Raw genomic sequence first — 144,179 nt, forward strand, 5'->3', positions numbered from 1 at the left:
AATGGGTTGAATGGGGTTACTTGGTAAGAATGAGGAGAATGGGGTTAATGGGTGAGAATGGGGAGAATAGGGTTACTGGGTACGAATGGGGAGAATGGGGTTACTGGGAAAGAATGGGGAGTTTGGGGATACTGTGTAAGAATGGGGATTATCGGGTTAGCGGGTAAGAATGGGGAGAATTGGGTTACTGGGTAAGAATGGGGAGAATGGGTTTACTGGGTAAGAATGGAGGTAATGGGTAAGAATCGGGAGAATGGGGTTACTGGGTAAGAATGGGGAGAATGGGGATTCTGTGTAAGAATGTGGAGAGTAGATATACTGGGTAAGAACAGGGAGAATGGGGTTACTGGGTATGGATGGGGAGAATGGTGTTATTGGGTAAGAATGGGGAATATGGGGATACTGGGTAAGAATGGGGAGAATGGGGTTATTGGGTAACAATGGAGAGAATGGGGTTACTGGGTAAGAATGGGGAGAAAGGGGTTACTGGGTAAGAATGGGGAGAATGGGGTTACTGGGTAGGAATGGGGAGAATGGGGTTACTGTGTAAGAATGGTGTTACAGGGTAAGAATGGGGAGTGTGGGGTTACTGGGTAAGAATGGGGAGAATGGGGATACTATGTATAAATGAGGACAATGGGGTTACTGGGTAAGAATGGGGAGAATGGCGTTACTGGGTAAGAATGGGTTGAATGGAGTTAATGGGTAAGAATGGGGAGAATGGGGTAACTGGGTACAAATGGGGAGAATGGGATTACTGGGCAAGAATGGGGAGAATGGGGTAACTGGGTATGAATGGGGAGAATGGGGTTGCTCGATAAGAATGGGGAGAATTGGGTTACTTGGTTAGAATGGGGAGAATGGGGTTACTGTGTAATAATGAGGAGAATAGGGTTACGGGTAAGAAAGGGGAGAATGGGGTTAATGGGTAAGAAAGGGGACACTGGGTAAGAATGGGGAGAATGGGGTTAATGGGTTTGAATGGGGAGAATGGGGTAACTGGGTAAGAATGGGGAGAATGGGGATACTGGGTAAGAATGGGTCGAATGGGGTTACTGGGTAAGAATGGGGAGTACGGGGTTACTGGGTAAGAATGGGGATAATGGGGTTACAGGGTAAGAATGGGCAGAATGGGGTTACTGGGTAAGAATGGGCAGAATTGGGTTACTGGGTAAGAATGGGGAGAATGGGGTAACTCGGTTAGAATGGTGAGAATGGGGTTAAAGGGTATGATTGGGGTGAATGGGGTTACTGGGTAAGAATGGGGAGTATGGGGTTACAATGTAAGAATGGGGAGAATGGGGTTACTGGGTAAGAATGGGGAGAATGTGGTTAACGGTTAGAATGGGGAGAATGGGGGTACTGGGTACGAATGGGGAGAATGGGGTTACTGGGAAAGAATGGGGAGAATGGGGATACTGGGTAAGAATGGGGATTAAGGGGTTAGCGGGTAAGAATGGGGAGAATTGGGTTACAGGGTAATAATGGGGAGAATGGGTTTACTGGGTAAGAATGGGGTTAATGGGTATGAATCGGGAGAATCGGGCTACTGGGTAAGAATAGGGAGAATGCGGATACTGTGTAAGAATGTGGAGAGCAGATATACTGGGTAAGAACAGGGAGAATGGGGTTACTGGGTAAGGATGGGGAGAATGGTGTTATTGGGTAAGAATGGGGAGTATGGGGTTACTGGGTAAGAATGGGGAGAATGGGGTTAGTGGGTAACAATGGAGAGAATGGGGTTACTGGGTAATAATGGGGAGAAAGGGGTTACTGTTACTGGGTAAGAATGGGGAGTATGGAGTTACTGGATAGGAATGGCGAGAATGGGGTTACTGGGTAAGAATGAGGAGAATGGTGTTACTGCGTAAGAATGTTGTTACAGGGTAAGAATGCGGAGTTTGGGGTTACTGGGTAAGAATTGGGAGAATGGGGTTACTATGTAAGAATGAGGACAATGGGGTTACTGGATAAGAATGGGGAGAATGGGATAACTGGGTAAGAATGGGTTGAATGGGGTTAATGGGTAAGAACGGGGAGAATGGGGTAACTGGGTACAAATGCGGAGAATGGGGTTACTGGGTAAGAATGGGGTGAATGGGGTTACTGGGTAAGAATGGGGAGTGTGGGGTTACTGGGAAAAGAAAGGGGAGAATGGGGATACTCGGTAAGAATGGGGAGAATGGGGTTACTGGGTAAGAATGGAGAGAATGGGGATACTCGGTAAGAATGGGGGGATTTGGGGTTACTGGTTAAGATGGGGAGAATGGCGATACTGGGTAAGAATGGTATGTAAAGGGTTACTGGGTAACAATGCGGAGAATGGGGATACGGGGTAAGAATGGGGAGAATGGGGTTACAGGGTAAGAATGGTTGTAATGGGGTTACTGGGTAAGAATGGGCAGAATGGAGTTACTGGGTAAGAAATGGGTAGAATGGGTCTACTGGGTAAGAATGGGCAGAATGGGTTTACTGGGTAAGAATGGGGAGAATGGGTTTACTGGGTAAGAATGGGTAGAATGAGGTTATAAGGTAAGAATTGGGAGAATGGGGTTACTGGGTAAGAATGGGGAGAATGGGGATACTGGGTAAGAATGGGGAGAATGGGGTTACTGGGTAAGAATGGGGAGAATGGGGATACTGTGTAAGAATGAGGAGAATGGGGTTACTGGGTTAGATTGGGGAGTATCGGTTTACTGGGTAAGAATGGGGAGTATGGGGTTACTGGGTAAGAATGGGGAGTATGGGTTTACTGGGTAAGAATGGGAAGATTGGGGTTACTGGTTAAGAATGGGGAGAATGGGGTTACTGGGTAAGAACGGGGAGTTGGGGTATCTGGGTAAGAATGGGGAGATTGGGTTTACTGGGTAAGAATGGGGAGAATGGGGTTACTGGGTAAGAATGGGGAGAATGGGGTTACTGGGTAAGAATGGCGAGTATGGGGTTACTGGGTAAGAATGGGGAGATTGGGGTTACTGGGTAAGAATGGGGAGAATGGGATTACTGGGTAAGAATTAGGAGATTGGAGTTAATGTTTAAGAATGGGGCGTATGGGGTTACTAGGTAAGAATGGGGAGAATGGGGTTACTGGGTAAGAATGGAGAGAATGGGGTTACTTGGTTAGAAGGGGGAGTATGGGGTTACTGGGTAAGAATGGGCAGAATAGGGTTATTGGTAAGAATGGGGAGATTGTGGTTACCGGGTAAGAATGGTGTGTGTGGGGTTACTGGGCAAGAAGGTGGAGAATGGGGTTACTGGGTAAGAATGGGAGTATGGGGATACTGGGTAAGAATGGGAAAATGGGGTTAATGGGTAAGAATGCGGAGATTGGGGATACTTGGTATGAATGGGGAGAATGGGGTAAATGGGTAAAATGGGAGAATGGGGTTAATGGGTAAGTATGGGGTGTATTGATTTATAAGATAAGAATGGGGAGTAAGGGGTTACTGTGTAAGAATGGGAAAATGGGTTTAATGGGTAAGAATGGGGAGAATGGGGATACTGGGTACGAAATGGGGGGAATGGATTTATTTGGTACGAATGGGGAGTAGGGGGTTACTGGGCAAGAATTTGGAGTATGGGGTTACTGGGTAAGAATGGGGAGAATGGGGTTATTGGCTATGAATGGGTGGAATGGGGCTACTGGGTATGAATGGGGAGAATGGGGTTACAGAGTAAGAATGGGGAGAATTGGGATGCTAAGGAAGAATGGGGAGTATGGGGTTACTGGGTAAGAATGGGGAGTATGTGGTTACTGGGTAAGAATGGGGAGAATGTGGTTACTGGAACAGAATGGGGAGTATGGGGTTACTGAGTATGAACGGGGAGAATGGGTTTACTGGGTAAGAATGGGGAGAATGGGGTTACTTGGTAAGAATGGGTAAAATGGGGTTAATGGGTTAGAATGGGGAGTATGGGATCTCTGGGTACGAATAGGGAGAATGGGTTACTGGGTAAGAATGGTGAGTATGTGGTCACTGGGTAAGAATGGGGAGATTGGGGTTACTCGATACGAAAGGGGAGATTGGGGTTACTTCGTAAGAATGGGGAGAATGGTGTTAATGCGTAAGAATGGGGAGAATAGGGTAACTGGGTACAATTGTGGAGAATGGGGTTACTGGGTAAGAATGGGGAGAATGGGGTAACTGGGTATGAATGGGGAGAACGGGGTTACTCGATAAGAATGGGGAGAAGTGGGTTACTTGATTAGAATGGGGAGAATGGGGTTAATGGGTAAGAATGGGGAGAAGAGGGTTACTGGATACGAATGAGGAGAATGGGGTTACTTGGTAAGAATGGGGCGAATGGGGTTAATGGGTAAGAATGGGGAGAATGGGGTTACTGGGTAATAATGAGGAGAATAGGGTTATTGGGTAAGAATGGGGAGAATGGGGTTACTGGGTAAGAATGGGGAGAATAGGTTTATTGAGTAAGAATGGGGAGAATGGGGTTGCTTGGTAAGAATGGTGAGAATGGGGTTAATGTGAAAGAATGGGGAGAATGGGGTTACTGGCTAAGAATGGGAACATGGGGTTACTGGGAAAGAATGGGGAGAATGGGGTTAATGGGTAAAAATAGGGAGAATGGGGTTACTGGGTAAGATTGGGGAGAATGGGGTTAATTGTAGAATGGTGATATGGGGTAACTGGGTAAGTATGGTGAGTATGGGGTAACTGGGTAAGAATGTGGAGTATGTGGTTACTGGGTAAGTATGGACAGAATGGGATTACTGGGTAAGAATGGGGAGAATGTGGTTACTGGGTAAGAATGGGGAGTATGGGGTTACTGGGTAAGAAAGGGGAGAATGGGGTTACTTGGTAAGAATGGGGAGAATGGGGTTAATGGGTTACAATGGGAGAATGGGTTTACTGGTTAAGAATGTGGAGAATGTGGTTATTGGGTAAGAATGGGGAGAATGGGGTTACTGGGTAAGAATGGGTAGAATGGGGATACTGGGTAAGAATGGGGAGAATGGGGTTACTGGGTAAGAATGGGGAGAATGGGATACTGTGTAAGAATGAGGAGAATGGGGTTACTGGGTTAGATTGGGGAGTATCGGTTTACTGGGTAAGAATGGGGAGTATGGGGTTACTGGTTAAGAATGGGGAGTATGGGTTTACTGGGTAAGAATGGGAAGATTGGGGTTACTGGTTAAGAATGGGGAGAATGGGGTTACTGGGTAAGAACGGGGAGTTTGGGCTATCTGGGTAAGAATGGGGAGATTGGGTTTACTGGGTAAGAATGGGGAGAATGGGTAAGAATCGGGAGAATGGGGTTACTGGGTAAGAATGGGGAGAATGGGGATTCTGTGTAAGAATGTGGAGAGTAGATATACTGGGTAAGAACAGGGAGAATGGGGTTACTGGGTATGGATGGGGAGAATGGTGTTATTGGGTAATAATGGGGAATATGGGGATACTGGGTAAGAATGGGGAGAATGGGGCTATTGGGTAACAATGGAGAGAATGGGGTTACTGGGTAAGAATGGGGAGAAAGGGGTTACTGGGTAAGAATGGGGAGAATGGGGTTACTGGGTAGGAATGGGGAGAATGGGGTTACTGCGTAAGAATGGTGTTACGGGGTAAGAATGGGGAGTGTGGGGTTACTGGGTAAGAATGGGGAGAATGGGGTTACTATGTATAAATGAGGACAATGGGGTTACTGGGTAAGAATGGGGAGAATGGCGTTACTGGGTAAGAATGGGTTGAATGGAGTTAATGGGTAAGAATGGGGAGAATGGGGTAACTGGGTACAAATGGGGAGAATGAGATTACTGGGCAAGAATGGGGAGAATGGGGTAACTGGGTATGAATGGGGAGAATGGGGTTGCTCGATAAGAATGGGGAGAATTGGGTTACTTGGTTAGAATGGGGAGAATGGGGTTACTGGGTAAGAATGGGGAGAATGGGTCTACTGGGTAAGAATGGGCAGAATGGGGTTACTGGGTAAGAATGGGGAGAATGGGTTTACTGGGTAAGAATGGGAAGAATGAGGTTATAAGGTAAGAATGGGGAGAATGGGGTTACTGGGTAAGAATGGGGAGAATGGGGTTACTGGGTAAGAATGGGGTTACTGGGTAAGAATGGGGAGAATTGTGTAACTGGGTACGAATGGGGAGAATGGGGTTACTGTGTAATAATGAGGAGAATAGGGTTACTGGGTAAGAAAGGGGAGAATGGGGTTAATGGGAAAGAAAGGGGACACTGGGTAAGAATGGGGAGAATGGGGTTAATGGGTTTGAATGGGGAGAATGGGGTAACTGGGTAAGAATGGGGAGAATGGGGATACTGGGTAAGAATGGGTAGAATGGGGTTACTGGGTAAGAATGGGGAGTACGGGGTTACTGGGTAAGAATGGGGATAATGGGGTTACAGGGTAAGAATGGGCAGAATGGGGTTACTGGGTAAGAATGGGCAGAATTGGGTTACTGGGTAAGAATGGGGAGAATGGGGTAACTCGGTTAGAATGGTGAGAATGGGGTTAAAGGGTATGATTGGGGTGAATGGGGTTACTGGGTAAGAATGGGGAGTATGGGTTACAATGTAAGAATGGGGAGAATGGGGTTACTGGGTAAGAATGGGGAGAATGTGGTTAACGGTTAGAATGGGGAGAATGGGGGTACTGGGTACGAATGGGGAGAATGGGGTTACTGGGAAAGAATGGGGAGAATGGGGATACTGGGTAAGAATGGGGATTAAGGGGTTAGCGGGTAAGAATGGGGAGAATTGGGTTACAGGGTAATAATGGGGAGAATGGGTTTACTGGGTAAGAATGGGGTTAATGGGTATGAATCGGGAGAATCGGGCTACTGGGTAAGAATAGGGAGAATGCGGATACTGTGTAAGAATGTGGAGAGCAGATATACTGGGTAAGAACAGGGAGAATGGGGCTACTGGGTAAGGATGGGGAGAATGGTGTTATTGGGTAAGAATGGGGAGTATGGGGTTACTGGGTAAGAATGGGGAGAATGGGGTTAGTGGGTAACAATGGAGAGAATGGGGTTACTGGGTAATAATGGGGAGAAAGGGGTTACTGGGTAAGAATGGGGAGTATGGAGTTACTGGATAGGAATGGCGAGAATGGGGTTACTGGGTAAGAATGAGGAGAATGGTGTTACTGCGTAAGAATGTTGTTACAGGGTAAGAATGCGGAGTTTGGGGTTACTGGGTAAGAATGGGGAGAATGGGGTTACTATGTAAGAATGAGGACAATGGGGTTACTGGATAAGAATGGGGAGAATGGGATAACTGGGTAAGAATGGGTTGAATGGGGTTAATGGGTAAGAACGGGGAGAATGGGGTAACTGGGTACAAATGCGGAGAATGGGGTTACTGGGTAAGAATGGGTAGAATGGGTCTACTGGGTAAGAATGGGCAGAATGGGTTTACTGGGTAAGAATGGGGAGAATGGGTTTACTGGGTAAGAATGGGTAGAATGAGGTTATAAGGTAAGAATGGGGAGAATGGGGTTACTGGGTAAGAATGGGGAGAATGGGGATACTGGGTAAGAATGGAGAGAATGGGGTTACTGGGTAAGAATGGGGAGAATATGTCTACTGGGTAAGAATGGTCAAAATGGCATTACTTGCTAAGAATGGGGAGAATGGGTTTACTGGTTAAGAATGGGGAGAATGTGGTTATTGGGTAAGAATGGGGAGAGTGGGGTTACTGGGTAAGAATGGGGAGAATGGGGATACTGGGTAAGAATGGGGAGAATGGGGTTACTGGGTAAGAATGGGGAGAATGGGGATACTGTGTAAGAATGAGGAGAATGGGGTTACTGGGTTAGATTGGGGAATATCGGTTTACTGGGTAAGAATGGGGAGTATGGGGTTACTGGGTAAGAATGGGGAGTATGGGTTTACTGGGTAAGAATGGGGAGAATGGGTTACTGGGTAAGAATGGGGAGAATGAGGTTATAAGGTAAGAATGGGGAGAATGGGGTTACTGGGTAAGAATGGGGAGAATGGGGATACTGGGTAAGAATGGGGAGAATGGGGTTACTGGGTAAGAATGGGGAGAATATGTCTACTGGGTAAGAATGGTCAAAATGGCATTACTTGCTAAGAATGGGGAGAATGGGTTTACTGGTTAAGAATGGGGAGAATGTGGTTATTGGGTAAGAATGGGGAGAATGGGGTTACTGGGTAAGAATGGGGAGAATGGGGATACTGGGTAAGAATGGGGAGAATGGGGTTACTGGGTAAGAATGGGGAGAATGGGGATACTGTGTAAGAATGAGGAGAATGGGGTTACTGGGTTAGATTGGGGAGTATCGGTTTACTGGGTAAGAATGGGGAGTATGGGGTTGCTGGGTAAGAATGGGGAGTATGGGTTTACTGGGTAAGAATGGGAAGATTGGGGTTACTGGTTAAGAATGGGGAGAATGGGGTTACTGGGTAAGAACGGGGAGTTTGGGGTATCTGGGTAAGAATGGGGAGATTGGGTTTACTGGGTAAGAATGGGGAGAATGGGGTTACTGGGTAAGAATGGGGAGAATGGGGTTACTGGGTAAGAATGGCGAGTATGGGGTTACTGGGTAAGAATGGGGAGATTGGGGTTACTGGGTAAGAATGTGGAGAATGGGATTACTGGGTAAGAATTAGGAGATTGGAGTTAATGTTTAAGAATGGGGAGTATGGGGTTACTAGGTAAGAATGGGGAGAATGGGGTTACTGGGTAAGAATGGTGAGAATGGGTTTACTTGGTTAGAAGGGGGAGTATGGGGTTACTGGGTAAGAATGGGCAGAATAGGGTTATTGGTAAGAATGGGGAGATTGTTGTTACCGGGTAAGAATGGTGTGTGTGGGGTTACTGGGCAAGAAGGTGGAGAATGGGGTTACTGGGTAAGAATGGGGAGTATGGGGATACTGGGTAAGAATGGGAAAATGGGGTTAATGGGTAAGAATGCGGAGATTGGGGATACTTGGTATGAATGGGGAGAATGGGGTAAATGGGTAAAATGGGGAGAATGGGGTTAATGGGTAAGTATGGGGTGTATTGATTTATAAGATAAGAATGGGGAGTAAGGGGTTACTGGGTAAGAATGGGAAAATGGGTTTAATGGGTAAGAATGGGGAGAATGGGGATACTGGGTACGAAATGGGGGGAATGGATTTATTTGGTACGAATGGGGAGTAGGGGGTTACTGGGCAAGAATTTGGAGTATGGGGTTACTGGGTAAGAATGGGGAGAATGGGGTTATTGGCTATGAATGGGTGGAATGGGGCTACTGGGTATGAATGGGGAGAATGGGGTTACAGAGTAAGAATGGGGAGAATTGGGATACTAAGGAAGAATGGGGAGTATGGGGTTACTGGGTAAGAATGGGGAGTATGTGGTTACTGGGTAAGAATGGGGAGAATGTGGTTACTGGAACAGAATGGGGAGTATGGGGTTACTGAGTATGAACGGGGAGAATGGGTTTACTGGGTAAGAATGGGGAGAATGGGGTTACTTGGTAAGAATGGGTAGAATGGGGTTAATGGGTTAGAATGGGGAGTATGGGATCTCTGGGTACGAATAGGGAGAATGGGGTTACTGGGTAAGAATGGTGAGTATGTGGTCACTGGGTAAGAATGGGGAGATTGGGGTTACTCGATACGAAAGGGGAGATTGGGGTTACTTCGTAAGAATGGGGAGAATGGTGTTAATGCGTAAGAATGGGGAGAATAGGGTAACTGGGTACAATTGTGGAGAATGGGGTTACTGGGTAAGAATGGGGAGAATGGGGTAACTGGGTATGAATGGGGAGAACGGGGTTACTCGATAAGAATGGGGAGAAGTGGGTTACTTGGTTAGAATGGGGAGAATGGGGTTAATGGGTAAGAATGGGGAGAAGAGGGTTACTGGATACGAATGAGGAGAATGGGGTTACTTGGTAAGAATGGGGCGAATGGGGTTAATGGGTAAGAATGGGGAGAATGGGGTTACTGGGTAATAATGAGGAGAATAGGGTTATTGGGTAAGAATGGGGAGAATGGGGTTACTGGGTAAGAATGGGGAGAATAGGTTTATTGAGTAAGAATGGGGAGAATGGGGTTACTTGGTAAGAATGGTGAGAATGGGGTTAATGTGAAAGAATGGGGAGAATGGGGTTACTGGCTAAGAATGGGAACATGGGGTTACTGGGAAAGAATGGGGAGAATGGGGTTAATGGGTAAAAATAGGGAGAATGGGGTTACTGGGTAAGATTGGGGAGAATGGGGTTAATTGGTAAGAATGGTGATAATGGGGTAACTGGGTAAGTATGGTGAGTATGGGGTAACTGGGTAAGAATGTGGAGTATGTGGTTACTGGGTAAGTATGGGCAGAATGGGATTACTGGGTAAGAATGGGGAGAATGTGGTTACTGGGTAAGAATGGGGAGTATGGGGTTACTGGGTAAGAAAGGGGAGAATGGGGTTACTTGGTAAGAATGGGGAGAATGGGGTTAATGGGTTACAATGGGGAGAATGGGGTTACTGGGTAAGAATGGGGAGAATGGGGTTACTGGGTAAGAATGGGGAGAATGGGGTTACTGAGTAAGAATGGGGAGAAAGGGGTTATTGGTTAAGAATGGGGAGAATGAGGTTACTGGGTAAGAATGGGGAGAATGGTTTTAATTATGTAAGAAAGGGGAGTTTGGGTTTACTGGGTAAGAATGGGGAGTATGGGGTTACTGGGTAAAAATGGGGAGAATGGGTTTACTGGGTAAGAATGGGGAGAATGGGGTTACTGGGTAAGAATGGGGAGAATAAGTCTACTGGGTAAGAATGGTCAAAATGGCATTACTTGCTAAGAATGGGGAGAATGGGTTTACTGGTTAAGAATGGGGAGAATGTGGTTATTGGGTAAGAATGGGGAGAATGGGGTTACTGGGTAAGAATGGGGAGAATGGGGATACTGGGTAAGAATGGGGAGAATGGGGTTACTGGGTAAGAATGGGGAGAGTGGGGATACTGTGTAAGAATGAGGAGAATGGGGTTACTGGGTTAGATTGGGGAGTATCGGTTTACTGGGTAAGAATGGGGAGTATGGGGTTACTGGGTAAGAATGGGGAGTATGGGTTTACTGGGTAAGAATGGGAAGATTGGGGTTACTGGTTAAGAATGGGGAGAATGGGGTTACTGGGTAAGAAAGGGGAGTTTGGGGTATCTGGGTAAGAATGGGGTGATTGGGTTTACTGGGTAAGAATGGGGAGAATGGGGTTACTGGGTAAGAATGGGGAGATTGGGGTTACTGGGTAAGAATGGGGAGAATGGGATTACTGGGTAAGAATTAGGAGATTGGAGTTAATGTTTAAGAATGGGGAGTATGGGGTTACTAGGTAAGAATGGGGAGAATGGGGTTACTTGGTTAGAAGGGGGAGTATGGGGTTACTGGGTAAGAATGGGCAGAATAGGGTTATTGGTAAGAATGGGGAGATTGTGGTTACCGGGTAAGAATGGTGTGTGTGGGGTTACTGGGCAAGAAGGTGGAGAATGGGGTTACTGGGTAAGAATGGGGAGTATGGGGATACTGGGTAAGAATGGGAAAATGGGGTTAATGGGTAAGAATGCGGAGATTGGGGATACTTGGTATGAATGGGGAGAATGGGGTAAATGGGTAAAATGGGGAGAATGGGGTTAATGGGTAAGTATGGGGTGTATTGATTTATAAGATAAGAATGGGGAGTAAGGGGTTACTGGGTAAGAATGGGAAAATGGGTTTAATGGGTAAGAATGGGGAGAATGGGGATACTGGGTACGAAATGGGGGGAATGGATTTATTTGGTACGAATGGGGAGTAGGGGGTTACTGGGCAAGAATTTGGAGTATGGGGTTACTGGGTAAGAATGGGGAGAATGGGGTTATTGGCTATGAATGGGTGGAATGGGGCTACTGGGTATGAATGGGGAGAATGGGGTTACAGAGTAAGAATGGGGAGAATTGGGATACTAAGGAAGAATGGGGAGTATGGGGTTACTGGGTAAGAATGGGGAGTATGTGGTTACTGGGTAAGAATGGGGAGAATGTGGTTACTGGAACAGAATGGGGAGTATGGGGTTACTGAGTATGAACGGGGAGAATGGGTTTACTGGGTAAGAATGGGGAGAATGGGGTTACTGGATAAGAATGGGGAGAATGGCGTTACTGGGTAAGAATGGGTTGAATGGAGTTAATGGGTAAGAATGGGGAGAATGGGGTAACTGGGTACAAATGGGGAGAATGGGATTACTGGGCAAGAATGGGGAGAATGGGGTAACTGGGTATGAATGGGGAGAATGGGGTTGCTCGATAAGAATGGGGAGAATTGGGTTACTTGGTTAGAATGGGGAGAATGGGGTTACTGGGTAAGAATGGGGAGAATGGGTCTACTGGATAAGAATGGGCAGAATGGGGTTACTGGGTAAGATTGGGGAGAATAGGGTTACTGGGTAAGAAAGGGGAGAATGGGGTTAATGGTAAGTAAGGGGACACTGGGTAAGAATGGGTAGAATCGGGTTAATGGGTTTGAATGGGGAGAATGGGGTTACTGGGTAAGAATGGGGAGAATGGGGATACTGGGTAAGAATGGGTAGAATGGGGTTACTGGGTAAGAATGGGGAGTACGGGGTTACTGGGTAAGAATGGGGATAATGGGGTTACAGGGTAAGAATGGGCAAAATGGGGTTACTGGGTAAGAATGGGCAGAATTGGGTTACTGGGTAAGAATGGGGAGAATGGGGTTACTCAGTTAGAATGGTGAGAATGGGGTTAAAGGGTATGATTGGGGTGAATGGGGTTACTGGGTAAGAATGGGGAGTATGGGGTTACAGTGTAAGAATGGGGAGAATGGGGTTACTGGGTAAGAATGGGGAGAATGTGGTTAATGGGTAAGAATGGTGAGAATGGGGTACTGGGTACGAATGGGGAGAATGGGGTTACTGGGAAAGAATGGGGAGAATGGGGATACTGGGTAAGAATGGGGATTAAGGGGTTAGCGGGTAAGAATGGGGAGAATTGGATTACAGGGTAAGAATGGGGAGAATGGGTTTACTGGGTAAGAATGGGGTTAATGGGTATGAATCGGGAGAATTGGGTTACTGGGTAAGAATAGGGAGAATGCGGATACTGTGTAAGAATGTGGAGAGCAGATATACTGGGAAAGAACAGGGAGAATGGGGTTACTGGGTAAGGATGGGGAGATTGGTGTTATTGGGTAAGAATGGGGAGTATTGGGTTACTGGGTAAAAATGGGGAGAATGGGGTTATTTTGTAACAATGGAGAGAATGGGGTTACTGGGTAATAATGAGGAGAAAGGGGTTACTGGGCAAGAATGGGGAGTATGGGGTTACTGGATAGGAATGGCGAGAATGGGGTTACTGGGTAAGAATGAGGAGAATGGTGTTACTGCGTAAGAATGTTGTTACAGGGTAAAAATGCGGAGTTTGGGGTTACTGGGTAAGAATGGGGAGTATGGGGTTACTATGTAAGAATGAGGACAATGGGGTTACTGAATAAGAATGGGGAGAATGGGATAACTGGGTAAGAATGGGTTGAATGGGGTTAATGGGTAAGAACGGGGAGAATGGGGTAACTGGGTACAAATGCGGAGAATGGGGTTACTGGGTAAGAATGGGGTGAATGGGGTTACTGGGTAAGAATGGGGAGTGTGGGGTTACTGGGTAAGAAAGGGGAGAATGGGTCTACTGGGTAAGAATGGGAAAATGGGGTTACTGGGTAAGAATGGGGAGAATGGGGATACTCGGTAAGAATGGGGAGAATGCGGTTACTGGGTAAGAATGGGGAGAATGGCGATACTGGGTAAGAATGGTATGTAAAGGGTTACTGGGTAACAATGCGGAGAATGGGGATACGGGGTAAGAATGGGGAGAATGGGGTTACTGGGTAAGAATAGAGAGAATGGGGGTACAGGGTAAGAAAGGTTGGAATGGGGTTACTGGGTAAGAATGGGCAGAATGGAGTTACTGGGTAACAATGGGTAGAATGGGGCTACTGGGTAAGAATGGGCAGAATGGGGTTACTGGGTAAGAATGGGGAGAATGGGTTTACTGGGTAAGAATGGGTAGAATGAGGTTATAAGGTAAGAATGGGGAGAATGGGGTTACTGGGTAAGAATGGGGAGAATGGGGATACTGGGTAAGAATGGGGAGAATGGGGTTACTGGGTAAGAATGGGGAGAATATGTCTACTGGGTAAGAATGGTCAAAATGGCATTACTGGGTAAGAATGGGGTGAATGGGTTTACTGGTTAAGAATGGGGAGAATGTGGTTATTGGGTAAGAATGGGGAGAATGGGGTTACTGGGTAAGAATGGGGAGAATGGGGATACTGGGTAAGAATGGGGAGAATGGGGTTACTGGGTAAGAATGGGGAGAATGGGTATACTGTGTAAGAATAAGGAGAATGGGTTTACTGGGTTAGAATGGGGAGTATCGGTTTACTGGGTAAGAATGGGGAGTATGGGGTTACTGGGTAAGAATGGGGAGTATGGGTTTACTGGGTAAGAATGGGAAGATTGGGGTTACTGGTTAAGAATGGGGAGAATGGGGTTACTGGGTAAGAACGGGGAGTTTGGGGTATCTGGGTAAGAATGGGGAGATTGGGTTTACTGGGTAAGAATGGGGAGAATGGGGTTACTGGGTAAGAATGGGGTTACTGGGTAAGAATGGGGAGTATGGGGTTACTGGGTAAGAATGGGGAGATTGGGGTTACTGGGTAAGAATGGGGAGAATGGGATTACTGGGTAAGAATTAGGAGATTGGAGTTAATGGTTAAGAATGGGGAGTATGGGGTTACTAGGTAAGAATGGGGAGAATGGGGTTACTGGGTAAGAATGGTGAGAATGGGGTTACTTGGTAAGAAGGTGGAGTATGGGGTTACTGGGTAAGAATGGGCAGAATAGAGTTATTGGTAAGAATGGGGAGATAGTGGTTACCGGGTAAGAATGGTGTGTGTGGGGTTACTGGGTAAGAATGGGGAATGTGGGGTTACTGGGTAAGAATGTGGAGAATGGGTTTAGTGGGTTAGAATAGTAGAATTTGGTTACTGGATAAGAATGTGGACGATGGGGCTACTGGGTAAGAATGGGTTGAATGGGGTTACTTGGTAAGAATGAGGAGAATGGGGTTAATGGGTGAGAATGGGGAGAATAGGGTTACTGGGTACGAATGGGGAGAATGGGGTTACTGGGAAAGAATGGGGAGTTTGGGGATACTGTGTAAGAATGGGGATTATCGGGTTAGCGGGTAAGAATGGGGAGAATTGGGTTACTGGGTAAGAATGGGGAGAATGGGTTTACTGGGTAAGAATGGAGTTAATGGGTAAAAATCGGGAGAATGAGGTTACTGGGTAAGAACAGGGAGAATGGGGTTACTGGGTATGGATGGGGAGAATGGTGTTATTGGGTAGGAATGGGGAATATGGGGATACTGGGTAAGAATGGGGAGAATGGGGTTATTAGGTAACAATGGAGAGAATGGGGTTACTGGGTAAGAATGGGGAGAAAGGGGTTACTGGGTAAGAATGGGGAGAATGGGGTTACTGGGAAGGAATGGGGAGAATGGGGTTACTGCGTAAGAATGGTGTTACAGGGTAAGAATGGGGAGTGTGGGGTTACTGGGTAAGAATGGGGAGAATGGGGTTACTATGTATAAATGAGGACAATGGGGTTACTGGGTAAGAATGGGGAGAATGGCGTTACTGGGTAAGAATGGGTTGAATGGAGTTAATGGGTAAGAATGGGGAGAATGGGGTAACTGGGTACAAATGGAGAGAATGGGATTACTGGGCAAGAATGGGGAGAATGGGGTAACTGGGTATGAATGGGGAGAATGGGGTTGCTCGATAAGAATGGGGAGAATTGGGTTACTTGGTTAGAATGGGGAGAATGGGGTTACTGGGTAAGAATGGGGAGAATGGGGCTACTGGGTAAGAATGGGCAGAATGGGGTTACTGGGTAAGAATGGGGAGAATGGGTTTACTGGGTAAGAATGGGAAGAATGAGGTTATAAGGTAAGAATGGGGAGAATGGGGTTACTGTGTAATAATGAGGAGAATAGGGTTACTGGGTAAAAAAGGGGAGAATGGGGTTAATGGGTAAGAAAGGGGACACTGGGTAAGAATGGGGAGAATGGGGTTAATGGGTTTGAATGGGGAGAATGGGGTAACTGGGTAAGAATGGGGAGAATGTGGATACTGGGTAAGAATGGGTAGAATGGGGTTACTGGGTAAGAATGGGGAGTACGGGGTTACTGGGTAAGAATGGGGATAATGGGGTTACAGGGTAAGAATGGGCAGAATGGGGTTACTGGGTAAGAATGGGCAGAATTGGGTTACTGGGTAAGAATGGGGAGAATGGGGTAACTCGGTTAGAATGGTGAGAATGGGGTTAAAGGGTATGATTGGGGTGAATGGGGTTACTGGGTAAGAATGGGGAGTATGGGGTTACAATGTAAGAATGGGGAGAATGGGGTTACTGGGTAAGAATGGGGAGAATGTGGTTAACGGTTAGAATGGGGAGAATGGGGGTACTGGGTACGAATGGGGAGAATGGGGTTACTGGGAAAGAATGGGGAGAATGGGGATACTGGGTAAGAATGGGGATTAAGGGGTTAGCGGGTAAGAATGGGGAGAATTGGGTTACAGGGTAATAATGGGGAGAATGGGTTTACTGGGTAAGAATGGGGTTAATGGGTATGAATCGGGAGAATCGGGCTACTGGGTAAGAATAGGGAGAATGCGGATACTGTGTAAGAATGTGGAGAGCAGATATACTGGGTAAGAACAGGGAGAATGGGGTTACTGGGTAAGGATGGGGAGAATGGTGCTATTGGGTAAGAATGGGGAGTATGGGGTTACTGGGTAAGAATGGGGAGAATGGGGTTAGTGGGTAACAATGGAGAGAATGGGGTTACTGGGTAATAATGGGGAGAAAGGGGTTACTGGGTAAGAATGGGGAGTATGGAGTTACTGGATAGGAATGGCGAGAATGGGGTTACTGGGTAAGAATGAGGAGAATGGTGTTACTGCGTAAGAATGTTGTTACAGGGTAAGAATGCGGAGTTTGGGGTTACTGGGTAAGAATGGGGAGAATGGGGTTACTATGTAAGAATGAGGACAATGGGGTTACTGGATAAGAATGGGGAGAATGGGATAACTGGGTAAGAATGGGTTGAATGGGGTTAATGGGTAAGAACGGGGAGAATGGGGTAACTGGGTACAAATGCGGAGAATGGGGTTACTGGGTAAGAATGGGGTGAATGGGGTTACTGGGTAAGAATGGGGAGTGTGGGGTTACTGGGAAAGAAAGGGGAGAATGGGGATACTCGGTAAGAATGGGGAGAATGGGGTTACTGGGTAAGAATGGGGAGAATGGGGATACTCGGTAAGAATGGGGGGAATGGGGTTACTGGGTAAGATGGGGAGAATGGCGATACTGGGTAAGAATGGTATGTAAAGGGTTACTGGGCAACAATGCAGAGAATGGGGATACGGGGTAAGAATGGGGAGAATGGGGTTACTGGGTAAGAATGGGGAGAATGGGGTTACAGGGTAAGAATGGTTGTAATGGGGTTACTGGGTAAGAACGGGCAGAATGGAGTTACTGGGTAAGAATGGGTAGAATTGGTCTACTGGGTAAGAATGGGCAGAATGGGTTTACTGGGTAAGAATGGGGAGAATGGGTTTACTGGGTAAGAATGGGTAGAATGAGGTTATAAGGTAAGAATGGGGAGAATGGGGTTACTGGGTAAGAATGGGGAGAATGGGGATACTGGGTAAGAATGGGGAGAATGGGGTTACTGGGTAAGAATGGGGAGAATGGGGATACTGTGTAAGAATGAGGAGAATGGGGTTACTGGGTTAGATTGGGGAGTATCGGTTTACTGGGTAAGAATGGAGAGTATGGGGTTACTGGGTAAGAATGGGGAGTATGGGTTTACTGGGTAAGAATGGGAAGATTGGGGTTACTGGTTAAGAATGGGGAGAATGGGGTTACTGGGTAAGAACGGGGAGTTTGGGGTATCTGGGTAAGAATGGGGAGATTGGGTTTACTGGGTAAGAATGGGGAGAATGGGGTTACTGGGTAAGAATGGGGAGAATGGGGTTACTGGGTAAGAATGGCGAGTATGGGGTTACTGGGTAAGAATGGGGAGATTGGGGTTACTGGGTAAGAATGGGGAGAATGGGATTACTGGGTAAGAATTAGGAGATTGGAGTTAATGTTTAAGAATGGGGAGTATGGGGTTACTAGGTAAGAATGGGGAGAATGGGGTTACTGGTTAAGAATGGTGAGAATGGGTTTACTTGGTTAGAAGGGGGAGTATGGGGTTACTGGGTAAGAATGGGCAGAATAGGGTTATTGGTAAGAATGGGGAGATTGTGGTTACCGGGTAAGAATGGTGTGTGTGGGGTTACTGGGCAAGAAGGTGGAGAATGGGGTTACTGGGTAAGAATGGGGAGTATGGGGATACTGGGTAAGAATGGGTAAATGGGGTTAATGGGTAAGAATGCGGAGATTGGGGATACTTGGTATGAATGGGGAGAATGGGGTAAATGGGTAAAATGGGGAGAATGGGGTTAATGGGTAAGTATGGGGTGTATTGATTTATAAGATAAGAATGGGGAGTAAGGGGTTACTGGGTAAGAATGGGAAAATGGGTTTAATGGGTAAGAATGGGGAGAATGGGGATACTGGGTACGAAATGGGGGGAATGGATTTATTTGGTACGAATGGGGAGTAGGGGGTTACTGGGCAAGAATTTGGAGTATGGGGTTACTGGGTAAGAATGGGGAGAATGGGGTTATTGGCTATGAATGGGTGGAATGGGGCTACTGGGTATGAATGGGGAGAATGGGGTTACAGAGTAAGAATGGGGAGAATTGGGATACTAAGGAAGAATGGGGAGTATGGGGTTACTGGGTAAGAATGGGGAGTATGTGGTTACTGGGTAAGAATGGGGAGAATGTGGTTACTGGAACAGAATGGGGAGTATGGGGTTACTGAGTATGAACGGGGAGAATGGGTTTACTGGGTAAGAATGGGGAGAATGGGGTTACTTGGTAAGAATGGGTAGAATGGGGTTAATGGGTTAGAATGGGGAGTATGGGATCTCTGGGTACGAATAGGGAGAATGGGGTTACTGGGTAAGAATGGTGAGTATGTGGTCACTGGGTAAGAATGGGGAGATTGGGGTTACTCGATACGAAAGGGGAGATTGGGGTTACTTAGTAAGAATGGGGAGAATGGTGTTAATGCGTAAGAATGGGGAGAATAGGGTAACTGGGTACAATTGTGGAGAATGGGGTTACTGGGTAAGAATGGGGAGAATGGGGTAACTGGGTATGAATGGGGAGAACGGGGTTACTCGATAAGAATGGGGAGAAGTGGGTTACTTGGTTAGAATGGGGAGAATGGGGTTAATGGGTAAGAATGGGGAGAAGAGGGTTACTGGATACGAATGAGGAGAATGGGGTTACTTGGTAAGAATGGGGCAAATGGGGTTAATGGGTAAGAATGGGGAGAATGGGGTTACTGGGTAATAATGAGGAGAATAGGGTTATTGGGTAAGAATGGGGAGAATGGGGTTACTGGGTAAGAATGGGGAGAATAGGTTTATTGAGTAAGAATGGGAGAGAATGGGGTTACTTGGTAAGAATGGTGAGAATGGGGTTAATGTGAAAGAATGGGGAGAATGGGGTTACTGGCTAAGAATGGGAACATGGGGTTACTGGGAAAGAATGGGGAGAATGGGGTTAATGGGTAAAAATAGGGAGAATGGGGTTACTGGGTAAGATTGGGGAGAATGGGGTTAATTGGTAAGAATGGTGATAATGGGGTAACTGGGTAAGTATGGTGAGTATGGGGTAACTGGGTAAGAATGTGGAGTATGTGGTTACTGGGTAAGTATGGGCAGAATGGGATTACTGGGTAAGAATGGGGAGAATGTGGTTACTGGGTAAGAATGGGGAGTATGGGGTTACTGGTTAAGAAAGGGGAGAATGGGGTTACTTGGTAAGAATGGGGAGAATGGGGTTAATGGGTTACAATGGGGAGAATGGGGTTACTGGGTAAGAATGGGGAGAATGGGGTTACTGGGTAAGAATGGGGAGAAAGGGGTTATTGGTTAAGAATGGGGAGAATGAGGTTACTGGGTAAGAATGGGGAGAATGGTTTTAATTATGTAAGAAAGGGGATTTTGGGTTTACTGGGTAAGAATGGGGAGTATGGGGTTACTGGGTAAAAATGGGGAGAATGGGTTTACTGGGTAAGAATGGGGCTACTGGGTTTGAATCTGGAGAATGGGGTTACTGGGTAAGAATGGTGAGAGTAGGGTTACTGGGTAAGAACAGTAAGAATGGGGTTTCTGGGTAAGAATGAAGAGAATGGGGTTATTGCGTATGAATGGGGAGTATGGGGTTACTGAGTAAGAATGGGGAGAATGGGGTTATTTGGTAAAAATGGGGAGAATGGGGTGACTGGGTAAGAATGGGGAGAGTGGGGTTATTGGTTAAGAATGGGGAGTAATGGGATACTGGGTAAGAATGGGCAGAATGGGTTTACTTGGTAAGAATGGGCAGAATGGGGTTACTGTGTAAGAATGGGGAGAATGGGATTACTGGGTAAGAATGGGGAGAATATGTCTACTGGGTAAGAATGGTCAAAATGGCATTACTTGCAAAGAATGGGGAGAATGGGTTTACTGGTTAAGAATGTGGAGAATGTGGTTATAGGGTAAGAATGGGGAGAATGGGGTTACTGGGTAAGAATGGGGAGAATGGGGTTACTGGGTAAGAATGGGGAGAATATGTCTACTGGGTAAGAATGGTCAAAATGGCATTACTTGCTAAGAATGGGGAGAATGGGTTTACTGGTTAAGAATGGGGAGAATGTGGTTATTGGGTAAGAATGGGGAGAATGGGGTTACTGGGTAAGAATGGGGAGAATGGGGATACTGGGTAAGAATGGGGAGAATGGGGTTACTGGGTAAGAATGGGGAGAATGGGGATACTGTGTAAGAATGAGGAGAATGGGGTTACTGGGTTAGATTGGGGAGTATCGGTTTACTGGGTAAGAATGGGGAGTATGGGGTTACTGGGTAAGAATGGGGAGTATGGGTTTACTGGGTAAGAATGGGAAGATTGGGGTTACTGGTTAAGAATGGGGAGAATGGGGTTACTGGGTAAAAACGGGGAGTTTGGGGTATCTGGGTAAGAATGGGGAGATTGGGTTTACTGGGTAAGAATGGGGAGAATGGGGATACTTGGTATGAATGGGGAGAATGGGGTAAATGGGTAAAATGGGGAGAATGGGGTTAATGGGTAAGTATGGGGTGTATTGATTTATAAGATAAGAATGGGGAGTAAGGGGTTACTGGGTAAGAATGGGAAAATGGGTTTAATGGGTAAGAATGGGGAGAATGGGGATACTGGGTACGAAATGGGGGGAATGGATTTATTTGGTACGAATGGGGAGTAGGGGGTTACTGGGCAAGAATTTGGAGTATGGGGTTACTGGGTAAGAATGGGGAGAATGGGGTTATTGGCTATGAATGGGTGGAATGGGGCTACTGGGTATGAATGGGGAGAATGGGGTTACAGAGTAAGAATGGGGAGAATTGGGATACTAAGGAAGAATGGGGAGTATGGGGTTACTGGGTAAGAATGGGGAGTATGTGGTTACTGGGTAAGAATGGGGAGAATGTGGTTACTGGAACAGAATGGGGAGTATGGGGTTACTGAGTATGAACGGGGAGAATGGGTTTACTGGGTAAGAATGGGGAGAATGGGGTTACTGGATAAGAATGGGGAGAATGGGGTTACTTGGTAAGAATGGGTAGAATGGGGTTAATGGGTTAGAATGGGGAGTATGGGAACTCTGGGTACGAATAGGGAGAATGGGGTTACTGGGTAAGAATGGTGAGTATGTGGTCACTGGGTAAGAATGGGGAGATTGGGGTTACTCGATACGAAAGGGGAGATTGGGGTTACTTAGTAAGAATGGGGAGAATGGTGTTAATGCGTAAGAATGGGGAGAATCGGGTAACTGGGTACAATTGTGGAGAATGGGGTTACTGGGTAAGAATGGGGAGAATGGGGTAACTGGGTATGAATGGGGAGAACGGGGTTACTCGATAAGAATGGGGAGAAGTGGGTTACTTGGTTAGAATAGGGAGAATGGGGTTAATGGGTAAGAATGGGGAGAAGAGGGTTACTGGATACGAATGAGGAGAATGGGGTTACTTGGTAAGAATGGGGCGAATGGGGTTAATGGGTAAGAATGGGGAGAATGGGGTTACTGGGTAATAATGAGGAGAATAGGGTTATTGGGTAAGAATGGGGAGAATGGGGTTACTGGGTAAGAATGGGGAGAATAGGTTTATTGAGTAAGAATGGGGAGAATGGGGTTACTTGGTAAGAATGGTGAGAATGGGGTTAATGTGAAAGAATGGGGAGAATGGTGTTACTGGCTAAGAATGGGAACATGGGGTTACTGGGAAAGAATGGGGAGAATGGGGTTAATGGGTAAAAATAGGGAGAATGGGGTTACTGGTTAAGATTGGGGAGAATGGGGTTAATTGGTAAGAATGGTGATAATGGGGTAACTGGGTTAGTATGGTGAGTATGGGGTAACTGGGTAAGAATGTGGAGTATGTGGTTACTGGGTAAGTATGGGCAGAATGGGATTACTGGGTAAGAATGGGGAGAATGTGGTTACTGGGTAAGAATGAGGAGTATGGGGTTACTGGGTAAGAAAGGGGAGAATGGGGTTACTTGGTAAGAATGGGGAGAATGGGGTTAATGGGTTACAATGGGGAGAATGGGGTTACTGGGTAAGAATGGGGAGAATGGGGTTACTGGGTAAGAATGGGGAGAATGGGGTTACTGAGTAAGAATGGGGAGAAAGGGGTTATTGGTTAAGAATGGGGAGAATGAGGTTACTGGGTAAGAATGGGGAGAATGGTTTTAATTATGTAAGAAAGGGGAGTTTGGGTTTACTGGGTAAGAATGGGGAGTATGTGGTTACTGGGTAAAAATGGGGAGAATGGGTTTACTGGGTAAGAATGGGGCTACTGGGTTTGAATCGGGAGAATGGGGTTACTGGGTAAGAATGGTGAGAGTAGGGTTACTGGGTAAGAACAGTAAGAATGGGGTTTCTGGGTAAGAATGAAGAGAATGGGGTTATTGCGTATGAATGGGGAGTATGGGGTTACTGTGTAAGAATGGGGAGAATGGGGTTATTTGGTAAAAATGGGGAGAATGGGGTTACTGGGTAAGAATGGGGAGAGTGGGGTTATTGGGTAAGAATGGGGAGTAATGGGATTACTGGGTAAGAATGGGGAGAATGGGGTTACTGGGTAAGAATGGGGAGTATGGGGTTATTGGGTGAGAATGGGGAGAATGGGGTTACTGGGGAGGAATGGGGAGAATGGGGTTACTGGGTACGAATGGGGAGAAAGGGGTTATTGGGTGAGAATGGGGAGAATGGGGTTACTGGGGAGGAATGGGGAGAATGGGGTTACTGGGTACGAATGGGGAGAAAGGGGTTACTGGGTAAGAATGGTGAGTATGGGGTTACTGAGTAAGAATGGGGAGAATGGCGTTACTGGGAAAGAATGGGGAGAATGGGGTTACTGGGTACGAATGGGGAGAATGGGTTACTGGGTAAGAATGGTGAGTATGGGGTTACTGAGTAAGAATGGGGAGAATGGGGTTACTGGGAAAGAATGGGGAGAATGGGGTACTGGGTAAGAATGGATAGAATGGGGTTACTATGTAAGAATGAGGTCAATGGGGCTACAGGTTATCAATGGGGCTATTGGGTAAGAATGGGCAGAATGGGCTTACTGGCTAAGAATGGGGACAGTGGGGTTACTGGTTATGAATGCAGTGTATGGGGCTATTGGGTATGAATGGGGAGTATGGGGTGACTGGGTAAGAATGGGGAGAATGGGGTTATGGGGTATGAATGGGGAGTATGGGGTAACTGGGTAAGAATAGGGAGAATGTGGTTACTGGGTAATAATGGGCAGAATGGGGTAACTGGGTAAGAATGGGGACAATGTGGTTTTTGGATAAGAATGGGGAGTATGGGGTCACTGGGTAAGAATGCGGAGTATGGGGTTATTGGGTAAGAATGGGGATAATGCGTTACTGAGTAGGAATGGGGAGAATTGTGTTACTGGCTAAGAATGGAGAGAATGGGGTTACTGGTTACGAATGGGGAGAATGGGGTTACTGGTTATGAATGCAGAGTATTGGGTTATTGGGTAAGAATGGGGAGTATGGGGTAACTGGGTAAGAATAGGGAGAATGTGGTTACTGGGTAAGAATGGGCAGAATGGGGTAACTGGGTAAGAATGGGGACAATGTGGTTTTTGGCTAAGAATGGGGAGTATGGGGTCACTGGGTAAGAATGCGGAGTATGGGGTTATTGGGTAAGAATGGGGATAATGCGTTACTGAGTAGGAATGGGGAGAATTGTGTTACTGGCTAAGAATGTGGAGAATGGGGTTACTGGTTACGAATGGGGAGAATGGGGTTACTGGTTATGAATGCAGAGTATTGGGTTATTGGGTAAGAATGGGGAGAATGGGGTGACTGGGAAAGAATGGGGAGAATGGGGTTACGGGGTATGAATGGGGAGTATGGGGTAACTGGGTAAGAATAGGGAGAATGGGTTTACTGGGTAAGAATGGGGAGAATGGGTTTACTGGGCAAGAATGTGTAGTATGGGGTTACTGCTTAAGAATGGGGAGAATGTGGTTACTGGGTAAGAATGGGGAGATGGTTTTACTGGGTAAGAATTGGGAGCATGGGGATACTGGGTAAGAATGGGGAGAATGGGGTGACTGGGTAAGAATGGGGAGAATGGAGTTTCTGGCTAAGAATGGGGAGAATGGGGTTACTGGGTAAGAATGGGGACAATGGGGTTACTGGGTAAGAATGGGGAGTATGGGTTTACTGGATAAAAATGGGGAGTATGGGGTTACTTGGTAAGAATGGGGAAAATAGGTTTACTGGGTAAGAATGGGGTTCCAGGGTAAAAATAGGGAGAATGTGGTTACTGGGTAAGAATGGGGAGAATGCGGTTATAGGGGAAGAATGGGGAGTATGGAGTTACAGGGTAAGAATGGGCAGAATGGGGTAACTGGGTAAGAATGTGGACAATGTAGTTTTTGGCTAAGAATGGGGAGTATGGGGTCACTGGGTAAGAATGCGGAGTATGGGGTTATTGGGTAAGAATGGGGATAATGCGTTTTTGAGTAGGAATGGGCAGAATTGTGTTACTGGCTAAGAATGGGGAGAATGGGGTTACTGTTCACGAATGGGGAGAATGGGGTTTCTGGTTATGAATGCAGAGTATGGGGTTATTGGGTATGAATGGGGAGAAAGGGGTGACTGGGTAAGAATGCGGAGAATGGGGTTATGGGGCATGAATGGGGAGTATGGGGTAACTGGCTATGAATAGGGAGAATGTGGTTACTGGGCAAGAATGGGCAGAATGGGGTAACTGGGTAAGAATGGGGACAATGGGCTTTTTGGCTAAGAATGGGGAGTATGGGGTCACTGGGTAAGAATGCGGAGTATGGGGTTATTGGGTAAGAATGGGGATAATGCGTTACTGAGTAGGAATGGGGAGAATTGTGTTTCTGGCTAAGAATGGGGAGAATGGGGTTACTGGTTACGAATGGGGAGAATGGGGTGACTGGGTAAGAATGCGGAGAATGGGGTTATGGGGCATGAATGGGGAGTATGGGGTAACTGGCTATGAATAGGGAGAATGTGGTTACTGGGCAAGAATGGGCAGAATGGGGTAACTGGGTAAGAATGGGGACAATGGGCTTTTTGGCTAAGAATGGGGAGTATGGGGTCACTGGGTAAGAATGCGGAGTATGGGGTTATTGGGTAAGAATGGGGATAATGCGTTACTGAGTAGGAATGGGGAGAATTGTGTTTCTGGCTAAGAATGGGGAGAATGGGGTTACTGGTTACGAATGGGGAGAATGGGGTGACTGGGTAAGAATGCGGAGAATGGGGTTATGGGGCATGAATGGGGAGTATGGGGTAACTGGCTATGAATAGGGAGAATGTGGTTACTGGGCAAGAATGGGCAGAATGGGGTTACTGGGTAAGAATGGTGAGTATGTGGTCACTGGGTAAGAATGGGGAGATTGGGGTTACTCGATACGAAAGGGGAGATTGGGGTTACTTAGTAAGAATGGGGAGAATGGTGTTAATGCGTAAGAATGGGGAGAATAGGGTAACTGGGTACAATTGTGGAGAATGGGGTTACTGGGTAAGAATGGGGAGAATGGGGTAACTGGGTATGAATGGGGAGAACGGGGTTACTCGATAAGAATGGGGAGAAGTGGGTTACTTGGTTAGAATGGGGAGAATGGGGTTAATGGGTAAGAATGGGGAGAAGAGGGTTACTGGATACGAATGAGGAGAATGGGGTTACTTGGTAAGAATGGGGCAAATGGGGTTAATGGGTAAGAATGGGGAGAATGGGGTTACTGGGTAATAATGAGGAGAATAGGGTTATTGGGTAAGAATGGGGAGAATGGGGTTACTGGGTAAGAATGGGGAGAATAGGTTTATTGAGTAAGAATGGGAGAGAATGGGGTTACTTGGTAAGAATGGTGAGAATGGGGTTAATGTGAAAGAATGGGGAGAATGGGGTTACTGGCTAAGAATGGGAACATGGGGTTACTGGGAAAGAATGGGGAGAATGGGGTTAATGGGTAAAAATAGGGAGAATGGGGTTACTGGGTAAGATTGGGGAGAATGGGGTTAATTGGTAAGAATGGTGATAATGGGGTAACTGGGTAAGTATGGTGAGTATGGGGTAACTGGGTAAGAATGTGGAGTATGTGGTTACTGGGTAAGTATGGGCAGAATGGGATTACTGGGTAAGAATGGGGAGAATGTGGTTACTGGGTAAGAATGGGGAGTATGGGGTTACTGGTTAAGAAAGGGGAGAATGGGGTTACTTGGTAAGAATGGGGAGAATGGGGTTAATGGGTTACAATGGGGAGAATGGGGTTACTGGGTAAGAATGGGGAGAATGGGGTTACTGGGTAAGAATGGGGAGAATGGGGTTACTGAGTAAGAATGGGGAGAAAGGGGTTATTGGTTAAGAATGGGGAGAATGAGGTTACTGGGTAAGAATGGGGAGAATGGTTTTAATTATGTAAGAAAGGGGATTTTGGGTTTACTGGGTAAGAATGGGGAGTATGGGGTTACTGGGTAAAAATGGGGAGAATGGGTTTACTGGGTAAGAATGGGGCTACTGGGTTTGAATCTGGAGAATGGGGTTACTGGGTAAGAATGGTGAGAGTAGGGTTACTGGGTAAGAACAGTAAGAATGGGGTTTCTGGGTAAGAATGAAGAGAATGGGGTTATTGCGTATGAATGGGGAGTATGGGGTTACTGAGTAAGAATGGGGAGAATGGGGTTATTTGGTAAAAATGGGGAGAATGGGGTGACTGGGTAAGAATGGGGAGAGTGGGGTTATTGGTTAAGAATGGGGAGTAATGGGATACTGGGTAAGAATGGGCAGAATGGGTTTACTTGGTAAGAATGGGCAGAATGGGGTTACTGTGTAAGAATGGGGAGAATGGGATTACTGGGTAAGAATGGGGAGAATATGTCTACTGGGTAAGAATGGTCAAAATGGCATTACTTGCAAAGAATGGGGAGAATGGGTTTACTGGTTAAGAATGTGGAGAATGTGGTTATAGGGTAAGAATGGGGAGAATGGGGTTACTGGGTAAGAATGGGGAGAATGGGGTTACTGGGTAAGAATGGGGAGAATATGTCTACTGGGTAAGAATGGTCAAAATGGCATTACTTGCTAAGAATGGGGAGAATGGGTTTACTGGTTAAGAATGGGGAGAATGTGGTTATTGGGTAAGAATGGGGAGAATGGGGTTACTGGGTAAGAATGGGGAGAATGGGGATACTGGGTAAGAATGGGGAGAATGGGGTTACTGGGTAAGAATGGGGAGAATGGGGATACTGTGTAAGAATGAGGAGAATGGGGTTACTGGGTTAGATTGGGGAGTATCGGTTTACTGGGTAAGAATGGGGAGTATGGGGTTACTGGGTAAGAATGGGGAGTATGGGTTTACTGGGTAAGAATGGGAAGATTGGGGTTACTGGTTAAGAATGGGGAGAATGGGGTTACTGGGTAAAAACGGGGAGTTTGGGGTATCTGGGTAAGAATGGGGAGATTGGGTTTACTGGGTAAGAATGGGGAGAATGGGGATACTTGGTATGAATGGGGAGAATGGGGTAAATGGGTAAAATGGGGAGAATGGGGTTAATGGGTAAGTATGGGGTGTATTGATTTATAAGATAAGAATGGGGAGTAAGGGGTTACTGGGTAAGAATGGGAAAATGGGTTTAATGGGTAAGAATGGGGAGAATGGGGATACTGGGTACGAAATGGGGGGAATGGATTTATTTGGTACGAATGGGGAGTAGGGGGTTACTGGGCAAGAATTTGGAGTATGGGGTTACTGGGTAAGAATGGGGAGAATGGGGTTATTGGCTATGAATGGGTGGAATGGGGCTACTGGGTATGAATGGGGAGAATGGGGTTACAGAGTAAGAATGGGGAGAATTGGGATACTAAGGAAGAATGGGGAGTATGGGGTTACTGGGTAAGAATGGGGAGTATGTGGTTACTGGGTAAGAATGGGGAGAATGTGGTTACTGGAACAGAATGGGGAGTATGGGGTTACTGAGTATGAACGGGGAGAATGGGTTTACTGGGTAAGAATGGGGAGAATGGGGTTACTGGATAAGAATGGGGAGAATGGGGTTACTTGGTAAGAATGGGTAGAATGGGGTTAATGGGTTAGAATGGGGAGTATGGGAACTCTGGGTACGAATAGGGAGAATGGGGTTACTGGGTAAGAATGGTGAGTATGTGGTCACTGGGTAAGAATGGGGAGATTGGGGTTACTCGATACGAAAGGGGAGATTGGGGTTACTTAGTAAGAATGGGGAGAATGGTGTTAATGCGTAAGAATGGGGAGAATCGGGTAACTGGGTACAATTGTGGAGAATGGGGTTACTGGGTAAGAATGGGGAGAATGGGGTAACTGGGTATGAATGGGGAGAACGGGGTTACTCGATAAGAATGGGGAGAAGTGGGTTACTTGGTTAGAATAGGGAGAATGGGGTTAATGGGTAAGAATGGGGAGAAGAGGGTTACTGGATACGAATGAGGAGAATGGGGTTACTTGGTAAGAATGGGGCGAATGGGGTTAATGGGTAAGAATGGGGAGAATGGGGTTACTGGGTAATAATGAGGAGAATAGGGTTATTGGGTAAGAATGGGGAGAATGGGGTTACTGGGTAAGAATGGGGAGAATAGGTTTATTGAGTAAGAATGGGGAGAATGGGGTTACTTGGTAAGAATGGTGAGAATGGGGTTAATGTGAAAGAATGGGGAGAATGGTGTTACTGGCTAAGAATGGGAACATGGGGTTACTGGGAAAGAATGGGGAGAATGGGGTTAATGGGTAAAAATAGGGAGAATGGGGTTACTGGTTAAGATTGGGGAGAATGGGGTTAATTGGTAAGAATGGTGATAATGGGGTAACTGGGTTAGTATGGTGAGTATGGGGTAACTGGGTAAGAATGTGGAGTATGTGGTTACTGGGTAAGTATGGGCAGAATGGGATTACTGGGTAAGAATGGGGAGAATGTGGTTACTGGGTAAGAATGAGGAGTATGGGGTTACTGGGTAAGAAAGGGGAGAATGGGGTTACTTGGTAAGAATGGGGAGAATGGGGTTAATGGGTTACAATGGGGAGAATGGGGTTACTGGGTAAGAATGGGGAGAATGGGGTTACTGGGTAAGAATGGGGAGAATGGGGTTACTGAGTAAGAATGGGGAGAAAGGGGTTATTGGTTAAGAATGGGGAGAATGAGGTTACTGGGTAAGAATGGGGAGAATGGTTTTAATTATGTAAGAAAGGGGAGTTTGGGTTTACTGGGTAAGAATGGGGAGTATGTGGTTACTGGGTAAAAATGGGGAGAATGGGTTTACTGGGTAAGAATGGGGCTACTGGGTTTGAATCGGGAGAATGGGGTTACTGGGTAAGAATGGTGAGAGTAGGGTTACTGGGTAAGAACAGTAAGAATGGGGTTTCTGGGTAAGAATGAAGAGAATGGGGTTATTGCGTATGAATGGGGAGTATGGGGTTACTGTGTAAGAATGGGGAGAATGGGGTTATTTGGTAAAAATGGGGAGAATGGGGTTACTGGGTAAGAATGGGGAGAGTGGGGTTATTGGGTAAGAATGGGGAGTAATGGGATTACTGGGTAAGAATGGGGAGAATGGGGTTACTGGGTAAGAATGGGGAGTATGGGGTTATTGGGTGAGAATGGGGAGAATGGGGTTACTGGGGAGGAATGGGGAGAATGGGGTTACTGGGTACGAATGGGGAGAAAGGGGTTATTGGGTGAGAATGGGGAGAATGGGGTTACTGGGGAGGAATGGGGAGAATGGGGTTACTGGGTACGAATGGGGAGAAAGGGGTTACTGGGTAAGAATGGTGAGTATGGGGTTACTGAGTAAGAATGGGGAGAATGGCGTTACTGGGAAAGAATGGGGAGAATGGGGTTACTGGGTACGAATGGGGAGAATGGGTTACTGGGTAAGAATGGTGAGTATGGGGTTACTGAGTAAGAATGGGGAGAATGGGGTTACTGGGAAAGAATGGGGAGAATGGGGTACTGGGTAAGAATGGATAGAATGGGGTTACTATGTAAGAATGAGGTCAATGGGGCTACAGGTTATCAATGGGGCTATTGGGTAAGAATGGGCAGAATGGGCTTACTGGCTAAGAATGGGGACAGTGGGGTTACTGGTTATGAATGCAGTGTATGGGGCTATTGGGTATGAATGGGGAGTATGGGGTGACTGGGTAAGAATGGGGAGAATGGGGTTATGGGGTATGAATGGGGAGTATGGGGTAACTGGGTAAGAATAGGGAGAATGTGGTTACTGGGTAATAATGGGCAGAATGGGGTAACTGGGTAAGAATGGGGACAATGTGGTTTTTGGATAAGAATGGGGAGTATGGGGTCACTGGGTAAGAATGCGGAGTATGGGGTTATTGGGTAAGAATGGGGATAATGCGTTACTGAGTAGGAATGGGGAGAATTGTGTTACTGGCTAAGAATGGAGAGAATGGGGTTACTGGTTACGAATGGGGAGAATGGGGTTACTGGTTATGAATGCAGAGTATTGGGTTATTGGGTAAGAATGGGGAGTATGGGGTAACTGGGTAAGAATAGGGAGAATGTGGTTACTGGGTAAGAATGGGCAGAATGGGGTAACTGGGTAAGAATGGGGACAATGTGGTTTTTGGCTAAGAATGGGGAGTATGGGGTCACTGGGTAAGAATGCGGAGTATGGGGTTATTGGGTAAGAATGGGGATAATGCGTTACTGAGTAGGAATGGGGAGAATTGTGTTACTGGCTAAGAATGTGGAGAATGGGGTTACTGGTTACGAATGGGGAGAATGGGGTTACTGGTTATGAATGCAGAGTATTGGGTTATTGGGTAAGAATGGGGAGAATGGGGTGACTGGGAAAGAATGGGGAGAATGGGGTTACGGGGTATGAATGGGGAGTATGGGGTAACTGGGTAAGAATAGGGAGAATGGGTTTACTGGGTAAGAATGGGGAGAATGGGTTTACTGGGCAAGAATGTGTAGTATGGGGTTACTGCTTAAGAATGGGGAGAATGTGGTTACTGGGTAAGAATGGGGAGATGGTTTTACTGGGTAAGAATTGGGAGCATGGGGATACTGGGTAAGAATGGGGAGAATGGGGTGACTGGGTAAGAATGGGGAGAATGGAGTTTCTGGCTAAGAATGGGGAGAATGGGGTTACTGGGTAAGAATGGGGACAATGGGGTTACTGGGTAAGAATGGGGAGTATGGGTTTACTGGATAAAAATGGGGAGTATGGGGTTACTTGGTAAGAATGGGGAAAATAGGTTTACTGGGTAAGAATGGGGTTCCAGGGTAAAAATAGGGAGAATGTGGTTACTGGGTAAGAATGGGGAGAATGCGGTTATAGGGGAAGAATGGGGAGTATGGAGTTACAGGGTAAGAATGGGCAGAATGGGGTAACTGGGTAAGAATGTGGACAATGTAGTTTTTGGCTAAGAATGGGGAGTATGGGGTCACTGGGTAAGAATGCGGAGTATGGGGTTATTGGGTAAGAATGGGGATAATGCGTTTTTGAGTAGGAATGGGCAGAATTGTGTTACTGGCTAAGAATGGGGAGAATGGGGTTACTGTTCACGAATGGGGAGAATGGGGTTTCTGGTTATGAATGCAGAGTATGGGGTTATTGGGTATGAATGGGGAGAAAGGGGTGACTGGGTAAGAATGCGGAGAATGGGGTTATGGGGCATGAATGGGGAGTATGGGGTAACTGGCTATGAATAGGGAGAATGTGGTTACTGGGCAAGAATGGGCAGAATGGGGTAACTGGGTAAGAATGGGGACAATGGGCTTTTTGGCTAAGAATGGGGAGTATGGGGTCACTGGGTAAGAATGCGGAGTATGGGGTTATTGGGTAAGAATGGGGATAATGCGTTACTGAGTAGGAATGGGGAGAATTGTGTTTCTGGCTAAGAATGGGGAGAATGGGGTTACTGGTTACGAATGGGGAGAATGGGGTGACTGGGTAAGAATGCGGAGAATGGGGTTATGGGGCATGAATGGGGAGTATGGGGTAACTGGCTATGAATAGGAAGAATGTGGTTACTGGGCAAGAATGGGCAGAATGGGGTAACTGGGTAAGAATGGGGACAATGGGCTTTTTGGCTAAGAATGGGGAGTATGGGGTCACTGGGTAAGAATGCGGAGTATGGGGTTATTGGCTAAGAATGGGGATAATGCGTTACTGAGTAGGAATGGGGAGAATTGTGTTTCTGGCTAAGAATGGGGAGAATGGGGTTACTGGTTATGAATGGGGAGAATGGGGTTACTGGTTATGAATGCAGAGTATGGGGTTATTGGGTAAGAATGGGGTGAATGGGGTGACTGCGTAAGAATGGGGAGAATGGGGTTACGGGGTAGGAATGGGGAGTATGGGGTAACTGGGTAAGAATAGGGAGAATGGGGTTACTGGGTAAGAATGGGGAGAATGGGTTTACTGGTCAAGAATGTGTAGTATGGGGTTACTGGTTAAGAATGGGGAGAATGGGGTTACTGGGTAAGAATGGGGAGATGGTTTTACTGGGTAAGAATTGGGAGCATAGGGATACAGGGTAAAAATGGGGAGAATGGGGTTACTGGGTAAGAATGGGGAGAATGGAGTTACTGGGTAAGAATGGGGAGAAAGGGGTTACTGGGGAAGAATGGGGAGTATGGGGTTACTGGGTAAGAATGGGGAGTATGGGGTTACTGGGTAAGAATGGGGACTATGGGTTTACTGGGTAAGAATGGGGAGTATGGGGTTACTGGTTAAGAATAGGGAGAGTGGGGTTACTGGGAAAGAATGGGGGGGGTGGGGTTACAGGGTAAGAATGGAGAGATTTGCGTAACTAGGTAAGAAAGGGGAGAATGGGGTAACTGGTTAAGAATGGGGAGAGTGGGTTTACTGGATAAGAATGGGGAGTATAGGGTTACTGGGTAAGAATGGGGAGACTGGGGTTACTTGGTAAGAATGGGGAGAATGGGGTTAATGGGTTATAATGGGGAGAATGGGGTCACTGGGTATGAATAGGGAGAATGGGGTTACTGGGCAAGAATGGTGAGTATGTTGGTACTGGGTATGAATGGGGAGAAAGGGGTTACTTGATAAGAATGGGGAGAATGGGAATGAATGGGGAGAATGGGGTAACTGGGTACGAAAGGGGAGAATGAGGTTACTGGGTAAGAATGGGGAGAATGGGGTTATTGGTTAAGAATGGGGAGAATGAGGTTACTGGGTAAGAATGGGGAGAATGGTTTTAATTGGGAAAGAATGGGGAGAATGGGTTTACTGGGTAAGAATGGGGAGAATGGGGTTAATGGGTAAGAATGGGGAGAATGCTGTTACAGGGTAAGAATGGGGAGAATGGGGTAACTGGGTAAGAAAGGCGAGAATGGGGTAAATGGGTTAGAAAGGGGTGAATGGGGTTACTTGTCAGAATGGGTAGAATGGGATTACTTGGTAAGAATGGGGAGAATGGTGTTAATGGGTTAGAATGGGGAGAATGGGGTCACTGGGTACGAATAGGGAGAATGGGGTTACTGGATAAGAATGATGTGTATGTGGTTACTGGGGAAGAATGGGGAGAATGGGGTTACTTGGCACGAATGGGGAGAATGGGGTTACTGGATGCGAATGGGGACAATGGGTTTACTTGGTAAGAATGGGGAGAATGGGGTTAATGGGTAAGAATGGGGAGAATGGGGTAACTGGGTACGAATGGGGAGAATGTGGTTACTGGGTAAGATTGCGTAGAATGGGGTAGCTGGGTACGAATGGGGAGAATGGTGTTACTCGGTAAGAATGGGGAGAATTGGGTTACTTGGTTAGAATGGGGTGAATGGGGTTAATGGGTAAGAATGGGGAGAATCGGGATACTGGGTAAGAATGGGGAGATTGGGGTTTCTGGGTAAGAATGGGGACTATGGGGATACTGGGTAAGAATGGGGAGTATGGGGCTACTGGGTAAAAATGGGGAGAATGGGGTTACTTGGTAAAAATAGGGGGAATAGGGTTACTGGGCTGGAATGGGGAGTATGGGGTTACTGATTAAGAATGGGGAGAATGGGATTACTGGGTAAGAAAGGGGAGAATGGGTTTACTGGGAAAGAATGTGGAGTATGTGGTTACTCGGTCAGAATGTTGAGAATGGGTTTACTGGGTAAGAATGGGGCGAATGGGGTTAATGGGTAAGAAAGGGGAGAATGGGGATACTGGGTAAGAATGTTGGGAATGGGTTTACTGGGTAAGAATGTGGAGAATGGGGATCCTGGGTAGGAATGGGGAGAATGGGGTAACTGGGTAAGAATGGGAAAATGGGGTTACTTGGCAAGAATGGGGAGAATGGGGTTAATGGGTTAGAATAGGGAGAATGGGGTTACTGGGAACGAATGGGGAGAATGGGGTTACTGGGTAACAATGGTTAGTATGGGGTTACTAGGTTAGAATGGGGATAATGGGGTTACCGTGTAAGAATGGGGAGAATTGGGTTACTGGGTAAGAAAGGGAAGAATGGGGTTACTGGGTAAGAATGGGGAGAATGGGGTTAATGTGTAAGAATGAGGAGAAAGGGGTTACTGGGTAAGAATGGGGTTACTGGGTAAGAATGGGGAGAATGAGGTTTCTGGGTAACAATGAGTTTACTGAGTAAGAATGGGGAGAATGGGTGTTACTGGGTATGAATGGGATAATGGTGTTACTGGTTAATAATGGGCAAAATGGGGTCACTGGGTAAGAATGGGGAGAATGGGGTTACTGGGTAAGAATGAGGAGAATGGGGTTAATGGGTTAGAAAGGGGAGAATGGGGTTACTGGGAACGAATGGGGAGAATGGGGTTACTGGGTAAGAATGGTGATTATGGGGTTAGTGGGTAAGAATGGGGAGAATGGGTTTACTGGGTAAGAATGCGAAGTATGGGGTTATTGGTTAAGAATGGGGATAATGGGTTACAGAGTAGGAATGGGGAGAATGGGGTTACTTGGTACGAATGGGGAGTATGGGGTTACTGGGTAAGAATGCAGAGTATGGGGTTATTGGGTAAGAATGGGGAGAATGGGGTGACTGTGTAAGAATGGGGAGAATGGGGTTACGGGGTATGAATGGGGAGTATTGGTTATCTGGGTAAGAATGGGGAGAATGGGGTTACTGGGTAAGACTGGGGAGAATGGGAATACTGGGTAAGAATGGGGAGAATGGGGTTACTGGATAAGAATGGGGAGAATTGGGTAACTGGGTAAGAATGGGGAGAAAGGGGTTACTGGTGTAAGAATGGGTAGAAAGGAGTTACTGCGTAAGAATGGGGAGTATGGGGTTACTGCGTAAGAATGGGGAGAATGAGTTTACTGGGTACGAAAGGGGAGCATGGCCTTACTGGCTAAGAATAGGGATAATGGGGTTACTGGGTAAGAATGGGGAGAATGTGGTTACTCGGATAGAATGGGCAGAATGGGGTTAATGGGTAAGAATGGGGTGAATGGGGTTACTGGGTAAGAATGGGCAGAATGGGGTTAATGGATAAGAATGGGGAGAATGGCGGAACTGGGTACGAATGGGGAGTATGGGGTTGCAGGGTAAGATTGAGGAGAATGGGGTTTCTGGGTAAGAATGGGGAGTATGGGTTTACTGGGTAAGAATGGGGAGAATGGGTTTACTGGGTAAGAATGGGAAGAATGGTGTTACTGGGTAAGAATGGAGACTATGGGGTTACTGGGTAAGAATGGGGAGTGTAGGGCAGCTCGGTAAGAATGGGGAGAATGGGGTTACTGGGTAAGAATGGGGAGAATGGAGTTACTGGGTAAGAATGGGGAGAAAGGGGTTACTGGGGAAGAATGGGGAGTATGGGGTTACTGGGTAAGAATGGGGAGTATGGGGTTACTGGGTAAGAATGGGGACTATGGGTTTACTGGGTAAGAATGGGGAGTATGGGGTTACTGGTTAAGAATAGGGAGAGTGGGGTTACTGGGAAAGAATGGGGGGGGGTGGGGTTACAGGGTAAGAATGGAGAGATTTGCGTAACTAGGTAAGAAAGTGGAGAATGGGGTAACTGGTTAAGAATGGGGAGAGTTGGTTTACTGGATAAGAATGGGGAGTATAGGGTTACTGGGTAAGAATGGGGAGACTGGGGTTACTTGGTAAGAATGGGGAGAATGGGGTTAATGGGTTATAATGGGGAGAATGGGGTCACTGGGTATGAATAGGGAGAATGGGGTTACTGGGCAAGAATGGTGAGTATGTTGGTACTGGGTATGAATGGGGAGAAAGGGGTTACTTGATAAGAATGGGGAGAATGGGAATGAATGGGGAGAATGGGGTAACTGGGTACGAAAGGGGAGAATGAGGTTACTGGGTAAGAATGGGGAGAATGGGGTTATTGGTTAAGAATGGGGAGAATGAGGTTACTGGGTAAGAATGGGGAGAATGGTTTTAATTGGGAAAGAATGGGGAGAATGGGTTTACTGGGTAAGAATGGGGAGAATGGGGTTAATGGGTAAGAATGGGGAGAATGCTGTTACAGGGTAAGAATGGGGAGAATGGGGTAACTGGGTAAGAAAGGCGAGAATGGGGTAAATGGGTTAGAAAGGGGTGAATGGGGTTACTTGTCAGAATGGGTAGAATGGGATTACTTGGTAAGAATGGGGAGAATGGTGTTAATGGGTTAGAATGGGGAGAATGGGGTCACTGGGTACGAATAGGGAGAATGGGGTTACTGGATAAGAATGATGTGTATGTGGTTACTGGGGAAGAATGGGGAGAATGGGGTTACTTGGCACGAATGGGGAGAATGGGGTTACTGGATGCGAATGGGGTCAATGGGTTTACTTGGTAAGAATGGGGAGAATGGGGTTAATGGGTAAGAATGGGGAGAATGGGGTAACTGGGTACGAATGGGGAGAATGTGGTTACTGGGTAAGATTGCGTAGAATGGGGTAGCTGGGTACGAATGGGGAGAATGGTGTTACTCGGTAAGAATGGGGAGAATTGGGTTACTTGGTTAGAATGGGGTGAATGGGGTTAATGGGTAAGAATGGGGAGAATCGGGATACTGGGTAAGAATGGGGAGATTGGGGTTTCTGGGTAAGAATGGGGACTATGGGGATACTGGGTAAGAATGGGGAGTATGGGGCTACTGGGTAAAAATGGGGAGAATGGGGTTACTTGGTAAAAATAGGGGGAATAGGGTTACTGGGCTGGAATGGGGAGTATGGGGTTACTGATTAAGAATGGGGAGAATGGGATTACTGGGTAAGAAAGGGGAGAATGGGTTTACTGGGAAAGAATGTGGAGTATGTGGTTACTCGGTAAGAATGTTGAGAATGGGTTTACTGGGTAAGAATGGGGCGAATGGGGTTAATGGGTAAGAAAGGGGAGAATGGGGATACTGGGTAAGAATGTTGGGAATGGGTTTACTGGGTAAGAATGTGGAGAATGGGGATCCTGGGTAGGAATGGGGAGAATGGGGTAACTGGGTAAGAATGGGAAAATGGGGTTACTTGGCAAGAATGGGGAGAATGGGGTTAATGGGTTAGAATAGGGAGAATGGGGTTACTGGGAACGAATGGGGAGAATGGGGTTACTGGGTAACAATGGTTAGTATGGGGTTACTAGGTTAGAATGGGGATAATGGGGTTACCGTGTAAGAATGGGGAGAATTGGGTTACTGGGTAAGAAAGGGAAGAATGGGGTTACTGGGTAAGAATGGGGAGAATGGGGTTAATGTGTAAGAATGAGGAGAAAGGGGTTACTGGGTAAGAATGGGGTTACTGGGTAAGAATGGGGAGAATGAGGTTTCTGGGTAACAATGAGTTTACTGAGTAAGAATGGGGAGAATGGGTGTTACTGGGTATGAATGGGATAATGGTGTTACTGGTTAATAATGGGCAAAATGGGGTCACTGGGTAAGAATGGGGAGAATGGGGTTACTGGGTAAGAATGAGGAGAATGGGGTTAATGGGTTAGAAAGGGGAGAATGGGGTTACTGGGAACGAATGGGGAGAATGGGGTTACTGGGTAAGAATGGTGATTATGGGGTTAGTGGGTAAGAATGAATGAGAATGGGTTTACTGGGTAAGAATGCGAAGTATGGGGTTATTGGTTAAGAATGGGGATAATGGGTTACAGAGTAGGAATGGGGAGAATGGGGTTACTTGGTACGAATGGGGAGTATGGGGTTACTGGGTAAGAATGCAGAGTATGGGGTTATTGGGTAAGAATGGGGAGAATGGGGTGACTGTGTAAGAATGGGGAGAATGGGGTTACGGGGTATGAATGGGGAGTATTGGTTATCTGGGTAAGAATGGGGAGAATGGGGTTACTGGGTAAGACTGGGGAGAATGGGAATACTGGGTAAGAATGGGGAGAATGGGGTTACTGGATAAGAATGGGGAGAATTGGGTAACTGGGTAAGAATGGGGAGAAAGGGGTTACTGGTGTAAGAATGGGTAGAAAGGAGTTACTGCGTAAGAATGGGGAGTATGGGGTTACTGCGTAAGAATGGGGAGAATGAGTTTACTGGGTACGAAAGGGGAGCATGGCCTTACTGGCTAAGAATAGGGATAATGGGGTTACTGGGTAAGAATGGGGAGAATGTGGTTACTCGGATAGAATGGGCAGAATGGGGTTAATGGGTAAGAATGGGGTGAATGGGGTTACTGGGTAAGAATGGGCAGAATGGGGTTAATGGATAAGAATGGGGAGAATGGCGGAACTGGGTACGAATGGGGAGTATGGGGTTGCAGGGTAAGATTGAGGAGAATGGGGTTTCTGGGTAAGAATGGGGAGTATGGGTTTACTGGGTAAGAATGGGGAGAATGGGTTTACTGGGTAAGAATGGGAAGAATGGTGTTACTGGGTAAGAATGGAGACTATGGGGTTACTGGGTAAGAATGGGGAGTGTAGGGCAGCTCGGTAAGAATGGGGAGAATGGGGTTACTGGGAAGGAACGGGGGGAATGGGGTTACTGGGTAAGAATGGGGAGAATGGGGTAACTGGGTAAGAAAGGGGAGGATGGGGTAACTGGGTAAGAATGGGGAAAATGGGGTTACTGGGTAAGAATGGGGAGCATGGGATTACTGGGTAAGAATGGGGAGTATGGGGTTACTGGGTAAGAATGGGGAGAATGGGTTTACTGGGTCAGAATGGGGAGTATGTGGTTACTGGGTATGAATGGGGAGCATGGGTTTACTTGGTAAGAATGGGGAGAATGGGGTTACTGGTTAAGAATGGGGAGAATGGGATTACTTGGTAAGAATGGGGAGAATGGGGTTAATGGGTTAGAATGGGGAGAATGGGTTCACTGCGTACGAATAGGGACAATGGGGTTACTGGGTAAGAATGATGAGTATGTGGTTTTTGGGGAAGAATGGGGAGAATGGAGTTATTGGTACGAATGGGGAGAATGGGGTTACTGGATACGAATGGGGAGAATGGGGTTACTTGGTAAGAATGGGGAGAATGGGGTTAATGGTTAAGAATGGGGAGAATGGGGTAACTGGGTACGAATGGGGAGAATGGGGTTACTCGATAAGAACGGGGAGAATTGTGTTACTTGGTTAGAATGGGGTGAATGGGGTTAATGGGTAAGAATGGGGAGAATGGGGTTACTGGGTAGGAATGGGGAGATTGGGGTTACTGGGTAATAATGGGGACTATGGGGTTACTGAGTAAGAATGCGGAATATGGGTTAACTGGGTAAGAATGGGGAGAATGGGGTTACTGGGAAAGAAAGGCCGGAATGGGGTTACTGGGTAAGAATGGGGTGTATGGGTTTAGTGGGTAAGAATGAGGAGAATGGGGTAACTGGGTATGAATGGGGAGAACGGGGTTACTCGATAAGAATGGGGAGAATTGGGTCACTTGGTTAGAATGGGGAGAATGGGGTTAATGGGTAAGAATGGGGAGAATGGGGTTACTGGATAAGAATGAGGAGAATGGGGTTACTTGGTAAGAATGGGTCGAATGGGGTTAATGGGTAAGAATGGGGAGAATGGGGTTACTGGGTAATAATGAGGAGAATAGGTTTACTGGGTATGAATGGGGAGAATGGGGTTACTGGGTAAGAATTGGGCGAATGGGCTTACTTGGTAAGAATGGGGAGAATGGGGTTACTGGGTAAGAATGGGGAGAATAGGGTTACTGGGTAAGAATGGGGAGAATGGGGTTACTTGGTAAGAATGGTGAGAATGGGGTTAATGTGAAAGAATGGGGAGAATGGGGTTACTGGCAAAGAATGGGAACATGGGGTTACTGGGAAAGAATGGGGAGAATGGGGTTAATGGGTAAAAATGGGGAGAATGGGGTTACTGGGTAAGTTTGGGGAGAATGGGGTTACTTGGTAAGAATGGTGATAATGGGGTAACTGGGTAAGTATGGTGAGTATGGGGTAACTGGGAAAGAATGTGGAGTATGTGGTTACTGGGTAAGTATGGGCAGAATGGGATTACTGGGTAAGAATGGGGAGAATGTGGTTACTGGGTAAGAATGGGGAGTATGGGGTTACTGGGTAAGAAAGGGGAGAATGGGGTTACTTGGTAAGAATGGGGAGAATGGGGTTAATGGGTTACAATGGGGAGAATGGGGTTACTGGGTAAGAATGGGGAGAATGGGGTTACTGGGTAAGAATGGGGAGAATGGGGTTACTGGGTAAGAATGGGGAGAAAGGGGTTATTGGTTAAGAATGGGGAGAATGAGGTTACTGGGTAAGAATGGGGAGAATGGTTTTAATTGGTTAAGAAAGGGGAGTTTGGGTTCACTGGGTAAGAATGGGGAGTATGTGGTTACTGGGTAAAAATGGGGAGAAGGGGTTTACTGGGTAAGAATGGGGTTACTGGGTTTGAATCGGGAGAATGGGGTTACTGGGTAAGAATGGTGAGAGTAGGGTTACTGGGTAAGAACAGGAAGAATGGGGTTACTGGGTAAGAATGAAGAGAATGGGGTTATTGCGTATGAATGGGGAGTATGGGGTTACTGAGTAAGAATGGGGAGAATGGGGTTATTTGGTAAAAATGGGGAGAATGGGGTTACTGGGTAAGAATGGGGAGAATGGGATTACTTGGTAAGAATGGGGAGAATGGGGTTAATGGGTTAGAATGGGGAGAATGGGTTCACTGCATACGAATAGGGAGAATGGGGTTACTGGGTATGAATGATGAGTATGTGGTTTTTGGGGAAGAATGGGGAGAATGGAGTTACTTGGTACGAATGGGGAGAATGGGGTTACTGGATGCGAATGGGGAGAATGGGGTTACTTGGTAAGAATGAGGAGAATGGGGTTACGGGGTATGAATGGGGAGTATTGGTTATCTGGGTAAGAATGGGGAGAATGGGGTTACTGGGTAAGACTGGGGAGAATGGGGGTACTGGGTAAGAATGGGGAGAATGGGGTTACTGGATAAGAATGGGGAGAATTGGGTAACTGTGTAAGAATGGGGAGAAAGGGGTTACTGGTGTAAGAATGGGTAGAAAGGAGTTACTGCGTAAGAATGGGGAGTATGGGGTTACTGCGTAAGAATGGGGAGAATGAGTTTACTGGGTACGAAAGGGGAGCATGGCCTTACTGGCTAAGAATGGGGATAATGGGGTTACTGGGTAAGAATGGGGAGAATGTGGTTACTCGGATAGAATGGGCAGAATGGGGTTAATGGGTAAGAATGGGGTGAATGGGGTTACTGGGTAAGAATGGGGAGAATGGGGTTAATGGATAAGAATGGGGAGAATGGCGGAACTGGGTACGAATGGGGAGTTTGGGGTTGCAGGGTAAGATTGAGGAGAATGGGGTTTCTGGATAAGAATGGGGAGTATGGGTTTACTGGGTAAGAATGGGGAGAATGGGTTTACTGGGTAAGAATGGGAAGAATGGTGTTACTGGGTAAGAATGGAGACTATGGGGTTACTGGGTAAGAATGGGGAGTATGGGGCAGCTCGGTAAGAATGGGGAGAATGGGGTTACTGGGAAGGAACGGGGGGAATGGGGTTACTGGGTAAGAATGGGGAGAATGGGGTAACTGGGTAAGAAAGGGGAGGATGGGGTAACTGGGTAAGAATGGGGAAAATGGGGTTACTGGGTAAGAATGGGGAGAATGGGATTACTGGGTAAGAATGGGGAGTATGGGGTTACTGGGTAAGAATGGGGAGAATGGGTTTACTGGGTCAGAATGTGGAGTATGCGGTTACTGGGTATGAATGGGGAGCATGGGTTTACTTGGTAAGAATGGGGAGAATGGGGTTACTGTTTAAGAATGGGGAGAATGGGATTACTTGGTAAGAATGGGGAGAATGGGGTTAATGGGTTAGAATGGGGAGAATGGGTTCACTGCATACGAATTGGGAGAATGGGGTTACTGGGTAAGAATGATGAGTATGTGGTTTTTGGGGAAGAATGGGGAGAATGGAGTTACTTGGTACGAATGGGGAGAATGGGGTTACTGGATGCGAATGGGGAGAATGGGGTTACTTGGTAAGAATGGGGAGAATGGGGTTAATGGTTAAGAATGGGGTGAATGGGGTTAATGGGTAAGAATGGGGAGAATGGGGTTACTGGGTAGGAATGGGGAGATTGGGGTTACTGGGTAATAATGGGGACTATGGGGTTACTGAGTAAGAATGGGGAATATGGGTTAACTGGGTAAGAATGGGGAGAATGGGGTTACTGGGAAAGAAAGGCCGGAATGGGGTTACTGGGTAAGAATGGGGTGTATGAGTTTAGTGGGTAAGAATGAGGAGAATGGGGTAACTGGGTATGAATGGGGAGAAAGGGGTTAATGGGTAAGAATGGGGAGAATGGGGTTACTGGATAAGAATGAGGAGAATGGGGTTACTTGGTAAGAATGGGGCGAATGGGGTTAATGGGTAAGAATGGGGAGAATGGGGTTACTGGGCAATAATGAGGAGAATAGGTTTACTGGGTATGAATGGGGAGAATGGGGTTACTGGGTAAGAATTGGGCGAATGGGCTTACTTGGTAAGAATTGGGAGAATGGGGTTACTGGGTAAGAATGGGGAGAATACGGTTACTGGGTAAGAATGGGGAGAATGGGGTTACTTGGTAAGAATGGTGAGAATGGGGTTAATGCGAAAGAATGGGGAGAATGGGGTTACTGGCAAAGAATGGGAACATGGGGTTATTGGGAAAGAATGGGGAGAATGGGGTTAATGGGTAAAAATGGGGAGAATGGGGTTACTGGGTAAGTTTGGGGAGAATGGGGTTACTTGGTAAGAATGGTGATAATGGGGTAACTGGGTAAGTATGGTGAGTATGGGGTAACTGGGAAAGAATGTGGAGTATGTGGTTACTGGGTAAGTATGGGCAGAATGGGATTACTGGGTAAGAATGGGGAGAATGTGGTTACTGGGTAAGAATGGGGAGTATGGGGTTACTGGGTAAGAAAGGGGAGAATGGGGTTACTTGGCAAGAATGGGGAGAATGGGGTTAATGGGTTACAATGGGGAGAATGGGGTTACTGGTTAAGAATGGGGAGAATGGGGTTACTGGGTAAGAATGGGGAGAATGGGGTTACTGGGTAAGAATGGGGAGAAAGGGGTTATTGGTTAAGAATGGGGAGAATGAGGTTACTGGGTAAGAATGGGGAGAATGGTTTCAATTGGGTAAGAAAGGGGAGTTTGGGTTCACTGGGTAAGAATGGGGAGTATGGGGTTACTGGGTAAAAATGGGGAGAAGGGGTTTACTGGGTAAGAATGGGGTTACTCGGTTTGAATCGGGAGAATGGGGTTACTGGGTAAGAATGGTGAGAGTAGGGTTACTGGGTAAGAACAGGAAGAATGGGGTTACTGGGTAAGAATGAAGAGAATGGGGTTATTGCGTATGAATGGGGAGTATGGGGTTACTGAGTAAGAATGGGGAGAATGGGGTTATTTGGTAAAAATGGGGAGAATGGGGTTACTGGGTAAGAATGGGGAGAATGGGATTACTTGGTAAGAATGGGGAGAATGGGGTTAATGGGTTAGAATGGGGGGAATGGGTTCACTGCATACGAATAGGGAGAATGGGGTTACTGGGTAAGAATGATGAGTATGTGGTTTTTGGGGAAAAATGGGGAGAATGGAGTTACTTGGTACGAATGGGGAGAATGGGGTTACTGGATGCGAATGGGGAGAATGGGGTTACTTGGTAAGAATGAGGAGAATGGGGTTACGGGGTATGAATGGGGAGTATTGGTTATCTTGGTAAGAATGGGGAGAATGGGGTTACTGGGTAAGACTGGGGAGAATGGGGATACTGGGTAAGAATGGGGAGAATGGGGTTACTGGATAAGAATGGGGAGAATTGGGTAACTGTGTAAGAATGGGGAGAAAGGGGTTACTGGTGTAAGAATGGGTAGAAAGGAGTTACTGCGTAAGAATGGGGAGTATGGGGTTACTGCGTAAGAATGGGGAGAATGAGTTTACTGGGTACGAAAGGGGAGCATGGCCTTACTGGCTAAGAATGGGGATAATGGGGTTACTGGGTAAGAATGGGGAGAATGTGGTTACTCGGATAGAATGGGCAGAATGGTGTTAATGGGTAAGAATGGGGTGAATGGGGTTACTGGGTAAGAATGGGCAGAATGGGGTTAATGGATAAGAATGGGGAGAATGGCGGAACTGGGTACGAATGGTGAGTTTGGGGTTGCAGGGTAAGATTGAGGAGAATGGGGTTTCTGGATAAGAATGGGGAGTATGGGTTTACTGGGTAAGAATGGGGAGAATGGGTTTACTGGGTAAGAATGGGAAGAATGGTGTTACTGGGTAAGAATGGAGACTATGGGGTTACTGGGTAAGAATGGGGAGTATGGGGCAGCTCGGTAAGAATGGGGAGAATGGGGTTACTGGGAAGGAACGGGGGGAATGGGGTTACTGGGTAAGAATGGGGAGAATGGGGTAACTGGGTACGAATGGGGAGAATGGGGTTACTGGATGCGAATGGGGAGAATGGGGTTACTTGGTAAGAATGGGGAGAATGGGGTTACGGGGTATGAATGGGGAGTGTTGGTTATCTGGGTAAGAATGGGGAGAATGGGGTTACTGGGTAAGAATGTGGAGTATGTGGTTACTGGGTAAGTATGGGCAGAATGGGATTACTGGGTAAGAATGGGGAGAATGTGGTTACTGGGTAAGAATGAGGAGTATGGGGTTACTGGGTAAGAAAGGGGAGAATGGGGTTACTTGGTAAGAATGGGGAGAATGGGATTAATGGGTTACAATGGGGAGAATGGGGTTACTGGGTAAGAATGGGGAGAATGGGGTTACTGGGTAAGAATGGGGAGAATGGTTTTAATTATGTAAGAAAGGGGAGTTTGGGTTTACTGGGTAAGAATGGGGAGTATGGGGTTACTGGGTAAAAATGGGGTGAATGGGTTTACTGGGTAAGAATGGGGCTACTGGGTTTGAATCGGGAGAATGGGGTTACTGGGTAAGAATGGTGAGAGTAGGGTTACTGGGTAAGAACAGTAAGAATGGGGTTTCTGGGTAAGAATGAAGAGAATGGGGTTATTGCGTATGAATGGGGAGTATGGGGTTACTGAGTAAGAATGGGGAGAATGGGGTTATTTGGTAAAAATGGGGAGAATGGGGTTACTGGGTAAGAATGGGGAGAGTGGGGTTATTGGGTAAGAATGGGGAGTAATGGGATACTGGGTAAGAATGGGCAGAATGGGTTTACTTGGTAAGAATGGGCAGAATGGGGTTACTGTGTACGAATGGGGAGAATGGGATTACTGAATAAGAATGGGGAGAATGGGGTTACTGGGTAAGAATGGGGAGTATGGGGTTATTGGGTGAGAATGGGGAGAATGGGGTTACTGGGGAGGAATGGGGAGAATGGGGTTACTGGGTACGAATGGGGAGAAAGGGGTTACTGGGTAAGAGTGGTGAGTATGGGGTTACTGAGTAAGAATGGGGAGAATGGCGTTACTGGGAAAGAATGGGGAGAATGGGGTTACTGGGTACGAATGGGGAGAATGGGTTACTGGGTAAGAATGGTGAGTATGGGGTTACTGAGTAAGAATGGGGAGAATGGGGTTACTGGGAAAGAATGGGGAGAATGGGGTACTGGGTAAGAATGGATAGAATGGGGTTACTATGTAAGAATGAAGTCAATGGGGCTACAAGTTATCAATGGGGCTATTGGGTAAGAATGGGCAGAATGGGGTTACTGTTCACGAATGGGGAGAATGGGGTTTCTGGTTATGAATGCAGAGTATCGGCTTATTGGGTATGAATGGGGAGAAAGGGGTGACTGGGTAAGAATGCGGAGAATGGGGTTATGGGGCATGAATGGGGAGTATGGGGTAACTGGCTATGAATAGGGAGAATGTGGTTACTGGGCAAGAATGGGCAGAATGGGGTAACTGGGTAAGAATGGGGACAATGTGGTTTTTGGCTAAGAATGGGGAGTATGGGGTCACTGGGTAAGAATGCGGAGTATGGGGTTATTGGGTAAGAATGGGGATAATGCGTTACTGAGTAGGAATGGGGAGAATTGTGTTACTGGCTAAGAATGGAGAGAATGGGGTTACTGGTTACGAATGGGGAGAATGGGATTACTGGTTATGAATGCAGAGTATTGGGTTATTGGGTAAGAATGGGGAGTATGGGGTAACTGGGTAAGAGTAGGGAGAATGTGGTTACTGGGTAAGAATGGGCAGAATGGGGTAACTGGGTAAGAATGGGGACAATGTGGTTTTTGGCTAAGAATGGGGAGTATGGGGTCACTGGGTAAGAATGCGGAGTATGGGGTTATTGGGTAAGAATGGGGATAATGCGTTACTGAGTAGGAATGGGGAGAATTGTGTTACTGGCTAAGAATGTGGAGAATGGGGTTACTGGTTACGAATGGGGAGAATGGGGTTACTGGTTATGAATGCAGAGTATTGGGTTATTGGGTAAGAATGGGGAGAATGGGGTGACTGGGAAAGAATGGGGAGAATGGGGTTACGGGGTATGAATGGGGAGTATGGGGTAACTGGGTAAGAATAGGGAGAATGGGTTTACTGGGTAAGAATGGGGAGAATGGGGTTACTGGGCAAGAATGTGTAGTATGGGGTTACTGCTTAAGAATGGGGAGAATGTGGTTACTGGGTAAGAATGGGGAGATGGTTTTACTGGGTAAGAATTGGGAGCATGGGGATACTGGGTAAGAATGGGGAGAATGGGGTGACTGGGTAAGAATGGGGAGAATGGAGTTTCTGGCTAAGAATGGGGAGAATGGGGTTACTGGGTAAGAATGGGGACAATGGGGTTACTGGGTAAGAATGGGGAGTATGGGTTTACTGGATAAAAATGGGGAGTATGGGGTTACTTGGTAAGAATGGGGAAAATAGGTTTACTGGGTAAGAATGGGGTTCCAGGGTAAAAATAGGGAGAATGTGGTTACTGGGTAAGAATGGGGAGAATGCGGTTATAGGGGAAGAATGGGGAGTATGGAGTTACAGGGTAAGAATGGGCAGAATGGGGTAACTGGGTAAGAATGTGGACAATGTAGTTTTTGGCTAAGAATGGGGAGTATGGGGTCACTGGGTAAGAATGCGGAGTATGGGGTTATTGGGTAAGAATGGGGATAATGCGTTTTTGAGTAGGAATGGGCAGAATTGTGTTACTGGCTAAGAATGGGGAGAATGGGGTTACTGTTCACGAATGGGGAGAATGGGGTTTCTGGTTATGAATGCAGAGTATGGGGTTATTGGGTATGAATGGGGAGAAAGGGGTGACTGGGTAAGAATGCGGAGAATGGGGTTATGGGGCATGAATGGGGAGTATGGGGTAACAGGCTATGAATAGGGAGAATGTGGTTACTGGGCAAGAATGGGCAGAATGGGGTAACTGGGTAAGAATGGGGACAATGGGCTTTTTGGCTAAGAATGGGGAGTATGGGGTCACTGGGTAAGAATGCGGAGTATGGGGTTATTGGGTAAGAATGGGGATAATGCGTTACTGAGTAGGAATGGGGAGAATTGTGTTTCTGGCTAAGAATGGGGAGAATGGGGTTACTGGTTACGAATGGGGAGAATGGGGTGACTGGGAAAGAATGCGGAGAATGGGGTTATGGGGCATGAATGGGGAGTATGGGGTAAATGGCTATGAATAGGGAGAATGTGGTTACTGGGCAAGAATGGGCAGAATGGGGTAACTGGGTAAGAATGGGGACAATGGGCTTTTTGGCTAAGAATGGGGAGTATGGGGTCACTGGGTAAGAATGCGGAGTATGGGGTTATTGGCTAAGAATGGGGATAATGCGTTACTGAGTAGGAATGGGGAGAATTGTGTTTCTGGCTAAGAATGGGGAGAATGGGGTTACTGGTTACGAATGGGGAGAATGGGGTTACTGGTTATGAATGCAGAGTATGGGGTTATTGGGTAAGAATGGGGAGAATGGGGTGACTGCGTAAGAATGGGGAGAATGGGGTTACGGGGTAGGAATGGGGAGTATGGGGTAACTGGGTAAGAATAGGGAGAATGGGGTTACTGGGTAAGAATGGGGAGAATGGGTTTACTGGTCAAGAATGTGTAGTATGGGGTTACTGGTTAAGAATGGGGAGAATGGGGTTACTGGGTAAGAATGGGGAGATGGTTTTACTGGGTAAGAATTGGGAGCATAGGGATACAGGGTAAAAATGGGGAGAATGGGGTTACGGGGTAAGAATGGGGAGAATGGAGTTACTGGGTAAGAATGGGGAGAAAGGGGTTACTGGGGAAGAATGGGGAGTATGGGGTTACTGGGTAAGAATGGGGAGTATGGGGTTACTGGGTAAGAATGGGGACTATGGGTTTACTGGGTAAGAATGGGGAGTATGGGGTTACTGGTTAAGAATAGGGAGAGTGGGGTTACTGGGAAAGAATGGGGGGGGTGGGGTTACAGGGTAAGAATGGAGAGATTTGCGTAACTAGGTAAGAAAGGGGAGAATGGGGTAACTGGTTAAGAATGGGGAGAGTGGGTTTACTGGATAAGAATGGGGAGTATAGGGTTACTGGGTAAGAATGGGGAGACTGGGGTTACTTGGTAAGAATGGGGAGAATGGGGTTAATGGGTTATAATGGGGAGAATGGGGTCACTGGGTATGAATAGGGAGAATGGGGTTACTGGGCAAGAATGGTGAGTATGTTGGTACTGGGTATGAATGGGGAGAAAGGGGTTACTTGATAAGAATGGGGAGAATGGGAATGAATGGGGAGAATGGGGTAACTGGGTACGAAAGGGGAGAATGAGGTTACTGGGTAAGAATGGGGAGAATGGGGTTATTGGTTAAGAATGGGGAGAATGAGGTTACTGGGTAAGAATGGGGAGAATGGTTTTAATTGGGAAAGAATGGGGAGAATGGGTTTACTGGGTAAGAATGGGGAGAATGGGGTTAATGGGTAAGAATGGGGAGAATGCTGTTACAGGGTAAGAATGGGGAGAATGGGGTAACTGGGTAAGAAAGGCGAGAATGGGGTAAATGGGTTAGAAAGGGGTGAATGGGGTTACTTGTCAGAATGGGTAGAATGGGATTACTTGGTAAGAATGTGAAGAATGGTGTTAATGGGTTAGAATGGGGAGAATGGGGTCAATGGGTACGAATAGGGAGAATGGGGTTACTGGATAAGAATGATGTGTATGTGGTTACTGGGGAAGAATGGGGAGAATGGGGTTACTTGGCACGAATGGGGAGAATGGGGTTACTGGATGCGAATGGGGACAATGGGTTTACTTGGTAAGAATGGGGAGAATGGGGTTAATGGGTAAGAATGGGGAGAATGGGGTAACTGGGTACGAATGGGGAGAATGTGGTTACTGGGTAAGATTGCGTAGAATGGGGTAGCTGGGTACGAATGGGGAGAATGGTGTTACTCGGTAAGAATGGGGAGAATTGGGTTACTTGGTTAGAATGGGGTGAATGGGGTTAATGGGTAAGAATGGGGAGAATGGGGATACTGGGTAAGAATGGGGAGATTGGCGTTTCTGGGTAAGAATGGGGACTATGGGGATACTGGGTAAGAATGGGGAGTATGGGGCTACTGGGTAAAAATGGGGAGAATGGGGTTACTTGGTAAAAATAGGGGGAATAGGGTTACTGGGCTGGAATGGGGAGTATGGGGTTACTGATTAAGAATGGGGAGAATGGGATTACTGGGTAAGAAAGGGGAGAATGGGTTTACTGGGAAAGAATGTGGAGTATGTGGTTACTCGGTAAGAATGTTGAGAATGGGTTTACTGGGTAAGAATGGGGCGAATGGGGTTACTGGGTAAGAAAGGGGAGAATGGGGATACTGGGTAAGAATGTTGGGAATGGGTTTACTGGGTAAGAATGTGGAGAATGGGGATCCTGGGTAGGAATGGGGAGAATGGGGTAACTGGGTAAGAATGGGAAAATGGGGTTACTTGGCAAGAATGGGGAGAATGGGGTTAATGGGTTAGAATAGGGAGAATGGGGTTACTGGGAACGAATGGGGAGAATGGGGTTACTGGGTAACAATGGTTAGTATGGGGTTACTAGGTTAGAATGGGGATAATGGGGTTACCGTGTAAGAATGGGGAGAATTGGGTTACTGGGTAAGAAAGGGAAGAATGGGGTTACTGGGTAAGAATGGGGAGAATGGGGTTAATGTGTAAGAATGAGGAGAAAGGGGTTACTGGGTAAGAATGGGGTTACTGGGTAAGAATGGGGAGAATGAGGTTTCTGGGTAACAATGAGTTTACTGAGTAAGAATGGGGAGAATGGGTGTTACTGGGTATGAATGGGATAATGGTGTTACTGGTTAATAATGGGCAAAATGGGGTCACTGGGTAAGAATGGGGAGAATGGGGTTACTGGGTAAGAATGAGGAGAATGGGGATAATGGGTTAGAAAGGGGAGAATGGGGTTACTGGGAACGAATGGGGAGAATGGGGTTACTGGGTAAGAATGGTGATTATGGGGTTAGTGGGTAAGAATGGGGAGAATGGGTTTACTGGGTAAGAATGCGGAGTATGGGGTTATTGGTTAAGAATGGGGATAATGGGTTACAGAGTAGGAATGGGGAGAATGGGGTTACTTGGTACGAATGGGGAGTATGGGGTTACTGGGTAAGAATGCAGAGTATGGGGTTATTGGGTAAGAATGGGGAGAATGGGGTGACTGTGTAAGAATGGGGAGAATGGGGTTACGGGGTATGAATGGGGAGTATTGGTTATCTGGGTAAGAATGGGGAGAATGGGGTTACTGGGTAAGACTGGGGAGAATGGGAATACTGGGTAAGAATGGGGAGAATGGGGTTACTGGATAAGAATGGGGAGAATTGGGTAACTGGGTAAGAATGGGGAGAAAGGGGTTACTGGTGTAAGAATGGGCAGAATGAGTTTACTGGGTACGAAAGGGGAGCATGGCCTTACTGGCTAAGAATGGGGATAATGGGGTTACTGGGTAAGAATGGGGAGAATGTGGTTACTCGGATAGAATGGGCAGAATGGTGTTAATGGGTAAGAATGGGGTGAATGGGGTTACTGGGTAAGAATGGGGAGAATGGGGTTAATGGATAAGAATGGGGAGAATGGCGGAACTGGGTACGAATGGGGAGTATGGGGTTGCAGGGTAAGATTGAGGAGAATGGGGTTTCTGGGTAAGAATGGGGAGTATGGGTTTACTGGGTAAGAATGGGGAGAATGGGTTTACTGGGTAAGAATGGGAAGAATGGTGTTACTGGGTAAGAATGGGGAGAATGGGGTTAATGGATAAGAATGGGGAGAATGGCGGAACTGGGTACGAATGGGGAGTATGGGGTTGCAGGGTAAGATTGAGGAGAATGGGGTTTCTGGGTAAGAATGGGGAGTATGGGTTTACTGGGTAAGAATGGGGAGAATGGGTTTACTGGGTAAGAATGGGAAGAATGGTGTTACTGGGTAAGAATGGAGACTATGGGGTAACTGGGTAAGAATGCGGAGTATGGGGCAGCTCGGTAAGAATGGGGAGAATAGGGTTACTGGGAAGGAATGGGGGGAATGGGGGTACTGGGTAAGAATGGGGAGAATGGGGTAACTGGGTAAGAAAGGGGAGGATGGGGTAACTGGGTAAGAATGGGTAAAATGGGGTTACTGGGTAAGAATGGGGAGCATGGGATTACTGGGTAAGAATGGGGAGTATGGGGTTACTGGGTAAGAATGGGGAGAATGGGTCTACTGGGTCAGAATGGGGAGTATGTGGTTACTGGGTATGAATGGGGAGCATGGGTTTACTTGGTAAGAATGGGGAGAATGGGGTTACTGGTTAAGAATGGGGAGAATGGGATTACTTGGTAAGAATGGGGAGAATGGGGTTAATGGGTTAGAATGGGGAGAATGGGTTCACTGCGTACGAATAGGGAGAATGGGGTTACTGGGTAAGAATGATGAGTATGTGGTTTTTGGGGAAGAATGGGGAGAATGGAGTTACTTGGTACGAATGGGGAGAATGGGGTTACTGGATGCGAATGGGGAGAATGGGGTTACTTGGTAAGAATGGGGAGAATGGGGTTAATGGTTAAGAATGGGGAGAATGGGGTAACTGGGTACGAATGGGGAGAATGGGGTTACTCGATAAGAATGGGGAGAATTGTGTTACTTGGTTAGAATGGGGTGAATGGGGTTAATGGGTAAGAATGGGGAGAATGGGGTTACTGGGTAGGAATGGGGAGATTGGGGTTACTGGGTAATAATGGGGACTATAGGGTTACTGAGTAAGAATGGGGAATATGGGTTAACTGTGTAAGAATGGGGAGAATGGGGTTACTGGGAAAGAAAGGCGGGAATGGGGTTACTGGGTAAGAATGGGGTGTATGGGTTTAGTGGGTAAGAATGAGGAGAATGGGGTAACTGGGTATGAATGGGGAGAACGGGGTTACTCGATAAGAATGGGGAGAATTGGGTTACTTGGTTAGAATGGGGAGAATGGGGTTAATGGGTAAGAATGGGGAGAATGGGGTTACTGGATAAGAATGAGGAGAATGGGGTTACTTGGTAAGAATGGGGCGAATTGGGTTAATGGGTAAGAATGGGGAGAATGGGGTTACTGGGTAATAATGAGGAGAATAGGTTTACTGGGTATGAATGGGGAGAATGGGGTTACTGGGTAAGAATTGGGCGAATGGGCTTACTTGGTAAGAATGGGGAGAATGGGGTTACTGGGTAAGAATGGGGAGAATAGGGTTACTGGGTAAGAATGCGGAGAATGGGGTTACTTGGTAAGAATGGTGAGAATGGGGTTAATGTGAAAGAATGGGGAGAATGGGGTTACTGGCAAAGAATGGGAACATGGGGTTACTGGGAAAGAATGGGGAGAATGGGGTTAATGGGTAAAAATGGGGAGAATGGGGTTACTGGGTAAGTTTGGGGAGAATGGGGTTACTTGGTAAGAATGGTGATAATGGGATAACTGGGTAAGTATGGTGAGTATGGGGTAACTGGGAAAGAATGTGGAGTATGTGGTTACTGGGTAAGTATGGGCAGAATGGGATTACTGGGTAAGAATGGGGAGAATGTGGTTACTGGGTAAGAATGGGGAGTCTGGGGTTACTGGGTAAGAAAGGGGAGAATGGGGTTACTTGGTAAGAATGGGGAGAATGGGGTTAATGGGTTACAATGGGGAGAATGGGGTTACTGGTTAAGAATGGGGAGAATGGGGTTACTGGGTAAGAATGGGGAGAATAGGGTTACTGGGTAAGAATGGGGAGAAAGGGGTTATTGGTTAAGAATGGGGAGAATGTGGTTACTGGGTAAGAATGGGGAGAATGGTTTTAATTGGGTAAGAAAGGGGAGTTTGGGTTCACTGGGTAAGAATGGGGAGTATGGGGTTACTGGGTAAAAATGGGGAGAAGGGGTTTACTGGGTAAGAATGGGGTTACTGGGTTTGAATCGGGAGAATGGGGTTACTGGGTAAGAATGGTGAGAGTAGGGTTACTGGGTAAGAACAGGAAGAATGGGGTTACTGGGTAAGAATGAAGAGAATGGGGTTATTGCGTATGAATGGGGAGTATGGGGTTACTGAGTAAGAATGGGGAGAATGGGGTTATTTAGTAAAAATGGGGAGAATGGGGTTACTGGGTAAGAATGGGGAGAATGGGATTACTTGGTAAGAATGGGGAGAATGGGGTTAATGGGTTAGAATGGGGAGAATGGGTTCACTGCATACGAATAGGGAGAATGGGGTTACTGGGTAAGAATGATGAGTATGTGGTTTTTGGGGAAGAATGGGGAGAATGGAGTTACTTGGTACGAATGGGGAGAATGGGGTTAGTGGATGCGAATGGGGAGAATGGGGTTACTTGGTAAGAATGGGGAGAATGGGGTTACGGGGTATGAATGGGGAGTATTGGTTATCTGGGTAAGAATGGGGAGAATGGGGTTACTGGGTAAGACTGGGGAGAATGGGGATACTGGGTAAGAATGGGGAGAATGGGGTTACTGGATAAGAATGGGGAGAATTGGGTAACTGGGTAAGAATGGGGAGAAAGGGGTTACTGGTGTAAGAATGGGTAGAAAGGAGTTACTGCGTAAGAATGGGGAGTATGGGGTTACTGCGTAAGAATGGGGAGAATGAGTTTACTGGGTACGAAAGGGGAGCATGGCCTTACTGGCTAAGAATGGGGATAATGGGGTTACTGGGTAAGAATGGGGAGAATGTGGTTACTCGGATAGAATGGGCAGAATGGTGTTAATGGGTAAGAATGGGGTGAATGGGGTTACTGGGTAAGAATGGGGAGAATGGGGTTAATGGATAAGAATGGGGAGAATGGCGGAACTGGGTACGAATGGGGAGTTTGGGGTTGCAGGGTAAGATTGAGGAGAATGGGGTTTCTGGGTAAGAATGGGGAGTATGGGTTTACTGGGTAAGAATGGGGAGAATGGGTTTACTGGGTAAGAATGGGAAGAATGGTGTTACTGGGTAAGAATGGAGACTATGGGGTTACTGGGTAAGAATGGGGAGTATGGGGCAGCTCGGTAAGAATGGGGAGAATGGGGTTACTGGGAAGGAACGGGGGGAATGGGGTTACTGGGTAAGAATGGGGAGAATGGGGTAACTGGGTAAGAAAGGGGAGGATGGGGTAACTGGGTAAGAATGGGGAAAATGGGGTTACTGGGTAAGAATGGGGAGAATGGGATTACTGGGTAAGAATGGGGAGTATGGGGTTACTGGGTAAGAATGGGGAGAATGGGTTTACTGGGTCAGAATGGGGAGTATGTGGTTACTGGGTATGAATGGGGAGCATGGGTTTACTTGGTAAGAATGGGGAGAATGGGGTTACTGGTTAAGAATGGGGAGAATGGGATTACTTGGTAAGAATGGGGAGAATGGGGTTAATGGGTTAGAATGGGGAGAATGGGTTCACTGCGTACGAATAGGGAGAATGGGGTTACTGGGTAAGAATGATGAGTATGTGGTTTTTGGGGAAGAATGGGGAGAATGGAGTTACTTGGTATGAATGGGGAGAATGGGGTTACTGGATGCGAATGGGGAGAATGGGGTTACTTGGTAAGAATGGGGAGAATGGGGTTAATGGTTAAGAATGGGGAGAATGGGGTAACTGGGTACGAATGGGGAGAATGGGGTTACTCGATAAGAAAGGGGAGAATTGTGTTACTTGGTTAGAATGGGGTGAATGGGGTTAATGGGTAAGAAATGGGGAGAATGGGGTTACTGGGTAGGAATGGGGAGATTGGGGTTACTGGGTAATAATGGGGACTATGGGGTTACTGAGTAAGAATGGGGAATATGGGTTAACTGGGTAAGAATGGGGAGAATGGGGTTACTGGGAAAGAAAGGCCGGAATGGGGTTACTGGGTAAGAATGGGGTGTATGGGTGTACTGGGTTAGAATGAGGAAAATGGGGTAACTGGGTATGAATGGGGAGAACGGGGTTACTCGATAAGAATGGGGAGAATTGGGTTACTTGGTTAGAATGGGGAGAATGGGGTTAATGGATAAGAATGGGGAGAATGGGGTTACTGGATAAGAATGAGGAGAATGGGGTTACTTGGTAAGAATGGGGCGAATGGGGTTAATGGGTAAGAATGGGGAGAATGGGGTTACTGGGTAATAATGAGGAGAATAGGTTTACTGGGTATGAATGGGGAGAATGGGGTTACTGGGTAATAATTGGGCGAATGGGCTTACTTGGTAAGAATGGGGAGAATGGGGTTACTGGGTAAGAATGGGGAGAATAGGTTTACTGGGTAAGAATGGGGAGAATGGGGTTACTTGGTAAGAATGGTGAGAATGGGGTTAATGTGAAAGAATGGGGAGAATGGGGTTACTGGCAAAGAATGGGAACATGGGGTTACTGGGAAAGAATGGGGAGAATGGGGTTAATGGGTAAAAATGGGGAGAATGGGGTTACTGGGTAAGTTTGGGGAGAATGGGGTTACTTGGTAAGAATGGTGATAATGGGGTAACTGGGTAAGTATGGTGAGTATGGGGTAACTGGGAAAGAATGTGGAGTATGTGGTTACTGGGTAAGTATGGGCAGAATGGGATTACTGGGTAAGAATGGGGAGAATGTGGTTACTGGGTAAGAATGGGGAGTATGGGGTTACTGGGTAAGAAAGGGGAGAATGGGGTTACTTGGCAAGAATGGGGAGAATGGGGTTAATGGGTTACAATGGGGAGAATGGGGTTACTGGTTAAGAATGGGGAGAATGGGGTTACTGGGTAAGAATGGGGAGAATGGGGTTACTGGGTAAGAATGGGGAGTAAGGGGTTATTGGTTAAGAATGGGGAGAATGAGGTTACTGGGTAAGAATGGGGAGAATGGTTTTAATTGGGTAAGAAAGGGGAGTTTGGGTTCACTGGGTAAGAATGGGGAGTATGGGGTTACTGGGTAAAAATGGGGAGAAGGGGTTTACTGGGTAAGAATGGGGTTACTGGGTTTGAATTGGGAGAATGGGATTACTGGGTAAGAATGGTGAGAGTAGGGTTACTGGGTAAGAACAGGAAGAATGGGGTTACTGGGTAAGAATGAAGAGAATGGGGTTATTGCGTATGAATGGGGAGTATGGGGTTACTGAGTAAGGATGGGGAGAATGGGGTTATTTGGTAAAAATGGGGAGAATGGGGTTACTGGGTAAGAATGGGGAGAATGGGATTACTTGGTAAGAATGGGGAGAATGGGGATAATGGGTTAGAATGGGGAGAATGGGTTCACTGCGTACGAATAGGGAGAATGGGGTTACTGGGAAAGAATGATGAGTATGTGGTTTTTGGGGAAGAATGGGGAGAATGGATTTACTTGGTACGAATGGGGAGAATGGGGTTACTGGATGCGAATGGGGAGAATGGGGTTACTTGGTAAGAATGGGGAGAATGGGGTTACGGGGTATGAATGGGGAGTATTGGTTATCTGGGTAAGAATGGGGAGAATGGGGTTACTGGGTAAGACTGGGGAGAATGGGGATACTGTGTAAGAATGGGGAGAATGGGGTTACTGGATAAGAATGGGGAGAATTGGGTAACTGGGTAAGAATGGGGAGAAAGGGGTTACTGGTGTAAGAATGGGTAGAAAGGAGTTACTGCGTAAGAATGGGGAGTATGGGGTTACTGCGTAAGAATGGGGAGAATGAGTTTACTAGGTACGAAAGGGGAGCATGGCCTTACTGGCTAAGAATGGGGATAATGGGGTTACTGGGTAAGAATGGGAAGAATGTGGTTACTCGGATAGAATGGGCAGAATGGGGTTAATGGGTAAGAATGGGGTGAATGGGGTTACTGGATAAGAATGGGGAGAATGGGGTTAATGGATAAGAATGGGGAGAATGGCGGAACTGGGTACGAATGGGGAGTATGGGGTTGCAGGGTAAGATTGAGGAGAATGGGGTTTCTGGGTAAGAATGGGGAGTATGGGTTTACTGGGTAAGAATGGGGAGAATGGGTTTACTGGGTAAGAATGGGAAGAATGGTGTTACTGGGTAAGAATGGAGACTATGGGGTTACTGGGTAAGAATGGGGAGTATGGGGCAGCTCGGTAAGAATGGGGAGAATGGGGTTACTGGGAAGGAACGGGGGGAATGGGGTTACTGGGTAAGAATGGGGAGAATGGGGTAACTGGGTAAGAAAGGGGAGGATGGGGTAACTGGGTAAGAATGGGGAAAATGGGGTTACTGGGTAAGAATGGGGAGAATGGGATTACTGGGTAAGAATGGGGAGTATGGGGTTACTGGGTAAGAATGGGGAGAATGGGTTTACTGGGTCAGAATGGGGAGTATGTGGTTACTGGGTATGAATGGGGAGCATGGGTTTACTTGGTAAGAATGGGGAGAATGGGGTTACTGGTTAAGAATGGGGAGAATGGGATTACTTGGTAAGAATGGGGAGAATGGGGTTAATGGGTTAGAATGGGGAGAATGGGTTCACTGCGTTCGAATAGGGAGAATGGGGTTACTGGGTAAGAATGATGAGTATGTGGTTTTTGGGGAAGAATGGGGAGAATGGAGTTACTTGGTACGAATGGGGAGAATGGGGTTACTGGATGCGAATGGGGAGAATGGGGTTACTTGGAAAGAATGGGGAGAATGGGGTTAATGGTTAAGAATGGGGAGAATGGGGTAACTGGGTACGAATGGGGAGAATGGGGTTACTCGATAAGAATGGGGAGAATTGTGTTACTTGGTTAGAATGGGGTGAATGGGGTTAATGGGTAAGAATGGGGAGAATGGGGTTACTGGGTAGGAGTTGGGAGATTGGGGTTACTGGGTAATAATGGGGACTATGGTGTTACTGAGTAAGAATGGGGAATATGGGTTAACTGGGTAAGAATGGGGAGAATGGGGTTACTGGGAAAGAAAGGCCGGAATGGGGTTACTGGGTAAGAATGGGGTGTATGGGTTTAGTGGGTAAGAATGAGGAGAATGGGGTAACTGGGTATGAATGGGGAGAACGGGGTTACTCGATAAGAATGGGGAGAATTGGGTTACTTGGTTAGAATGGGGGGAATGGGGTTAATGGGTAAGAATGGGGAGAATGGGGTTACTGGATAAGAATGAGGAGAATGGGGTTACTTGGTAAGAATGGGGCGAATGGTGTTAATGGGTTAGAATGGGGAGAATGGGGTTACTGGGTAATAATGAGGAGAATAGGTTTACTGGGTATGAATGGGGACAATGGGGTTACTGGGTAAGAATTGGGCGAATGGGCTTACTTGGTAAGAATGGGGAGAATGGGGTTACTGGGTAAGAATGGGGAGAATAGGGTTACTGGGTAAGAATGGGGAGAATGGGGTTACTTGGTAAGAATGGTGAGAATGGGGTTAATGTGAAAGAATGGGGAGAATGGGGTTACTGGCTAAGAATGGGAACATGGGGTTACTGGGAAAGAATGGGGAGAATGGGGTTAATGGGTAAAAATGGGGAGAATGGGGTTACTGGGTAAGTTTGGGGAGAATGAGGTTACTTGGTAAGAATGGTGATAATGGGGTAACTGGGTAAGTATGGTGAGTATGGGGTAACTGGGAAAGAATGTGGAGTATGTGGTTACTGGGTAAGTATGGGCAGAATGGGATTACTGGGTAAGAATGGGGAGAATGTGGTTACTGGGTAAGAATGGGGAGTATGGGGTTACTGGGTAAGAAAGGGGAGAATGGGGTTACTTGGTAAGAATGGGGAGAATGGGGTTAATGGGTTACAATGGGGAGAATGGGGTTACTGGGTAAGAATGGGGAGAATGGGGTTACTGGGTAAGAATGGGGAGAATGGGGTTACTGGGTAAGAATGGGGAGAAGGGGTTTACTGGGTAAGAATGGGGTTACTGGGTTTGAATCGGGAGAATGGGGTTACTGGGTAAGAATGGTGAGAGTAGGGTTACTGGGTAAGAACAGGAAGAATGGGGTTACTGGGTAAGAATGAAGAGAATGGGGTTATTGCGTATGAATGGGGAGTATGGGGTTACTGAGTAAGAATGGGGAAAATGGGGTTATTTGGTAAAAATGGGGAGAATGGGGTTACTGGGTACGAATGGGGAGAATGGGATTACTTGGTAAGAATGGGGAGAATGGGGTTAATGGGTTAGAATGGGGAGAATGGGTTCACTGCGTACGAATAGGGAGAATGGGGTTACTGGGTAAGAATGATGAGTATGTGTTTTTTGGGGAAGAATGGGGAGAATGGATTTACTTGGTACGAATGGGGAGAATGGGGTTACTGGATGCGAATGGGGAGAATGGGGTTACTTGGTAAGAATGGGGAGAATGGGGTTAATGTTTAAGAATGGGGAGAATGGGGTAACTGGGTACGAATGGGGAGAATGGGGTTACTGGGTAAGAATGCGTAGAATGGGATAACTGGGTACGAATGGGGAGAATGGGGTTACTCGGTAAGAATAGGGAGAACTGTGTTACTTGGTTAGAATGGGGTGAATGGGGTTAATGGGTAAGAATGGGGAGAATGGGGTTACTGGGTTGGAATGGGGAGATTGGGGTTACTGGGTAATAATGGGGACTATGGGGTTACTGGGTAAGAATGGGGAATATGGGTTAACTGTGTAAGAATGGGGAGAATGGGGTTACTGGGAAAGAAAGGCGGGAATGGGGTTACTGGGTAAGAATGGGGTGTATGGGTTTAGTGGGTAAGAATGAGGAGAATGGGGTAACTGGGTATGAATGGGGAGAACGGGGTTACTCGATAAGAATGGGGAGAATTGGGTTACTTGGTTAGAATGGGGAGAATGGGGTTAATGGGTAAGAATGGGGAGAATGGGGTTACTGGATAAGAATGAGGAGAATGGGGTTACTTGGTAAGAATGGGTCGAATGGGGTTAATGGGTAAGAATGGGGAGAATGGGGTTACTGGGTAATAATGAGGAGAATAGGGTTACTGGGAATGAATGGGGAGAATGGGGTTACAGGGTAAGAATTGGGCGAATGGGCTTACATGGTAACAATGGGGAGAACGGGGTTACTCGGTATGAATGGGGAGAATAGGGTTACTGGGTAAGAATGGGGAGAATGGGGTTACTTGGTAAGAATGGTGAGAATGGGGTTAATGTGAAAGAATGGGGAGAATGGGGTTACTGGCTAAGAATGGGAACATGGGGTTACTCTGAAAGAATGGGGAAAATTGGGTTAATGGGTAAAAATGGGGAGAATGGGGTTACTGGGTAAGTTTGGGTAGAATGGGGTTACTTGGTAAGAATGGTGATAATGGGGTAACTGGGTAAGTATGGTTGAGTATGGGGTAACTGGGTAAGAATGTGGAGTATGTGGTTACTGGGTACGTATGGGCAGAATGGGATTACTGGGTAAGAATGGGGAGAATGTGGTTACTGGGTAAGAATGGGGAGTATGGGCTTACTGGGTAAGAAAGGGGAGAATGGGGTTACTTGGTAAGAATGGGGAGAATGGGGTTAATGGATTACAATGGGGAGAATGGGGTTACTGGGTAAGAATGGGGAGAATGGGGTTACTGGGTAAGAATGGGGAGAATGGGGTTACTGGGTAAGAATGGGGAGAAAGGGGTTATTGGTTAAGAATGGGGAGAATGAGGTTACTGGGTAAGAATGGGGAGAATGGTTTTAATTGGGTAAGAAAGGGGAGTTTGGGTTCACTGGGTAAGAATGGGGAGTATGGGGTTACTGGGTAAAAATGGGGAGAATGGGTTTACTGGGTAAGAATGGGGTTACTGGGTTTGAATCGGGAGAATGGGGTTACTGGGTAAGAACAGGAAGAATGGGGTTACTGGGTAAGAATGAAGAGAATGGGGTTATTGCGTATGAATGGGGAGTATGGGGTTACTGAGTAAGAATGGGGAGAATGGGGTTATTTGGTAAAAATGGGGAGAATGGGGTTACTGGGTAAGAATGGGGAGAGTGGGGTTATTGGGTAAGAATGGGGAGTAATGGGATACTGGGTAAGAATGGGCAGAATGGGGTTACTGTGTAAGAATGGGTAGAATGGAATTACTGGGTAAGAATGGGGAGAATGGGGTTACTGGGGAGGAATGGGGAGAATGGGGTTACTGGGTATGAATGGGGAGAATGGTGTTACTGGGTAAGAATGGTGAGTATGGGGTGACTGAGTAAGAATGGGGAGAATGGGGTTACTGGGAAAGAATGGGGAGATTGGGGTACTGGGTACGAATGGGGAGAATGGGGTTACCATGTAAGAATGAGGTAAATGGGGTTACAGGTTAACAATGGGGCTACTGGGTAAGAAATGGCAGAATGGGGTTACTGGGTAAGAATGGGGACAATGGGGTTACTGGGTAAGAATGGGGTGTATGGGTTTACTGGATAAAAATGTGGAGTATGGGGTTACTTTGTAAGAATGGGGAAAATAGGTTTACTGGGTAAGAATGGGGTTCCAGGGTAAAAATGGGGAGAATGTGGTTACTGGGTAAAAATAGGGAGAATGTGGTTACTGGGTAAGAATGGGGAGAATGGGGTTATTGGGTAAGAATGGGGTGTATGGAGTTACAGGGTAAGAATGGGCAGAATGGGGTAACTGGGTAAGAATGGGGACAACGTGGTTTTTGGCGAAGAATGGGGAGTATGAGGTCACTGGGTAAGAACGCGGAGTATGGGGTTATTGGGTAAGAATGGGGATAATTCGTTACTGAGTAGGAATGGGCAGAATTGTGTTACTGGCTAAGAATGGGGAGAATGGGGTTACTGGTTACGAATGGGGAGAATGGGGTTACTGGTTATGAATGCAGAGTATGGGGTTATTGGGTATGAATGGGGAGAATGGGGTGACTGGGTAAGAATGGGGAGATTGGGGTTATGGGGTATGAATGGGGAGTATGGGGTAACTGGGTAAGAATAGGGAGAATGTGGTTACTGGGTAAGAATGGGCAGAGTGGGGTAACTGGGTAAGAATGGGCACAGTGTGGTTTTTGGCTAAGAATGGGGAGCATGTGGTCACTGGGTAAGAATGCGGAGTATTGGGTTATTGGGTAAGAATGGGGATAATGCATTACTGAGTAGGAATGGGGAGAATTGTGTTACTGGCTAAGAATGGGGAGAATTGGGTTACTGGTTACGAATGGGGAGAATGGGGTTACTGGTTATGAATGCAGAGTATGGGGTTATTGGGTAAGAATGGGGAGAATGGGGTGACTGGGAAAGAATGGGGAGAATGGGGTTACGGGGTATGAATGGGGAGTATGGGGTAACTGGGTAAGAAAAGGGAGAATGGGTTTACTGGGTAAGAATGCGGAGAATGGGGTTACTGGGCAAGAATGGGTAGTATGGGCTAACTGGATAAGAATGGGGGAATGTGGTTACTGGGTAAGAATGGGGAGATGGTTTTACTGGGTAAGAATTGGGAGCATGAGGATAGTGGGTTAGAATGGGGAGAATGGGGTTAATGGGTTAGAATGGGGAGAATGGAGTTACTGGGTAAGAATGGGGAGAATGGGGTTACTGGGTAAGAATGGGGACAATGGGGTTACTGGGTAAGAATGGGGTGTATGGGTTTACTGTGTAAAATTGGGGAGTATGGGGTTACTTGGTAAGAATGGGGAAAATAGGTTTACTGGGTAAGAATGGGTTTCCAGGGTAAAAATGGGGAGAATGTGGTTACTGGGTAAAAATAGGGAGAATGTGTTTACTGGGTAAGAATGGGGAGAATGCTGTTATAGGGTAATAATGGGGAGAATGGGGTTACTGGGTAAGAATGGGGACTGTGGGGTTACTGCGTAAGAATGGGGAGTATGGGGTTACTGGGTAAGAATAGGGAGAATGGGGTTACTGGAAAAGAATGGGGGGAATGCGGTTACAGGGTAAGAATGGAGAGAATTGCGTAACTAGGTAAGAAAGGGGAGAATGGGGTTACTGGTTAAGAATGGGGAGAATGGGGTTACTGGAAAAGAATGGGGAGTATAGGGTTACTGGGTAAGAATGGGGAGAATGGGGTTACTTGGTAAGGATGGGGAGAATGGGGTTAATGGGTTATAATGGGGAGAATGGGGTCACTGGGTAAGAATGGGGAGAATGGGTTTACTGGGTAAGAATGGTTAGAATGGGGTTACTGAGTAATAATGGGGAGAATGGGTTTAACGTGTAAGAATGAGGAGAAACGGGTTACTGGGTAAGAATGGGGTCATTGGGTAATATTGGGGAGAATGGGGTTACTGCGTAAGAATGGGATTATGGGTAAGAATGGGGACAATGGGGGTTACTGAGTAAGAATGGGGATAATGGGGTTACTGGTGAAGAATGGGGAAAATGGAGTTACTGGGTAAGAATGGGGAGAATGGGGTTACTGGGTAAGAATGGGGAGTATGGGGTTACTGGGTAAGAATTTGGAAAATAGGGCTAAAAGGTTAGAATGTGGAGAATGGGGTTACTGGGTACGAATGGGGAGAATGGGGTTACTGGGTAATAATGGTGAGTATGGGGTTAGTGGGTAAGAATGGGGAGAATGGGTTTACTGGGTAAGAATGGGGAGAATGGGGTAACTGGGTAAGAATGGGGACTATGGGATTACTGGGTAAGAATGGGGAATATGGGGTAATTGGGTAAGAATGGGCAGAATGGGGTTACTGGGAAAGAATGGTGGGAATGGGGTTAATGGGTAAGAATGGGGAGTATGGAGTTACGGGGTAAGAATGGGGAGAATGAGTATACTGGGTAAGAATGAGGAGAATGGGGTTAATGGGTAAGAATGTGGAGAATGGGTTTACTGGTTAAAAATGGGGAGAATGGGGTTACTGGGTAAGAATGGGAAGAATGGGGTTAATTGGTTAGAATGGGGAGAATGGGGTTACTGGGTACGAATAGGGAGAATGTGTTTAATGGGTAAGAATGGGGAGAATGTGGTTAATGGGTAAGAATGGGGAGAATGGGGTTCCCCGGTTAGAATGGGGAGAATTGGATTACTGGGTAAGAATGGGGAGTATGGGGTTACTGGGTAAGACTGGGAAGTATGGGGTTGCAGGGTAAGAATGGGGAGAATTGGGTACTCGGTAAGAATGGGGAGAATGGGGTTTCTCGGTTAGAATGGGGAGAATGGGGTTAATGGATAAGAATGGGGAGAATGGGTTTACTGGATGCGAAAGGTGAGAATGGGGTTACTTGGTAAGAATGGGGACAATGGGGTTAATGGGTAAGAATGGGCAGAATGGGGGAACTGGGTACGAATGGGGAGAATGTGGTTACTGTGTAAGAATGCGGAGAATGAGGTAACTGGGTACGAATGGGGAGAATGTGGTTACTGGATAAGAATGGGGTGAATTGGGATACTTGGTTAGAATGGGGAGAATGGGGTTAATGGGTAAGAATGGTGCGAATGGGGTTACTGGTTACGAATGGGGAGATTGGGGTTACTTGGTAAGAATGGGGAGAATGGGGTTAATTGGTAAGAATGTGGAGAATGGGGTAACTGGGTAAGAATGGGGAGAATGGGGTTGCTGGATACGAATGAGGAGAATGGGGTTACTTGGGAAGAATGGGGAGAATGGGGTTAATGAGTAAGAATGGGTAGAATGGGGTAACTGAAAACAATGGGGAGAACGGGGTTAATGGTTAAGTATGGGGAGAATGGGGTAACTGGGTCCGAATGGGGAGAATGGGGTTAGTGGGTAATAATGGGATGAATGGGGTTACTGGGTAAGAATGGAGAGTTTGGGATTACTGGGTAAGGATGGGGAGAATGGGGTTACTGGGTAAGAATGAGGAGAATGGTGTTACTGGGTAAGAATGCGGAGAATGGGGTTACTGGTTACGAATGGGGACAATGGGGTAACTGGGTAAGAATGGGGAGTTTTGGGTTACTGGGTAAGAATGGGGAGAATGTGGTTAATGGGTAAGAATGGGGAGAATGGGGTTACTGGGAAAGAATGGGGAGTATGGGGTTACTGGGTAAGAATGGGGAGAATGGGGTTACTTGGTAAGAATGGGGAGATTGGGTTTAATGGGTAAGAATGGGGAGAATGGAGTCACTGGCTAAGAATGTGGAGTATGGGGTTACTGGGTATGAATGGGGTTAATGGGTAAAAATAAGGAGAATGGGGTTACTGTGTAAGAATGGGGAGAATGGGGTTACTTGGTAAGAATGGGGCTAATGCTGTTACTGGGTAAGAATGGTGTGTATGGGGTTACTGGATAAGAATGGGGAGTATGGGGTTACTGGGTAAGAATGGGGAGAATGGGGTTTCTTGGTAAGAATGGGGAGAATGGGGTTAATGGGAAACAATGGGGAGAACGGAGTAACTGGGTAAGAATGGGGGGAATGGGGTTACTGGGTAGGATGGATAGAATGGGGATACTGGGTACGAATGGGGAGAATGGGATTACTGGGTAATAATGGTGTGTATGGGAGACTGGGGTTAATGGGTAAGAATATGGATAATGGGGTTACTGGATACGAATGAGGAGAATGGGGTTACTTGGGAAGAATGGTGAGAATGGGGTTAATGAGTAAGAATGGGGAGAATGGGGTAATTGGCAAAGAATGGGGAGAATGGGGTTAATGGTTAAGAATGGGGAGAATGGTGTAACTGGGTACGAAACGGGAAAATGGGGTTAGTGGGTAAGAATGGGATCAATGGGGTTGGTGGGTAAGAAAGGGGAGTTTGGGGTTACTGGGTAAGCATGGGGAGAATGGGGTTATTGGGTAAGAATGGGGAGAATGGGGTTACTGGGTAAGAATGCGGAGAATGGTGTTACTGGGTAAGAATGGGGAGAATGGGGTAAATGGGTAAGAATGAGGAGTTTGGGGTTACAGGGTAAGAATGGGGAGAATGGGGTTATTGGGTAAGAATGGGGAGAATGGGGTTACTGGGTAAGAATGTAGAGAATGGAGTAACTGGGTATAAATGGGGAGTATGGGGTTACTGGGTAAGAAAGGGTAGAATGGGGTTACTGGGTACGAATGGGGACAATGGGGTTACTTGGTAAGAATGTGGAGAATGGCGTTAATGGGTAAGAATGTGGAGAATGGGGTAACTGGCTAAGATTGGGGAGAATGGGATTAATGGGTAAGAATGGGGAGAATGGGGTTACAGGGTAGGAATGGGGGGAATGGGGTTACTGGGTAAGAAAAGGAGTATGGGGTTACTTGGTAAAAAAGGGGAGAATAGGTTTACTGGGTACGATTGGGGAGAATGGGGTTACAGGGTAAGAATGAGGAGAATGAGGTTAATGGGAAAGAATGTGGAGATTGGTGTTACTGGGTAAGAATGGGGTTACTGGGTGAGAATGGTGAGAACGGGGTTACTGGATAAGAATAGGGAGAATGGGGTTACTGGGTAAGAATGGGGAGAATGGGGTTAATGGGTAAGAATGGGGAGAATGGGGTTACTGAGTACCAATTGGGAGAATGGGTTTACTGGGCAAGAATGGGGAGAATGGGGTTACTGGGTACAAATGGGGATACTTGGTAAGAATGGGGAGAATGGGGTTAATGCATAAGAATGGGGAGTATAGGTTTATTGGGTAAGAATGGGGAGTATGGGGTTACTGGGTAAGAATGGGGAGAATGGGGTTAATGGGAAAGAATGGGGAGAAGAGGGTTACTGGGTACGAATGGGGGGAATGGGCTTATTCGGTTAGAATGGGGAGTATGGGGTTACTGGGCAAGAATTGGGAGTATGGGGTTACTGGGTTTGAATGCCGAGAATGGGGTTATTGGCTATGAATGGGGGGAATGGGGTTACTGGGTATCAATGGGGAGAATGGGGTTAATGGGTGAAAATGGGGAGAATGGGGTTACTGGCTAAGAATGGGGAGTATGGCGTTACTGGGTAAGAATGGGGAGAATGGGGTTAATGGGTGAAAATGGGGAGAATGGCGTTACTGGGTAAGAATGGGGAGAATGGGGTTACTTGGTAAGAATGGGGATAATAGTTTTACTGGTTAAGAATGGTGAGTATGGGGTTACTGGATAAGAATGGGGAGTATTGTGTTACTGGGCAAGAATGGGCAGAATGGGGTTACTGGAAAAGAATGGGGAGAATGTGGTTACTTGGTAAGAATGGGGAGTATGGAGTGACTGGGTAATATGGAGAGAATGGGGTTAGTTGGTAAGAATGGGGAGAATGGGGTTAATGTTTAACAATGGGGAGAAAGGGGTAACTGGGTAAGAATGGGGAGAATGGGGTTACTGGGTACGAATGGGGAGAATGGGGTTACTGGGTAAGAATGGTGAGTATGGGGTTACTGGGTAAGAATGGGGAGAATGGGGTTACTGGTTAAGAATTGGGAGAATGGCGTTACTGGGTAAGAATGGAGAGAATGGGTTTACTGGGTAAGAATGGGGAGTATGGGATTACTGGGTAAGAATGGGGAGAATGGGTGTACTGGGTAAGAATGGTGTTACTGGGTATGAATCGGGAGAATGGGGCTACTCGGTAAGAATGGGGAGTAAGGTGTGACTGGGTAAGAATGGGCAGAATGGGGTTACTCGGTAAGAATGGGGCGAATGTGGTTACTGGCTAAGAATGGAAAGTATGGGGTTACTGACGAAGAATGGGGAGAATGGGGTTACTGGGTACGAATTGGGAGAATGGGGTTACTGGATAAGAATGGGGAGTATGGGGTTATTGGGTAAGAATGGGGAGTATGGGGTTAATGGGTAGGAATGGGGAGAATGGGGTTACTGGGTACGAATGGGGAGTATGGGGTTACTGGGTAAGAATGGTGTGTGTGGGGTTACAGGGTAAGAATGGGGAGAATGGGGTTACTGGGCAAGAATGGGGAGAATGGGGTAACTGGGTACGAATTTGGTTACTCGATAAGAATGGTGAGAATTGGGTTACTTGGTTAGAATGGTGAGAATTGGGTTAATGAGTAAGAATGGGGAGAATGGGTTAAGTGGCAATGAATGGGGAGAATGGGTTTAATGGGTAAGAATGGGGAGAATGGGGTAACTGGGTACGAATGGGGAGAATGGGGTTACTGGGTAAGAATGGGATGAATGGGCTTAGTGGGTATGAATGGGGAGTATGGGGTTACTGGGTAGGAATGGGGAGAATGGAGGTTTTGGGTAAGAATGGGGAGAATGGGTTTACTGGGTAAGAATGGGAAGTATGGGGTTACTGGGTAAAAATGGGGAGAATGGGGTAACTAGGTAAAAATGGAGGGAATGGGGTTACTGGGTTAGAATTGGGAGTATGGGGTTACTGGGTAAGAATGGGGAGAAAGGGATTACTGGGTAAGAATGTGGGAATGGGGTTACTGGGAAGAATGTGGAGTATGTGGTTACTGGGTAAGAATGGGGAGAATGGGTTTACTGGGTAAGAATGGGGTGAATGGGGTTACTGGGTAAGAATGGGGAGAATGGGGTTATTGGGTAAGAATGGGGGGAATGGGTTTACTGGGTAAGAATGGGGAGAATGGGGTTACTGGGTAAGAATGGGGAGAATGGGGTTACTGGGTATGAATGGGAAAATGGATTTACTTGGTATGAATGGGGAGAATGGGGTTAATGGGTTAGAATGGGGAGAATGGGGTTACTGGGAATGTATGGGGAGAATGGGGTTACTGGGTAACAATGGTGAGTATGAGGTTACGGGGTAAGAATAGGGAGAATGGTGTTACTGGGTAAGAATGGGGAGAATGGGGTTAAATGGTAACAATGGGGTTACTGGGTAAGAATGGGGTGAATGCAGATACTGGATAAGAATGGGGTTACAGGGTAAGACTGGGGAGAATGGGGTTATTGGGTTAGAATGGGGAGAATGCAGTTACTGAGTAAGAATGGGGAGAATGGGGTTAATTGGTAAGAATGGGGTTACTGGGTAAGATTGGGTTTACTGGGTAAGAATGGGGAGAATGTGGGTTACTGGGTAAGAATGGGGATAATGGGGTTACTGGTTATGAATGGGGAAAATGGTGTCACTGGGTAAGAATGGAGAGAATGGGGTTACTAGGTAAGAATGAGGAGAATGGGGTTACTGGCTAAAAATGGGGAAAATGGGGTTACTGGGTAAGAATGGGGATAATGTGGTTAATGGGTTAGAATGGGGAGAATGGGTTTACTTGGTACGAATATGGAGAATGTGGTTACTGGGTAAGAATGGGGAGAATGGGATTAAAGGGTAAGAATGGGAAGAATGGGGTTATTGGGTAAGAATGGGGAGAATAGGGTTACTGGGTAAGAATGGGGAGAATGGGGTTACTGGGTGAAAATGGGGAGAATGGCACGACTGGGTAAAAATGGGGAGCATGGGGTTACTTGGTAAGAATGGAGATAATAATTTTACTGGTTAAGAATGGTGAGTATGGGGTACTGGATAAGAATTGTGTTACCAGGTAAGAATGGGCAGAATGGGGTTACTGGGTAAGAATGGGGAGAATGCGGTTACTTGGTAAGAATGGGGAGTATGGGGTGACTGGGTAATATGGAGAGAATGGGGTTAGTTGGTAAGAATGGGGAGAATGGGGTTAATGTTTAACAATGGGGAGAAAGGGGTAACTGGGTAAGAATGGGGAGAATGGGGTTACTGGGTACGAATGGGGAGAATGGGGTTACTGGGTAAGAATGGTGAGTATGGGGTTACTGGGTAAGAATGGGGAGAATGGGGTTAATGGTTAAGAATTAGGAGAATGGGGTTACTGGGTAAGAATGGAGAGAATGCGTTTACTGGGTAAGAATGGGGAGTATGGGGTTACTCGGTAAGAATGGGGAGAATGGGTTTACTGGGTAAGAATGGTGTTACTGGGTATGAATCGGGAGAATGGGGATACTCGGTAAGAATGGGGAGTAAGGTGTTACTGGGTAAGAATGGGCAGAATGGGGTTACTCGGTAAGAATGGGGCGAATGTGGTTACTGGCTAAGAATGGGGAGTATGGGGTTACTGACGAAGAATGGGGAGAATGGGGTTACTGGTACGAATTGGGAGAATGGGGTTACTGGGTAAGAATGGGGAGTATGGGGTTATTGGGTAAGAATGGGGAGTATGGGGTTAATGGGTAGGAATGGGGAGAATGGGGTTACTGGGCACGAATTGGGAGTATGGGGTTACTGGGTAAGAATGGTGTGTGTGGGGTTACTGGGTAAGAATGGGGAGAATGGGGTTACTGGGCAAGAATGGGGAGAATGGGGTAACTGGGTACGAATGGGGTTACTCGATAAGAATGGGGAAAATTGGGTTACTTGGTTAGAATGGTGAGAATGGGGTTAATGTGTAAGAATGGGGAGAATGGTGTTACTGGATATGAATGAGGAGAATGGGGTTACTTGGTAAGAATGGGGAGAATTGGGTTAATGAGTAAGAATGGGGAGAATGGGTTAAGTGGCAATGAATGGGGTGAGTGGGGTTAATGGGTAAGAATGGGGAGAATGGGGTAACTGGGTACGAATGGGGAGAATGGGGTTACTGGGTAAGAATGGGATGAATGGGCTTAGTGGGTAAGAATGGGGAGTATGGCGTTACTGGGTAGGAATGGGGAGAATGGGGTTACTGGATAAGAATGGGGAGTATGGGGTTATTGGGTAAGAATGGGGACTATGGGGTTAATGGGTAGGAATGGGGAGAATGGGGTTACTGGGTACGAATGGGGAGTATGGGGTTACTGGGTAAGAATGGTGTGTGTGGGGTTACAGGGTAAGAATGGGGAGAATGGGGTTACTGGGCAAGAATGGGGAGAATGGGGTAACTGGGTACGAATTTGGTTACTCGATAAGAATGGTGAGAATTGGGTTACTTGGTTAGAATGGTGAGAATTGGGTTAATGAGTAAGAATGGGGAGAATGGGTTAAGTGGCAATGAATGGGGAGAATGGGTTTAATGGGTAAGAATGGGGAGAATGGGGTAACTGGGTACGAATGGGGAGAATGGGGTTACTGGGTAAGAATGGGATGAATGGGCTTAGTGGGTATGAATGGGGAGTATGGGGTTACTGGGTAGGAATGGGGAGAATGGAGGTTTTGGGTAAGAATGGGGAGAATGGGTTTACTGGGTAAGAATGGGAAGTATGGGGTTACTGGGTAAAAATGGGGAGAATGGGGCAACTAGGTAAAAATGGAGGGAATGGGGTTACTGGGTTAGAATTGGGAGTATGGGGTTACTGGGTAAGAATGGGGAGAAAGGGATTACTGGGTAAGAATGTGGGAATGGGGTTACTGGGAAGAATGTGGAGTATGTGGTTACTGGGTAAGAATGGGGAGAATGGGTTTACTGGGTAAGAATGGGGTGAATGGGGTTACTGGGTAAGAATGGGGAGAATGGGGTTATTGGGTAAGAATGGGGGGAATGGGTTTACTGGGTAAGAATGGGGAGAATGGGGTTACTGGGTAAGAATGGGGAGAATGGGGTTACTGGGTATGAATGGGAAAATGGATTTACTTGGTATGAATGGGGAGAATGGGGTTAATGGGTTAGAATGGGGAGAATGGGGTTACTGGGAATGTATGGGGAGAATGGGGTTACTGGGTAACAATATTGAGTATGAGGTTACGGGGTAAGAATAGGGAGAATGGTGTTACTGGGTAAGAATGGGGAGAATGGGGTTAAATGGTAACAATGGGGTTACTGGGTAAGAATGGGGTGAATGCAGATACTGGATAAGAATGGGGTTACAGGGTAAGACTGGGGAGAATGGGGTTATTGGGTTAGAATGGGGAGAATGCAGTTACTGAGTAAGAATGGGGAGAATGGGGTTAATTGGTAAGAATGGGGTTACTGGGTAAGATTGGGTTTACTGGGTAAGAATGGGGAGAATGTGGGTTACTGGGTAAGAATGGGGATAATGGGGTTACTGGTTATGAATGGGGAAAATGGTGTCACTGGGTAAGAATGGGGAGAATGGGGTTACTAGGTAAGAATGAGGAGAATGGGGTTACTGGCTAAAAATGGGGAAAATGGGGTTACTGGGTAAGAATGGGGATAATGTGGTTAATGGGTTAGAATGGGGAGAATGGGTTTACTTGGTACGAATATGGAGAATGTGGTTACTGGGTAAGAATGGGGAGAATGGGATTAAAGGGTAAGAATGGGAAGAATGGGGTTATTGGGTAAGAATGGGGAGAATAGGGTTACTGGGTAAGAATGGGGAGAATGGGGTTACTGGGTGAAAATGGGGAGAATGGCACGACTGGGTAAAAATGGGGAGCATGGGGTTACTTGGTAAGAATGGAGATAATAATTTTACTGGTTAAGAATGGTGAGTATGGGGTACTGGATAAGAATTGTGTTACCAGGTAAGAATGGGCAGAATGGGGTTACTGGGTAAGAATGGGGAGAATGCGGTTACTTGGTAAGAATGGGGAGTATGGGGTGACTGGGTAATATGGAGAGAATGGGGTTAGTTGGTAAGAATGGGGAGAATGGGGTTAATGTTTAACAATGGGGAGAAAGGGGTAACTGGGTAAGAATGGGGAGAATGGGGTTACTGGGTACGAATGGGGAGAATGGGGTTACTGGGTAAGAATGGTGAGTATGGGGTTACTGGGTAAGAATGGGGAGAATGGGGTTAATGGTTAAGAATTAGGAGAATGGGGTTACTGGGTAAGAATGGAGAGAATGCGTTTACTGGGTAAGAATGGGGAGTATGGGGTTACTCGGTAAGAATGGGGAGAATGGGTTTACTGGGTAAGAATGGTGTTACTGGGTATGAATCGGGAGAATGGGGATACTCGGTAAGAATGGGGAGTAAGGTGTTACTGGGTAAGAATGGGCAGAATGGGGTTACTCGGTAAGAATGGGGCGAATGTGGTTACTGGCTAAGAATGGGGAGTATGGGGTTACTGACGAAGAATGGGGAGAATGGGGTTACTGGTACGAATTGGGAGAATGGGGTTACTGGGTAAGAATGGGGAGTATGGGGTTATTGGGTAAGAATGGGGAGTATGGGGTTAATGGGTAGGAATGGGGAGAATGGGGTTACTGGGCACGAATGGGGAGTATGGGGTTACTGGGTAAGAATGGTGTGTGTGGGGTTACTGGGTAAGAATGGGGAGAATGGGGTTACTGGGCAAGAATGGGGAGAATGGGGTAACTGGGTACGAATGGGGTTACTCGATAAGAATGGGGAGAATTGGGTTACTTGGTTAGAATGGTGAGAATGGGGTTAATGTGTAAGAATGGGGAGAATGGTGTTACTGGATATGAATAAGGAGAATGGGGTTACTTGGTAAGAATGGGGAGAATTGGGTTAATGAGTAAGAATGGGGAGAATGGGTTAAGTGGCAATGAATGGGGTGAGTGGGGTTAATGGGTAAGAATGGGGAGAATGGGGTAACTGGGTACGAATGGGGAGAATGGGGTTACTGGGTAAGAATGGGATGAATGGGCTTAGTGGGTAAGAATGGGGAGTATGGGGTTACTGGGTAGGAATGGGGAGAATGGATGTTTTGGGTCAGAATGGGGAGAATGGGTTTACTGGGTAAAAATGGGGACTATGGGGTTACTGGGTAAGAATGGGGAGTATGGGGTTACTGGGTAAAAATGGGGAGAATGGGGTTACTAGGTAAAAATGGAGGGAATGGGGTTACTGGGTTAGAATTGGGAGTATGGGGTTACTGGGTAAGAATGGGGAGAAAGGGATAACTGGGTATGAATGGGGGAATGGGGTTACTGGGAAGAATGTGGAGTATGTGGTTACTGGGTAAGAATGGGGAGAATGGGTTTATTGGGTATGAATGGGAAAATGGATTTACTTGGTAAGAATGGGGAGAATGGGGTTAATGGGTTAGAATGGGGAGAATGGGGTTACTGGGAATGTATGTCGAGAATGGGGTTACTGGGTAACAATGGTGAGTATGAGGTTACTGGGTAAGAATGGGGAGAATGGGTTAATGGGTAAGAATGGGGAGAATGGGGTTAATTGGTAAGAATGGGGTTACTGGGTAAGAATGGGGTGAATGCGGTTACTGGATAAGAATGGGGTTACTGGGTAAGAATGGGGAGAATGGGGGTTACTGTGTAAGAATGTGGATAATGGGGTTACTGGTTATGAATGGGGAAAATGGTGTCACTGGGTAAGAATGGGGAGAATGGGGTTAGTGGGTAAGAATGAGGAGAATGGGATTCCTGGCGAAAAATGGGGATAATGGGGTTACTGGGTAAGAATGGGGAGAATGGGGTTAATGGGTTAGAATGGGGAGAATGGGTTTACTTGGTAAGAATAAGGAGAATGTGGTTACTGGGTAAGAATGGGGAGAATGGGGTTAATGGGTAAGAATGGGGAGAATGGGGTTCCTCGGTTAGAATGGGGAGAATTGGGTTAATGGGTAAGAATGGGGAGAATGGGGTTTTTCGGTTAGAATGGGGAGAATGGGGTTAATGGGTAAGAACGGGGAGAATGGGGTAACTGGGTAGGAATGGGGACAATGGGGTTACTGTGTAAGAATGCGGAGAATGGGTTAACTGGGTTCGATTGGGGAGAATGGGGTTACTGGATAAGCATGGGGAGAATTGGGTTACTTGGTTAGAATGGGGAGAATGGGCTTAATTGGTAAGAATAGGGAGAATGGGGTTACTGGCCACGAATGGGGAGAATGGGGTTACTTGGTAAGATGGAGGAGAATGGGGTTAATGGGTAAGAATGTGGAGAATGGGGTAATTGGCTAAGAATGGGGAGAATGGGATTAATGGGTAAGAATGGGGAGAACGGGGTTACTTGGTAAAAATGGGGAGAATAGGTCAACGGGGTGCGAATGGGGAGAATGGGGTTACAGGGTAAGAATGGGGTGAATAGGGTTACTGGTTAAGAATGGGGAGAATGGGGTTAATGGGAAAGAAAGGGGAGAATGGAGTTACTGGTTAAGAATGGGGATACTGGGTAAGAATGGTGAGAATGTGGTTACTGGGTAAGAATAGGGAGAATGGGGTAACTGGGTAAGAATGGGGAGAATGGGGTTACTGGGTACAATTGGGGAGAATGGGGATACTTGGTAGAATGGGGAGAATGGGGTTAATGGGTAAGAAAGGGGAGTATAGGTTTATTGGGTAAGAATGGAGAGTATGGGGTTACTGGGTAAGAATGAGGAGAATGGGGTTAATGGGAAATCATGGAGAGAATGGGGTTATTGGCTATGAATGGGGCGAATGGGGTTACAGGGTATGAATGGGGAGAATGGGGTTACAGGTAAAGAATGGGGAGAATGAGGTTACTGGATATGAATGGATAGTATGTGCTTACTAGTTAAGAATGGGGAGAATGGGGTTATTGGGTAATAATGGGGAGAATGGGGTTACTGGGTACGATTGGGGAGAATGGGGTTACTGGGTAAGAATGGTGAGTATGGGGTTACTGGGTAAGAATGCGGAGAATGGTGTTAATGGGTAAGAATGTGAAGAATGGGGTTACTGGGTAAGAATGGGGAGATGGGGTTACTAGGTATGAATGGGGTGAATGGGGTTAATGGGTAAAAATGGGGAGAATGGGGTTACTGGGTAAGAATGGGGAGATGGGGTTACTTGGTAAGAATCGGGATAATGGGGTTACTGGGTAAGAATGGTGAATATGGGGTTACTGGGTACGAATGGGGAGTATGGGGTTACTGGGTATGATTGGGGAGAATGGGGTTATTTGGTAAGAATGTGCAGAATGGCGTTAATGGGTAACATTGGGGAGAACGGGGTTACTGGGTAAAAATGGGGAGAATGGGGTTACTGGGTATCGAATGGGGAGAATGGGGTAACTGGGTAAGGATGGGGAGAATGGGGTTACTGGGTAAGAATGGGGAGAATGGGATTACTTGTTAAGAATGGTGAGAATGGGGTTAGTGGGTAAGAATGGGGAGAATGGGTTTACTGGGTAAGAATGGGGAGTATGGGGTTACTGGGTAAGAATGGGGAGAATGGGTTTACTAGGTAAGAATGGGGTTACCAGGTATGAATCGGGAGAATGGGGTTACTGGCTAAGAATGGGGAGAGTAGGGTTACTGGGTATGAACAGGGAGAATGGGGTTATTGGGTAATAATTGGGAGAATGGGGTTTTTGGGTAAGAATGGGGTGTAGGGGGCTACTGGGTAAGAATGGGGAGAATGGGGTTATTTGTGAACAATGGGTAGAATGGGGTTACTGGGAAGGAATGGGGAGAATGGGCGTGCTGGGTAAGAATGGGGAGTAAGGAGTTACTGGGAAGAATGGGCAGAATGGGGTTACTGGGTAAGAATGGGGATAATGTGGTTATTCGCTAAGAATGGGGATTATGGGGTTACTGGCGAGGAATGGGGAGAATGGGGATACTGGGTAAGAATGGGGAGAATGGGGTTACTGGGTAGGACTGGGGAGAATGTGGTTACAGGGTACGAAAGGGGAGAATGGGGTTACTGGGTAAGAATGGGGAGTATGGGGTTATTGGTTAAGAATGAGGAGAATGGGGTTACTGGGTAGGATGGGGAGAATGGGGTTACTGGGTACGAATGGGGAGAATGGGGTTACTGAGCAATAATGGTGTGTATGGGGTTAATGGGTAAGAATGGGGAGAATGGTGTTACTGGATATGAATGAGGAGAATGGGGTTACTTGGTAAGAATGGGGAGAATTGGGTTAATGAGTAAGAATGGGGAGAATGGGTTAAGTGGCAATGAATGGGGTGAGTGAGGTTAATGGGTAAGAATGGGGAGAATGGGGTAACTGGGTACGAATGGGGAGAATGGGGTTACTGGGTAAGAATGGGATGAATGGGCTTAGTGGGTAAGAATGGGGAGTATGGGGTTACTGGGTAGGAATGGGGAGAATGGATGTTTTGGGTCAGAATGGGGAGAATGGGTATACGGGGTAAAAATGGGGACTATGGGGTTACTGGGTAAGAATGGGGAGTATGGGGTTACTGGGTAAAAATGGGGAGAATGGGGTTACTAGGTAAAAATGGAGGGAATGGGTTTACTGGGTTAGAATTCGGATTATGGGGTTATTGGGTAAGAATGGGGAGAAAGGGATAACTGGGGAAGAATGGGGGAATGGGGTTACTGGGAAGAATGTGGAGTATGTGGTTACTGGGTAAGAATGGGGAGAATGGGTTTATTGGGTATGAATGGGAAAATGGATTTACTTGGTAAGAATGGGGAGAATGGGGTTAATGGGTTAGAATGGGGAGAATGGGGTTAATGGGAATGTATGGGGAGAATGGGGTTACTGGGTAACAATGGTGAGTATGAGGTTACTGGGTAAGAATGGGGAGAATGGGGTTACTGGGTAAGAATGGGGAGAATGGGGTTAATTGGTAAGAATGGGGTTACAGGGTAAGAATGGGGTGAATGCGGTTACTGGATAAGAATGGGGTTACTGGGTAAGAATGGGGAGAATGGGGGTTACTGGGTAAGAATGTGGATAATGGGGTTACTGGTTATGAATGGGGAAAATGGTGTCACTGGGTAAGAATGGGGAGAATGGGGTTAGTGGGTAAGAATGAGGAGAATGGGGTTCCTGGCGAAAATTGGGGATAATGGGGTTACTGGGTAAGAATGGGGAGAATGGGGTTAATGGGTTAGAATGGGGAGAATGGGTTTACTTGGTACGAATAAGGAGAATGGGGTTACTGTGTAAGAATGCGGAGAATGGGTTAACTGGGTTCGATTGGGGAGAATGGGGTTACTGGATAAGCATGGGGAGAATTGGGTTACTTGGTTAGAATGGGGAGAATGGGATTAATTGGTAAGAATAGGGAGAATGGGGTTACTGGCCACGAATGGGGAGAATGGGGTTACTTGGTAAGATGGAGGAGAATGCGGTTAATGGTTAAGAATGTGGAGAATGGGGTAATTGGCTAAGAATGGGGAGAATGGGATTAAAGGGTAAGAATGGGGAGAACGGGGTTACTTGGTAAAAATGGGAAGAATAGGTCAACTGGGTACGAATGGGGAGAATGGGGTTACAGGGTAAGAATGGGGTGAATGGGGTTACTGGGTAAGAATGGGGAGAATGGGGTTAATGGGAAAGAAAGGGGAGAATGGAGTTACTGGTTAAGACTGGGGTTAGTGGGTAAGAATGGTGAGAATGTGGTTACTGGGTAAGAATAGGGAGAATGGGGTTACTGGGTACATATGGGGAGAATGGGGATAATTGTTAGAATGGGGGGAATGGGGTTAATGGGTAAGAATGGTGAGAATGGGGTTACTGGGTACGAATTGGGAGAATGGGGTTACTGGGTAAGAATGGGGAGAATGGGGTTACTGGGTACAATTGGGGAGAATGGGGATACTTGGTAGAATGGGGAGAATGGGGTTAATGGGTAAGAAAGGGGAGTATAGGTTTATTGGGTAAGAATGGGGAGTATGGGGTTACTGGGTAAGAATGGGGAGAATGGGGTTAATGGGAAAGCATGGGGAGAATGGGGTTATTGGCTATGAATGGGGCGAATGGAGTTACAGGGAAAGAATGGGGAGAATGGGGTTACAGGTTAAGAATGGGGAGAATGAGGTTACTGGATATGAATGGATAGTATGTGCTTACTAGTTAAGAATGGGGAGAATGGGGTTATTGGGTAATAATGGGGAGAATGGGGTTACTGGGTACGATTGGGGAGAATGGGGTTACTGGGTAAGAATGGTGAGTATGGGGTTACTGGGTAAGAATGCGGAGAATGGTGTTAATGGGTAAGAATGTAAAGAATGGGGTTACTGGGTAAGAATGGGGAGATGGGGTTACTAGGTATGAATGGGGAGAATGGGGTGAATGGGTAAAAATGGGGAGAATGGGGTTACTGGGTAAGAATGGGGAGATGGGGTTACTTGGTAAGAATCGGGATAATGGGGTTACTGGGTAAGAATGGTGAATATGGGGTTACTGGGTACGAATGGGGAGTATGGGGTTACTGGGTAAGACTGGGCAGAATGGGGTTACTGGGAAAGAATCGGGAGAATGTGGTTCCTGGGTAAGAATGGGGAGTATGGGGTTACTGGGTATGATTGGGGAGAATGGGGTTATTTGGTAAGAATGTGCAGAATGGCGTTAATGGGTTACATTGGGGAGAACGGGGTTACTGGGTAAGAATGGGGAGAATGGGGTTACTGGGTTTCGAATGGGGAGAATGGGGTAACTGGGTAAGGATGGGGAGAATGGGGTTACTGGGTAAGAATGGGGAGAATGGGATTACTTGTTAAGAATGGGGAGAATGGGGTTAGTGGGTAAGAATGGGGAGAATGGGTTTACTGGGTAAGAATGGGGAGTATGGGGTTACTGGGTAAGAATGGGGAGAATGGGTTTACTGGGTAAGAATGGGGTTACCAGGTATGAATCGGGAGAATGGGGTTACTGGCTAAGAATGGGGAGAGTAGGGTTACTGGGTATGAACAGGGAGAATGGGGTTATTGGGTAATAATTGGGAGAATGGGGTTACTGGGTAAGAATGGGGTGTAGGGGGCTACTGGGTAAGAATGGGGAGAATGGGGTTATTGGTGAACAATGGGTAGAATGGGGTTGCTGGGAAGGAATGGGGAGAATGGGCGTGCTGGGTAAGAATGGAGAGTAAGGAGTTACTGGGAAGAATGGGCAGAATGGGGTAACTGGGTAAGAATGGGGATAATGTGGTTACTCGCTAAGAATGGGGTGTATGGGGTTACTGGCGAGGAATGGGGAGAATGGGGATACTGGGTAAGAATGGGGAGAATGGGGTTACTGGGTAGGACTGGGGAGAATGTGGTTACTGGGTACGAAAGGGGAGAATGGGGTTACTGGTTAAGAATGGGGAGTATGGGGTTATTGGTTAAGAATGAGGAGAATGGGGTTACTGGGTATGATGGGGAGAATGGGGTTACTGGGTACGAATGGGGAGAATGGGGTTTCTGAGCAATAATGGTGTGTATGGGGTTAATGGGAAAAATGGGGAGAATGGGGTTAATGGGTAAGAATGGGGAGAATGGGGTAACTGGGTACGAATGGGGAGAATGGGGTTACTCGATAAGAATGGGGAGAATTGTGTTAATTGGTTAGAATGGGGAGAATGGGGCTAATGGGTAAGAATGGGGAGAATGGGGTAACTGGCAAAGAATGGGGAGAATGTGGTTAATGGTTAAGAATGGGGAGAATGTAGCAACTGGGTACGAATGGCGAGAATGGGGTTACTGGGAAGGAATGGGGAGAATGGGGTTACTGGGAATGTATGGGGAGAATGGGGTTACTGGGTAACAATGGTGAGTATGAGGTTACAGGGTAAGAATGGGGAGAATGGGGTTACTGGGTAAGAATGGGGAGAATGGGGTTATTGGGTTAGAATGGGGAGAATGCGGTTACTGAGTAAGAATGGGGAGAATGGGGTTAATTGGTAAGAATGGGGTTACTGGGTAAGAATGGGGTGAATGCGGTTACTGGGAAAGAATGGGGTTACTGGATAAGAATGGGGTTACTGGGTAAGAATGGGGAGAATGGGTGTTACTGGGTAAGAATGGGGCTAATGGGGTGACTGGTTATGAATGGGGAAAATGGTGTCACTGGGTAAGAATGGGGAGAATGAGGTTACTGGGTAAGAATCAGCAGAATGGGGTTACTGGCTAAAAATGGGGATACTGGGGTTACTGGGTAAGAATGGGGAGAATGGGTTTAATGGGTTAGAATGGGGAGAATGGGTTTACTTGGTACGAATAGGGAGAATTTGGTTACTGGGTAAGAATGGGGAGAATGGGGTTAATGGTTAAGAATGGGGAGAATGGGGTTCTCGGTTAGAATGGGGAGAATTGGGTTACTGGGTAAGAATGGGGTTTTTCGGTTAGAATGGGGAGAATGGGGTTAATGGGTAAGAATGGAGGGAATGAAGTTACGGATACGAAAGGGGAGAATGGGGATACTTGGTAAGAATGGGGTGAATGGGGTTAATGGGTAAGAACGGGGAGAATGTGGCAACTGTGTACGAATGGAGACAATGGGGTTACTGTGTAAGAATTCAGAGATTGGGGTAACTGAGTTCGAATGGGGAGAATGGGGTTACTGGCTAAGCATGGGGAGAATTGGGTTACTTGGTTAGAATGGGGAGAATGGGCTTAATGGGTAAGAATGGGGAGAATGGGGTTACTGGCCACGAATGGGGAGAATGGTGATACTTGGTAAGATTGGGGAGAATGGGGTTAATGGGTAAGAATGAGGAGAGTGGGCTAATTGGCTAAGAATGGGGAGTTTGTGATTAATGGGTAAGAATGGTGAGAACGGGGTTACTTGGTAAAAATGGGGAGAATAAGTTTACTGGGTACGACTGGGGCGAATGGGGTTACAGGGTAAGAATGGGGTGAATGGGGTTACTGGGTAAGAATGGGGAGAATGGGGTTAATGGGAAAGAATGGGGAGAATAGAGTTACTGGTTAAGAAAGGGGTTACTGGGTAAAAATGGTGAGAATGTGGTTACTGGGTAAGAATAGGGAGAATGGGGTTACTCGGTACAAATGGGGAGAATGGGGATAATTGATAGAATGGGGGGAATGGGGTTAATGGGTAAGAATGGGGAGAATGGGTTTACTTGGTACGAATAGGGAGAATGCGGTTACTGGGTAAGAATGGGGAGAATGGGGTTAATGGGTAAGAATGGGGAGAATGGGGTTCCTCGGTTAGAATGTGGAGAATTGGGTTACTGGGTAAGAATGGGGAGATTGCGGTTTTTCGGTTAGAATGGGGAGAATGGGGTTAATGGGTAAGAATGGGGGGAATGAGGTTACGGGATACGAAAGGGGAGAATGGGGTTACTTGGTAAGAATGGGGAGAATGGGGTTAATGGGTAAGAACAGGGAGAATGGGGTAACTGGGTACGAATTGGGACAATGGGGTTACTGTGTAAGAATTCGGAGAATGGGGTAACTGGGTTCAAATGGGGAGAATGGGGTTACTGGCTAAGCATGGGGAGAATTGGGTATCTTGATTAGAATGGGGAGAATGGGCTTAATGGGTAAGAATGGGGAGAATGGGTTTACTGGCCATGAATAGGGAGAATGGGGTTACTTGGTAAGATTGGAGAGAATGGGGTTAATGGGTAAGAATGTGGAGAATGGGATAATTGGCCAAGAATGGGGAGTTTGTGATTAATGGGTAAGAATGGGGAGAACGGAGTTACTTGGTAAAAATGGGGAGAATAGGTTTACTGGCTACGAATGGGGCGAATGGGGTTACAGGGTAAGAATGGGGTGAATGGGGTTACTGGGTAAGAATGGGGAGAATGGGGTTAATGGGAAAGAATGGGGAGAATGGAGTTACTGGTTAAGAATGGGGTTACTGGGTAAGAATGGTGAGAATGTGGTTACTGGGTAAGAACAGGGAGAATGGGGTTACTGGGTACAAATGGGGAGAATGGGGATAATTGATAGAATGGGGGGAATGGGGTTGATGGGTAAGAATGGGGAGAATTGGGTTACTGGGTACGAATTGGGAGAATGGGGTTACTGGGTAAGCATGGGGAGAATGGGGTTACTGGGTACAAATGGGGAGAATGGGGATACTTGGTAGAATGGGGAGAATAGGGTTAATGGGTAAGAATGGGGAGTATAGGTTTATTGGGTAAGAATGGAGAGTATGGGGTTACTGGGTAAGAATGGGGAGAATGGGGTTAATGGGAAAGCATGGGGAGAATGGGGTCATTGGCTATGAATGGGGGGAATGGGGTTACAGGGTATCAATGGGGAGAATGGGGTTACAGGTTAAGAATGGGGAGAATGAGGTTACTGGATATGAATGGATAGTATGTGGTTACTAGTTAAGAATGGGGAGAAATGGGTTATTGGGTAATAATGGGGAGAATGGGGTTACTGGGTAAGAATGGGGAGAATGGGGTTATTGGGTAAGAATGGGGAGAATGGGGTTACTGGGTAAGAATGCGGAGAATGGTGTTAATGGGTAAGAATGGGGAGATGGGGTTACTAGGTATGAATGGGGAGAATGGGGATAATGGGTAAAAATGGGGAGAATGGGGTAACTGGGTAAGAATGGGGAGAATGGGCGTGCTGGGTAAGAATGGAGAGTAAGGAGTTACTGGGAAGAATGGGCAGAATGGGGTTACTGGGTAAGAATGGCGATAATGTGGTTACTCGCTAAGAATGGGGAGTATGGGGTTACTGGCGAGGAATGGGGAGAATGGGGATACTGGGTAAGAATGGGGAGAATGGGGTTACTGGGTAGGACTGGGGAGAATGAGGTTACTGGGTACGAAAGGGGAGAATGGGGTTACTGGTTAAGAATGGGGAGTATGGGGTTACTGGTTAAGAATGAGGAGAATGGGGTTACTGGGTAGGATGGGGAGAATGGGGTTACTGGGTACGAATGGGGAGAATGGGGTTACTGAGCAATAATGGTGTGTATGGGGTGAATGGGTAAGAATGGGGAGAATGGGGTTAATGGGTAAGAATGGGGAGAATGGGGTAACTGGCAAAGAATGGGGAGAATGTGGTTAATGGTTAAGAATGGGGAGAATGTAGTAACTGGGTACGAATGGCGAGAATGGGGTTACTGGGAAGGAATGGGGAGAATGGGGTTACTGGGAATGTATGGGGAGAATGGGGTTACTGGGTAACAATGGTGAGTATGAGGTTACAGGGTAAGATTGGGGAGAATGGGGTTACTGGGTAAGAATGGGGAGAATGGGGTTATTGGGTTAGAATGGGGAGAATGCGGTTACTGAGTAAGAATGGGGAGAATGGGGTTAATTGGTAAGAATGGGGTTACTGGGTAAGAAAGGGGTGAATGCGGTTACTGGGTAAGAATGGGGTTACTGGATAAGAATGGGGTTACTGGGTAAGAATGGGGAGAATGGGTGTTACTGGGTAAGAATGGGGATAATGGGGTTACTGGTTATGAATGGGGAAAATGGTGTCACTGGGTAAGAATGGGGAGAATGAGGTTACTGGGTAAGAATGAGGAGAATGGGGTTACTGGCTAAAAATGGGGATAATGGGGTTACTGGGTAAGAATGGGGAGAATGGGGTTAATGGGTTAGAATGGGGAGAATGGGTTTACTTGGTATGAATAGGGAGAATTTGGTTACTGGGTAAGAATGGGGAGAATGGGGTTAATGGGTAAGAATGGGGACAATGGGGTTCCTCGGTTAGAATGGGGAGAATTGGGTTACTGGGTAAGAATGGGCAGAATGGGGTTTTTCGGTTAGAATGGGGAGAATGGGGTTAATGGGTAAGAATGGAGGGAATGAAGTTATGGGATACGAAAGGGGAGAATGGGGATACTTGTTAAGAATGGGGTGAATGGGGTTAATGGGTAAGAACGGGGAGAATGTGGCAACTGTGTACGAATGGAGACAATGGGGTTACTGTGTAAGAATTCGGAGAGTGGGGTAACTGAGTTCGAATGGGGAGAATGGGGTTACTGGCTAAGCATGGGGAGAATTGGGTTACTTGGTTAGAATGGGGAGAATGGGCTTAATAGGTAAGAATGGGGAGAATGGGGTTACTGGCCACGAATGGGGAGAATGGTGATACTTGGTAAGATTGGGGAGAATGGGGTTAATGGGTAAGAATGTGGAGAATGGGATACTTGGCCAAGAATGGGGAGTTTGTGATTAATGGGTAAGAATGGGGAGAACGGGGTTACTTGGTAAAAATGGGGAGAATAGGTTTACTGGCTACGAATGGGGCGAATGGGGTTACAGGGTAAGAATGGGGTGAATGGGGTTACTGGGTAAGAATGGGGAGAATGGGGTTAATGGGAAAGAATGGGGAGAATGGAGTTACTGGTTAAGAATGGGGTTACTGGGTAAGAATGGTGAGAATGTGGTTACTGGGTAAGAATAGGGAGAATGGGGTTACTGGGTACAAATGGGGAGAATGGGGATAATTGATAGAATGGGAGGAATGGGGTTGATGGGTAAGAATGGGGAGAATTGGGTTACTGGGTACGAATTGGGAGAATGGGGTTACTGGGTAAGCATGGGGAGAATGGGGTTACTGGGTACAAATGGGGAGAATGGGGATACTTGGTAGAATGGGGAGAATAGGGTTAATGGGTAAGAATGGGGAGTATAGGTTTATTGGGTAAGAATGGAGAGTATGGGGTTACTGGGTAAGAATGGGGAGAATGAGGTTACTGGATATGAATGGATAGTATGTGGTTACTAGTTAAGAATGGGGAGAAATGGGTTATTGGGTAATAATGGGGAGAATGGGGTTACTGGGTAAGAATGCGGAGAATGGGGTTATTGGGTAAGAATGGGGAGAATGGGGTTACTGGGTAAGAATGCGGAGAATGGTGTTAATGGGTAAGAATGTGAAGAATGGGGTTACTGGGTAAGAATGGGGAGATGGGGTTACTAGGTATGAATGGGGAGAATGGGGTTAATGGGTAAAAATGGGGAGAATGGGGTTACTGGGTAAGAATGGGGAGATGGGCTTACTAGGTATGAATGGGGAGAATGGGGATAATGGGTAAAAATGGGGAGAATGGGGTTACTGGGTAAGAATGGGGAGAATGGGCATGCTGGGTAAGAATGGAGAGTAAGGAGTTACTGGGAAGAATGGGCAGAATGGGGTTACTGGGTAAGAATGGGAATAATGTGGTTACTCGCTAAGAATGGGGAGTATGGGGTTACTGGCGAGGAATGGGGAGAATGGGAATACTGGGTAAGAATGGGGAGAATGGGGTTCCTCGGTTAGAATGGGGAGAATTGGGTTACTGGGTAAGAATGGGGAGAATGGGGTTTTTCGGTTAGAATGGGGAGAATGGGGTTAATGGGTAAGAATGGAGGGAATGAAGTTATGGGATACGAAAGGGGAGAATGGGGATACATGGTAAGAATGGGGTGAATGGTGTTAATGGGTAAGAACGGGGAGAATGGGGCAACTGTGTACGAATGGGGACAATGGGGATCCTGTGTAAGAATTCGGAGAGTGGGGTAACTGAGTTTGAATGGGGAGAATGTGGTTACTGGCTAAGCATGGGGAGAATTGGGTTACTTGGTTAGAATGGGGAGAATGGGCTTAATGGGTAAGAATGGGGAGAATGGGGTTACTGGCCACGAATGGGGAGAATGGTGATACTTGGTAAGATTGGGGAGAATGGGGTTAATGGGTAAGAATGAGGAGATGGGGTCACTTGGTAAGAATCGGGATAATGGGGTTACTGGGTAAGAATGGTGAATATGGGGTTACTGGGTACGAATGGGGAGTATGGGGTTACTGGGTAAGAATGGTGAGTATGGGGTTACTGGGTAAGAATCGGGAGAATGTGGTTCCTGGGTAAGAATGGGGAGTATGTGGTTACTGGGTATGATTGGGGAGAATGGGGTTATTTGGTAAGAATGTGGAGAATGGCGTTAATGGTTAACATTGGGGAGAACGGGGTTGCTGGGTAAGAATGGGGAGATGGGGTTACTTGGTAAGAATCGGGATAATGGGGTTACTGGGTAAGAATGGTGAATATGGGGTTACTGGGTACGAATGGGGAGTATGGGGTTACTGGGTAAGACTGGGCAGAATGGGGTTACTGGGAAAGAATCGGGAGAATGTGGTTCCTGGGTAAGAATGGGGAGTATGGGTTTACTGGGTATGATTGGGGAGAATGGGGTTATTTGGTAAGAATGTGGAGAATGGCGTTAATGGGTAACATTGGGGAGAACGGGGTTAGTGGATAAGAATGGGGTGAATGGGTTTACTGGGTAAGAATGGGGAGAATGGGGTTACTGGGTAAGAATGGGGAGAATGGGTTTACTGGGTAAGAATGGGGTTACCAGGTATGAATCGGGAGAATTGGGGTTACTGGCTAAGAATGGGGAGAGTAGGGTTACTGGGTATGAACAGGGAGAATGGGGTTACTGGGTAATAATTGGGAGAATGGGGTTTTTGGGTAAGAATGGGGTGTAGGGGGCTGCTGGGTAAGAATGGGGAGAATGGGGTTTTTGGTGAACAATGGGTAGAATGGGATTACTGGGAAGGAATGGGGAGAATGGGCGTGCTGGGTAAGAAAGGGGAGAATGGGGTTCCTCGGTTAGAATGGGGAGAATTGGGTTACTGGGTAAGAATGGGGAGAATGGGGTTTTTCGGTTAGAATGGGGAGAATGGGGTTAATGGGTAAGAATGGGGGGAATGAGGTTACGGGATACGAAAGGGGAGAATGGGGTTACTTGGTAAGAATGGGGTTAATGGGAAAGAACGGGGAGAATGGGGCAACTGGGTACGAATGGGGACAATGGGGTTACTGTGTAAGAATTCGGAGAGTGGGGTAACTGGGTTCGAATGGGGAGAATGGGGTTACTGGCTAAGCATGGGGAGAATTGGGTTACTTGGTTAGAATGGGGAGAATGGGCTTAATGGGTAAGAATGGGGAGAATGGGGTTACTGGCCACGATTGGGGAGAATGGGGTTACTTGGTAAGATTGGGGAGAATGGGGTTAATGTGTAAGAATGTGGAGAGTGGGCTAATTGGCTAAGAATGGGGAGATTGTGATTAATGGGTAAGAATGGTGAGAACGGGGTTACTTGGTTAAAATGGGGAGAATAGGTTTACTGGGTACGAATGGGGCGAATGGGGATAATTGATAGAATGGGGGGAATGGGGTTAATGGGTAAGAATGGGGAGAATTGGTTTACTTGGTACGAATAGGGAGAATGTGGTTACTGGGTAAGAATGGGGAGAATGGGGTTAATGGGTAAGAATGAGGAGAATGGGGTTCCTCGGTTAGAATTGGGAGAATTGGTTTACTGGGTAAGAATGCGGAGAATGGGGTTTTTCGGTTAGATTGGGGAGAATGGGGTTAATGGGTAAGAATGAGGGGAATGAGGTTACGGGATACGAAAGGGGAGAATGGGGTTACTTGGTAAGATTGGGGAGAATGGGGTTAATGGGTAAGAACAGGGAGAATGGGGTAACTGGGTACGAATGGGGACAATGGGGTTACTGTGTAAGAATTCGGAGAATGGGGTAACTGGGTTCAAATGGGGAGAATGGGGTTACTGGCTAAGCATGGGGAGAATTGGGTTACTTGGTTCGAATGGATAGAATGCTCTTAATGGATAAGAATGGGGAGAATGGGTTTACTGGCCATGAATAGGGAGAATGGAGTTACTTGGAAAGATTGGAGAGAATGGGGTTAATGGGTAAGAATGTGGAGAATGGGATAATTGGCCAAGAATGGGGAGTTTGTGATTAATGGGTAAGAATGGGGAGAACAGGGTTACTTGGTAAAAATGGGGAGAATAGGTTTACTGGCTACGAATGGGGCAAATGGGGTTACAGGGTAAGAATGGGGTGACTGGGGTTACTGGGTAAGAATGGGGAGAATGGGGTTAATGGGAAAGAATGGGGAGAATGGAGTTACTGGTTAAGAATGGGGTTACTGGGTAAGAATGGTGAGAATGTGGTTACTGGGTAAGAATAGGGAGAATGGGGTTACTGGGTACAAATGGGGAGAATGGGGATAATTGATAGAATTGGGGGAATGGGGTTGATGGGTAAGAATGGGGAGAACGGGGTTACTGGGTACGAATTGGGAGAATGGGGTTACTGGGTAAGCATGGGGAGAATGGGGTTACTGGGTACAAATGGGGAGAATGGGGATACTTGGTAGAATGGGGAGAATAGGGTTAATGGGTAAGAATGGGGAGTATAGGTTTATTGGGTAAGAATGGAGAGTATGGGGTTACTGGGTAAGAATGGGGAGAATGGGGTTAATGGGAAAGCATGGGGAGAATGGGGTCATTGGCTATGAATGGGGGGAATGGGGTTACAGGGTATAAATGGGGAGATTGTGGTTACAGGTTACGAATGGGGAGAATGAGGTTACTGGATATGAATGGATAGTATGTGGTTACCAGTTAAGAATGGGGAGAAATGGGTTATTGGGTAATAATGGGGAGAATGGGGTTACTGGGTAAGAATGCGGAGAATGGGGTTATTGGGTAAGAATGGGGAGAATGGGGTTACTGGGTAAGAATGCGGAGAATGGTGTTAATGGGTAAGAATGTGAAGAATGGGGTTACTGGGTAAGAATGGGGAGATGGGGTTACTAGGTATGAATGGGGAGAATGGGGTTAATGGGTAAAAATGGGGAGAATGGGGTTACTGGGTGAGAATGAGGAGATGGGGTTACTAGGTGTGAATGGGGAGAAGGGGGATAATGGGTAAAAATGGTGAGAATGGGGTAATTGGGTAAGAATGGGGAGATGGGGTTACTTGGGAAGAATCGGGATAATGGGGTTACTGGGTAAGAATGGTGAATATGGGGTTACTGGGTACGAATGGGGAGTATGGAGTTACTGGGGAAGAATGGGCAGAATGGGGTTACTGGGTAAGAATCGGGAGAATGTGGTTCCTGGGTAAGAATGAGGAGAATGGGTTTACTGGGTAAGAAAGGGGAGAATGAGGTTACTGGGTAAGAATGGGGAGAATGCGATTACTGGTTAAGAATGGGGAGAATGGGGTTATTTGGTAAGAATGTGGAGAATGGCATTAATGGGTAACATTGGGGAGAACGGGGTTACTGGGTAAGAATGGGGAGAATGGGGTTACTGGGTACGAATGGGGAGAATGGGGTAACTGGGTAAGAATGGGGAGAATGGGGTTACTGGGTAAGAATGGGGAGAATGGGATTACTGGTTAAGAATGGGGAGAATGGGGTTAGTGGGTAAGAATGGGGAGAATGGGTTTACTGGGTAAGAAAGGGGATTATGGGGTTACTGGGTAAGAATGGGGTTACCGGGTATGAATCGGGAGAATGGGGTTACTGGCTAAGAATGGGGAGAGTAGGGTTATTGGGTATGAACAGGGAGAATGGGGTTACTGGGTAAGAATTGGGAGAATGGGGTTTTTGGGTAAGAATGGGGTGTAGGGGGCTACTGGGTAAGAATGGGGAGAATGGGGTTATTGGTGAATAATGGGTAGAATGGGGTTACTGGGAAAGAATGGGGAGAATGGGCGTACTGGGTAAGAATGGGGAGTAAGGGGTTACTGGGAAGAATGGGGAGAATGGACGTGCTGTGTAAGAATGGGGAGTAAGGGGTTACTGGGAAGAATGGGCAGAATGGGGTTACTGGGTAAGAATGGGGATAATGTGGTTACTGGCTAAGAATGGGGAGGATGGGGTTACTGGCGAGGAATGGGGATACTGGGTAAGAATGGGGAGATTGGGTTTACTGGGTAGGACTGGGGAGAATGTGGTTATTGGGTACGAATGGGGAGAATGGGGTTACTGGGTAAGAATGGGGAGTATGGCTTTATTGGTTAAGAATGAGGAGAATGGGGTTACTGGGTAGGATGGGGAGAATGTGGTTACTGGGTATGAATGGGGAGAATGGGGTTACTGGGCAATAATGGTGTGTATGGGGTTAATGGGTAAGAAGTGGGAAAATGGGGTTAATGGGTATGAATGGGGAGAATGGGGTAACTGGGTACGAATGGGGAGAAAGGGGTTACTCGATAAGAATGGGGAGAATTGTGTTACTTGGTTAGAATGGGGAGAATGGGGCTAATGGGTAAGAATGGGGAGAATGGGGTTACTGTATACGAATGAGGAGTTTGGGATAACTTGCGAAGAATGGGGAGAATGGTGTTAATGAGTAAGAATGGGGAGAATGGGGTAACTGGCAAAGAAAGGGGAGAATGTGGTTAATGGTTAAGAATGGGGAGAATGTAGTAACTGGGTACGAATGGGGAGAATGGGGTTACTGGATAGGAATAGGGAGAATGGGGTTACTGGGAATGTATGGGGAGAATGTGGTTACTGGGTAACAATGGTGAGTATGAGGTTACTGGGAAAGAATGGGGAGAATGGGGTTACTGGGTAAGAATGGGGAGAATGGGGTTATTGGGTTTGAATGGGGAGAATGCGGTTACTGAGTAAGAATGGGGAGAATGGGGTTAATTGGTAAGAATGGGGTTACTGGGTAAGAATGGGGTGAATGCGGTTACTGGGTAAGAATGGGGTTACTGGATAAGAATGGGGTTACTGGGTAAGAATGGGGAGAATGGGGGTTACTGGGTAAGAATGGGGATAATGGGGTTACTGGTTATGAATGGGGAAAATGGTGTCACTGGGTAAGAATGGGTAGAATGGGGTTACTGGGTAATAATGAGCAGAATGGGGTTACTGGCTAAAAATGGGGATAATGGGGTTACTGGGTAAGAATGGGGAGAATGGGGTTAATGGGTTAGAATGGGGAGAATGGGTTTACTTGGTACGAATAGGGAGAATGTGGTTACTGGGTATGAATGGGGAGAATGGGGTTAATGGGTAAGAATAGGGAGAATGGGGTTCCTCGGTTAGAATGGGGAGAATTGGGTTACTGGGTAAGAATGGGGAGAATGGGGTTTTTCGGTTAGAATGGGGAGAATGGGGTTAATGATTAAGAATGGGGGGAATGAGTTTACGGGATACGAAAGGGGAGAATGGTGTTACTTGGTATGAATGGGGTGAATGGGGTTAATGGGTAAGAACGGGGAGAATGTGGCAACTGGGTACGAATGGGGACAATGGGGTTACTGTGTAAGAATTCGGAAAGTGGGGTAACTGGGTTCGAATGGGGAGAATGGGGTTACTGGCTAAGCAAGGGGAGAATTGGGTTACTTGGTTAGAATGGGGAGAATGGGCTTAATGGGTAAGAATGGGGAGAATGGGGTTACTGGCCACGAATGGGGAGAATAGGGTTACTTGGTAAGATTGGGGAGAATGGGGTTAATGGGTAAGAATGTGGAGAGTGGGCTAATTGGCTAAGAATGGGAGTTTGTGATTAATGGGTAAGAATGGTGAGAACGGGGTTACTTGGTAAAAATGGGGAGAATAGGTTTACTGGGTACGAATGGGGTGAATGGGGTTACAGGGTAAGAATGGGGTGAATGGGGTTACTGGGTAAGAATGGGGAGAATGGGGTTAATGGGAAAGAATGGGGAGAATAGCGTTACTGGTTAAAAATCGGGTTACTGGGTAAAAATGGTGAGAATGTGGTTACTGGGTAAGAATAGGGAGAATGGGGTTACTGGGTACAAATGGGGAGAATGAGGATAATTGATAGAATGGGGAGAATGGGGTTACTGGGTACGAATTGGGAGAATGGGGTTACTGGGTAAGCATGGGGAGAATGGGGTTACTGGGTACAAATGGGGTGAATGGGGATACTTGGTAGAATGGGGGGAATAGGGTTAATGGGTAAGAATGGGGAGTATAGGTTTATTGGGTAAGAATGGAGAGTATGGGGTTACTGGGTAAGAATGGGGAGAATGGGGTTAAAGGGAAAGCATGGGGAGAATGGGGTTATTGGCAATGAATGGGGGGAATGGGGTTACAGGGTATCAATGGGGAGAATGGGGTTACAGGTTAAGAATGGGGAGAATGAGGTTATTGGATATGAATGGATAGTATGTGGTTACTAGTTAAGAACGGGGAGAAATGTGTTATTGGGTAATAATGGGGAGAATGGGGTTCCTGGGTAAGAATGCAGAGAATGGGGTTATTGGGTAAGAATGGTGAGAATGGGGTTACTGGGTAAGAATGCGGAGATGGGGTTACTAGGTATGAATGGGGAGAATGGGGTTAATGGGTAAAAAAGGGAAAAATGGGGTTACTGGGTAAGAATGGGGAGATGGGGTTACTAGGTATGAATGGGGAGAATGGGGATAATGGGTAAAAATGGGGAGAATGGGGTTACTGGGTAAGAATTTGGAGATGGGGTTACTTGGTAAGAATCGGGATAATGGGGTTACTGGGTAAGAATCGGGAGAATGTGGTTCCTGGGTAAGAATGGGGAGTATGGGGTTACTGGGTATGATTGGGGAGAATGTGGTTATTTGGTAAGAATGTGGAGAATGGCGTTAATGGGTAACATTGGGGAGAACGGGGTTACTGGGTAAGAATGGGGAGAATGGGGTTCCTCGGTTAGAATAGGGAGAATTGGGTTACTGGGTAAGAATGGGGAGAATGGGGTTACTGGGTAAGAATGGGGAGAATTGGATTACTGGTTAAGAATGGGGAGAATGGGGTTAGTGGGTAAGAATGGGGAGAATGGGTTTACTGGGTAAGAATGGGGAGTATGGGCGTACTGGGTAAGAATGGGGAGAATGGGTTTACTGGGTAAGAATGGGGTTACCGGGTATGAATCGGGAGAATGGGGTTACTGGCTAAGAATGGGGAGAGTAGGGTTACTGGGTATGAACAGGGAGAATGGGGTTAATGGGAAAGCATTGGGAGAATGGGGTTTTTGGGTAAGAATGTGGTGTAGGGGGCTACTGGGTAAGAATGGGGAGAATGGGGTTATTGGTGAACAATGGGTAGAATGGGGTTACTGGGAAAGAATGGGGAGAATGGGCGTACTGGGTAAGAATGGGGAGTAAGGGGTTACTGGGAAGAATGGGCAGAGTGGGCTTACTGGGTAATAATGGGGATAATGTGGTTACTGGCTAAGAATGGGGAGTATGGGGTTACTGGCGAGGAATGGGGAGAATGGGGATACTGGGTAAGAATGGGGAGAATGGGGTTACTGGGTATGACTGGGGAGAATGTGGTTACTGGGTACGAATGTGGAGAATGGGGTTACTGGGTAAGAATTGGGAGTATGGGGTTATTGGTTAAGAATGAGGAGTATGGGGTTACTGGGTAGGATGGGGAGAATGGGGTTACTGGGTACGAATGGGGAGAATGGGGTTACTGAGCAATAATGGTGTGTATGGGGTTAATGAGTAAGAATGGGGAGAATGGGGTTAATGGGTAAGAATGGGGAGAATGGGGTAACTGGGTACCAATGGGGAGAATGGGGTTACTCGATAAGAATGGGGAGAATTGTGTTACTTGGTTAGAATGGGGAGAATGGGGCTAATGGGTAAGAATGGGGAGAATGGGGTTACTGTATACGAATGAGGAGTTTGGGGTAACTTTGGAAGAATGGGGAGAATGGTGTTAATGAGTAAGAATGGGGAGAATGGGGTAACCGGCAAAGAATGGGGAGAATGTGGTTAATGGTTAAGAATGGGGAGAATGTAGTAACTGGGTACGAATGGGGAGAATGGGGTTACTGGGTAGGAATGGGGAGAATGGGGTTACTGGGAATGTATGGGGAGAATGGGGTTACTGGGTAACAATGGTGAGAATGAGGTTACTGGGTAAGAATGGGGAGAATGGGGTTACTGGGTAAGAATGGGGAGAATGGGGTTATTGGGTTAGAATGGGGAGAATGCAGTTACTGAGTAAGAATGGGGAGAATGGGGTTAATTGGTAAGAATGGGGTTACTGGGTAAGAATGGGGGGAATAGGGTTAATGGGTAAGAATGGGGAGTATAGGTTTATTGGGTAAGAATGGAGAGTATGGGGTTACTGGGTAAGAATGGGGAGAATGGGGTTAAAGGGAAAGCATGGGGAGAATGGGGTTATTGGCAATGAATGGGGGGAATGGGGTTACAGGGTATCAATGGGGAGAATGGGGTTACAGGTTAAGAATGGGGAGAATGAGGTTATTGGATATGAATGGATAGTATGTGGTTACTAGTTAAGAACGGGGAGAAATGTGTTATTGGGTAATAATGGGGAGAATGGGGTTCCTGGGTAAGAATGCAGAGAATGGGGTTATTGGGTAAGAATGGTGAGAATGGGGTTACTGGGTAAGAATGCGGAGATGGGGTTACTAGGTATGAATGGGGAGAATGGGGTTAATGGGTAAAAAAGGGAAAAATGGGGTTACTGGGTAAGAATGGGGAGATGGGGTTACTAGGTATGAATGGGGAGAATGGGGATAATGGGTAAAAATGGGGAGAATGGGGTTACTGGGTAAGAATTTGGAGATGGGGTTACTTGGTAAGAATCGGGATAATGGGGTTACTGGGTAAGAATCGGGAGAATGTGGTTCCTGGGTAAGAATGGGGAGTATGGGGTTACTGGGTATGATTGGGGAGAATGTGGTTATTTGGTAAGAATGTGGAGAATGGCGTTAATGGGTAACATTGGGGAGAACGGGGTTACTGGGTAAGAATGGGGAGAATGGGGTTCCTCGGTTAGAATAGGGAGAATTGGGTTACTGGGTAAGAATGGGGAGAATGGGGTTACTGGGTAAGAATGGGGAGAATTGGATTACTGGTTAAGAATGGGGAGAATGGGGTTAGTGGGTAAGAATGGGGAGAATGGGTTTACTGGGTAAGAATGGGGAGTATGGGCGTACTGGGTAAGAATGGGGAGAATGGGTTTACTGGGTAAGAATGGGGTTACCGGGTATGAATCGGGAGAATGGGGTTACTGGCTAAGAATGGGGAGAGTAGGGTTACTGGGTATGAACAGGGAGAATGGGGTTAATGGGAAAGCATTGGGAGAATGGGGTTTTTGGGTAAGAATGTGGTGTAGGGGGCTACTGGGTAAGAATGGGGAGAATGGGGTTATTGGTGAACAATGGGTAGAATGGGGTTACTGGGAAAGAATGGGGAGAATGGGCGTACTGGGTAAGAATGGGGAGTAAGGGGTTACTGGGAAGAATGGGCAGAGTGGGCTTACTGGGTAATAATGGGGATAATGTGGTTACTGGCTAAGAATGGGGAGTATGGGGTTACTGGCGAGGAATGGGGAGAATGGGGATACTGGGTAAGAATGGGGAGAATGGGGTTACTGGGTATGACTGGGGAGAATGTGGTTACTGGGTACGAATGTGGAGAATGGGGTTACTGGGTAAGAATTGGGAGTATGGGGTTATTGGTTAAGAATGAGGAGTATGGGGTTACTGGGTAGGATGGGGAGAATGGGGTTACTGGGTACGAATGGGGAGAATGGGGTTACTGAGCAATAATGGTGTGTATGGGGTTAATGAGTAAGAATGGGGAGAATGGGGTTAATGGGTAAGAATGGGGAGAATGGGGTAACTGGGTACCAATGGGGAGAATGGGGTTACTCGATAAGAATGGGGAGAATTGTGTTACTTGGTTAGAATGGGGAGAATGGGGCTAATGGGTAAGAATGGGGAGAATGGGGTTACTGTATACGAATGAGGAGTTTGGGGTAACTTTGGAAGAATGGGGAGAATGGTGTTAATGAGTAAGAATGGGGAGAATGGGGTAACCGGCAAAGAATGGGGAGAATGTGGTTAATGGTTAAGAATGGGGAGAATGTAGTAACTGGGTACGAATGGGGAGAATGGGGTTACTGGGTAGGAATGGGGAGAATGGGGTTACTGGGAATGTATGGGGAGAATGGGGTTACTGGGTAACAATGGTGAGAATGAGGTTACTGGGTAAGAATGGGGAGAATGGGGTTACTGGGTAAGAATGGGGAGAATGGGGTTATTGGGTTAGAATGGGGAGAATGCAGTTACTGAGTAAGAATGGGGAGAATGGGGTTAATTGGTAAGAATGGGGTTACTGGGTAAGAATGGGGTGAATGCGGTTACTGGGTAAGAATGGGGTTACTGGGTAAGAATGGGCAGAATGGGGTTACTGGGTAAGAATGGGGATAATGTGGTTACTGGCTAAGAATGGGGAGTATGGGGTTACTGGCGAGGAATGGGGAGAATGGGGTTACTGGGTAAGAATGGGGAGAATGGGGTTACTGGGTAGGACTGGGGAGAATGTGGTGACTGGGAACGAATGGGGAGAATGGGGTTACTGGGTTAGAATGGGGAGTATGGGGTTATTGGTTAAGAATGAGGAGAATGGGGTTACTGGGTAGGATGGGGAGAATGGGGTTACTGGGTACGAATGGGGAGAATGGGGTTACTGAGCAATAATGGTGTGTATGGGGTTAATGGGAAAGAATGGGGAGAATGGGGTTAATGGTTAAGAATGGGGAGAATGGGGCAACTGGGTACAAATGGGGTGAATGAGGTTACTCGATAAGAATGGGGAGAATTGTTTTACTTGGTTAGAATGTGGAGAATAGGGTTAATGGGTAAGAATGGGGAGAATGGGGTTACTGTATACGAATGAGGAGTTTGGGGTACCTTGGGAAAAATGGGGTGAATGGTGTTAATGAGTAAGAATGGGGAGAATGGGGTTACTGGCAAAGAATGGGGAGAATGTGGTTAATGGTTAAGAATGGGGAGAATGTAGTAACTGGGTACGAATGGGGAGAATGGGGTTACTGGGTAGGAATGGGGAGAATGGGGTTACTGGGAATGTATGGGGAGAATGCGGTTACTGGGTAACAATGGTGAGTATGAGATTACTGGGTAAGAATGGGGAGAATGGGGTTACTGGGTAAGAATGGGGAGAATGGGGTTATTGGGTTAGAATGGGGAGAATGCGGTTACTGAGTAACAATGGGGAGAATGGGGTTAATTGGTAGGAATGGGGTTACTGGGTAAGAATGGGGTGAATGCGGTTACTGGTTAAAAATGGGGTTACTGGGTAAGAATGGGGTTACTGGGTAAGAATGGGGAGAATGGGTGTTACTGGGTAAGAATGGGGATAATGGGGTTACTGGTTATGAATGGGGAAAATGGTGTCACTGGGTAAGAATGTGGAGAATGAGGTTACTGGGTAAGAATGAGGAGAATGGGGTTACTGGCTAAAAATGGGGATAAAGGGGTTACTGGGTAAGAATGGGGAGAATGGGGTTAATGGGTTAGAATGGGGAGAATGGGTTTACTTGGTACGAATAGGGAGAATTTGGTTACTGTGTAAGAATGGGGAGAATGGGGTTAATGGGTAAGAATGGGGAGAATGGGGTTCCTCGGTTAGAATGGGGAGAATTGGGTTACTGGGTAAGAATGGGGAGAATGGGGTTTTTCGGTTAGAATGGGGAGAATGGGGTTAATGGGTAAGAATGGGGGGAATGGGGTTACGGGATACGAAAGGGCAGAATGGGGTTACTTGGTAAGAATGGGGAGAATGGGGTTAATGGGTAAGAACGGGGAGAATGGGGTAACTGGGTATGAATTGGGACAATGGGGTTACTTTGTAAGAATGCGGAGAATGGGGTAACTGGGTTTGAATGGGGAGAATGGGGTTACTGGATAAGCAAGGGGAGAATTGGGTTACTTGGTTAGAATGGGGAGAATGGGCTTAATGGGTAAGAATGGGGAGAATGGGGTTACTGGCCACGAATGGGGAGAATGGGGTTACTTGGGAAAATTGGGGGGAATGGGATTAATGGGTAAGAATGTGGAGAACGGGGTTACTTGGTAAAAATGGGGAGAATAGGTTTACTGGCTACGAATGGGGCGCATGGGGTTACAGGGTAAGAATGGGGTGAATGGGGTCACTGGGTAAGAATGGGGAGAATGGGGTTGATGGGAAAGAATGGGGAGAATGGAGTTACTGGTTAAGAATGGGGTTACTGGGTAAGAAAGGTGAGAATGTGGTTACTGGATGAGAATAGGGAGAATGGGGTTACTGGGTACAAATGGGGAGAATGGGGATTATTGATAGAATGGGGGGAATGGGGTTAATGGGTAAGAATGGGGAGAATGGGGTTACTGGGTACGAATTGGGAGAATGCGGTTACTGGGTAAGAATGGGGAGAATGGGGTTACTGGGTACAAATGGAAAGAATGGGGATACTTGGTAGAATGGGGAGAATGTGGTTAATGGGTAAGAATGGGGAGAATGGGGTTAATGGGAAAGCATGGGGAGAATGGGGGTTATTGGCTATGAATGGGGGGAATGGGGTTACAGGGTATCAATGGGGAGAATGGGGTTAATGGGTAAAAATGGGGAGAATGGGGTTACTGGGTAAGAATGGGGAGATGGGATTACTTGGTAAGAATCGGGATAATGGGGTTACTGGATAAGAATGGTGAATATGGGGTTACTGGGTACGAATGGGGAGTATGGGGTTATTTAGTAAGAATGTGGAGAATGGCGTTAATTGGTAACAATGGGGAGAACGGGGTTATTGGGTAAGAATGGGGACTATGGGGTTACTGGGTAAGAATGGGGAGAATGGGTTTACTGGGTAAGAATGGGGTTACCGGGTATGACTCGGGAGAATGGGGTTACTGGCTAAGAATGGGGAGAGTAGGGTTACTGGGTATGAACAGGGAGAATGGGGTTACTGGGTAAGAATTGGGAGAATGGGTTTTTTGGGCAAGAATGGGGTGTAGGGTGCTACTGGGTAAGAATGAAGAGAAATGGGTTATTGGTGAGCAATGGGTAGAATGGGGTTACTGGGAAAGAATGGGGAGAATGGGCGTACTGGGTTAGAATGGGGAGTAAGGGTTACTGGGTAAGAATGGGCAGAATGGGGTTACTGGGTAAGAATGGAGATAATGTGGTTACTGGCTAAGAATGGGGAGTATGGGGTTACTGGCAATGAATGGGGAGAATGGGGTTACTGGGTAAGAATGTGGAGAATGGGGTTACTGGGTAGGACTGGGGAGAATGTGGTTACTGGGTACGAATGGGGAGAATGGGGTTACTGGGTAAGAATGGGGAGTATGGGGTTATTGGATAAGAATGAGGAGAATGGGGTTAATGGTTAGGATGGGGAGAATGGGGTTACTGGGTACAAATGGGGAGAATGGGGTTACTGAGCAATAATGGTGTGTATGGGGTTAATGGGTAAGAATGGGGAGAATGGGGTTAATGGGTAAGAATGGGGAGAATGGCGTAACTTGGTACGAATGGGGAGAATGGGGTTACTCTATAAGAATGGGGAGAATTGTGTTACTTGGTTAGAATGGGGAGAATGGGGTTAATGGGTAAGAATGGGGAGAATGGGGTTACTGTATACGAATGAGGAGTTTGGGGTAAGTTGGGAAGAATGGGGAGAATGGTGTTAATGAGTAAGAATGGGGAGAATGGGGTAACTGGCAAAGAATGGGGAGAATGTGGTTAACGGTAGAGAATGGGGAGAATGGAGTAACTGGGTACGAATGGGGAGAATGGGGTTACTGGGTAGGAATGGGGAGAATGGGGTTACTGGGAATGTATGGGGAGAATGAGATTACTGGGTAACAATGGTGAGTATGAGGTTACTGGGTAAGAATGGGGAGAATGGGGTTAATGGGAAAGCATGGGGAGAATGGGGTTATTGGCTATGAATGGGGCGAATGGGGTTACAGGGTATGAATGGGGAGAATGGGGTTACAGGTTAAGAATGGGGAGAATGAGGTTAATGGATATGAATGGATAGTATGTGCTTACTAGTTAAGAATGGGGAGAATGGGGTTATTGGGTAATAATGCGGAGAATGGGGTTACAGGGTACGAATGGGGAGAATGGGGTTCCTGGGTAACAATGGTGAGTATGGGGTTACTGAGTAAGAATGGGGAGAATTGGGTTACTGGGTAAGAATGGGGAGAATGGGGTTACTGGGTAAGAATGGGGTTACCGGGTATGACTCGGGAGAATGGGGTTACTGGCTAAGAATGGGGAGAGTAGGGTTACTGGGTATGAAAAGGGAGAATGGGGTTACTGGGTAAGAATTGGGAGAATGGGTTTTTTGGGCAAGGATGGGGTGTAGGGTGCTACTGGGTAAGAATGGGGAGAAATGGGTTATTGGTGAACAATGGGTAGAATGGGGTTACTGGGAAAGAATGGGGAGAATGGGGTTAATGGGTTAGAATGGGGAGAATGGCGTAACTGGGTACGAATGGGGAGAATGGGGTTACTCGATAAGAATGGGGAGAATTGTGTTACTTGGTTAGAATGGGGAGAATGGGGTTAATGGGTAAGAATGGGGAGAATGGGGTTACTGTATACGAATGAGGAGTTTGGGGTAAGTTGGGAAGAATGGGGAGAATGGTGTTAATGAGTAAGAATGGGGAGAATGGGGTAACTGGCAAAGAATGGGGAGAATGTGGTTAATGGTTAAGAATGGGGAGAATGGAGTAACTGGGTACGAATGGGGAGAATGGGGTTACTGGGTAGGAATGGGTAGAATGGGTTTACTGGGAATGTATGGGGAGAATGGGGTTACTAGGTAACAATGGTGAGTATGAGGTTACTGGGTAAGAATGGGGAGAATGAGGTTACTGGATATGAATGGAGAGTATGTGATTACCAGTTAAGAATGGGGAGAAAGGGGTTATTGGGTAATAATGGGGAGAATGGTGTTACTGGGTAAGAATGCGGAGAATGGGGTTATTGAGTAAGAATGGGGAGAATGGGGTTACTGGGTATGAATGCGGAGAATGGTGTTAATGGGTAAGAATGTGAAGAATGGGGTTATGGGTAAGAATGGGGAGATGGGGTTACTGGGTATGAATGGGGAGAATGGGGTTAATGGGTAAAAATGGGGAGAATGGGGTTACTGGGTAAGAATGGGGAGATGGGGTTGCTTGGTAAGAATCGGGATAATGGGGTTACTGGATAAGAATGGTGAATATGGGGTTACTGGGTACGAATGGGGAGTATGGGGTTACTGGGTAAGAATGGGCAGAATGGGGTTACTGGGTAAGAATCGGGAGAATGTGGTTACTGGGTAAGAATGGGGAGTATGGGGTTACTGGGTATGAATGGGGAGAATGGGTTTATTTGGTAAGAATGTGGAGAATGACGTTAATGGGTAACAATGGGGAGAACGGGGTTACCGGGTAAGAATGGGGAGAATGGGGTTACTGGGTACGAATGGGGAGAATGGGGTAACTGGGTAAGAATGTGGAGAATGGGGTTACTGGGTAAGAATGGGGAGAATGTGATTACTGGTTAAGAATGGGGAGAATGGGGTTAGTGGGTAAGATTGGGGAGAATGGGTTTACTGGGTAAGAATGAGGAGTATGGGGTTACTGGGTAAGAATGGGGAGAATGGGTTTACTGGGTAAGAATGGGGTTACCGGGTATGAATCGGGAGAATGGGGTTACTGGCTAAGAATGGGGAGAGTAGGGTTACTGGGTATGAACAGGGAGAATGGGGTTACTGGGTAAGAACTGGGAGAATGGGGTTTTTGGGAAAGAATGGGGTTTAGGGGGCTACTGGGTTAGAATGGGGCGAATGGGGTTATTGGTGAACAATGGTTAGAATGGGGTTACTGGGAAAGAATGGGGAGAATGGGCGCAGTATGTAAGAATGGGGAGTAAGGGGTAACTGGGTAAGATTGGGCAGAATGGGGTTACAGGGAAAGAATGGGGAGAATGTGGTTACTGGCTAAGAATGGGGAGTATGGGGTTACTGGCGAGGAATGGGGAGAATGGGGTTAATGGGTAAGAATGGGGAGAATGGGGTTACTGGGTAGGACTGGGGAGAATGTGGTTACTGGGTACGAATGGGGAGAATGGGGTTACTGGGTAAGAATGGGGAGTATGGGGTTATTGGTTAAGAATGAGGAGAATGGGGTTACTGGGTAGGATGGGGAGAATGGGGTTAATTGGTCAGAATGGGGAGAATGGGGTAAATGGGAACGAATGGGGAGAATGGGGTTACTGGGTAAGAATGGTGAGTATGGGGTTACTGGGTAAGAATGCGGAGAATGGTGTTAATGGGTAAGAATGTGAAGAATGGGGTTACTGGGTAAGAATGGGGAGATGGGGTTACTAGGTATGAATGGGGAGAATGTGGTTAATGGGTAAAAATGGGGAGAATGGGGTTACTGGGTAAGAATGGGGAGATGGGGTTACTTGGTAAGAATCGGGATAATGGGGTTACTGGGTAAGAATGGTGAATATGGGGTTACTGGGTACGAATGGGGAGTATGGGGTTACTGGGTAAGACTGGGCAGAATGGGGTTACTGGGAAAGAATCGGGAGAATGTGGTTCCTGGGTAAGAATGGGGAGTATGGGGTTACTGGGTATGATTGGGGAGAATGGGGTTACTGGGTTTCGAATGGGGAGAATGGGGTAACTGTGTAAGGATGGGGAGAATGGGGTTACTGGGTAAGAATGGGGAGAATGAGATTACTTGTTAAGAATGGGGAGAATGGGGTTAGTGGGTAAGAATGGGGAGAATGGGTTTACTGGGAAAGAATGTGGAGTATGGGGTTACTGGGTAAGAATGGGGAGAATGGGGTTTTTGGGAAAGAATGGGGTTTAGGGGTCTACTGGGTAAGAATGGGGCGAATGGGGTTATTGGTGAACAATGGGTAGAATGGGGTTACTGGGAAAGAATGGGGAGAATGGGCATAGTGGGTAAGAATGGGGAGAATGGGGTTACTGGGTAGGACTGGGGAGAATGTGGTTACTGGGTACGAATGGGGAGAATGGGGTTACTGGGTAAGAATGGGGAGTATGGGGTTATTGGTTAATAATGAGGAGAATGGGGTTACTGGGTAGGATGGGGAGAATGGGGTTAATGGGTAAGAATGGGGAGAATGGGGTAAATGGGAACGAATGGGGAGAATGGGGTTACTCGATAAGAATGGGGAGAATTGTGTTACTTGGTTAGATTGGGGAGAATGGGGTTAATGGTTAAGAATGGGGAGAATGGGGTTACTGTATACGAATGAGGAGTTTGGGGTAACTTGGGTAGAATGTGGAGAATTGTGTTAATGAGTAAGAATGGGGAGAATGGGGTAGCTGGCAAAGAATGGGGAGAATGTGGTTAATGGTTAAGAATGGGGAGAATGGAGTAACTGGGTACGAATGGGGAGAATGGGGTTACTGGGTAGGAATGGGGAGAATGGGGTTACTGAGTAAGAATGGGGAGAATGGGGTTAATTTGTAAGAATGGGGTTACTGGGTAAGAATGGGGTCAATGGGGTCACTGGGTAAGAATGGGGTTGCTGGGTAAGAATGGGATGAATGGGGTTAGTGCGTAAGAATGGGGAGTATGGGGTTACTGGGTAGGAATGAGGAGAATGGGTTAATGGGTAAGAATGTGGATAATGGGGTTACTGGGTAAGAATGGGGTTTATGGGGTTACTGGTTAAGAATGGGGAGTATGGGGTTACTGGGTAAAAATGGTGAGAATGTGTTTACTAGGTAAAAATGGGGGAATGGGGTTACTGGGTTAGAATGGGGAGTAATGGGTTACTGGGTAAGAATGGAGATAATGTGGTTACTGGCTAAGAATGGGGAGTATGGGGTTACTGGCGATGAATGGGGAGAATGGGGTTACTGGGTAAGAATGTGGAGAATGTGGTTACTGGGTAGGACTGGGGAGAATGTGGTTATTGGGTACGAATGGGGAGAATGGGGTTACTGGGTAAGAATGGGGAGTATGGGGTTATTGGATAAGAATGAGGAGAATGGGGTTAATGGTTAGGATGGGGAGAATGGGGATACTGGGTACAAATGGGGAGAATGGGGTTACTGAGCAATAATGGTGTGTATGGGGTTAATGGGTAAGAATGGGGAGAATGGGGTTAATGGGTAAGAATGGGGAGAATGGCGTAACTTGGTACGAATGGGGAGAATGGGGTTACTCTATAAGAATGGGGAGAATTGTGTTACTTGGTTAGAATGGGGAGAATGGGGTTAATGGGTAAGAATGGGGAGAATGGGGTTACTGTATACGAATGAGGAGTTTGGGGTAAGTTGGGAAGAATGGGGAGAATGGTGTTAATGAGTAAGAATGGGTAGAATGGGGTAACTGGCAAAGAATGGGGAGAATGTGGTTAATGGTTAAGAATGGGTAGAATGGAGTAACTGGTTACGAATGGGGAGAATGGGGTTACTGGCTAGGAATGGGGAGAATGGGTTTACTGGGAATGTATGGGGAGAATGGGGTTACTAGGTAACAATGGTGAGTATGAGGTTACTGGGTAAGAATGGGGAGAATGAGGTTACTGGATATGAATGGAGAGTATGTGATTACCAGTTAAGAATGGGGAGAAAGGGGTTATTGGGTAATAATGGCGAGAATGGTGTTACTGGGTAAGAATGCGGAGAATGGGGTTATTGAGTAAGAATGGGGAGAATGGGGTTACTGGGTATGAATGCGGAGAATGGTGTTAATGGGTAAGAATGTGAAGAATGGGGTTATGGGTAAGAATGGGGAGATGGGGTTACTGGGTATGAATGGGGAGAATGGGGTTAATGGGTAAAAATGGGGAGAATGGGGTTACTGGGTAAGAATGGGGAGATGGGGTTGCTTGGTAAGAATTGGGATAATGGGGTTACTGGATAAGAATGGTGAATATGGGGTTACTGGGTACGAATGGGGAGTATGGGGTTACTGGGTAAGAATGGGCAGAATGGGGTTACTGGGTAAGAATCGGGAGAATGTGGTTACTGGGTAAGAATGGGGAGTATGGGGTTACTGGGTATGAATGGGGAGAATGGGTTTAATTGGTAAGATTGTGGAGAATGGCGTTAATGGGTAACAATGGGGAGAACGGGGTTACCGGGTAAGAATGGGGAGAATGGGGTTACTGGGTACGAATGGGGAGAATGGGGTAACTGGGTAAGAATGTGGAGAATGGGGTTACTGGGTAAGAATGGCGAGAATGTGATTACTGGTTAAGAATGGGGAGAATGGGGTTAGTGGGTAAGATTGGGGAGAATGGGTTTACTGGGTAAGAATGAGGAGTATGGGGTTACTGGTTAAGAATGGGGAGAATGGGTTTACTGGGTAAGAATGGGGTTACCGGGTATGAATCGGGAGAATGGGGTTACTGGCTAAGAATGGGGAGAGTAGGGTTACTGGGTATGAACAGAGAGAATGGGGTTACTGGGTAAGAATTGGGAGAATGGGGTTTTTGGGAAAGAATGGGGTTTAGGGGGCTACTGGGTTAGAATGGGGCGAATGGGGTTATTGGTGAACAATGGGTAGAATGGGGTTACTGGGAAAGAATGGGGAGAATGGGCGTAGTGGGTAAGAATGGGGAGTAAGGGGTAACTGGGTAAGATTGGGCAGAATGGGGTTACTGGGAAAGAATGGGGAGAATGTGGTTACAGGCTAAGAATGGGGAGTATGGGGTTACTGGCGAGGAATGGGGAGAATGGGGTTACTGGGTAAGAATGGGGAGAATGGGGTTACTAGGTAGGACTGGGGAGATTGTGGTTACTGGGTACGAATGGGGAGAATGGGGTTACTGGGTAAGAATGGGGAGTATGGGGTTATTGGTTAAGAATGAGGAGAATGGGGTTACTGGGTAGGATGGGGAGAATGGGGTTAATTGGTCAGAATGGGGAGAATGGGGTAAATGGGAACGAATGGGGAGAATGGGGTTACTCGATAAGAATGGGGAGAATTGTGTTACTTGGTTAGAATGGGGAGAATGGGGTTAATGGTTAAGAATGGGGAAAATGGGGTTACTGTATACGAATGAGGAGTTTGGGGTAACTTGGGAAGAATGTGGAGAATTGTGTTAATGAGTAAGAATGGGGAGAATGGGGTAGCTGGCAAAGAATGGGGAGAATGTGGTTAATGGTTAAGAATGGGGAGAATGGAGTAACTGGGTATGAATGGGGAGAATGGGGTTACTGGGTAGGAATGGGGAGAATGGGGTTACTGAGTAAGAATGGGGAGAATGGGGTTAATTTGTAAGAATGGGGTTACTGGGTAAGAATGGGGTGAATGGGGTCACTGGGGAAGAATGGGGTTGCTGGGTAAGAATGGGATGAATGGGGGTAGTGGGTAAGAATGGGGAGTATGGGGTTACTGGGTAGGAATGAGGAGAATGGGTTAATGGGTAAGAATGTGGATAATGGGGTTACTGGGTAAGAATGGGGTTTATGGGGTTACTCGTTAAGAATGGGGAGTATGGGGTTACTGGGTAAAAATGGTGAGAATGTGTTTACTAGGTAAAAATGGGGGAATGAGGTTACTGGGTTAGAATGGGGAGTAAGGGGTTACTGGGTAAGATTGGGGAGAATGAGGTTACTGGGTATGAATGGGGAGAATGGGGATACTGGGAAAGAAAATGGAGTATGTGGTTGCTGGGTAAGAATGGGGAGAATGGGCTTAATGGGTAAGAATGGGGAGAATGGGGTAACTGGGTAAGAATGGGGAGAATCGGGTTACTGGGAAAGAATGGGGGGATTGGGTTAACTGGGTAAGAATGGGGAGAATGGGGTTACTGCGTAAGAATGGGGAGAATGGGGTTACTGGGTAATAATGGGAAAATGGGGATACTTGGTAAGAATGGGGAGAATGGGTTTAATGGGTTAGAATGGGGAGAATGGGGTTACAGGGTACGAATGGGGAGAATGGGGTTCCTGGGTAACAATGGTGAGTATGGGGTTACTGAGTAAGAATGGGGAGAATTGGGTTACTGGGTAAGAATGGGGAGAATGGGGTTACTGGGTAAGAATGGGGTTACCGGGTATGACTCGGGAGAATGGGGTTACTGGCTAAGAATGGGGAGAGTAGGGTTACTGGGTATGAACAGGGAGAATGGGGTTACTGGGTAAGAATTGGGAGAATGGGTTTTTTGGGCAAGAATGGGGTGTAGGGTGCTACTGGGTAAGAATGGGGAGAAATGGGTTATTGGTGAACAATGTGTAGAATGGGGTTACTGGGAAAGAATGGGGAGAATGGGCGTACTGGGTTAGAATGGGGAGTAAGGGGTTACTGGGTAAGAATGGGCAGAATGGGGTTACTCGGTAAGAATGGGGAGAATCTGGTTACTGGCTAAGAATGGGGAGTATGGGGTTACTGGCGATGAATGGGGAGAATGGGGTTACTGGGTAAGAATGTGGAGAATGGGGTTACTGGGTAGGACTGGGGAGATTGGGGTTACTGGGTACGAATGGGGAGAATGGGGTTACTGGGTAAGAATGGGGAGTATGGGGTTATTGGATAAGAATGAGGAGAATGGGGTTAATGGTTAGGATGGGGAGAATGGGGTTACTGGGTAAAAATGGGGAGAATGGGGTTACTGAGCAATAATGGTGTGTATGGGGTTAATGGGTAAGAATGGGGAGAATGGGGTTAATGGGTAAGAATGGGGAGAATGGCGTAACTGGGTACGAATGGGGAGAATGGGGTTACTCGATAAGAATGGGGAGAATTGTGTTACTTGGGTAGAATGGGGAGAATGGGGTTAATGGGTAAGAATGGGGAGAATGGGGTTACTGTATACAAATGAGGAGTTTGGGGTAAGTTGGGAAGAATGGGGAGAATGGTGTTAATGAGTAAGAATGGGTAGAATGGGGTAACTGGCAAAGAATGGGGAGAATGTGGTTAATGGTTAAGAATGGGGAGAATGGAGTAACTGGGTACGAATTGGGAGAATGGGGTTACTCGATAAGAATGGGGAGAATTGTCTTACTTGGTTAGAATGGGGAGAATGGGGTTAAAAGGTAAGAGTGGGTAGAATGGGGTTACTGTATACGAATAAGGAGTTTGGGGTAAGTTGGGAAGAATGGGGAGAATTGTGTTAATGAGTAAGAATGGGGAGAATGGGGTAACTGGCAAAGAATGGGGAGAATGTGGTTAATGGTTAAGAATGGGGAGAATGGAGTAACTGGGTACGAATGGGGAGAATGGGGTTACTGGGTAGGAATGGGGAGAATGGGTTTACTGGGAATGTATGGGGAGAATGGGGTTACTAGGTAACAATGGTGAGTATGAGGTTACTGGGTAAGAATGGGGAGAATGGGTTTCTGGGTAAGAATGGGGAGAATGGGGTTATTGGGATAGAATGGGGAGAATGCGGTTACTGAGTAAGAATGGGGAGAATGGGGTTAATTGGTAAGAATGGGGTTACTGGGTAAGAATGGGGTTAATGGGTAAGAATGGGGAGAATGGGGGTTACTGGGTAAGAATGGGGATAATGGGGTTACTGGTTATGAATGGTGAAAATGGTGTCACTGGGTAAGAGTGCGGAGAATGGGGTTACTGGGTAAGAATGAGGAGAATGGGGTTACTGGCTAAAAATGGGGATAATGGGGTTACTGGGTAAGAATGGGGAGCATGGGGTTAATGGGTTAGAATGGGGAGAATGGGTTTACTTGGTACGAATAGGGAGAATGTGGTTACTGGGTAAGAATGGGGAGAATGGGGTTAATGGGTAGAATGGGGAGAATGGGGTTCCTCGGTTAGAATGGGGAGAATTGGGTTACTGGGTAAGAATGGGGAGAATGCGGTTTTTTGGTTAGAATGGGGAGAATGGGGTTAATGGGTAAGAATGGGGAGAATGGGGTTTCTGAATACGAAAGGGGAGAATGGGGTTACTTGGTAAGAATGGGGAGAATGGGGTTAATGGGTAAGAACGGGGTGAATGGGGTAACTGGGTACGAATTGGGACAATGGGGTTACTGTGTAAGAATGCGGAGAATGGGGTAACTGGGTTCGAATGGGGAGAATGGGGTTACTGGATAAGCATGGGTAGAATTGGGTTACTTGGTTAGAATGGGGAGAATGGGCTTAATGGGTAAGAATGGGGAGTATGGGTTTACTGGCCACGAATGGGGAGAATGGGGTTACTTGGTAAGATTGGGCAGAATGGGGTTAATGCGTAAGAATGTGGAGAATGGGGTAATTGGCTAAGAATGGTGAGAACGGGGTAATTGGTAAAAATTGGGAGAATAGGTTTACTGGCTACGAATGGGGCGAATGGGGTTACAGGGTAAGAATGGGGTGAATGGGGTTACTGGGTAAGAATGGGGAGAATCGGGTTAATGGGAAAGAATGGGGAGAATGGAGTTACTGGTTAAGAATGGGGTTACTGGGTAAGAATGGTGAAAATGTGGTTACTGGGTAAGAATAGGGAGAATAGGGTTACTGGGTACAAATGGGGAGAATGGGGATAATGGATAGAATGGGGGGAATGGGGTTAATGGGTAAGAATGGGGAGAATGGGGTTACTGGGTACGAATTGGGAGAATGGGGTTACTGGGTAAGAATTGCGAGAATGGGGTTACTGGGAACAAATGGGGAGAATGGGGATACTTGGTAGAATGGGGGGAATGGGGTTGTTCGGTAAGAATGGGGTGTATAGGTTTATTGGGTAAGATTGGCGAATATGGGGTTACTGGGTAAGAATGGGGAGAATGGGGTTAATGGGAAAGCACGGGGAGAATGGGGTTATTGGCTATGAATGGGGGGAATGGGGTTACAGGGTATCAATGGGGTGAATGGTGTTACAGGTTAAGAATGGGGAGAATGAGGTTACTGGATATGAATGGAGAGTATGTGATTACCAGTTAAGAATGGGGAGAAAGGGGTTATTGGGTAATAATGGCGAGAATGGAGTTACTGGGTAAGAATGCGGAGAATGGGGTTATTGAGTAAGAATGGGGAGAATGGGGTTACTGGGTATGAATGTGGAGAATGGTGTTAATGGGTAAGAATGTGAAGAATGGGGTTATGGGTAAGAATGGGGAGATGGGGTTACTGGGTATGAATGGGGAGAATGGGGTTAATGGGTAAAAATGGGGAGAATGGGGTTACTGGGTAAGAATGGGGAGATGGGGTTACTTGGTAAGAATTGGGATAATGGGGTTACTGGATAAGAATGGTGAATATGGGGTTACTGGGTACGAATGGGGAGTATGGGGTTACTGGGTAAGAATGGGCAGAATGGGGTTACTGGGTAAGAATCGGGAGAATGTGGTTACTGGGTAAGAATGGGGAGTATGGGGTTACTGGGTATGAATGGGGAGAATGGGTTTATTTGGTAAGAATGTGGAGAATGGCGTTAATGGGTAACAATGGGGAGAACGGGGTTACCGGGTAAGAATGGGGAGAATGGGGTTACTGGGTACGAATGGGGAGAATGGGGTAACTGGGTAAGAATGTGGAGAATGGGGTTACTGGGTAAGAATGGGGAGAATGTGATTACTGGTTAAGAATGGGGAGAATGGGGTTAGTGGGTAAGATTGGGGAGAATGGGTTTACTGGGTAAGAATGAGGAGTATGGGGTTACTGGGTAAGAATGGGGAGAATGGGTTTACTGGGTAAGAATGGGGTTACCGGGTATGAATCGAGAGAATGGGGTTACTGGCTAAGAATGGGGAGAGTAGGGTTACTGGGTATGTACAGGGAGAATGGGGTTACTGGGTAAGAATTGGGAGAATGGGGTTTTTGGGAAAGAATGGGGTTTAGGGGGCTACTGGGTTAGAATGGGGCGAATGGGGTTATTGGTGAACAATGGGTAGAATGGGGTTACTGGGAAAGAATGGGGAGAATGGGCGTAGTGGGTAAGAATGGGGAGTAAGGGGTAACTGGGTAAGATTGGGCAGAATGGGGTTACTGGGAAAGAATGGGGAGAATGTGGTTACTGGCTAAGAATGGGGAGTATGGGGTTACTGGCGAGGAATGGGGAGAATGGGGTTACTGGGTAAGAATGGGGAGAACGGGGTTACTGGGTAGGACTGGGGAGAATGTGGTTACTGGGTACGAATGGGGAGAATGGGGTTACTGGGTAAGAATGGGGAGTATGGGGTTATTGGTTAAGAATGAGGAGAATGGGGTTACTGGGTAGGATGGGGAGAATGGGGTTAATGGGTAAGAATGGGGAGAATGGGGTAAATGGGAACGAATGGGGAGAATGGGGTTACTCGATAAGAATGGGGAGAATTGTGTTACTTGGTTAGAATGGGGAGAATGGGGTTAATGGTTAAGAATGGGGAGAATGGGGTTACTGTATACGAATGAGGAGTTTGGGGTAACTTGGGAAGAATGGGGAGAATTGTGTTAATGAGTAAGAATGGGGAGAATGGGGTAGCTGGCAAAGAATGGGGAGAATGTGGTTAATGGTTAAGAATGGGGAGAATGGAGTAACTGGGTACGAATGGGGAGAATGGGGTTACTGGGTAGGAATGGGGAGAATGGGGTTACTGAGTAAGAATGGGGTTGCTGGGTAAGAATGGGATGAATGGGGGTAGTGGGTAAGAATGGGGAGTATGGGGTTACTGGGTAGGAATGAGGAGAATGGGTTAATGGGTAAGAATGTGGATAATGGGGTTACTGGGTAAGAATGGGGTTTATGTGGTTACTGGTTAAGAATGGGGAGTACGGGGTTACTGGGTAAAAATGGTGAGAATGTGTTTACTAGGTAAAAATGGGGGAATGGGGTTACTGGGTTAGAATGGGGAGTAAGGGGTTACTGGGTAAGATTGGGGAGAATGAGGTTACTGGGTATGAATGGGGAGAATGGGGATACTGGGAAAGAAAATGGAGTGTGTGGTTGCTGGGTAAGAATGGGGAGAATGGGCTTAATGGGTAAGAATGGGGAGAATAGGGTAACTGGGTAAGAATGGGGAGTATCGGGTTACTGGGAAAGAATGGGGGGATTGGGTTAACTGGGTAAGAATGGGGAGAATGGGGTTACTGGGTAAGAATGGGGAGAATGGGGTTACTGGGTAATAATGGGAAAATGGGGATACTTGGTAAGAATGGGGAGAATGGGTTTAATGGGTTAGAATGGGGAGAATGGGGTTACAGGGTACGAATGGGGAGAATGGGGTTCCTGGGTAACAATGGTGAGTATGGGGTTACTGAGTAAGAATGGGGAGAATTGGGTTACTGGGTAAGAATGGGGAGAATGGGGATACTGGGTAAGAATGGGGTTACCGGGTATGACTCGGGAGAATGGGGTTACTGGCTAAGAATGGGGAGAGTAGGGTTACTGGGTATGAACAGGGAGAATGGGGTTACTGGGTAAGAATTGGGAGAATGGGTTTTTTGGGCAAGAATGGGGTGTAGGGTGCTACTGGGTAAGAAAGGGGAGAAATGGATTATTGGTGAACAATGGGTAGAATGGGGTTACTGGGAAAGAATGGGGAGAATGGGCGTACTGGGTTAGAATGGGGAGAATGGGGTTACTGGGTAAGAATGGGCAGAATGGGGTTACTGGGTAAGAATGGGGAGAATGTGGTTACTGGCTAAGAATGGGGAGTATGGGGTTACTGGCGATGAATGGGGAGAATGGGGTTACTGGGTAAGAATGTGGAGAATGGGGTTACTGGGTAGGACTGGGGAGAATGTGGTTACTGGGTACGAATGGGGAGAATGGGGTTACTGGGTAAGAATGGGGAGAATGGGGTTACTGAGCAATAATGGTGTGTATGGGGTTAATGGGTAAGAATGGGGAGAATGGGGTTAATGGGTAAGAATGGGGAGAATGGCGTAACTGGGTACGAATGGGGAGAATGGGGTTACTCGATAAGAATGGGGAGAATTGTGTTACTTGTTTAGAATGGGGAAAATGGGGTTAATGGGTAAGAATGGGGAGAATGGGGTTACTGTATACGAATGAGGAGTTTGGGGTAAGTTGGGAAGAATGGGGAGAATGGTGTTAATGAGTAAGAATGGGGAGAATGGGGTAACTGGCAAAGAATGGGGAGAATGTGGTTAATGGTTAAGAATGGGGAGAATGGAGTAACTGGGTACGAATGGCGAGAATGGGGTTACTGGGTAGGAATGAGGAGAATGGGTTTACTGGGAATATATGGGGAGAATGGGGTTACTGGGTAACAATGGTGAGTATGAGGTTACTGGGTAAGAATGGGGAGAATGGGGTTACTGGGTAAGAATGGGGAGAATGGGGTTATTGGGATAGAATGGGGAGAATGCGGTTACTGAGTAAGAATGGGGAGAATGGGGTTAATTGGTAAGAATGGGGTTACTGGGTAAGATTGGGGTGAATGCGGTTACTGGGTAAGAATGGGGTTAATGGGTAAGAATGAGGAGAATGGGGGTTACTGGGTAAGAATTGGGATAATGGGGTTATTGGTTATGAATGGTGAAAATGGTGTCACTGGGTAAGAGTGCGGAGAATGGGGTTACTGGGTAAGAATGAGGAGAATGGGGTTACTGGCTAAAAATGGGGATAATGGGGTTACTGGGTAAGAATGGGGAGCATGGGGTTAATGGGTTAGAATGGGGAGAATGGGTTTACTTTGGTACGAATAGGGAGAATGTGGTTACTGGGTAAGAATGGGGAGAATGGGCTTAATGGGTAGAATGGGGAGAATGGGGTTCCTCGGTTAGAATGGGGAGAATAGGGTTACTGGGTAAGAATGGGGAGAATGCGGTTTTTCGGTTAGAATGGGGAGAATGGGGTTAATGGGTAAGAATGGGGAGAATGGGGTTTCTGAATACGAAAGGGGAGAATGGGGTTACTTGGTAAGAATGGGGAGAATGGGGTTAATGGGTAAGAACGGGGAGAATGGGGTAACTGGGTATGAATGGGGACAATGGGGTTACTGTGTAAGAATGCGGAGAATGGGTTAACTGGGTTCGAATGGGGAGAATGGGGTTACTGGATAAGCATGGGTAGAATTGGGTTACTTGGTTAGAATGGGCAGAATGTGCTTAATGGGTAAGAATGGGGAGAATGGGTTTAGTGGCCACGAATGGGGAGCATGGGGTTACTTGGTAAGATTGGGCAGAATGGGGTTAATGCGTAAGAATGTGGAGAATGGGGTAATTGGCTAAGAATGGGGAGAATGGGATTAATGGGTAAGAATGGGGAGAACGGGGTTACTTGGTAAAAATGGGGAGAATAGGTTTACTGGCTACGAATGGGGCGAATGGGGTTACAGGGTAAGAATGGTGTGAATGGGGTTACTGGGTAAGAATGGGGAGAATGGGGTTACTGGGTAAGAATAGGGAGAATACGGTTACTGGGTACAAATGGGGAGAATGGGGATAATGGATAGAATGGGGGGAATGGGGTTAATGGGTAAGAATGGGGAGAATGGGTTTACTGGGTACGAATTGGGAGAATGGGGTTACTGGGTAAGAATGGGGAGAATGGGGTTACTGGGTACAAATGGGGAGAATGGGGATACTTGGTAGAATGGGGGGAATGGGGTTGTTCGGTAAGAATGGGGTGTATAGGTTTATTGGGTAAGATTGGCGAGTATGGGGTTACTGGGTAAGAATGGGGAGAATGGGGTAAATGGGAAAGCATGGGGAGAATGGGGTTATTGGCTATGAATGGGGGGAATGGGGTTACAGGGTATCAATGGGTTGAATGGGGTTACAGGTTAAGAATGGGGAGAATGAGGTTACTGGATATGAATGGAGAGTATGTGATTACCAGTTAAGAATGGGGAGAAAGGGCTTATTGGGTAATAATGGGGAGAATGGTGTTACTGGGTTAGAATGCGGAGAATGGGGTTATTGGGTAAGAATGGGGAGAATGGGGTTACTGGGTAAGAATGCGGAGAATGGTGTTAATGGGTAAGAATGTGAAAAATGGGGTTATGGGTAAGAATGGGGAGATGGGGTTACTGGGTAAGAATTGGGAGAATGGTGTTTTTGGGAAAGAATGGGGTTTAGGGGGCTACTGGGTTAGAATGGGGCGAATGGGGATATTGGTGAACAATGGGTAGAATGGGGTTACTGGGAAAGAATGGGGAGAATGGGCGTAGTGGGTAAGAATGGGGAGTAAGGGGTAACTGGGTAAGATTGGGCAGAATGGGGTTACTGGGAAAGAATGGGGAAAATGTGGTTACTGGCTAAGAATGGGGAGTATGGGGTTACTGGCGAGGAATGGGGAGAATGAGGTTACTGGGTAAGAATGGGGAGAATTGGGTTACTGGGTAGGACTGGGGAGAATGTGGTTACTGGGTACGAATGGGGAGAATGGGGTTACTGGGTAAGAATGGGGAGTATGGGGTTATTGGTTAAGAATGAGGAGAATGGGGTTACTGGGTAAGAATCGGGAGAATGGGGTTACTGGGTAAGAATGGGCAGAATGGGGTTACTGGGTAAGAATCGGGAGAATGTGGTTACTGGGTAAGAATGGGGAGTATGGGGTTACTGGGTATGAATGGGGAGAATGGGTTTATTTGGTAAGAATGTGGAGAATGGCGTTAATGGGTAACAATGGGGAGAACGGGGTTACCGGGTAAGAATGGGGAGAATGGGGTTACTGGGTACGAATGGGGAGAATGGGGTAACTGGGTAAGAATGTGGAGAATGGGGTTACTGGGTAAGAATGGGGAGAATGTGATTACTGGTTAAGAATGGGGAGAATGGGGTTAGTGGGTAAGATTGGGGAGAATGGGTTTACTGGGTAAGAATGAGGAGTATGGGGTTACTGGGTAAGAATGGGGAGAATGGGTTTACTGGGTAAGAATGGGGTTACCGGGTATGAATCGAGAGAATGGGGTTACTGGCTAAGAATGGGGAGAGTAGGGTTACTGGGTATGTACAGAGAGAATGGGGTTACTGGGTAAGAATTGGGAGAATGGGGTTTTTGGGAAAGAATGGGGTTTAGGGGGCTACTGGGTTAGAATGGGGCGAATGGGGATATTGGTGAACAATGGGTAGAATGGGGTTACTGGGAAAGAATGGGGAGAATGGGCGTAGTGGGTAAGAATGGGGAGTAAGGGGTAACTGGGTAAGATTGGGCAGAATGGGGTTACTGGGAAAGAATGGGGAAAATGTGGTTACTGGCTAAGAATGGGGAGTATGGGGTTACTGGCGAGGAATGGGGAGAATGAGGTTACTGGGTAAGAATGGGGAGAATTGGGTTACTGGGTAGGACTGGGGAGAATGTGGTTACTGGGTACGAATGGGGAGAATGGGGTTACTGGGTAAGAATGGGGAGTATGGGGTTATTGGTTAAGAATGAGGAGAATGGGGTTACTGGGTAAGAATCGGGAGAATGGGGTTACTGGGTAAGAATGGGCAGAATGGGGTTACTGGGTAAGAATCGGGAGAATGTGGTTACTGGGTAAGAATGGGGAGTATGGGGTTACTGGGTATGAATGGGGAGAATGGGTTTATTTGGTAAGAATGTGGAGAATGGCGTTAATGGGTAACAATGGGGAGAACGGGGTTACCGGGTAAGAATGGGGAGAATGGGGTTACTGGGTACGAATGGGGAGAATCGGGTAACTGGGTAAGAATGTGGAGAATGGGGTTACTGGGTAAGAATGGGGAGAATGTGATTACTGGTTAAGAATGGGGAGAATGGGGTTAGTGGGTAAGATTGGGGAGAATGGGTTTACTGGGTAAGAATGAGGAGTATGGGGTTACTGGGTAAGAATGGGGAGAATGGGTTTACTGGGTAAGAATGGGGTTACCGGGTATGAATCGAGAGAATGGGGTTACTGGCTAAGAATGGGGAGAGTAGGGTTACTGGGTATGTACAGGGAGAATGGGGTTACTGGGTAAGAATTGGGAGAATGGGGTTTTTGGGAAAGAATGGGGTTTAGGGGGCTACTGGGTTAGAATGGGGCGAATGGGGTTATTGGTGAACAATGGGTAGAATGGGGTTACTGGGAAAGAATGGGGAGAATGGGCGTAGTGGGTATGAATGGGGAGTAAGGGTAACTGGGTAAGATTGGGCAGAATGGGGTTACTGGGAAAGAATGGGGAGAATGTGGTTACTGGCTAAGAATGGGGAGTATGGGGTTACTGGCGAGGAATGGGGAGAATGGGGTTACTGGGTAAGAATGGGGAGAATGGGGTTACTGGGTAGGACTGGGGAGAATGTGGTTACTGGGTACGAATGGGGAGAATGGGGTTACTGGGTAAGAATGGGGAGTATGGGGTTATTGGTTAAGAATGAGGAGAATGGGGTTACTGGGTAGGATGGGGAGAATGGGGTTAATGGGTAAGAATGGGGAGAATGGCGTAAATGGGAACGAATGGGGAGAATGGGGTTACTCGATAAGAATGGGGAGAATTGTGTTACTTGGTTAGAATGGGGAGAATGGGGTTAATGGTTAAGAATGGGGAGAATGGGGTTACTGTATACGAATGAGGAGTTTGGGGTAACTTGGGAAGAATGGGGAGAATTGTGTTAATGAGTAAGAATGGGGAGAATGGGGTAGCTGGCAAAGAATGGGGAGAATGTGGTTAATGGTTAAGAATGGGGAGAATGGAGTAACTGGGTACGAATGGGGAGAATGGGGTTACTGGGTAGGAATGGGGAGAATGGGGTTACTGACTAAGAATGGGGGGAATGGGGTCACTGGGTAAGAATGGAGTTGCTGGGTAAGAATGGGATGAATGGGGTTAATGGGTAAGAATGGGGAGTATGGGGTTACTGGGTAGGAATGAGGAGAATGGGTTAATGGGTAAGAATGTGGATAAAGGGGTTACTGGGTAAGAATGGGGTTTATGGGGTTACTGGTTAAGAAAGGGGAGTAAGGGGTAACTGGGTAAGAATGGGGAGAATGGGGTAACTGGGTAAGAATGGGGAGAATCGGGTTACTGGGAAAGAATGGGGTGATTGGGTTAACTGGGAAAGAATGGGGAGAATGGGGTTACTGGGTAAGAATGGGGAGAATGGGGTTACTGGGTAATAATGGGAAAATGGGGATACTTGGGTAAGAATGGGGAGAATGGGTTTAATGGGTTAGAATGGGGAGAATGGGGTTACTGGGTACGAATGGGGAGAATGGGGTTACTGGGTAACAATGGTGAGTATGGGGTTACTGAGTAAGAATGGGGAGAATTGGGTTACTGGGTAAGAATGGGGAGAATGGGGTTACTGGGTAAAAATGGGGAGAATGGGATTACTGGGTTATAATGGGGAGAAAGGGGGTTACTGGGTAAGAATGGGGAGAATGGGGTTACTGGGAAAGAGTGGCGGGAATGGGTTTACTGGGTAAGAATGAGGAGAATGGGGTTATTGGGTAAGAATGGGGAGAATGGGGTTTCTGGGTAACAATGGTGAGAATGGGGTTACTGGGAATGAATGGGAAGAATGGGGTTAATGGGTTAGAATGGGGAGAATGCGGTTCCTGGGTACGAATAGGGAGAATGTGGTTACTGGGTACGAATTGGGAGATTCGGGTTACTGGGTAAGAATGGTGAGAAAGGGGTTACCAGGTAAGAATGGGGGTATTGGGTTAACTGGGTAACAATGGGGAGAATGGGGTTACTGGGAAAGAATGGGGAGAATGGGGTTAATGGGTTAGAATGGGGAGAATGGGCTTAATGGGTAAGAATGGGGAGAATGGGGTAACTGGGTAAGAATGGGGAGAATCGGGTTACTGGGAAAGAATGGGGGGATTGGGTTAACTGGGAAAGAATGGGGAGAATGGGGTTACTGGGTAAGAATGGGGAGAATGGGGTTACTGGGTAATAATGGGAAAATGGGGATACTTGGTAAGAATGGGGAGAATGGGTTTAATGGGTTAGAATGGGGAGAATGGGGTTACTGGGTACGAATGGGGAGAATGGGGTTACTGGGTAACAATGGTGAGTATGGGGTTACTGAGTAAGAATGCGGAGAATTGGGTTACTGGGTAAGAATGGGGAGAATGGGGTTACTGGGTAAAAATGGGGAGAATGGGATTACTGGGTTATAATGGGGAGAAAGGGGGTTACTGGGTAAGAATGGGGAGAATGGGGTTACTGGGAAAGAATGGCGGGAATGGGTTTACTGGGTAAGAATGAGGAAAATGGGGTTACTGGGTAAGAATGGGGAGAATGGGGTTACTGGGTAACAATGGGGAGAATGGGGTTACTGGGAATGAATGGGAAGAATGGGGTTAATGGGTTAGAATGGGGAGAATGCGGTTCCTTTGTACGAATAGGGAGAATGTGGTTACTGGGTACGAATTGGGAGATTCGGGTTACTGGGTAAGAATGGTGAGAAAGGGGTTACCGGGTAAGAATGGGGGTATTGGGTTAACTGGGTAACAATGGGGAGAATGGGGTTACTGGGAAAGAATGGGGAGAATGTGGTTAATGGGTTAGAATGGGGAGAATGGGGTTACTGGGTACGAATAGGGATAATGTGGTTACTGGGTAAGAATGGGAGAATGGGGTTAATGGGTAAGAATGGGGAGAATGGGATTACACATTTAGAATGGGGAGAATGGGGTTACTGGGTAAGAATGGGGAGTATGGGGTTACTGGGTTAGACTGGGTAGTATGGGGTTACTGGTTAAGAATGGGGAAAATGGGGTAACTGTGTAAGAGTGGGGAGAATGGTGTTTCTCGGTTAGAAGGGGGAGAATGGGGTTAATGGGTAAGAATGGGGAGAATGGGGTAACTGAATACGAAAGGGGAGAACGTGGTGACTTGGTAAGAATGGGTCAATGGGGTTAATGGGTAAGAATGGGGTAACTGGGTACGAATGGGGAGAATGGGGTTACTGTATAAGAATGGGGAGAATGGGTTATCTCGGTAAAAATGGGGAAAAAGGGGGTTACTGGGTAAGAATGGGGAGAATTGGGTTGCTTGGTAATGAATGGGGAAAATGGGGTCACTGGGTAAGAATGGGGAGAATGGGGTTTCTGTGTAAGAATGGGGAGAATGGGGTTAATGGGTTAGAATGGGGAGTAAGGAGTTACTGGGTAAGAATGGGCAGAATGACGTTACTCGGCAAGAATGGGGTGAATGTGGTTATTGGCTAAGAATGGGGTGTATGGGGTTACTGGCGAAGAAAGGGGAGAATGGGGTTACTGTGTAAGAATGGGGAGAATGAGGTTACTGGGTAGGAATGGGGAGAATGGGGTTACTGGGTACGAATGGGGAGAATGGGATTACTAGGTAAGAATGGGGAGTATGGGGTTATTGAATATGAATGGGGAGAATGGGGTTACTGGGTCGGAATGGGGAGAATGGGGTTACTGGGTACGAATGGGGAGAATGGGGTTACTGGGTAAGAATGGTGTGTATGGGGTTACTGGGTAAGAATGAGGAGAAAGGGGTTACCTGGTAAGAATGGGGAGAATGGGGTAACTGGGTATGAATGGGAGAATAGGGTTACTCGATAAGAAAGGGGAAATTGGGTTACTAGGTTACAATGGGGAGAATGGGGTTAATGTGTAAGAATGGGGAGAATGGGGTTACTGGGTAAGAATGGGGACTATGGGGTTACTGGGTAAGAATGGGGTGTATGGGGCAACTGGGTAAAAATGGGGAGAATGGGGTTACCAGGTAAAAATGGGGGGAATGGGGTTACTGGGTTAGAATGGGGAGTATGGGGTTACTGGGTAAGAATGGGGAGAATGGGATTACTGGGTAAGAATGGGGGAATGGGGTTACTGGGAAAGAATGTGGAGTATGTGGTTACTGGGTAAGAATGGGGAGAATGGGTTTACTGGGTAAGAATGGGTAGATTTGGGATAATGGGTAAGAATGGGGCGAATGGGGTTACTGGGTAAGAATGGGGGGGTTGGGTTTACTGGGTACGAATGGGGAGAATGGAGTTACTGGGTAAGAATGGGGTTACTGGGAAAGAATGGGGAAATGGGGTTACTTGGTAAGAATGGGGAGAATGGGGTTACTGGGTTAGAATGGGGAGAATGGGGTTACTTGGAATGTATGGGGAGAATGGGTATACTGGGTAACAATGGTGAGTATGAGGTTACTGGGTAAGAATGGGGAGAATGGGGTTACAGGGTAAGAATGGGGAGAATGGGGTTACTGGGTAGGAATGGGAGAAAGTGATTACTGAGTAAGAATGGGGAGAATGGGGTTAAATTGTAATAATGGGGTTACTGGGTAAGAATGGGGTGAATGGGGTCACTGGGTAAGAATTGGGTAGCTGGGTAAGAATGGGGAGAATGGGGTCTACTGGGTATGAATGGGGATAATGGGGTTACTGGTTATGAATGGGGAGAATGGGGGTACTGGGTAAGAATGGGATGAATGTGGTTAGTGGGTAAGAATGGGGAGTTTGGGGTTACTGGGTTGGAATGAGGATAATGGGTTAATGGGTAAGAATGTGGATAATGGGGTTACAGGGTAAGAATGGGGTTTATGGGGATACTGGGTAAGAATGGGGTGTATGGGGCTACTGGGTAAAAATGGGGAGAATGGGGATATTGGGAAAGAAAATGGAGTATGTGGTTACTGGGAAAGAATGGGGAGAATGTGCTTACTGGGTAAGAATGGGGAGAATGGGGTAACTGGGTAAGAATGGGGAGAATCGGGTTACTGGGTAAGAATGGGGGATTGGGTTAACTGGGCAAGAATGGGGAGAATGGGGTAACTGGGTATGAATGGGGAGAATGGGGTTACTGGGTATGAATGGGAAAATGGGGTAACTGGGTATGAATGGGGAGAATGGGGTTACTGGGTGACAATGGGAAAATGGGGTTACTTGGTAACAATGGGGAGAATGGGTTAATGGGTTAGAATGGGGAGAATGGGGTTACTGGGTACGAATGGGGAGAATGGGGTTACTGGGTAACAATGGTGAGTATGGGGTTACTGAGTAAGAATGGGGAGAATTGGGTTACTGGGTAAGAATGGGGTGAATGCGGTTACTGGGGAAGAATGGGGAGAATGGGGTTACTGGGTAAGAATGTGGAGAAAGGGGTTAATGTGTAAGAATGGGTAGATTTGGGATAATGGGTAAGAATGGGGCGAATGGGGTTACTGGGTAAGAATGGGGGGGTTGGGTTTACTGGGTACGAATGGGGAGAATGGAGTTACTGGGTAAGAATGGGGTTACTGGGAAAGAATGGGGAAATGGGGTTACTTGGTAAGAATGGGGAGAATGGGGTTACTGGGTTAGAATGGGGAGAATGGGGATACTGGGAAAGAAAATGGAGTATGTGGTTACTGGATAAGAATGGGGAGAATGGGTTTACTGGGTAAGAATGGGTAGAATGGGGTTACTGGGTCGGATGGGGAGAATGCGGTTACTGGGTACGAATGGGGAGAATGGGGTTACTGGGTAAGAATGGTGTGTATGGGGTTACTGGGTAAGAATGAGGAGAAAGGGGTTACCTGGTAAGAATGGGGAGAATGGGGTAACTGGGTATGAATGGGAGAATAGGGTTACTCGATAAGAAAGGGGAAATTGGGTTACTAGGTTACAATGGGGAGAATGGGGTTAATGTGTAAGAATGGGGAGAATGGGGTTACTGGGTAAGAATGGGGACTATGGGGTTACTGGGTAAGAATGGGGTGTATGGGGCAACTGGGTAAAAATGGGGAGAATGGGGTTACCAGGTAAAAATGGGGGGAATGGGGTTACTGGGTTAGAATGGGGAGTATGGGGTTACTGGGTAAGAATGGGGAGAATGGGATTACTGGGTAAGAATGGGGGAATGGGGTTACTGGGAAAGAATGTGGAGTATGTGGTTACTGGGTAAGAATGGGGAGAATGGGTTTACTGGGTAAGAATGGGTAGATTTGGGATAATGGGTAAGAATGGGGCGAATGGGGTTACTGGGTAAGAATGGGGGGGTTGGGTTTACTGGGTACGAATGGGGAGAATGGAGTTACTGGGTAAGAATGGGGTTACTGGGAAAGAATGGGGAAATGGGGTTACTTGGTAAGAATGGGGAGAATGGGGTTACTGGGTTAGAATGGGGAGAATGGGGTTACTTGGAATGTATGGGGAGAATGGGTATACTGGGTAACAATGGTGAGTATGAGGTTACTGGGTAAGAATGGGGAGAATGGGGTTACAGGGTAAGAATGGGGAGAATGGGGTTACTGGGTAGGAATGGGAGAAAGTGATTACTGAGTAAGAATGGGGAGAATGGGGTTAAATTGTAATAATGGGGTTACTGGGTAAGAATGGGGTGAATGGGGTCACTGGGTAAGAATTGGGTAGCTGGGTAAGAATGGGGAGAATGGGGTCTACTGGGTATGAATGGGGATAATGGGGTTACTGGTTATGAATGGGGAGAATGGGGGTACTGGGTAAGAATGGGATGAATGTGGTTAGTGGGTAAGAATGGGGAGTTTGGGGTTACTGGGTTGGAATGAGGATAATGGGTTAATGGGTAAGAATGTGGATAATGGGGTTACAGGGTAAGAATGGGGTTTATGGGGATACTGGGTAAGAATGGGGTGTATGGGGCTACTGGGTAAAAATGGGGAGAATGGGGATATTGGGAAAGAAAATGGAGTATGTGGTTACTGGGAAAGAATGGGGAGAATGTGCTTACTGGGTAAGAATGGGGAGAATGGGGTAACTGGGTAAGAATGGGGAGAATCGGGTTACTGGGTAAGAATGGGGGGATTGGGTTAACTGGGCAAGAATGGGGAGAATGGGGTAACTGGGTATGAATGGGGAGAATGGGGTTACTGGGTATGAATGGGAAAATGGGGTAACTGGGTATGAATGGGGAGAATGGGGTTACTGGGTGACAATGGGAAAATGGGGTTACTTGGTAACAATGGGGAGAATGGGTTAATGGGTTAGAATGGGGAGAATGGGGTTACTGGGTACGAATGGGGAGAATGGGGTTACTGGGTAACAATGGTGAGTATGGGGTTACTGAGTAAGAATGGGGAGAATTGGGTTACTGGGTAAGAATGGGGTGAATGCGGTTACTGGGGAAGAATGGGGAGAATGGGGTTACTGGGTAAGAATGTGGAGAAAGGGGTTAATGTGTAAGAATGAGGAGAAAGGGGTTACTGGGTAAGAATGGGGTCACTGGGTAAGAATGGGGAGAATGGGGTTACTGGGTAAGAATGGGGAAAATGGGGTTACTGGGTAAGAATGGGGAGAATGGGATTACTGGGTAAGAATGGAGTGTGTGGGGTTACTGGGTAAGAATGGGGAAAATGGGGATACTGGGTAAGAATGGGGAGAATGGGGTTACTGGGTAAGAATGGGGAGAATGGGGTTAATGGGTTAAAATGGGGAGAATGGGGTTAGTGGGTACGAATGGGGAGAATGGGGTTACTACGTAAGAAAAGTGAGTATGGGTTTAGTGGGTAAGAATGGGGAGAATGAGTTTACTGTGTAAGAATGGGGAGAATGGGGTTACTGGGTAAGAATGGGGACTATGGGGTTACTGGGTATGAATGGGGAATATAGGGTAACTAGGTAAGAATGGGGAGAATGGGGTTACTTGCAAAGAATGGCAGGAATGGGTTTACTGGGTAAGAATGAGGAGAATGGGGTTACTGGGTAAGAATGGGGACAAATGGGGTTACTGGGTAACAGTGGGGAGAATGGGGTTACTGGGAAAGAATGGGGAGCATGGGGTTGATGGGTTAGAATGGGGACAATGCGGTTACTGGGTACGAATAGGGAGAATGTGGTTACTGGGTAAAAATGGGGAGCATCGGGTTACTGGGTAAGAATGGTGAGAAAGGGGTTACTGGATAAGAATGGGGGGATTGGGTTAACTGGGTAACAATGGAGAGAATGGGGTTACTGGGAAAGAATGGGGAGAGTGGGGTTAATGGGTTAGAATGAGGAGAATGGGGTTACTGGGTATGAATAGGGAGAATGTGGTTACTGGGCAAGAATGGGGAGAATGGGGTTAATGGGTAAGAATGGGGAGAATGGGGTTACTCGGTTAGAATGGGGAGAATGGGGTTACTGGGTAAGAATGGGGAGTATGAGGTTACTGGGCAAGACTGGGGAGAATGGGGTAACTGGGTAAGAATGGGGAGAATGGTGTTTCTCGGTTAGAATGGGAAGAATGGGGTTAATGGGTAAGAATGGGGAGAATGGGGTTACTGAATACGAAAGGGGAGAATGAGGTTACTTGGTAAGAATGGGTCAATGGGGTTAATGGTTAAGAATGGGGTAACTGGGTACGAATGGGGAGGTTGGGGTTACTGTGTAAGAATGGGGAGAATGGGGTATCTCGGTAAAAATGGGGAAAATGGGGGTTACTGGGTAAGAATGGGGAGAATTGGGTTACTTGGTAATGAATGGGGAAAATGGGGTTTCTGTGTAAGAATGGGGAGAAGGGGGTTAATGGGTTAGAATGGGGAGTAAGGTGTTACTGGGTAAGAATGGGCAGAATGGCGTTACTCGGCAAGAATGGGGAGAATGTGGTTACTGGCTAAGAATGAGGTGTATGGGGTTACTGGCGAAGAAAGGGGAGAATGGTGTTACTGTGTAACAATGGGGAGAATGAGGTTACTGGGTAGGAATGGGGAGAATGGGGTTACTGGGTACGAATGGGGAGAATGGGGTTACTAGGTAAGAATGGGGAGTATGGGGTTATTGGGTAAGAATGGGTAGAATGGGGTTACTGGGTCGGATGGGGAGAATGGGGTTACTGGGTACGAATGGGGAGAATGGGGTTACTGGGTAAGAATGGTGTGTATGGGGTTATTGGGTAAGAATGGGGAGAAAGGGGTTACCTGGTAAGAATGGGGAGAATGGGGTAACTGGGTACGAATGGGAGAATAGGGTTACTCCATAAGAAAGGGTAAATTGGGTTACTAGGTTACAATGGGGAGAATGGGGTTAATGTGTAAGAATGGGGAGAATGGGGTTACTGGGAAAGAATGGGGACTATGGGGTAACTGGGTAAAAATGGGGAGAATAGGGTTACTAGGTAAAAATGGGGGGAATGGGGTTACTGGGTTAGAATGGGGAGTATGGGGTTACTGGGTAAGAATGGGGTGAATGGGATTACTGGGTAAGAATGGGGGAATGGGGTTACTGGGAAAGAATGTGGAGTATGTGGTTACTGGGTAAGAATGGGGAGAATGGGTTTACTGGGTAAGAATGGGTAGAATTGGGATACTGGGTAAGAATGGGGCGAATGGGGTTACTGGGTAAGAATGGGGGGGTTGGGTTTACTGGGTACGAATGGGGAGAATGGGGTTACTGGGTAAGAATGGGGTTACTGGGTAAGAATGGGGAAATGGGGTTACTTGGTAAGAATTGGGAAATGGGGTTAATGGGTTAAAATGGGGAGAATGGGGTGACTTGGAATGTATGGGGAGAATGGGTATACTGGGTAACAATGGTGAGTATGAGGTTACTGGGTAAGAATGGGGAGAATAGGGTTACAGGGTAAGAATGGGGAGAATGGGGTTACTGGATAGGAATGGGGAGAAAGTGATTACTGAGTAAGAATGGGGAGAATGGGGTTAATTTGTAATAATGGGGTTACTGGGTAAGAATGGGATGAATGGGGTCACTGGGTAAGAATGGGGTTGCTGGGTAAGAATGGGGAGAATGGGGTCTACTGGGTATGATTGGGCATAATGGGGTTACTGGTTATGAATGGGGAGAATGGGGGTACTGGGTAAGAATGGGATGAATGGGGTTAGTGGGTAAGAAGGGGGAGTATGGGGTTACTGGGTTGGAATGAGGATAATGGGTTAATGGGTAAGAATGTGGATAATGGGGTTATAGGGTAAGAATGGGGTTTATGGGGTTACTGGGTAAGAATGGGGAGTATGGGGCTACTGGGTAAAAATGGGGAGAATTGGGATATTGGGAAAGAAAATGGAGTATGTGGTTACTGGGAAAGAATGGGGAGAATGTGCTTACTGGGTAGGAATAGGGAGAATGGGGTAACTGGGTAAGAATGGGGAGAATCGGGTTACTGGGTAAGAATGGGGGGATTGGGTTAACTGGGCAAGAATGGGGAGAATGGGGTAACTGGGTATCAATGGGGAGAATGGGGTTACTGGGTAAGAATGGGAAAATGGGGAAACTGGGTATGAATGGGGAGAATGGGGTTACTAGGTGAGAATGGGAAAATGGGGTTACTTGGTAAGAATGGGCAGAATGGTTTAATGGGTTAGAATGGGGAGAATGGGGTTACTGGGTATGAATGGGGAGAATGGGGTGACTGGGTAACAATGGTGAGTATGGGCTTACTGAGTAAGAATGGGGAGAATTGGGTTACTGTGTAAGAATGGGGTGAATGGGGTTACTGGGTAAGAATGGGGAGAAAGGGGTTAATGTGTAAGAATGAGGAGAAAGGGGTTACTGGGTAAGAATGGGGTCACTGGGTAAGAATAGGGAGAATGGGGTTACTGGGTAAGAATGGGGAGAATGGGGGTTACAGGGTAAGAATGGGGATAATGGGGTTACTGGTTAAGAATGGGGATAATGGGGTTACTGGGTAAGAATGGGGAGAATGGGATTACTGGGTAAGAATGCAGTGTGTGGGGTTACTGGTTAAGAATGGGGAAAATGGGGATACTGGGTAAGAATGGGGAGAATGGGGTTACTGGGTAAGAATGGGGAGAATGGGGATACTAGGTAAGAATGGGGAGAATGGGGTTACTGGGTAAGAATGGGGAGAATGGGGTTAATGGGTTAAAATGGGGAGAATGGGGTTAGTGGGTATGAATGGGGAGAATGGGGTTACTGGGTAAGAATGGTGAGTATGGGTTTAGTGGGTAAGAATGGGGAGAATGAGTTTACTGTGTAAGAATGGGGAGAATGGGGTTACTGGGTAAGAATGGGGACTATGGGGTTACTGGGTAAGAATGGGGAATATGGGGTAACTAGGTAACAATGGGGAGAATGGGTTTACTGGCAAAGAATGGCAGGAATGGGTTTACTGGGTAAGAATGAGGAGAATGGGGTTACTGGGTAAGAATGGGGAAAAATGCGGTTACTGGGTAACAATGGGGAGAATGGGGTTACTGGGAAAGAATGGGGAGCATGGGGTTGATGGGTTAGAATGGGGACAATGCGGTTACTGGGTACGAATAGGGAGAATGTGGTTACTGGGTAAAAATGGGGAGCATCGGGTTACTGGGTAAGAATGGTGAGAAAGGGGTTACTGGATAAGAATGGGGGGATTGGGTTAACTGGGTAACAATGGGGAGAATGGGGTTACTGGGAAAGAATGGGGAGAATGGGGTTAATGGGTTAGAATGGGGAGAATGGGGTTACTGGGTACGAATAGGGAGAATGTGGTTACTGGGTATGAATGGGGAGAATGGGGTTAATGGGTAAGAATGGGGAGAATGGGGTTACTCGGTTAGAATGGTGTTACTGGGTAAGAATGGGGAGTATGGGGTTACTGGGCAAGACTGGGGAGTATGGGGATACTGGGAAAGAATGGGGAGAATGGGGTAACTGGGTAAGAATGGGGAGAATGATGTTTCTCGGTTAGAATGGGGAGAATGGGGTTAATGGGTAAGAATGGGGAGAATTAGGTCACTGAATACAAAAGGGGAGAATGGGGTTACTTGGTAAGAATGGGTCAATGGGGTTAATGGGTAAGAATGGGGTAACTGGGTACGAAAAGGGAGAATGGGGTTACTGTTAAAGAATGGGGAGAATGGGGTAACTCGGTAAAAATTGGGAGAATGGGGGTTACTGGGTAAGAATGGGGAGAATTGGGTTACTTGGTTATGAATGGGGAAAATGGGGTCACTGGGTAAGAATGGGGAGAATGGGGTTACTGGGTAAGAATGGGGAGAATGGGGTTAATGGGTTAGAATGGGGAGAATGGGGTTACTGGGTTGAATGGGGAGAATGTGGGTTACTGGGTAAGAATGGGGATAATGGGGTTACTGGCTAAGAATGGGGAAAATGGGGTTACTGGGTAAGATTGCGGAGCATGGGGTTACTGGGTAAGAATGGGGAGAATGGGGTAACTGGGTAAGAATGGGGAGAATGGTGTTTCTCGGTTAGAATGGGGAGAATGGGGTTAATGGGTAAGAATGGGGAGAATGGGGTTACTGAATACGAAAGGGGAGAATGGGGTCACTTGGTAAGAATGGGTCAATGGGGTTAATGGTTAAGAATGGGGTAACTGGGTACGAATGGGGAGATTGGGGTTACTGTATAAGAATGGGGAGAATGGGGTATCTCGGTAAAAATGGGGAAAATGGGGGTTACTGGGTAAGAATGGGGAGAATTGGGTTACTTGGTAATGAATGGGGAAAATGGGGTTTCTGTGTAAGAATGGGGAGAATGGGGATAATGGGTTAGAATGGGGAGTAAGGTGTTACGGGGTAAGAATGGGCAGAATGGCGTTACTCGGCAAGAATGGGGAGAATGTGGTTACTGGCTAAGAATGGGGTGTATGGGGTTACTGGCGAAGAAAGGGGAGAATGGGGTTACTGTGTAAGAATGGGGAGAATGAGGTTACTGGGTAGGAATGGGGAGAATGGGGTTACTGGGTACGAATGGGGAGAATGGGGTTACTAGGTAAGAATGGGGAGTATGGGGTTATTGGGTAAGAATGGGTAGAATGGGGTTACTGGGTCGGATGGGGAGAATGGGGTTACTGGGTACGAATGGGGAGAATGGGGTTACTGGGTAAGAATGGGGAGAATGGGGTTACTGGGTAAGAATGGGAAAATGGGGTAACTGGGTATGAATGGGGAGAATGGGGTTACTGGGTACGAATGGGGAGAATGGGGTTACTGGGTAACAATGGTGAGTATGGGGTTACAGAGTAAGAATGGGGAGAATTGGGTTACTGGGTTAGAATGGGGTGAATGGGGTTACTGGGTAAGAATGGGGAGAATGGGGTTAATGTGTAAGAATGAGGAGAAAGGGGTTATTGGGTAAGAATGGGGTCACTGGGTAAGAATGGGGAGAATGGGGTTACTGGGTAAGAATGGGGAGAATGGGGGATACAGGGTAAGAATGGGGATAATGGGGTTACTGGGTAAGAATGGGGAGAATGGGATTACAGGGTAAGAATGGGGTGTGTGGGGATACTGGGTAAGAATGGGGAAAATGGGGATACTAGGTAAGAATGGGGAGAATGGGGTTACTGGGTAAGAATGGGGAGAATGGGGTTAATGGGTTAAAATGGGGAGAATGGGGTTAGTGGGTATGAATGGGGAGAATGGGGTTACTGGGTAAGAATGGTGAGTATGGGTTTAGTGGGTAAGAATGGGGAGAATGAGTTTACTGTGTAAGAATGGGGAGAATGGGGTTACTGGGTAAGAATGGGGACGATGGGGTTACTGGGTAAGAATGGGGAATATGGGGTAACTAGGTAAGAATGGGGAGAATGGGGTTACTGGCAAAGAATGGCAGGAATGGGTTTACTGGGTAAGAATGAGGAGAATGGGGTTACTGGGTATGAATGGGGAAAAATGCGGTTACTGGGTAACAATGGGGAGAATGGGGTTACTGGGAAAGAATGGGGAGCATGGGGTTGATGGGTTAGAATGGGGACAATGCGGTTACTGGGTACGAATAGGGAGAATGTGGTTACTGGGTAAAAATGGGGAGCATCGGGTTACTGGGTAAGAATGGTGAGAAAGGCGTTACTGGAAAAGAATGGGGGGATTGGGTTAACTGGGTAACAATGGGGAGAATGGGATTACTGGGAAAGAATGTGGAGAATGGGGTTAATGGGTTAGAATGGGGAGAATGTGGTTACTGGGTACGAATAGGGAGAATGTGGTTACTGGGTATGAATGGGGAGAATGGGGTTAATGGGTAAGAATGGGGAGAATGGGGTTACTCGGTTAGAATGGGGAGAATGGGGTTACTGGGTAAGAATGGGGAGTATGGGGATACTGGGCAAGACTGGGGAGTATGGGGATATTGGGAAAGAATGGGGAGAATGGGGTAACTGGGTAAGAATGGGGAGAATGGTGTTTCTCGGTTAGAATGGGGAGAATGGGGTTAATGGGTAAGAATGGGGAGATTTAGGTTACTGAATACGAAAGGGGAGAGTGGGGTTACTTGGTAAGAATGGGGTTAATGGGTAAGAATGGGGTAACTGGGTACGAAAAGTTAGAATGGGGTTACTGTAAAAGAATGGGGAGAATGGGGTAACTCGGTAAAAAATGGGAGAATGGGGGTTACTGGGTAAGAATGGGGAGAATTGGGTTACTTGGTTATGAATGGGGAAAATGGGGTCACTGGGTAAGAATGGGGAGAATGGGGTTTCTGGGTAAGAATGGGGAGAATGGGGTTAATGGGTTAGAATGGGGAGAATGGGGTTACTGGGTTGAATGGGGAGAATGGGGTTACTGGGTAAGAATGGTGATTACGGGGTTAGTTGGTGAGAATGGGGAGAATGGGTTAACTGAGTAAGAATGGGGAATATGGGGTTACTGGATAAGAAAGGGGAGTATGGGGTAACTGGGTAAGAATGGGGAGAATGGGGTTACTGGGAAAGAATGGCGGGACTTGGATTACTGGGTAAGAATGGGGAGTATGGGGTTACTGGGTACGAATGGGAAGAATGGGGTTACATGGTAAGAATGAGGAGAATGGGGTTACTGGGTAAGAATGGGGAGAATGGGGCAAATGGCTAAGAATGGGGAGAATGGGGTTAATGGGTAATAATGAGGAGAATGGGGTAACCGGGTACGAATGGGGAGAATGGCGTTACTGGGTAAGAATGGGATGAACGGGGTTAGTGGGTAAGAATGGGGAGTATGGTCTTACTGGGTAGGAATGAGGAGAATGGGTTTACTCGGTAAGAATGTGGATAATGGGGTACTGGGTAAGAATGGGATTTATGGGGTTACTGGGTAAGAATGGGGAATATGGGGTTACTGGGTAAAAATGGGGAGAATGGGGTTACTAGGTAAAAATGTGGGGAATGGGGTTTCTGAGTTCCAATGTGGAGTATGGGGTTACTGGGTAAGAATGGGAAGAATGGGATTACTGGATAAGAATGGGGAGAATGGGGATACTGGGAAAGAAAATGGAGTATGTGGTTACTGGATAAGAATGGGGAGAATGGGTTTACTGGGTAAGAATGGGGAGAATGGGGTCACTGGGTAAGAATGGGGAGAATCGGGTTACTGGGTAAGAATGGGGGGATTGGGTTAACTGGGTATGAATGGGGAGAATGAGGTCACTGGGTAAGAATGGGGAGAATGGGTTTACTGGGTAAAATGGGAAAATGGGGTTACTTGGTAAGAATGGGGAGAATGGGGTTAATGGGTTAGAATGGGGAGAATGTGGTTACTGGGTACGAATGGGGAGAATGGGGTTACTGCGTAACAATGGTGAGTATGGTTATACTGAGTAAGAATGGGGAGAATTGGGTTATTGGGTAAGTTCGGGGTTACTGGGTAAGAATGGGGAGAATGGGGGTTACTGGGTAAGAATGGGGATAATGGGGTTATTGGTTGAGAATGGGGAAAATGATGTTACTGGGTAAGAATGGAGAGAATGGGGTAACTGGGTAAGAATGGGGAGTATGGGGAACTGGGTAGGAATGGGGAAAATGGGGATACTGGGTAAGAATGGGGAGAATGGGGTTACTGGGTAAGAATGGGGAGAATGGGGTTAATGGGTTAGAATGGGGAGAATGGGGTTACTGGGTAAGAATGGGGTTACTTGGTAAGAATGGGAAGAATGTGGGTTACTGGGTAAGAATGGGGATAATGGGGTTACTGGTTAAGAATGGGGAAAGTGGGGTTACTGGGTAAGAATGGGGAGCATGGGGTTACTGGGTAAGAATGGGGAGTATAGGGTTACTGGGTAAGAATGGGGAAAATGGTGACACTGGGTAAGAATGGGGAGAATGGGGTTACTGGGTAAGAATGGGGAGAATGGGGTTAATGGGTTAGAATGGGGAGAATGGGGTTACGGGGTACAAATGGGGAGAATAGGGTTTCTGAGTAAGAATGGTGAGTATGGGGTTAGTGGGTAAGAATGGGGAGAATGGGTTTACTGGTTCAGAATGGGGAGAATGGGGTTACTGGGTAAGAATGGGGACTATGGGGATACTGTGTAAGAATGGGGAATATGGGGTAACTGGGTAAGAATGGGGAGAATGGGGTTACTGGGAAAGAATGGCGGGAATGGGTTTACTGGGTAAGAGTGAGGAGAATGGGTTTACTGGGAAAGAATCGGGAGAATAGGGTCACTGGGTAAGAATGGGGAGAATGGGGTTAATGGGTAAGAATGGGAAAATGGGGTTACTGTGTAAGAATGGGGAGAATGGGGTTAATGGGTTAGAATGGGGAGAATGGTGTTACTGGGTATGAATGGGGAGAATGGGGTTACTGGGTAACAGTGGTGAGTATGGGGTTACTGAGTAAGAGAGGTGAGAATGGGGTTACTGGGTAAGAATGGGGAGAATGGGGTTACTGAGTAAGAATGGGGAGAACGGTGTTACTGGGTAAGAATGTGGAGAATGGGGTTAATGTGTATGAATGAGGAGAAAGGGGTTACTGGGTAAGAAAGGTGAGAATGGGGTTATGGGTAAGAATGGGGGGATTGGGTTAACTGGGTAACAATGGGGATAATATGGTTACTGGGAAAGAATGGTGAGAATGGGGTTATGGGTAAGAATGGGGGGATTGGGGTAACTGGGTAACAATGGGGAGAATGGGGTTACTGGGAAAGAATGGGGAGAATGGGGTCACTAGGTAAAAATGGGGAGAAAGGGGTTACTGGGTAAGAATGGGGTTAATGGGTAAGAATGGGGAGAATGGGGTTACTGGGTAAGAAAGGTGAGAATGGGGTTATGGGTAAGAATGGGGGGATTGGGTTAACTGGGTAACAATGGGGATAATATGGTTACTGGGAAAGAATGGTGAGAATGGGGTTATGGGTAAGAATGGGGGGATTGGGGTAACTGGGTAACAATGGGGAGAATGGGGTTACTGGGAAAGAATGGGGAGAATGGGGTTAATGGGTTAGAATGGGGAGAATGGGGTTACTGGGTACGATTAGGGAGAATGTGGTTACTGGGTATGAATGGGGAGAATGGGGTTAATGGGTAAGAATGGGGAGAATGGGGTTACTCGGTTAGAATGGGGTAACTGGGTAAGAATGGGGAGTATGGGGTTACTGGGCAAGACTGGGGAGTATGGGGATACTGGGAAAGAATGGGGAGAATGGGGTTAATGGGTAAGAATGGGGAGAATTAGGTTACTGAATACAAAAGGGGAGAATGGGGTTACTTGGTAAGAATGGGTCAATGGGGTTAATGGGTAAGAATGGGGTAACTGGGTACGAAGAGGGAGAATGGGGTTACTGTAAAAGAATGGGGAGAATGGGGTAACTCGGTAAAAATTGGGAGAATGGGGGTTACTGGGTAAGAATGGGGAGAATTGGGTTACTTGGTTATGAATGGGGAAAATGGGGTCACTGGGTAAGAATGGGGAGAATGGGGTTACTGGGTAAGAATGGGGAGAATGGGGTTAATGGGTTAGAATGGGGAGAATGGGGTTACTGGGTTGAATGGGTAGAATGGGGTTACTGGGTCGGATGGGGAGAATGGGGTTACTGGGTACGAATGGGGAGAATGGGGTTACTGGGTAAGAATGGTGTGTATGGGGTTATTGGGTAAGAATGGGGAGAAAGGGGTTACCTGGTAAGAATGGGGAGAATGGGGTAACTGGGTACGAATGGGAGAATAGGGTTACTCCATAAGAAAGGGTAAATTGGGTTACTAGGTTACAATGGGGAGAATGGGGTTAATGTGTAAGAATGGGGAGAATGGGGTTACTGGGTAAGAATGGGGACTATGGGGCTACTGGGTAAAAATGGGGAGAATAGGGTTACTAGGTAAAAATGGGGGGAATGGGGTTACTGGGTTAGAATGGGCAGTATGGGGTTGCTAGGTAAGAATGGGGAGAATGGGATTACTGGGTAAGAATGATGAGAATGGGGATACTGGGAAAGAATGGGGAGAATGGGTTTACTGGGAAAGAATCGGGAGAATAGGGTCACTGGGTAAGAATGGGGAGAATGGGGTTAATGGGTAAGAATGGGAAAATGGGGTTACTGTGTAAGAATGGGGAGAATGGGGTTAATGGGTTAGAATGGGGAGAATGGTGTTACTGGGTATGAATGGGGAGAATGGGGTTACTGGGCAACAGTGGTGAGTATGGGGTTACTGAGTAAGAGAGGTGAGAATCGGGTTACTGGGTAAGAATGGGGAGAATGGGGTTACTGAGTAAGAATGGGGAGAACGGTGTTACTGGGAAAGAATGTGGAGAATGGGGTTATTGTGTATGAATGAGGAGAAAGGGGTTACGGGGCAAAAATGGGGTCACTAGGTAAAAATGGGGAGAAAGGGGTTACTGGGTAAGAATGGGGTTATTGGGTAAGAATGGGGAGAATGGGGTTACTGGTTGAGAATGGGGAAAATGATGTTACTGGGTAAGAATGGGGAGAATGGGGTTACTGGGTAAGAATGGGGAGTATGGGGTTACTGGTTAAGAATGGGGAAAATGGGGATACTGGGTAAGAATGGGGAGAATGGGGATACTGGGTAAGAATGGGGAGAATGGGGTTAATGGGTTAGAATGGGGAGAATGGGCTTACTGGGTAAGAATGGGGAGAATGGGGTTACTGGGTAAGAATGGTGAGTATGGGGTTAGTGGGTAAGAATGGTGAGAATGGGTTTACTGGGTAAGAATGGGGAGAATGGGGTGACTGGGTAAGAATGGGGACTAAGGGGTACTGGGTAAGAATGGGGAATATGGGGTAACTGGGTAAGAATGGGGTGAATGGTGTTACTTGGTAAGAATGTGGAGAATGGGGTTAATGTGTAAGAATGAGGAGAAAGGGGTTACTGGGTAAGAATGGGGTCACTGGGTAAGAATGGGGAGAATGGGGTTACTGGGTAAGAATGGGGAGAATGGGGGTTACAGGGTAAGAATGGGGATAATGGGGTTACTGGTTAAGAATGGGGAAAATGGGGTTACTGGGTAAGAATGGGGAGAATGGGATTACTGGGTAAGAATGGGGTGTGAGGGGTTACTGGGTAAGAATGGGGAAAATGGGGATACTGGGTAAGAATGGGGAGAATGGGGTTACTGGGTAAGAATGGGGAGAATGGGGTTAATGGGTTAAAATGGGGAGAATGCGGTTAGTGGGTGCGAATGGGGAGAATGGGGTTACTGGGTAAGAATGGTGAGTATGGGTTTAGTGGGTAAGAATGGGGAGAATGAGTTTACTGTGTAAGAATGGGGAAAATGGGGTTACTGGGTAAGAATGGGGACTATGGGGTACTGGGTAAGAATGGGGAATATGGGGTAACTAGATAAGAATGGGGAGAATGGGGTTACTGGCAAAGAATGGCAGGAATGGGTTTACTGGGTAAGAATGAGTAGAATGGGGTTACTGTGTAAGAATGGGGAAAAATGGGGTTACTGGGTAACAATGGGGAGAATGGGGTAACTGGGAAAGAATGGGGTGCATGGGGTTGAGGGGTTAGAATGGGGAGAATGCGGTTACTGGGTACGAATAGGGAGAATGTGGTTACTGGGTAAAAATGGGGAGCATCGGGTTACTGGGTAAGAATGGTGAGAAAGGGGTTACTGGATAAGAATGGGGGGATTGGGTTAACTGCGTAACAATGGGGAGAATGGGGTTACTGGGAAAGAATGGGGAGATTGGGGTTAAGGGGTTAGAATGGGGAGAATGGGGTTACTGGGTGCGAATAGGGAGAATGCGGTTACTGGATATGAATGGGGAGAATGGGGGTAATGGGTAAGAATGGGGAGAATGGGGTTACTCGGTTACAATGGGGAGAATGGGGTTACTGGGTACGAATAGGGAGAATGTGGTTACTGGGTATGAATGGGGAGAATGGGGTTAATGGGTAAGAATGGGGAGAATTGGGTTACTCGGTTAGAATGGGGAGAATGGGGTTACTGGGTAAGAATGGGGAGTATGGGGTTACTGGGCAAGACTGGGGAGTAAGGGGTTACTGGGTAAGAATGGGTAGAATGGGGTAACTGTGTAAGAATGGGGAGAATGGTGTTTCTCGGTTAGAATGGGGAGAATGGGGTTAATGGGTAAGAATGGGGAGAATTAGGTTACTGAATACGAAAGGGGAGAATGGGGTTACTAGGTAAAAATGGGGGGAATGGGGTTTCTGAGTTCCAATGGGGAGTATGGGGTTACTGGGTAAGAATGGGGAGAATGGGATTACTGGATAAGAATGCGGAGACTGGGGATACTGGGAATGAAAATGGAGTATGTGGTTACTGGATAAGAATGGAGAGAATGGGTTTACAGGGTAAGAATGGGGAGAATGGGGTCAGTGGGTAAGAATGGGGAGAATCGGGTTACTGGGTAAGAATGGGGGGATTGGGTTAACTGGGTAAGAATGGGGAGAATGAGGTCACTGGGTAAGAATGGGGAGAATGGGTTTACTGGGTAAAATGGGAAAATGGGGTTACTTGGTAAGAATGGGGAGAATGGGGTTAATGGGTTAGAATGGGGAGAATGGGGTTACTGGGTACGAATGGGGAGAATGGGGTTACTGCGTAACAATGGTGAGTATGGTTTTACTGAGTAAGAATGGGGAGAATGGGGAGAATGGGGTTACTGGGTAAGAATGGGGAGAATGGTGTTACTGGGTAAGAATGGGGAGAATGGGGTTACTGGGTAAGAATGTGGACAATGGGGTTAATGTGTAAGAACAAGGAGAAATGGGTTACTGGGTAAAAATGGGGTCACTGGGTAAGAATGGGGAGAATTGGGTTATTGGGTAAGTATGGGGTTACTGGGTAAGAATGGGGAGAATGGGGGTTACTGGGTAAGAATGGGGATAATGGGGTTATTGGTTGAGAATGGGGAAAATGATGTTACTTGGTAAGAATGGGGAGAATAGGTTAAGTGGGTAAGAATGGGGAGTATGGGGTACTGGGTAAGAATGGGGAAAATGGGGATACTGGGTTAGAATGGGGAGAATGGGGTTACTGGATAAGAATGGGGAGAATGGGGTTAATGGGTTAGAATGGGGAGAATGGGGTTACTGGGTAAGAATGGGGTTACTTGGTAAGAATGGGGAGAATGTGGGTTACTGGGTAAGAATGGGGAAAATGGGGTTACTGGCTAAGAATAGGGAAAATGGGGTTACTGGGTAAGATTGGGAAGCATGGGGTCACTGGGTAAGAATGGGGAGTAAAGGGTTACTGGGTAAGAATGGGGAAAATGGTGACACTGGGTAAGAATGGGGAGAATGGGGTTACTGGGTAAGAATGGGGAGAATGGGGTTAATGGGTTAGAATGGGGAGAATGGGGTTACTGGGTACAAATGGGGAGAATGGGGTTACTGGGAAAGAATGGTGGGTATGGGGTTACTGGTTAAGAATGGGGAAAATGGGGATACTGGGTAAGAATGGGGAGAATGGGGATACTGGGTAAGAATGGGGAGAATGGGGTTAATGGGTTAGAATGGGGAGAATGGGCTTACTGGGTAAGAATGGGGAGAATGGGGTTACTGGGTAAGAATGGTGAGTATGGGGTTAGTGGGTAAGAATGGTGAGAATAGGTTTACTGGGTAAGAATGGGGAGAATGGGGTGTCTGGGTAAGAATGGGGACTAAGGGGTACTGGGTAAGAATGGGGAATATGGGGTAGCTGGGTAAGAATGGGGTGAATGGTGTTACTTGGAAAGAATGTGGAGAATGGGGTTAATGTGTAAGAATGAGGAGAAAGGGGTTACTGGGTAAGAATGGGGTCACTGGGTAAGAATGGGGAGAATGGGGTTACTGGGTAAGAATGGGGAGAATGGGGGTTACAGGGTAAGAATGGGGAAAATGGGGTTACTGGGTAAGAATGGGGAGAATGGGATTACTGGGTAAGAATGGGGTGTGGGGGGTTACTGGGTAAGAATGGGGAAAATGGGGATACTGGGTAAGAATGGGGAGAATGGGGTTACTGGTTAAGAATGGGGAGAATGGGGTTAATGGGTTAAAATGGGGAGAATGGGGTTAGTGGGTGCGAATGGGGAGAACGGGGTTACTGGGTAAGAATGGTGAGTATGGGTTTAGTGGGTAAGAATGGGGAGAATGAGTTTACTGTGTAAGAATGGGGAGAATGGGGTTACTGGGTAAGAATGGGGACTATGGGGTACTGGGTAAGAATGGGGAATATGGGGTAACTAGATAAGAATGGGGAGAATGGGGTTACTGGCAAAGAATGGCAGGAATGGGTTTACTGGGTAAGAATGAGTAAAATGGGGTTACTGTGTAAGAATGGGGAAAAATGGGGTTACTGGGTAACAATGGGGAGAATGGGGTAACTGGGAAAGAATGGGGTGCATGGGGTTGAGGGGTTAGAATGGGGAGAATGCGGTTACTGGGTACGAATAGGGAGAATGTGGTTACTGGGTAAAAATGGGGAGCTTCGGGTTACTGGGTAAGAATGGTGAGAAAGGGGTTACTGGATAAGAATGGGGGGATTGGGTTAACTGCGTAACAATGGGGAGAATGGGGTTACTGGGAAAGAATGGGGAGATTGGGGTTAAGGGGTTAGAATGGGGAGAATGGGGTTACTGGGTGCGAATAGGGAGAATGCGGTTACTGGGTATGAATGGGGAGAATGGGGTTAATGGGTAAGAATGGGGAGAATGGGGTTACTCGGTTACAATGGGGAGAATGGGGTTACTGGGTACGAATAGGGAGAATGTGGTTACTGGGTATGAATGGGGAGAATGGGGTTAATGGGTAAGAATGGGGAGAATGGGGTTACTCGGTTAGAATGGGGAGAATGGGGTTACTGGGTAAGAATGGGGAGTATGGGGTTACTGGGCAAGACTGGGGAGTAAGGGGTTACTGGGTAAGAATGGGTAGAATGGGGTAACTGTGTAGGAATGGGGAGAATGGTGTTTCTCGGTTAGAATGGGGAGAATGGGGTTAATGGGTAAGAATGGGGAGAATTAGGTTACTGAATACGAAAGGGGAGAATGGGGTTACTAGGTAAAAATGGGGGGAATGGGGATTCTGAGTTCCAATGGGGAGTATGGGGTTACTGGGTAAGAATGGGGAGAATGGGATTACTGGATAAGAATGCGGAGACTGGGGATACTGGGAATGAAAATGGAGTATGTGGTTACTGGATAAGAATGGAGAGAATGGGTTAACAGGGTAAGAATGGGGAGAATGGAGTCAGTGGGTAAGAATGGGGAGAATCGGGTTACTGGGTAAGAATGGGGGGATTGGGTTAACTGGGTAAGAATGGGGAGAATGAGGTCACTGGGTAAGAATGGGGAGAATGGGTTTACTGGGTAAAATGGGAAAATGGGGTTACTTGGTAAGAATGGGGAGAATCGGGTTAATGGGTTAGAATGGGGAGAATGGGGTTACTGGGTACGAATGGGGAGAATGGGGTTACTGCGTAACAATGGTGAGTATGGTTTTACTGAGTAAGAATGGGGAGAATGGGGAGAATGGGGTTACTGGGTAAGAATGGGGAGAATGGGGTTACTGGGCAAGAATGGGGAGAATGGGGTTACTGGGTAAGAATGTGCACAATGGGGTTAATGTGTAAGAACAAGGAGAAATGGGTTACTGGGTAAAAATGGGGTCACTGGGTAAGAATGGGGAGAATTGGGTTATTGGGTAAGTATGGGGTTACTGGGTAAGAATGGGGAGAATGGGGGTTACTGGGTCAGAATGGGGATAATGGGGTTATTGGTTGAGAATGGGGAAAATGATGTAACTTGGTAAGAATGGGAAGAATGGGTTAAGTGGGTAAGAATGGGGAGTATGGGGTACTGGGTAAGAATGGGGGGATTGGGTTAACTGGGTAAGAATGGGGAGAATGAGGTCACTGGGTAAGAATGGGGAGAATGGGTTTACTGGGTAAAATGGGAAAATGGGGTTACTTGGTAAGAATGGGGAGAATGGGGTTAATGGGTTAGAATGGGGAGAATGGGGTTACTGGGTACGAATGGGGAGAATGGGGTTACTGCGTAACAATGGTGAGTATGGTTTTACTGAGTAAGAATGGGGAGAATGGGGAGAATGGGGTTACTGGGTAAGAATGGGGAGAATGGGGTTACTGGGTAAGAATGGGGAGAATGGGGTTACTGGGTAAGAATGTGGACAATGGGGTTAATGTGTAAGAACAAGGAGAAATGGGTTACTGGGTAAAAATGGGGTCACTGGGTAAGAATGGGGAGAATTGGGTTATTGGGTAAGTATGGGGTTACTGGGTAAGAATGGGGAGAATGGGGGTTACTGGGTCAGAATGGGGATAATGGGGTTATTGGTTGAGAATGGGGAAAATGATGTAACTTGGTAAGAATGGGGAGAATGGGTTAAGTGGGTAAGAATGGGGAGTATGGGGTACTGGGTAAGAATGGGGAAAATGGGGATACTGGGTTAGAATGGGGAGAATGGGGTTACTGGATAAGAATGGGGAGAATGGGGTTAATGGGTTAGAATGGGGAGAATGGGGTTACTGGGTAAGAATGGGGTTACTTGGTAAGAATGGGGAGAATGTGGGTTACTGGGTAAGAATGGGGATAATGGGGTTACTGGCTAAGAATGGGGAAAATGGGGTTACTGGGTAACATTGGGGAGCATGGGGTCACTGGGTAAGAATGGGGAGTAAAGGGTTACTGGGTAAGAATGGGGAAAATGGTGACACTGGGTAAGAATGGGGAGAATGGGGTTACTGGGTAAGAATGGGGAGAATGGGGTTAATGGGTTAGAATGGGGAGAATGGGGTTACTGGGTACAAATGGGGAGAATGGGGTTACTGGGAAAGAATGGTGGGTATGGGGTAACTGGTTAAGAATGGGGAAAATGGGGATACTGGGTAAGAATGGGGAGAATGGGGATACTGGGTAAGAATGGGGAGAATGGGGTTAATGGGTTAGAATGGGGAGAATGGGCTTACTGGGTAAGAATGGGGAGAATGGGGTTACTGGGTAAGAATGGTGAGTATCGGGTTAGTGGGTAAGAATGGTGAGAATGGGTTTACTGGGTAAGAATGGGGAGAATGGGGTGACTGGGTAAGAATGGGGACTAAGGGGTACTGGGTAAGAATGGGGAATATGGGGTAACTGGGTAAGAATGGGGTGAATGGTGTTACTTGGAAAGAATGTGGAGAATGTGGTTAATGTGTAAGAATGAGGAGAAAGGGGTTACTGGGTAAGAATGGGGTCACTGGGTAAGAATGGGGAGAATGGGGTTACTGGGTAAGAATGGGGAGAATGGGGGTTACAGGGTAAGAATGGGGATAATGGGGTTACTGGTTAAGAATGGGGAAATGGGGCTACTGGGTAAGAATGGGGAGAATGGGATTACTGGGTAAGAATGGGGTGTGGGGGGTTACTGGGTAAGAATGGGGAAAATGGGGATACTGGGTAAGAATGGGGAGAATGGGGTTACTGGGTAAGAATGGGGAGTATGGGGTTACTGGGCAAGACTGGGGAGTAAGGGGTTACTGGGTAAGAATGGGTAGAATGGGGTAACTGTGTAAGAATGGGGAGAATGGTGTTTCTCGGTTAGAATGGGGAGAATGGGGTTACTGGGTAAGAATGGGGAGAATTAGGTTACTGAATACGAAAGGGGAGAATGGGGTTACTAGGTAAAAATGGGGGGAATGGGGTTTCTGAGTTCCAATGGGGAGTATGGGGTTACTGGGTAAGAATGGGGAGAATGGGATTACTGGATAAGAATGCGGAGAATGGGGATACTGGGAATGAAAATGGAGTATGTGGTTACTGGATAAGAATGGAGAGAATGGGTTTACAGGGTAAGAATGGGGAGAATGGGGTCAGTGGGTAAGAATGGGGAGAATCGGGTTACTGGGTAAGAATGGGGGGATTGGGTTAACTGGGTAAGAATGGGGAGAATGAGGTCACT

This window comes from Cetorhinus maximus, unplaced genomic scaffold, assembly GCF_964194155.1.
Source record: "Cetorhinus maximus unplaced genomic scaffold, sCetMax3.hap1.1 HAP1_SCAFFOLD_294, whole genome shotgun sequence".
Lineage (NCBI taxonomy): Eukaryota > Metazoa > Chordata > Chondrichthyes > Lamniformes > Cetorhinidae > Cetorhinus > Cetorhinus maximus.